The sequence below is a fragment of the Mytilus galloprovincialis genome, chromosome 7, assembly GCF_965363235.1.
Source record: "Mytilus galloprovincialis chromosome 7, xbMytGall1.hap1.1, whole genome shotgun sequence".
In the NCBI taxonomy this organism is placed as follows: Eukaryota; Metazoa; Mollusca; class Bivalvia; order Mytilida; family Mytilidae; genus Mytilus; species Mytilus galloprovincialis.
Window position 1 is genome coordinate 39224383 of NC_134844.1, and position 117265 is coordinate 39341647.

The following is a 117265-nucleotide window of genomic DNA, read 5'->3' on the forward strand; positions in this document are numbered from 1 at the left end:
AGTCAACCATGCAATTAAGGTCAATGGCAATTGAATTCTTCAAGATTGGCGTATACTTTTATTAGCATTCCATACATTGTCGATCTACTGAATAAGGTTTCTATGACACGGACACAACCAGAAACTTTGATCACTGATCAATTACAATAGGTCAACAAAAGGTGAGTAAAGATAAACCCTTTCTGACGACATGTATTATGTACCTTGAAATTGTTCTATATGAAATAGTGCACATGCAATATTGCAATCCTGGTAACTATGATGAGTTTATCTATATGTCAATATATTAAGATGTTCTATACTAATTAAAAACCTCACTTATAAATCGAACCTTAAGAACTTTAAGTTTCTTAATAGTAAGTTGTTGTACCATAAACAATTTATGCAAATGAACATTACGGTAATAGTAGTTTTTTTTCGATATTTAAGTCTCTAAAAATTGACGAAGGAGAAAAAAATAATGTCAAAATAAAAAAACTTGCCAGAAATCTGAAAGAGCGAGCCCGGGTGCGTCGGCAGGAATTGTTTATTGTTACAGGTATGAATGCAACACTCGGCTTAAACCTCAGAACATAGAAGTCAAAGAAGATATCTTGAGTTTTCTCCTTTCTGAAATATAAAGCTTTGTACAACTAATTGACTCCGTCTCGATTGATAACGGATAATCATCCTTACAACAGGATTTGCGATTTTTGTTGCAGCTTAAACAAACATTACCACACCACATATAAATCACGCTTTTGAATTAACTAGTATTCATATATAAGCTTGTTTAAGGTGAATCTCACGTGAAATTTGTTATGTTAAATTACGTGGAAAAAGATTGCCTGTGAAGTACAATGCAGAACGATCATACTAGTTTTGATTTAGTACTATTAAATATACTACTCAAAACTAAGTACAGTTTAGAATCATCTTATTGCAAATCTAAAATAGAGAATAGAAAATGGTATGCGGAATGTGTCAAAGGGACAACAACCCGATCAAAAATTAAAATACACAACCGAAGACAAGCAATGGGTTTTACCACAGCAAGAAAATTCCGCAACCTAATGCAGATTTCAGTTTACATCAAGCAAAAAAGTGTCTTTGGACGTCATAATGAACTCCTTGACATATAAATGATCTAAAGTTAAAAAAAAACATGCAAGACTAAGAAAGACAATAACAACCAAAACAAAGGAGTAAGCAAAGACTCACAAAACCACGGGACATTTACATCAACAGTTATAAATAATAAATAAGAAACAACACAAACTCCACTAAAAACCGGGAGTGAAATAAAGTACTCCGGAAGGGTAAGCATTTCCTGCACCGTAGACGGCACCCGTCGTGTTATTTCTTTGTTCAGTCCGGTAATAATGGAAGGTTATTATGACTGAGGAAGAATATCAGAAATGATTTCTGACACACTTTTGTCATAATGGCCTATCAACTCATGATGGCGACCGTAAAATATCTTGAGAGATGACTTTAATTTGATTGATTCATAGCCCTGTCTTGGCAACTTTTGAGAAAGCAGTATTCCTCGTTCAACAAAATCAACGTACTTTGAGCTAGCTCTAGAGTAACGTATCAATTGAGAAACATATAAATCATATGCTGGTGCCGCCGCTGGGATGTTGCTACACAAAAATGGAAAGTTGACTATAGGAAAATTAAAATCATCGCGTTTGTCATAAATTTTGGTATTCAACCTACCAACAGTAGTCATTTCGAGAAAAAGGTTTAAATCTGCAGCAGATTTATCTGTGTCGATAGTATCTTAATTTCAATTTCAACTGGATATATTTAATGTAAGTGATCACTGTATCTATTATTATTAAGAGACAGTACGTCATCATTATACCGAAAGGTGAAATTGAAAGACTGGGCTAATTTCTTTTCTCCTTTCTGTACAGCCTCTTGGATAAATTCTGCTTCATAGGAATACAAAAACAAATCTGCAAGTAGAAAATGCCAGAGGCTTCCGACTTGGGACAGTCGTAAAAATGTGGCACAGTTAAAATGTAAAGTGAGATCTCAACCCTCCCCTATACCTCTAGTTAATACAAATTGATGGATCCTGAACATGCTGAATTTTAATTCGTTATGTACCATATCGTACATATACTGTAATAATAATGTAAATGTTATTTGATTCGAACAAGTATATGTAGGAAGACAAATTACAAATATTTGATTTAGAACTATTGAACCAAATGTCAACAACTTAATTAATTTAAACCTAATTGTGCTTTGTCGGGTAGAGAACATGTGTTTTATTTCGGTAGCTGGAAGAAGATCTTGTATCCTGCTGTAGACGACCGTTTTACTTAAAAGCCTAATAGATACAAGTAGTATTCGCATAGATATCCTGTATGCTGCTTTTATTGGAAGCGACCGGGTACATTTGATTCATTGTTTATGTTGCAGTTTATTTTGCGGTCTCCGTTAAAATGTTGTCGCTTTGATTGAAAAGAAACGTCGGCAAAGTAAAAGTACATGTTTTAATGCGTAAATTATAAATTGTACATTGCAGGAAAATATAACATAAATGTGTAGTCACTACAAAAATGGAGAAAATTAAGCTCGGCAGACATCGTCGTTCTCTCTCATTTAAATCAAAGCGTAAACAAATAAATGCTATATATTCCGACAAAAATTAGAATTTTTATTTGTAATTTACAAGGACGATTGTAAAAAAACGTGGGAGGGGTCTAAAAAGTTATAGACTAAAACGTGTGAACGACAAGCTACACCTATTATCACAATATTTAATACGCCCGAATTCTTAAAAGTTCATTTACAAAAATATAGTATTTTGTGACACCTAAATTACCTTTATATCAATTATTACGTGGGCGGTCTTTTAGGATCATTCACTAAAGACTACTGTTAAATTATAATGACTATCATATATGGTATACCTTAAAATACTAGATTTTGCAAAAGGACTATTTTTACATTGAATATTCTTAAACGTTTTTTAAAGCCCCCGAACCTTACCCTAATAGCCTTATTGGTCCATCGCACTTTAGCGTGATATACCATCGTACTTTAGCGAACAAACTACCATCGCACTTTAGCGTGAGACACCATCGTACTTTAGCGTAAACCATTGCACTTTAGCGTGACCATCGCACTTTAGAGTCCTACATATATAATCTGTGTTGTAATTGATCTGTCAAATCTTTTGTATGACATACTATCCTCCTGGTTAAAACAACTATATATCTATATTTACTTTTTGTATAACAGTCATTTGTATTTTACACATGTTATATTCATAGTTGTTATTATTGTATTACTAGTATTATATTCTCTGTATTAATGTATGTGTTTCATTTATACATATATTGGTAAGAAGTAAAACAATTCTGCTATTGTCTTTGATGTTAAATCTTTATTTAAAAGAAAACATGAAGACTATGATTGAATAAAATTCAAGGACATCATAAAACAATAACACAGTTAATTTTAAAGGTCACTCACATATTCCTCCTTATAAACCGGATATTTGACAGTTATCGTTGAAGAGTAACACACTTGAAAAATGAATGGGATTGACGAATAAAGACAACTAGAAAATGCGTCGTTAATCAACAGTTTTATTTTCCATATTTCTGTAAAATTTTCATTTCGTGGAAATTACCTTTTCAAGAGAACATATACTAAAGCATATATACAACATAATTCTTTGTACATATATCATAAACATATCCTTCCCTTTGAAACAGGCTGTTTAATTGATTTATTTATCAGAAAACACTGAAAAAAGTTTAAATGTATGAAGACAATACGATATGTGTCGGAAATTTAAATTATTATCTCACTTTTTTGTTAAATGCTGATTTCGAAGAAATTGCTTTTAGAGGAAAAACATATTGATAGTAATTTCCTTCATAGTTCTAAATCACAGCACAAATCAATCAAAGATATATCATTATTCTGTCAATTAGCAATACGATTGTATTACTAATCTATGAATCAAATGCATGAACCCATTGTCATGTTTTTTGGTTAACATTTTCATACAGCGAGTTCTATCCAAGCAAGGATGATTATAAATCACACATTCAGTGAAGCCAGAACATGATATAATAAAGCGATCGCACTTTTTCTTTATATCACAATATTGTATGGATTTTATTAGATAAAATGCAACATCCTTTTATGCCTGCGTCACACTGTCCCGATTTTTATATACGATGGACACCCGAATGCGAAAATTGTAAGTTCGTACGAAGTTGGTCCCGATCTCGTTAAAATACCAAAAAGTGACCGAAGCAAGTACGACGAATAACGAAGTCTATACGATGGTGCCGAAATTATATACGATAGCAAAAGATGGACATACGAAAGTTAACCGAAGACGGGTATTTAAGCTTCATATCTCAGCCAAAGCCTACACGATGGATCACGAAGGCTACACGATGGATTACGAAGGCTACACGATGGATTACGAAGACTACACGATGGATTACGATGATGGCGCAATGGCCATACGATGTCTAAAAGACGTCGTGTACAGCTTACTATGCATTTTAATTATATACCGAAGGTATCACGCGTTTTAAATTGTAAGTACATGTATGTACATAATACAAGTATACAAACGATATAAAAATGCGTTCTACCTGTTTTGAACTTTTTTATGATACGAACAGAATTTCGACAACATATCGTTTCTGTACAAGTCTACCATGCATGGCGGGAAATCGATCTTTTTGTCTAATTCTTATAAAACTTAATTTATTGTCCCCTCGCCTACTACATGTAAGTTGCGTGTAGATAAAATTGTTATGGACACTTTGGAACCAAAATGCTCAAAACTTGGTATGGTGTTACTCGTTAAGAATATATTAAGCGCTATTGACTTTAAAGTTCAAAGGTCAAGGTCACAGTGGCAGTTGTAATACAAGGCAATATCACCCTTGTGTACACTATAAAACCAATATGCTTCAAAAGATTTTAACCACATTTGGTATATTGTTCCTCCTTGTAATGATCTGACATTTTTTACGTACAAGGCCAAAGTTCAAGGTCATGCAGATGGACTTGTTTTTTGTGCTTGAAATAGCATAATACACAGGAAATCGGTTGCTCATTTTTTACCTGCTGGTTCTAAAAACAATATTAAAGGTATTTCCAGTTACTGAATGTTTTGGTTGATTTCTAAAAAAATAGTTTATGTATCAAATATGCATATTCAGTATACCATTTTCTGCATGTGTCATATACAAATATAGTGTCCATATTTTTCCCCAATATGTTACATACGAGTGGATGCCACGCTCGTCATTGTCTTGTTTGAACTGTAAAATGTGTGCACTAGTCTGAATAATCACCCATGATTATGCCCATGTTCACTGATCTATCTTAAAGGTAAGGTAATGGGTTCGTTGATCCCTTTTATTCAAAAAGAGCTCTTTCCAGGAGAATATCATAATAATATAGACAAAAGGAAGGATGTGGGGAAAGCAACAAATGCATCAAAATATGACGTATAGAAAACAAAATGGTTATGGAGTAAACATTCGTGTGACAACAACTCAGACGATACATAAAAAGTCAGAATAATGAAGAAAAAGATGGTTTCCCTATATACGTGTACCTGCAGTGTTGGTGTACGAGGCGAGTTTATGATTCATTATGTTACTTGATATGAAAAATTGACAAAATATAATATTTTACTTGTAAAAGTAAATCCTGAGCCTATAATAGCTGCTCTTCTTGTTCCATTTGAATTAATAGAAACAACGCTGTCGCCTTTATTGTTCTCATAGAATCATATGATATGTGCTCCATGTTTTGTGAACGTCTTTCTTAACTGTCGTATTAGACTGACCAGTGCATATCGCGCAGGGCACTTTAAACGTATTTCAGCGCGAAAATTAACTTACATTTAGCTGGATTTATTGCCGTCGTAGTTCCATCTTGTCGCCTTCGTACTTTTATTCGATGGCAACAAGACGGGATTACGAGGTCTTCAAGAAGTCGTGTTGCCATCGTAAGACCTTCGAGAAGCTTCGTGATTCATTCGTGTAGACATCGTAATGTCAAAATACGATGTTCAAAGATGCATTTCCGGTGACATTACGATGGTGAGGATGGTGATACGAACTCAATACGAACCCTCAACATCGGACGCACCTTCGGGGATTTTTTAACATGTTAAAAAATTTAGAACCCTTCCCGAAGTTGTCCCCGAAGGCTAGAAAAAGTGGCCGATGGTTCTACGATGGTTAAAGATGGCACTACGAATAGCCCGATCTGGATACGATCAGTCCCGATTTTGAAAAGTTCTATAATCGTGTTGCCATCGACGTAAAAATCGGGACAGTGTGACGCGGGCATTACAATTTTACATGCTTTTACAAACAAGAAAACAAAAAGGAATTTAACAGTATGAAGACATTTATAGTTTTCACAGAAAATAAGGATTTTGGTCTCTTTAAAAATAAATATTTCACACATTGCAACTTTACTTACTTTTGACTTATTAGAAAATCAAAATACTTCGCTCCATTATATGACATTGCTATTGTAATTGACAAAACCTCAAACATACGTTCAATAACTATAAAAGAGATTACTTAATTAAAAAAAAGTTTTTTTTTTTTATAGCACTTGCTCATCACCGCTCCTGGTGCAAATCAATCAACGAAAGGTACCATCATCTTAATCCGTATTTCGATATAGAAATCATTTAAACCGGGTTTGTAATAACATGAGCAACACGACGGGTGCTACATGCGGCGTAAGATCTGCTTACCCTTCCGAAGAACCTGAGATCAACATCAGTTTTTGGTGGGTTCGTTTTGCTTAGTCTTTAGTTTTCTATGTTGTGTTTTTTGTGCTTTTATTTGTCTGTTTGTCTTTTTATTTTTTAGTCATGGCTTTTTCAGTTTATATTCGATACATGAGTTTGACTGTGCCTCTGGTATTTTTCGCCCTTCTTTTATATCATACCTTTTGTTCATACAGCTCTTTAACGGTATCATATCTTATACATCCCTCTAATTACCTTTCAAATATTTGACTTTGTGCTTTCATTATAAAAGCAAATCCAGAAAAGGCGCTTCGAACCAGGATTTTTAAAAAAATTTTCTACCTCATTTGGTTGATAACGCTGTTGGTATACTATCCGTTTTTACAAATTATGAAAAAAACTAAGGTCTCAACTCTCTCTTGAAAGTTGACCGCATATATATTTGGCTATTATATTTATGCCTTGTTTGGTCAAAGGTTTTGTTTCAAACATTTCGGTTTTTAAACATCCATGGCTTTTAAATATTCCGAAAAACATTCCTGATGAAAGTAAATTAAAAAAAAGTATTACGTCGGAACGCATAGAATTCAGAAAGCGTTGTTTCAATTTTCTATAGTTTTCATCTTTTATTCTTTTACCTTCAAATCAGTAGTTAAATTTGTGTTCTTCATGTTGTTATTTAAATGTGTTTTTGTGTGTAGAAAGCATAACATTTTTTTAAACGTATCATAAGATCATGATCATCAAAATGAAAGGTGAACATATGCCATTGTTTCATTCATTTGTTTTAAAAGGTAACAAATTGTGTATTTTTTGCGTTTGAGAGAGATAGTCGTTAATGAATAAGCCAACACTACGGTATGTTCTCACTGTTGAAGACGGTGCAGTTGTCTTTTATTGCTTACATCCATTTTTTTTTAAACTTTGATGGATAATGTCTCACTGGCAATCATACATAATCTCCTTTTGTTTTATATAAGCAACTGTGGACGCCGACATCTAAATTATTTTGATCATTGTTTTTGTTTGCAATATATGTACAATGTAATTGAATTCGATATTAACAAAACTAAAAAAATCATTTATAAGATCTGAAACATTCAATATCTTAAAATATTTCTTTTTATTTATAAAAATACACAATAGAAAAACTTCAGAATTACAGATATATTTCTAAATTAACGAATATAGTATTTGGCACTGATAAAGTAGTTTGAATATATTTAATTTAATCACATTAAGATATCAACATTAGATAAAACCTGCAGCTTGACGAGATGTTTTATGTTATTATAAAAAGCAAAAAAAAAAAGAAGCAAAAAATGGAAAAAGGACAAATGTCTTTTTAAAAAATATATTAGAAACTGACTGAGACGTCCGCTAAAGTCATGATGCGATTTTTTCGTTTCATTCATTTTTTTTTTGTATCAATGCGTAATTAGTATTCATTACATAAAATGTATGTTTCATAATAATCCGTACTAATTAATTGCAGACAACAATCGATAGCCATTTCTCAAAATTAGATTTTATTACCTAATAAAACATTCCTGACAACATGTGCTTACTGCGATATGTTACAACAGTGCATAAGATACACATGAACAATGGTGTGTGATTAGTATTTTCATGGTTGTAGCAACAGCACGTTAATATCAAAATCAATGTTTCTTGTGACTTAACAGGGTTGTACGCACAATTTTTTGTATTTAAAAAAAATGTGTCGATCAACGTTTAAGGTGGTATGGGTGTCTTCCTCCATCTTGGATTGTAAAAAAAAAGAACCAAAGGTCCATATTTTCTATCAAGTTAGCAAAATGGGATGCAGGAATGCAGATATTTCATGTGATTTTCATTTAAAAGAACCAATTTATAAGAATATAACTTACAAATATTAATATTTTTGTAAAATGTTGATTAGTTTTGGTTGTTTTTAATTTTTTTAAAATTGGCATTTCAAGGGGAGGTAACTCTAAAACAGTGCATTTTCTGAAGGATTCTACATGAAATTTTCCTATTTTGTATTTTAGCCGGAAAAAACGTACGGTGACCCTATCTTTTCTTTTGATATTCTCAAAGCATTATCTGAAAGCTATCTTTTCCTTAAGTATTTAACAATTCTATCATTTTGTTTTGTTTCTAATCACAAAATGGTGTTTTTTTCCTGTGTAATCCATACAAAATGTGTTTGTCACGTCCTGTAGCTTGAGAAAATGCACGGTGACCTATCATTTTTATTATATTTTTCAACATATATCAATAGATACTACGTTTTGCAAAGTATGAACAAATTCTATCATTTTTATTTTAGACTCCCATACCACCTTAATTCTTTTTTTTTGGCGAGAAAAACTTACAAAAAAGCCCCCATTCAATTATTATTTTTTCAATTATTCATGTTTTCTCCGATAAAAAGTACGGCATATAGTTACCACATCGAATTTTGATGGTACCCATTTATTTTAAATTTGTTCCAAAAAATGTATTAACATTTATCGCTTATTTCAGTGTATATCTTCTTTAACCGACTGTACTAAAGAAAGAAAAATATATCTAAATGGTAAATAAAATATATTTGACATATTTCATCAGATTTTTCTAAAAAGCTGTTCATAATCTTTTTAATTAAGAAAAAGCAATGTCTTTAGTTTGAACCACCTAGTTTGATTTTCTGAAATTTCAGTTTCGTGTTCATCCCATTTAATGAAGATAACATCATTTGATATGTTCACGAGTTGTTCTGGAATATCATTGACATGCACATTTTGTAAAATAACTATAATTTTCATAAGATTTTGTGTGTATTTCTCATATTTGGCTCTTTCGATTTCAAAGGACCCCCATTCGTATTCACAAAATCGTTCCGTTATAATAAAAATAATATGTCTACTTTGGTGAATTGAAAGTGCTTTAGAATCTGATGTAAGTTCTCCGGGAATAAGGTCACGATCATGTACGAATGTTTTCAATCCCCATTCTTTTTCAGCTTTTGGAAGCAGATGGTTTTTTATCCATGATATGCTTCTTTCTTCGTAGGAAATATATACGTCATAATCATAATTTACATATAAATCTCTCTCGACGGCTCGTCTAAATGTTCTAAACAAAAACAGAATAAGTTTCCATCTGTAATAATATAAAATCGAAAATGGTATCGAAACACCAAAAGTACTCGAAATTAAAATAATTCCAATCCTAAGCCATAAAGTAGCTTGGCAGTTAGCAAAATATTTATTGATATCTTTGGTGACTTTAATAAGGTTGACTTGCGAATTGTTTGACATTGTACAAGTGTAATTGTTTCCGTTTACAAAATATACCTTTGTTTTTGTAAGCCATAACAGAAACTCAACAGTATCGCACGAACAAACCAAAGCATTGTTATCCAAATTGATACTTAAATTTTGATGTTGTACGATAATCTCATCGAACCGTTTTCGAATAGTATAGTCAATAGACGTTATCAAATTATTTGACAGATCTAACAATTCTAGATGACGGAGTTTAGATACAGTACTAGGAACTCTCCTGAAGATGTTATTGGACAAATTAAAGTGCGTTATATTCTTATCATTAAATAATGTCGTATCTAACAAAGTCCATAGGTTATTGAAAGACAGATCTACACTTTTGAGTTTAGGTGCGTGGCTGAGCATCCATTGTCTTCCTTCAATTATGCTTCTGTCTATGCTGGCATGAGTCATTTTCAATGTAGTTAGTTTCGGTAAGGAAATGGATTGAAACATTATTGTTGAAGATAACCCAGAAACATCTAAATATATAAGTTCTTTTCCACATTCATTTGACACATTTGGATATTGTTCAAAAATACTGAATGAAATATCAAAATATCTTAGCGTTGCATTTTTGCATGTGAAATACACAGACGCAGACACTACTGTCATATGAGTAAAGCGGACAAATTCTATTAAGGGCGGTAGCTTAATAGTTATAGGAAAAGATTGATGAAAAATATGTTGTTTTTCCTGATTATGACTTCCAATGAACTTTTCGGGATGATATACATCAAGGTATAACGGATTAAGAAATTGTGCAGGCAGATAAGACATATCATAGGTTTTAAGATTCGTAGCTCTTGTTAAGAAAACAACTGTCTGCATATAGTGTTCAAAGGTCGTTGACGGCAATCTGTTTGCAGATATGATAAACGTTATGAAACACCCAGGGTATTGGAATGAAAACAATGAATAAAATTCGTCATCTACTATGCCTGTCGCTGACAAATCTAAAGCCTCTATGCAGATAGATCTAAGATATCTCATAAGTTCTTTTGTAATTATTACAGAATACGGAAACTTGTCGTTATTAATACTTTTGTCGCTAATATGGTGAAAGTTGATAACAGACATGTTTTTGTTTTGATAAGGATAAAGTATATTCAGCGCCTGGTACAAATGAATATATGAATGAGACAGGTCCAAAATTTTCAATTCAGGAAAATACCGAAGAATTCCTTTGTCTATGTGAAAGAAATGATGACAACGAGTAATATATAACTCTCTTAGTTTCGGAGAAATATTTCTGAAAGTTTCATTTGATAATTTTCCGTGTTTTCTCATGTAGCACCTCCTAAAATTTAATACGGCTAAATTTTGCAGTAATTTAAATCCATTACCTAACACAGGTCGATCAAACAAGTCGATAGATAAATTTTGTAAACTTTTCAAGTTAGAGAATACTTTGTCTGGGTAAACAAACGATTCATGTTCCATCCATTGCTTCTCGTTCCAACCTATTTCAAGAACCATCAAATTTTCAAGAGGACGAAACACTCTTGAAGGAAGCTTAGAAATATTAATAGCATTATTTTCCATCCTCAGAATCCGTAAATAACGTAAGCCTTCAAAACCACATTCATGGACTTCAGATATATTGTTACTGTTTAAAATCAAAATTTCCATTTTCGTATAGTTTATTAATGTGTTGTTTTTTATGACAGGGATCAAATTATTTGAGAGATCCAACACTTGGATATTTCTGTTCAGATTCCTAGGTACAGATATAAAACCTCTGTTATCACAATGGGCCACAAGTTGATTCTTTAAGTTGGAGCCATAGTCGCACGATAAATTTGTAGCACCATACATAAACATAGTCAACAGCATGATCAAAAGCCAAAAACTCCTTCCACCGTTGTTCATGTTTACTCCTTGTTTTAACAGAAAATATAAAAACTATGAAATAAAACCTTCAGAATATAAGACACAAAAATCAAAAGTAACTACAAAATGTATATGGGTCAAGAACAAACAAATCTGAAGTGCTTATAATATATTCTTTCCTAAGAAACCGGAAGTTTTGTTAGATTTTATTGATGAATACATACAATATGAGTGTATATATTAATAGGATTGTTTTATAAGGAGGTGTTGTTTATTATTATTCTATCTATTTTTTTTTCTCTGTAAAATGCTCATTTTTGGAATTTACTTGTGATGAATAGTGTATAGTTAGTGTATAAGCGTAAAGTTTACTTATAAAGTCATCAGTACACTTATAAAACCATTTTCATTTGTTTTTCGTTCTGTCGGTAAGCATTTGTTTTTATTTCATTCACTTAATGGTCCAATTGCACGGAAGGTTTTTTTGAAAATTTATCACAGTTTTTCATATATCGAGTGTTATATAATTAAGCAGATCATTTAACTGTGTAATGTAAAATTAAAACAGCAAAGTGATTTCCCAATTTTTCAAGTGTTTCAACTGTGAGGTTTGTTGGAACGGAGTTCTTCGGTTAAAAGTTATATGAGCTGTAAAGTACATTAATCCAATATACACCTGTTCTTATTATGGATCACATTTCAGAATTTAATTAGAGGAGCTAAAATAACAAAAGGTTATTCCAACTCGTTAGATAAACACACACTGTCTAAAATAATGTTCTCTCACATGATCAATATCCCTAAAGGGAATCAAAAGTATCTTAGTCGAATCAGTTGTTTTTTCTCATAAATCGGTTTTCTCAGTTTTTGTATAAGGAGCAGACAGCCCTACTCAGCAAGTCTGAAGTGTGAACATGCAAAAGAACTAAAAACCGTATCTAACGAAATATATCTATAAACGTTACACGAATTGACAGAGAGTAAGTCACTACTAAGAAACCTGAAGTAAACACTTAGAATGTGAACTCATCACGCTTGTAGAAGATAGTAAGGATGAACAAACTATCCGTTTACAGGCGTTTTTTTTTTGTTCCCGCCTTTGTCATAAATCGTTAATTTGTCAAAAGAAGATAAGAATATTAGAAAGACTAACATTGTCAATCATCAGTTTCACACAGCAAGCAATGATTTTCTACATAACTAGTATAAAGTCTAATTGAAACACAAAAGTAGACAGAGATATAAAAGATGAGCTGGCACACCAAAGATATTACTTTTAAAAACAATTCATTCTTTCGAAAAGACTAAACATGTGTAAAATATGGAAACGACACAGGTAATGATATGCAGATACTATTTTAGTTCAACATTCAGAGTAAAACTGAGAAATAGACTTCATTTGTCCCATTTAACACATAGGTGTATAGAATAAAAAGGCATTGTTTTGAATTTAATGTTGTCTGAAGCCCTCATTTTGTTATAATGCTCATTCCAAAACTAATCTTATCACATCGCCTATATAACAATAAATAGATGTGGTATATAACAAACATGAACTAACAGAAACCATTAAATTACATGCTGTTGATTTGGAACAGGTGCTATATACCTTTATTTGGTATTTATTGTTACCAGCTGACATGGAGAACATAGTTTGTCGTCTGCTTTACATGTGCTTATTTGATGACAGCAGAATTAATTTTAATATATATAAAACCAGACTTCAATCTCATAGTCCATCCGGACAATAAAATATTTGGGGCTAGCGACACAGGCACATAGAGTATGTGGTGGTGTTAAGCGTGTATGAAGGTGTCATTCTGCCTTAACCCAGGACAGTGGTGTAACAGTACAACATAAGAAGAAATTATAAGAAAATCAGTTGTAAAAATCGACTTTTTGTTTACAAATGTAAAATATACAAATAAGTCAACATGACCGAAATTGTCAAATGTCCCCAAAATGAGTTTTTGCTCTTTAATAGGATTTTTTTTTTTAACAACTTTTCATAAATTTTCTTATTTGTTACAAAAAACCTCGCCTCTGAAACTACTCGACCACATAAAACCAAAATTGTCCTAAAAATGGATCCGATGACGCCATTAACCAAGATGACCACTATGGCTAATAATAGAACACGGGGATACAATGCAGTTATTGGCTTATATATCTGAAAGTAAAGCATTCAGAGTAAATCTGACAGGATTAAAATGTTAATTGGATGAAGATGTGTATATTTCTCTAAATTTTCCGACGCATCAAACAACCCATTGTTGGGTTGCTGCCAATGAATTTATATTTTTTAGGAAATTTTATTTTTTTGGGTCATTATCTTGAATATTATAATAGGTAGAGATAAACTGTAAACAGCAAAACTGCTGAGCAAAGTAAAAATATACAAATAAGTCAATATGACCAATATTGTAAATTCGACAATTGACCCTATAAAGGGTTTTTGTCCTTTTAAGTCATTTTACACAATTTTTGATAAATGTTTGTAAATTTTTACAAAAATCTTTTCATCTGAAACTACTGGGCCAAAGTCATTATTGATAGCGATAATTGTAAATAGCAAAAATGATCAGTAAATCAGATTTACAAACAAGTCATCATCACCAAAAATAGAGAATGTTTTTTCATGAATTCCATGCTTGTCTATAAAAAAATTGAAAACAGCACGTTTAATAATTCTATTCGTGAGAAGCGTTTTTCTGGATTTACCTTCATCAGGGACGCTAAAAGCCAAATATTTAAAATCCGAAGATGTATAAGTACCAAAACCGTTGAAGAGCTGTATGACAAAAAAACCTAAAATAAAGAGCCAAATTCATCTGAAGTCAACTTTATAAAGTGTGTCTTTTGTAAAATACGCCCATAGACCAAGGTGATCGACACAGGCTTTTTGAGAGCCTCTAGTTTGTATTAGAAATGTACGCGTCTGGCGTACTAAATTATAATCCTGGTACCTTTGATAACTATTCACACCACTGGGTCGATGCCACTGCTGGTGAACGTTTCGTCCCCGAGGGTATAACCAGCCTAGTAGTCAACACTTCGGTGTTGACATGAATATCAATAATGTAGTCATTTTTATAAATTTCCTGTTGACAAAACTTTGAATTTTTCGAAAAACTAAGGATTTTCTTATCCCAGGCATAGATTACCTTAGCCGTATTTGGCACAACTTTGTGGAATTTTGGATCCTCAATGCTCTTTAACTTTGTACTTGTTTGGCTTTATAAATATTTTGATATGAGCGTCACTGATGAGTCTTATGTAGACGAAACGCGCGTCTGGCGTACTAAATTATAATCCTGGTACCTTTGATAACTATTTATACCACCGGGTCGATGCCACTGCTGGTGGACGTTTCGTCCCCGAGGGTATCACCAGCCCAGTAGTCAACTAAGGATTTTCTTATCCCAGGCATAGATTACCTTATCCGTATTTGGCACAACTTTTTCGGAATTTTGGATCCTCAATACTCTTTAACTTTGTACTTGTTTGGCTTTATAAATATTTTGATATGAGCGTCACTGATGAGTCTTATGTAGACGAAACTCGCGTCTGGCGTACTAAATTATAATCCTGGTAGCTTTGATAACTATTTTAATATTTTTATTTGTAGCAAAGCGTGATGTCGTGTTTCTCTGAATTACCCCCGATGATAAACTGTTAGGTATCTACTCGACAGTGATCATTGAAAGTGTAAGCAAGCGTTATTTCGTTATGAGCAGATAAAGTTAGCTTCAGCATTCTTTATTTTAATACAAACCTTCAAACAAATCATCCAAATCAATATCTATAGAGAACGCCAACTAAACCGAAATTACAATAAACTAAATTTAAGAAATAGTTGAATGCAAGCTATACTTTATTGGTTGTTTTAACATGGGTAGACATTATATTCGTGATTATTTTTGTCCGAACGATAGTGAGGGCTAAAATGACATGAATTTAATGCCTACCCATGTTAAAACAACAATTATTTCGATTCTGATTAGGATAATTAAGGTAATTTCTATGTCCGATGTACATAAGTGTAGATCGTTTGTGTAGGCTCTTCCATGAACCTTCCATTTTCGTTTGCAAAGAAGCAAACGACTGACACTGTATTGTTTTAGAGGGAGGAGTTTGAACAGCAAACATAAACGGTTGTCGTATCTAGGTCAAATATGTCAATTTCGGAATGCAAAACATTACAGTCATAATAAATGAATTAGTAACAACATGTGCATTATTTAAGAGTTTGGAAGTGTTTTAAGTTAATGAAATATATAAAATGCATGCCAATTTCATTATTCTGCAGTAGTCAATATACGCATATGCAAACAAAATTTATTGGATTTAGAGAACGGGTTTGTTCACAAAGCAAGAGAAGCACGTCATATTATAATTTATAGTATTCTACAAAATTAGTTTTTGTTGTTGATATAGAATAAAGGACTTTTTGTTTTTGTTACTGACTTTATCACTGTAAAACCTCAGGTGAGCTAACCTGATATTTTACTGTAAAAACGTCCTTTATTCTTTTTATCAGTACTTTTTCGCGTCAAAACACGGCGAAACCTACTTGACCCAACAGGCTGCATTACGCCATTTGAAAAGATGGACGAAAGATACCAGAGGGACAGTGAAACTCATAAAACTGACAACGCCATGACTAAAATTGAAAAAGACAAACAGACAAACAATAGTACACATGACACAACATAGAAAACTAAAGAATAAGCAAGAAGAACCCACCAAAAGTAGGGGTATTCTCAGGTGCTCCGGAAGGGTAAGCCGATCCTGCTCCACATGTGGCACCCGTCGTATCGCTCATGTTATAAAAAATCCGATAAATAGTCTAATTCGATAGGTCACATTGATGAAAGGGGAGAAGATTGTAGGAACGTAAGGAACATATCCGGTATCATCTGTGAAACAGCTATTCCATAACAGTCAACCAACTTGTGATGGCGTCTGTAAAATTTACGGAGGGATGATTTCAACTTCACCATTTGGAACTCTTTGTCTAATAATTTCCTTGTGAGCAGCAACCCTCTATCAAGAAAATCATCATAGGCAATACAAGCAAGGGAATATCGTAAGTACACAATTGGAAGGCTAAAATCATCTCTTTTGTCGTAAAGTTTTGTTTTCAACCGACCCTCATTGTAAATTTCTAGATGTAAGTCAAGATATGAGGCCGACTTAACTGTATCTGTTGTATCCTTATCTCTAGTTCGATGGGATAGATATAATGTCTACCCATGTTAAAACAACCAATAAAGTATAGCTTGCATCAATTATTTCGATTCTAATTAGAAATTATAATTTGTATCAACCACCTAACTGCCTTAATCCATTCGGAAAGAGTGTGTACGTCTTCTATCTCGCGCTTAGCCCATTGCCTGGCATAATCCTCGACTTAATCCATCAAAATTTTGAAGTTGTATTTCCAATTGATGGATTTAGGTTCACAATATGGAACCTTTCGATAACACATTTCGCAGGGAAGTGTTATTGACAATGTTGAGGTCATCGGTAATAACGTGGCGAGTCGGATAATATGTGAATTTTTAGAGTTTTAGACTTGAAGTCGTCAATATCGAGATACTGCAAAACGTGTTTGTTATTGAAAATTTTAGTTGCAATGGGTTTGGTATAGGTATAAGAAATGATTGGTACAGACTGATCTTTGAAATAAGGAGGTATTTTCGACCGAACTAATTTATGATAAAGGATATTGCCTAAGTTGACGCCATCGAGACCTGTGTTGGCAAAGGAAAGATTTTTTCCAATGCGGACTGGTTTGAAAAGTCCGTTACTTGCAATATCAGAAATGATAGCTGTAAGTTTGTATTGGTTTAAATGAGGGTTTGCAACAGTGGTTTCCAAACAAAAATTGAACAGAAAATGAAGTTTTAGTAGGGGATTGAATAAAGTTACGTTCGAATGTGATGAATATCTAACGGCATTTGTATAAATGGCAGCAAGTCATTAATAGAGACATCATGCAAAGTATGTGATGTATAATGACGATGACCATGACTGCGTCTACGTCGAGGAGTAGAGTTGAAAATATTCATCACATTCACCGAGCTACACGAAGGACTAGATAGAATACCTATACCATCAATTTTGTCATTGCAATCATATGGTGTCGCAGTCCCAAATGTCTAATCCAGTAGTCATCTTTTTGTCTACGGAGAGGCGTTGCAAGATAAGGATTGTTAGTGCTTTGTTATATTTTTTCGATAATGTGAACTGTCATAGAAACGATGGAATAATCAGGTTGATTAAAATGCTGGTAAAGAATGTCATTTGCATTGAGGTTAATGTCTGATCTATGACCGCACATACATTTGTTTATCCTTCCTGTCGTTTCACCGACGTATACCAATCCACAAAGGTTACATTCTAATCCGTAGACAACATTTATTGATTTACAATTCAGATCATCGAATTGTTGTGACAGTGCAGTAAACATGGCGTTCTTTTGCACAAATTATTGAAAATGAATTATTGCATGCCTTAAGAATAACAAGTTCTATGTGTTTCGTTCTTTTTGATGAAGCAGACTAAAATATCTGCAAAAGTTATGATATAAATTGGCTGTTGATATATGTTTGCTTTATTTTCTCATTGCTTTATGATTTAATTACATAATTATAGTTAAAAAGACAATACTTTATTTGATACATGTTTCACACATTTGTCTTCAAAGTTATATACATATTATATTATACACAAACAAAATAAATCAAATACTAAGCCAAAGATGGCAAATACACTATATATACATTAAATATACCCAAATATAACTACACGTCCCTCCCAGGAACATGTTACAACACTGTATAGGAAGAACAAACGAAAAATGGGATACAATTTGCTTCCTCGATTCATGCATAATTCATAATGTGCTTATGTCAAGGCAATGTACGATAAATTCAATGTTATTGACATATCCCATCATATTTTCCTGTGAAGCAATTCATGTTGTTTTCTTAATTTATTTTTCTAATTAAGAAAAAGTAATGTCTTTAGTTTGAACCACCTAGTCTGATTTTCAGAAACTTCAGATGCATGTGCATGCCAATTAATGAAGATAATATCATTTGATAAATCCACGAGTTGTTTCGGAATGTCATTTACAGACACATTTTGTAAAATAACTATAATTTTCATAAGATTTTGTGTGTATTTCTCATATTTGGCTCTTTCGATTTCAAAATTTCCCCACTCGTATTCACCAAAACGTTCTGTAATAATGAACATTACGTGTCTACTTTGATGCATTGAAATTGCCTTCGAATCTGACGTGAATTCTCCAGGAATAAGGTTACGGTCATGTTCGAATGTTTTTAGTCCCCATTCATGTTCAACTTTTGTAAGGAGCTGATTTTTTATCCATGAAATGCATCTTTCTTCGTAGGAAATATATACGTCATATTTATAATATACCATTACTAGTTGCCTGTCAAAGCTTTTTAACTCTATTTTAAATTCCAGATTTGAAAAGTTTTTACAACTTAATTGTATCATTTCAGATGAACAAATTGGATTTAGACCAGGTTGTAGAACAGCAGATCATATTTTTAAATTAAAGACTATTTTGGATAAATATTTAAATAAATCAAAAATGGTATATGCCTGTTTTATTCATCTTAGAAAGGCATTTGATTCTGTCCTACACCCTGCACTTTTATTCAAATTAATAAGAGCAGAGGTGGGTGGAAAGTTTTTATCCTTACTGAAATCCATGTATAGCAATATAGAGCTTAGAGTTAAATTAGATAATTCTTCACTCTCAGAGGTTTTTTTTTCATCTAGTGTTGGTGTGTTCCAGGGGGACAATCTTAGTCCAAGTCGTTTTAATGTATTTATTAATGACATAACTAAGTTTTTTGATACTTCATGTTGTCCTGTATCACTTGGATCAGTTCCTTAATAGTTTATTGTATGCAGATGATTTACTTCTTTTATCAGAATCAGCTGAAGGGTTACATAATTGTATGAACAAGGTTTATAACTATTGTGAAAATCGGGGGCTTGAAATAAATTATGATAAATCTAAAGTGATGATATTTAATAAAAGTGGACGAATGGTAACTTTTCTTACTTTTGACTTATTAGAAAATCGAAATACTTCGAACCATAATAATTACATTGCTATTGTTATTGACAAAACCTCAAACATACGTGCAATAGCTATAAAAGAGATTACATAATTCACAAAACCATTTTTACAGCACTTGGTCATCACCGCTTCTGGTGCACAATCAATCAACGAAAGGTATCATCATCTTAATCCTTATGTCGATATAGTAATCATTTAAACCGGGTTTGTAATAAGATGAGCAACATGACGGGTGCTACATGTGGAGTAGGATCTACTTACCTTTCCGAAGCACCTGAGACCAAACCCAGTTTTTGGTGGGGTTCGTTTTGCTTAGTCTTTCGTTTTCTATGTTGTGGTATTTGTGCTTTTATTTTTCTGTTTGTCTTTTTATTTTTTAGCCATGACCTTTTCAGTTTATAATCGATACATGAGTTCGACTGTACCTCTAATATTTTCGCCCTTCTTTAATAACATACCATTTGGTCATACAGCTCTTTGACTGTATCAACTCTTATATATCCCTATAATTATCTTTCAAATATTTGGTTTTCAACTTTCCTTGTAAAGGCAAATCTCGAAAAGCGCTTCGGACCCAGCGATTTTCTACCTCATTTGGTTAATACCGCTGCTGGTGTACTATTCGTTTTTACAAATTATGAGAGAAAAAAACTAAGGCCACAACTCACTCTGGCAAAGTTGACGTCATATATATTTGGCTATTATATTTATGCCATGTTTGTTCAAAGGTTTTGTTTTTTAACATCTATGGCTTTTAAATATTCCGAAAAACATTCCTGATGAAAGTAAATTGAAAAAAAAACATTACGGACGCATAGAATTCAGAAAGAGTTGTTTCCATTTTCTGATTTTTATCTTTTATTTTTTTTTACCTAAAAGTTAGTGTTTAAATTTGTTTTCTTCAGGTTATTATTTAAATGTGTTTTTGTGTGAGGAAAGCATGACATTTTTTAAAACGTACCATGAGATCATGATCAACAAAATTGAAGGTGAATTGGCATGAACATATGTCATTGTTTCATTCATTTTTTCAAAGATAAAAGTATATTTTTGCGATTGAGATTGATAGTCGTTAATGAATAAGCCGACAATATGGTAGTTTCTAATTTTTGAAGACCGTACAGCTGTCTTTGGTGGATAGTTGTCTCACAGGTATTCATACCTCATCTAATTTTTTTTATATGAGCTGTGGACGCCGACATCTAAATTATTTTGATCATTGTTTTTGTTTGCAATATATGTACTACGTAATTGAATTCGATATTAACAAAAATAAAAAATTAAACATTTATAAGATCTTTAATATTCAATATCTTAAAATATGTATTCTTATTTTTTAAAATACACAATAGAAAAACTTCAGAATTACAGATATATTTCTAAATTAACGAATATAGTATTTGGCACTTATAGAGTAGTTTGAATATATTCAATTTAATCACATTAAGATATCAAAATTAGAAAAAAATCTGCAGTTTGAGGAGATGTTTAATGTTATTCTAAAAAGTAACAAAAGGGAAAAAGAACAAATGTCTTTTTAAAAAATATATTAGAAACTGACTGTTACATTACATGCATGTTCCATAATAATCCGTACTAATTATTTGCAGACAACAATCGATAGGCATTTCAAAAATAAAATTTTATTTCCTAAAACACATTCCTGACAACACGTGCTTACTGTGCTATGTTACAACAATGCATAAGATACAAACGATCAATGGAGTGTAATTAGAATATTCACGGTTGTTGCATTAACACGTTATTATCAAAATTAAACGTTTCTTTTTTTTTTGTGATTTAACAGGGTTGTACGCACAATTTTTAGTATAATACAAATATGTTTCGATCAACGTTTATTTTTTGTTTATTGGCACAAAAACTTACAAAAAAACACCAATTCAATTCTTGAATAAACACATATTTTCTCCGAAAAAAGTACGGCGACTTATAGTTATCACATCGAATTTTGATAGTACCCATTTATTTTAAATCTGTTCCAAAAAATGTATTAACATATATCGCTTATTTCAGTGTTAACTTCTTTAACCGACTGTACTAAAGAAAGAAAAATATATCTAAATGGTAAATAAGATATATTTGACATATTTCATCAGATTTAAAAAGCTGTTTATAATTTTCTTAATTAAGAAAAAGCAATGTCTTTAGTTTGAACCACCTAGTTTGATTTTCTGAAATTTCAGTTTCATGTTCATCCCATTTAATGAAGATAACATCATTTGATATGTCCACGAGTTGTTCTGGAACATCATTGACATGCACATTTTGTAAAATAACTATAATTTTCATAAGATGTTGTGTGTATTTCTCATATTTGGCTCTTTCGATTTCAAAGGACCCCATTCGTATTCACAAAATCGTTCCGTAATAATAAACATAACATGTCTACTTTGGTGAATTGAAAGTGCTTTAGAATCTGATGTTAGTTCTCCGGGAATAAGGTCACGATCATGTACGAATGTTTTCAATCCCCATTCTTTTTCAGCTTTTGGAAGCAGATGGTTTTTTATCCATGATATGCTTCTTTCTTCGTAGGAAATATATACGTCATATTCATAATTTACATATAAACCTCTCTCGACGGCTCGTCTAAATGTTCTAAACAAAAACAGAATAAGTTTCCATCTGTAATAATATAAAACCGAAAATGGTATCGAAGCACCAAAAGTACACGAAACTAATACTATTCCAATCCTAAGCCACGTGGTGGCTTGGCAGTCAGCAAAATACTTACTGATATCTTTGGTGACTTCAATAAGATTGGCTTGCGAATTGTTTGACATTGTACAAGTGTAATTGTTTCCGTTTACAAAAGATACTTTTGTTTTTGTAAGCCATAACAGAAAATCAACAGTATCGCACGAACAAACTAAAGCATTGTTATTCAAATTCAAACTCAAATTCTGATTTGGCACGATAATCTCATCTAACCATTTTCGTATAGTATAATCAATAGATGTTATCAAATTATTTGACAGATCTAGCGATTCTAGATGACGGAGTTTAGATACAGTTCTAGGAACTCTCCTGAAAAAGTTATTGGACAAATTAAAATGGGTCATATTCTTATCATTAAATAATGTCGTATCTGACAAAGTCCATAGGTTATTGAAAGACAGATCTACATTTTTGAGTTTAGGTGCGTGCCCGAGCATCCATTGTCTTCCTTCAATTATGCTTATGTCTATGCTGGCATGGGTCATTTTCAATGTAGTAAGTTTCGGAAAGGAAATGGACTGAAACATTATTGTTGAAGATAATCCAGAAACATCTAAATATATAAGTTCTTTTCCACATTCATTTGACACATTTGGATATTGTTTAAAAATACTGAATGAAATATCAAAATATCTTAGCGTTGCATTTTTGCATGTGAAATACACAGGCGCAGACACTACTGTCATATGAGTAAAGCGGACAAATTCTATTAAGGGCGGTAGCTTAATAGTTATATGAAAAGATTGATGAAAAATATGTTGTTTTTCCTGATTATGACTTCCAATGAACTTTCCGGGATGATACACATCAAGAAATAACGGTTTCAGATATTGTGCAGGCAGATAAGACATATCAAAGGTTTTAAGATTCGTAGCTCTTGTTAAGAATACAACATATTGCATATAGCGTTCTAAAGTCGTTGACGGCAATCTGTTCGCAGATATGATAAACGTTTTGAAGCACCCAGGGTACTGGAATGAAAACAATGAATAAAGTTCGTCATCTACTATGCCTGTCGCTGACAAATCTAAAGCCTCTATGCAGATAGAGCTCAGATATCTCATTAGTTCTTTTGTAATTATTACAGAATACGGAAACTTATCGTTATTGATGCTTTTGTCGCTTATATGGTGAAAGTTGATAACAGACATGTTTTTGTTTTGATAAGGATAAAGTATATTCAGTGCCTGGTACAAATGTATATAGGAATGAGACAGGTCCAAAATGTTCAATTCAGGAAAATACCGAAGAATTCCTTTGTCAATGTGAAAGAAATGATGACAACGAGTAATATATAATTCTCTTAGTTTCGGAGAAAAATTTCTGAAAGTTTCATTTGATAATTTTCCGAATCTCATGTAACACCTCCTAAAATTTAATACGGCTAGAGTTTGCAGTGATTTAAATCCATTACCGAACTCAGGTCGATCGAACAAGTCGATAGATAAATTTTGTAAACTTTTCAAGTTAGAGAATACTTTGTCTGGGTAAACAAACGATTCATGTACCATCCATTGCTCTTCATTCCTGCCTATTTCAAGAACAATCAAATTTTCAAACGGACGAAACACTCTTGTCGGAAGCTTAGAAATATTAATAGCGTTATTTTCCATCCTCAAAATCCGTAAATAACGTAAGCCTTCAAAACCATATTCATGGACTTCAGATATATTGTTACTGTTTAAAATCAAAATGTCCATTTTCGTATAGTTTATAAATGTGTTGTTTTTGATGACAGTGATCAAATTATGTGAGAGATCCAACACTTTGATATTTTTGATCAGATTCCTTGGTACAGTTATAAAACCTCTGTTATCACAATGGGCCACAAGTTGGTTCTTTAAGTTTAAGCTGTAATTGCACGATAAAGTTGTAGCACCATACATAAACATAATCCACACAATGATCAAAAGCCAAAAAGTTCTTTTACCGTTGTTCATGTTTACTCCTTGTTTTATAACAAAATATAAAAAATGCATATGAAATAAAACCACCAGAACATAAGACACAAATAACAAAAGTAACTATATGGGTCAAGAGCAAACAAATCTAAAGTGCTCATAATATATACTTTCCTAAGAAACCGGAAGTTTTGGTAGATTCTATTGATGAATACATACTGTAAGAGTGGTTATATAATAAAAGGAGTGTTTTATAAGGAGGTGTTGTTAATTATCAGTTTTTCTCGTTTTTCTGTAAAATTCTCTTTTTTGGACTTTACTTATGATGAATATTCGTAAATAAATCCGCGAAACCATGTGCCTTGTCTACGATTTCTGCTGTTAGTGTATAATCGTAATTAGTACGGTGACCGAGTAAGGAAAAGTTGCTTATTTAAGGAGTTTAATTGTCATTCGGACTATACGGCTATAAATCACAGTATTGGTAGTTCAAAGGTTAAACTTAACATTTTGACTTGTCGTCAAAAAATCGTACGGTGCAATTTTCGTAAAATGGGTTTTAAAGTACGCAAGTTTATTTGAACCAGAAATCGATTTAGCAGAATTTTGAGGTATATATTGTAAAATAGCATTCGTGATATGATGTCTGTTATTATATACATTGTTGTTACACCTTACTTTAACGATTTCAAATAAAGTTTAGCAAAATTAATCCGTTATTAAGGAGTTTATGTAAAAGATTAACACTTATATTTTGCATTTAATAGAGAACGTTTCAATTTAATTTCATCATTTTTTTAACGCAACATCTAGAATAATTAACATTTATATTATATTTCATACCTTTATTAATCAATAATATCAAATTCATTTATCTGAGAAGCATTTTTTCAGCTAATCAAGCCAGACACAAGTTCTTATGTTCATATGACGGAGCTATTCGGAGCTCATATACAGCCTCTTACAGATTACATATAAGCAATGGGGATGTGCTGTATCACTTACATTCAAATACTGGGATGTGTTCCTTGAAGCAGTAGACATTTTGCTGTCAAAAGGTAGAGGAGAACGAGAGAGAAATTGGTCACTTCCTTGAGATCGTCATCTCAAATGTTTTTGTAACCAACCGTACCAATTAGGGAAGGTGGATACCAGTCTACATACACGATATGTTTCAACTTTCTGAGAATAGTCGATCACCTTTTATTGATGGCTTTTTTGCTTTTAGACAGACTCTTATACATTTTAACGGTACATGGCCCTACATGGCATCAGAAAAGACCGTTATAAAAGCCTCAAGGGGATCAGAGGGAATGTAGGCATAACAAATCAAAAGTCCGCGCTTGTTAGATGGACTCTTACTAGACATTTCCTAGAATCACTTAGTCTTGTAACGCTGAAAGGGCTGACATTACTACAAATAAGGCAAATTCACAAGGTAGAAAAAAAACCAACGACAATGAAAAGAGATGAAGAACATGTTATTGCCATTGTGGACCACCTGGATTATTCATGATTGATCCCTTTGATGTGGATCCCTTCCTCCATGTCTTATCAATTTCTCGTCTAGAATGCATCCTACAAGAGATATTCGAGATTCTTTGCTCACAGCTGTATAGGAAGGCTTGAACATGTCTAAACATTTTATCACTAGTGCTCTTTCTTTAGATCCAGTCAAGGAGTTTTTATAGTCCAATATTAAAGTCAAAATTAAAAACGTTTGAAAACATGACCACAAAAACAAACCTTAAATATAAATCGGCGGAAAAACTTTTAGTTCACATACATCCATAACTTGTATTTAGACTGTACTGATTTTGGCAAAATGTAGAGATATTGTTACCATAGAACATGTGATGTCACACCCTGTAGGTCCAATTTCAATTTCGCTTTTCCAAGGTAACGGCACCATGAGAAAATCATGCAGGTCTAATTTGGTGCAATTTCCCTAAAATCCTTTGTTCCATCACTCACAACTTACATCAGAGATAGTATCACATTGGTTCAATGTATGTTAAGAAAGGTAAAACCTTGCAGCTGACAAATAAAAAAATATGTCCCAATGAATTTCTGTAACGCACACAGTAGCAGATAGGTTTTACCGCTACGACATAAACATCTCTGACAAAAGGGAACGTCGCACAAAGACTACAGCTCCCACCAAAGTGTATTAGATTATTCAGGGGAGAAGTATTCCTGACTGCAAAACACATCCCCTATGATTTTACCTGATGTGAGCTTTACATAGTCAGAACGTTGTGTGTGTAGGTGGGGAATATTAGCAGTGTAAAGGATGGGGAAAGATTCTTACCCATTCACTAACTATGTGTCTTTCCCCAACATTCATAAAGACTTTGAAGGACACGTACGACTATTTCAGTGTTAGTTTTTTTTTAGAGTTTTGATAATATTGACAAAGATGAAGCCCTTGAAGTTAATTCCAAAGTTTGATGATTAGAAAAATCTCTTTAAAACCATTCCATCATTTTTTTTCCAAAGCGCGTCAAGCTTGCCACCAGTTAAGATGTAAGTTTCGTCAGTTTACCTCTCTGTGAGGCGGCACTGATACAGCATGTTTTACGTATTTCGTTTCACACTAAAAATTTGGGCCGCATTACCGGTGCTAAACCCCCTATTCCGTCAGTTTTACAAAACGGTTGGCGATAGTTAAATGATTCATTTCACCCTGTGTATTTTAAAGGGCATATGTCAGCAGAATTCTTGCAGGATGTTGTGTTTTCATTGAAGGGAACCAGAAGATATACCTGGCATTATTCTGTTGTGTGGATCTCTTTGATTCGTCTTCATGATAGTAGACTTCAGGTAAAATAAGAATATGTATCCGTTGTTGCTGGGGTTGAGTGTCAGCCGGCAAGGTAACTATTGTAACTTTAACAGTACAAGTGTATAATAGATCGGACAAGTGTTTGAAAAACGCCACTTTCCAGAATAAACAATTACCTAATTCATTTTTTTATTTTACATTTTTGAGATAATTCATTGTTAATTGATTTGAAAAAATGTCTGTATCAGAAATTTAACCTTAATTGTTGTATATATCTTCAAATTTTAATACTATGGAAGAGAAAAAAAAAATAAAAGCAAAATTTGATTTTTGACCTTGTTTTTTGCAAAACTGTTACCACATTTCTTTTTGACGACATCGATATTTCAAAATTACTTATTTTTCCGAATCCAATGATATATAATATAGCCATATAGTATGTTTGACGATTAAATTTTTAAAAAATTGGGTCTGGTCACCGTACTAAATGTTTACTTATAGATTTAGTCTTAGATGCATGATTTTTTTATTAGTTGTTAGTAGCTTTGAACTAGCTATCAATTAACTGCGAGTACTCTCAGATCTGTTTCTAGTGTCATTTTGTTTTTTGGGATGTACAAGTACCCGGCCACGTTCGCTTGAACTTTTGTCCATCTGTTGGGTAAGCCTTTTTCAACTGATTTTTATAGTTCGTTTTTAAGTTGTACTGTTATACCACTGTCCCAGGTTCGTAGGAGGGTTGGGATCCCGCTAACATGTTTAACCCCGCCACATTATGTATGTAGGTGCCTGTCCCAAGTCAGGAGCCTGTAATTCAGTGGTTGTCGTTTGTTTATGTGTTGCATATTTGTTTTCGTTCATTTTTTATATAAATAAGGCCGTTAGGTTTCTCGTGTGAATTGTTTTACATTGTCATTTCGGGGCCTTTTATAGCTGACTATGCGGTATGGGCTTTGCACATTGTTGAAGGCTGTACGGTGACCTATATTTTTCTGTGTCATTTTGGTCTCTTGTTGAGAGTTGTCTCATTGGCAATCATTCCACATCTTCTATTTTTTATATTATAGAGTCATCAATACAATTATACACTCACAGCAGAATAATATCACAACCTAGACAAAAAACAAAAAGAGGCTTGCTTATAGTTTCCCTCGTAGATTTGAGTTTCAACGAATAAAACCATTTTCATTTGTTATTCGTTCTAACGTTAAGTATTTGTTTTTATTTGCTTGAGCTAACCGTTCAGATGCACGGATGGACTTGAAAATTGGTCACAATTTTTTAATATATCGAATGGTATATAATAAACCAGATCATTTAACAGTTTAATGTTAAATTAATAAAGTAAAGTGATTTCCCATTTTTCAAGTGTTTTAACTGTAAGGTTTGTTGGAACAGGTTTCTTAGGGTTATATGAGGTGTAAATTACATTAGTTCAATATCCATCTGTTCTTAAATATTGATCATATTTCAGAACTTTATTAGATTATCTATAGATACTAATGGAACATTCAAACACGTTTAATGAACACACACTGACAAAGCCATGCAAAACACTAATTCTGAAAACCATCAAAAGACAGACAACAGTAAACACAACACAACATAAAACACTAAAAACTGAGCAACTCTTGATCCAAACAGATGTTGTACATTTTACCCTTACACAAATACAAGATAAAAGGAATTTCTAGATGCTATAGCAATGATTCATAAAATATGAAAAATTTACAACATGATAGGATAAAAGATGCTTTCAACTATTTACTACACATAATAGACGTTTTCAACCTTACTTATTATTTTCCCTTTCAGAACGAACGTTTCCGGCAGATTATTGGAGCTAGCCAAGTACATATGGTGAGTCCTCAAACCTATGACATTACTTTTTATCAACATAGATTCAAAATGTATGTATTTTTTGTTTAGGGGCTAGCTGAAGCACGCCTCCGGGTGCGGGAGTTTCTCGCTGCATTGAAGACCAACGGGTGGTCTTCGGCTGTTGTCTGCTCTTGACACATTTCCAATTTCCATTCTCAATTTTATTATAGTTTCGTTAGTGTCCGTAATCAAACACTAACTGGAAAACATTAAATGTAGGCACTCACTGACATCACCTCAAAGTACAACGATAAAATTTCATTATCTTAACATGGTGGAAAGTAAATGGAAGGATGAACAAACGATCCGTTTTCAGGTGGTCGTTACTCATTCCTGTCTTTGTCAGGTATTGTCAATAGGTAAAAAAAAGATAAGTAATATTAAAAAAAGACCAATACTTCCAATCCTCAGTTGAAGAATTTTTTGATTGAGTTAGGCCTTCCAATTGATATTTTACAGTGTGTTTTTCTATGTTGTGATGTTATACTATTGTTTCAGAAAGGGGAGAAGGTTTGGTACAATTAAAACGTTTAATCCCGCTGCAAATGTTTGCACCTGTCCTAAGTCAGGAATCTGATATACAGTAGTTTGATTATGTAGTTCATACGTGTTTCTCGTTTCTATATAGATTAGACCGTTGGTTTTCCCGTTTGAATGGTTTTACACTGGTAATTTGTAGTGCCCTTTATAGCTTGCTGTTCGATGTGAGCCAAGGTTCCTCGTTGAAGGCCGTACCTTGACCTATAATGGTTTACTTTTATGAATTGTTACTTGGATGGAGAGTTGTCTCATTGGCAATCATACCACATTTTCCTATATCTAAGCCTTATAAACCATATTCATAACTATTGAATATTTTTGTTGCAGTAACTGGTTAAAATCAAATACCCAATTTCATTTATTTTTTAACATTTGAAATTGAGTAATTCACACTAGATGTTTTTTTTCTCGGAATACAAGGCACATATATAAATATTATGTGACCGAAATGGTCAGTGAGTATGTTTTGAAGTTGTGCTGATATTACATTTTAAGGTGCTACCATCGGATATAAAGGTTAGGGTACAAATTGAAATGCAGTAGGACGTAGAATCATCCTAGTACACACTGGAGTTCCAATATTTTTTAGTAGAGTTTGGAATTAAGATTTCTTGTATTCAAAATACAGAAACAAATCAAATTCAAATACTAGTACCCACCAATAGAAACTATGATACTGCGGATTTTATTTATTTTCGTGGTTTCCATTTTCATGGATCGAGAAAAACTCGTTTGCATTCAAATCCGTGGTTTTGGCAAAGTTTGCATTCATTCCTTAAGAAAATTTGTAATTCGTTGAACATTTAAGTTCGTGGTTTCCCGGTACTCATGAAATTCACGAAAATTAATATCCAACGAGTATTATTGAATCACAGTATCCAGATTTCAACCAACCTCATTCTGCATTGTACTTAACAACAACTTAATATGATTCTGCATGTGCCTATAGTTGTAGTCCTTATGGCGTGTCTGTTATATTTTATTTTCGTAAATTGTTTTTAGGCCATTTGTTTGACATTTTTCACACCTGGCCTTTTAATAGCCGACTATACGGTATGGGTTTTCTAATTGTTGTTATCTACAGCCTTGTATATCAAATTATACGCCTGGAACCTTTGATAACTAATTATATCCAGTTTCATTACAGGAGGTGAAAATGGTAAAGTTTGTATATTTGAACTGCCTACATCGGTTGCTATTGGCTTTTAACGTTTAATGTAGGTGTATTCTTTAGGATTTATGCATCGTACGTTGGTATACTAAAATGATAGCATTGAGCTTCGAGATGTTTCTAAACGTAAATTAAAGACATTTTTTCACAAAACAGTCGATTATTGTAGGTACAAATATGTAAATATTTAACTTCCATTATGTGGTTCATAAGTGTTTCTCGTTTCTCCTTTTTTATATGGATTAGACCGTTGGTTCTCCCGTTTGAATGTTTTTACACTGGTAATATTTTGGGGCATACAGCTCTTCAACTCTATCGGTTCCTTCACATCAGTGACTTTCAAATATTCAGCTCCTGTTGAAAGTAAGTTCCAGAATATTTATATATTTTGAATTTGAATTTTCCAAAATGGAAGACATGCATATAACGAATAAATTCAGAAGGCCGACTATTTAGTCATGTGTTTTTATTACTAAAAATTGACGTTAGTTCAGGGGATGACTCTATATCATCTGTATAGGAAGGAAAAACGAAAAATGGGATATAACTCGCTTCCTCGATTCATGCATAATGTGCTTCGGTCAAAGCAATGTAGGGTAAATCAAATGTTATTGACATATTCCATCATATTTTCCTATGAAGCCATTCATGTTGTTTTCTTAATCCATATATCTAATTAAGAAAAAGCAACGTCTTTAGTTTGAACCACCTAGTCATGTTCATGCCAATAAATGAAGATAATTTGATGTATCCACGAGTTGTTCCGGAATGTCATTGACGGGCACATTTTGTAAAATAACTATAATTTTCATAAGATTTTGTGTGTATTTCTCATATTTGGCTCTTTCGATTTCAAAATTCCCCCATTCGTATTCACCAAAACGTTCCGTTATAATGAAAATTACATGTCTACTTTGATGCATTGAAAGTGCTTTAGAATCCGACGTGAATTCTCCAGGAATAAGGTCACGTTCATGTACGAATGTTTTTAGTCCCCATTCATGTTCAACTTTTTTAAGGAGTTGATTTTTTATCCATGATATGCTTCTTTCTTCGTACGAAATATATACGTCATATTTATAATTCACATGTAACCCTTTCTCGACGGCTCGTCTAAATTTTCTAAACAAAAACAGAATAAGTTTCCATCTGTTATAATATAGAATTGAAAGTGGTATCGAAACACCAAAAGTACATGATTCTTATACTATACCAATCCTAAGCCATAAAGTAGCTTGGCAGTCAGCAAAATACTTATTAATATCTTTGGTGACTTCAATTAGGTTAACTTGCATGCGAATTGTTTGACATAGTACAATTGTTTCCGTTTACAAAAGATACTTTTTTTTGTAAGCCATAACAGAAACTCAACAGTGTCGCATGAACAAACTAAAGCATTGTTATTCAAATTCAAACTCAAATTCTGATTTGGAACGATAATCTCATCGAATCATTTGTGTATAGTATCATCAATAGATGTTATCAAATTGTTTGACAGATCTAACGATTCTAGGTTATGGAGTTTATATACACCTCTTGGAAATTTCCTGAAAAGGTTATTGGATAAATTAAAATGCGTAATATTCTTATCGTTGAAAAATTCCATATCTAAAGTCCATAGGTTATTGAAAGACAGATCTATTATTTGAAGCTTTGGTGCGTGCCCGACCATCCATTTTTCCCTTCAAAGATACTTCTGTCAATGCTTTCATGGGGCATTTTTAAAGTAGTGAGTTTCGGTAGGGAAACTGACTGGAACGTCATATTTGAAGATAAACCAGAAACATCTAAATATGTAATTTTTTTTCCACATTCATTTGACACATTTGGATACTGTTCAAAAACACTATATGAAACATCAAAATATTTAAGCGATGCAATTTTGCATGAGAATGATACAGTTGCAGACACTGTCGTTATATGAGTTAGGCGGACAAATTCCAGTGATGGCGGTAAGTTGCCGTTTATATGAAAAGACTCCTGTAAATTATGTTGTTTTTCCTGACTTTCAATGAATTTTTCGGGATGATATACATCAAGATATAACGGTTTAAGAAATTGTCTAGGACTATAAGCAGTGATTTTGCTAGCGCTCGTCACTTTCGTATTTTACGAAAGGGTTTTCTCATTGACGAAAGTATTTCAAATCAATTTCGTCACTTTAATTTTGAAAGTGTAAAAAAACTTTCGCAATAAAAACTATAAATCTACCTGTCTTCATGTTTTTGACAAGTTTATGACTCCAGGTAATTAACATTTTCAACAGGTGTTACAAGTTGTGATTACAACTAATCCGCTTATCGCCATCAGATGGGTCACTTATCCGTAATTTATTAATTAACCCCATAATTGAATGATCATCATAATTATTTCCCCAAGAAAATCAGTCAGTCGGCATTTCAACAACCAGGAGTATAATTTCGTCATTTAATCAAAAATGTAATAACCCGGACAGTTCGCATTTAAAATTTCAATATTTCCCAAACGACCACAATCTGAAGTTAATTTGTCGTAGATTCGTCATTCGAAGGCATTTTCGTCATAATTGATTTAAATTTTCATCAAAATCTTTCGACAATTTCCATTTAAAATAAAGAACTTGAATGTTTTTATTCAAAAAGTTCACGAGAAATGTTTTAAACAGGTGCTTCCTGTATTGTGTTCTACGCATGCGTGAAAGTATTCTTTTGACTATTTATAGACATTAAAAACGTAAAATATGAAATCATTTAGAATCAATTAAACGAGAGAGACAAATATATAGTCTATAAGACATATCATAGGCTTTAATATGCTTAGCTTTTGAGAAGAAAACAACTGTTTGCATATAGTGATCGACAGTTGTAGCCGGTATTCTGTTTACAGATTTGATAAATGTTTTGAAGCACACAGGGTACTGGAATGAAAACAATGAATAAAACTCATCATCTACGATCCCTGTCGCTGACAAATCTAAAGCCTCTATGCAGATAGATCTCATATATCTCATTAGTTCTTTTGTAATTATTACAGAATACGGAAATTTGTCGTTATTGATATTTTTGTCGCTTACATGATGAAAGTTAATAACCGACATCTTTTTGTTTTGATAAAGATAAAGTATATTCAGTGCCTGGTACAAATGTATATAGGAATGAGACAGGTCCAAAATGTTCAATTGAGGAAAATACCGAAGAATTCCTTTGTCTATGTAAAAGAAATGATGACAACGAGTAATATATAACTCTCTTAGTTTCGGAGAAAAGTTTCTGAAAGTTTCATTTGATAATTTGCCGAATTTCATGTAACACCTCCTAAATTTTAGTATGGCTAGATTTTGGAGTGACCTAAATCCATCACCAAACTCAGGTCTATCAAACAAGTCCATCGATAAATTTTTTAAACTTTCAAGTTAGAGAACACATTGTCAGGATAAACAAACGATTTATTTACAGTCGATTGCTGTTCGTTTCGTGCCTATTTCAAGAACCATCAACTTGTCAAGAGGACGAAACACTCTTAAAGGAAGCTTAGAAAAATTTAATATCATGTTTTTCCATCCGCAGAATTTTTAAAGAAAGTAAGCCTTCAAACCCATATTCATGGACTTCAGATATATTGTTACTGTTTAAAATCAAAATGTCTATTATCGTGTAGTTTATTAATGTGTTTTGTTTTAGATGACAGTGATCAAATTATTTGAGAGATCCAACAATTGTATACTTCTGTTCAGATTCCTAGTTACAGATAAAAAACCTCTGTTATCACAATTTGCAACAATTTGGTTCTGTAAGTTGAAGCTGTAAATGCACGATGAAGTTGTAGCATCGTATATAAACAAAGAACACACCATAATCAGAAACAAAACAATACTTTCACATTTGTTCAAGTTGACTCCTTGATCGAATAAAAATATATATAACAGTTTCAAATAACATCATCAGAACACGAGACACGAAATCAATATAACTTTATGTGTCAAGAACAACTAGATACCATTGAGATGGGAGCCATCTCTGTGGGCCCCGCTGTCAATAACGTGGGGTAAATAAGTTGTATGGATATCTGATATGAAGCATTATTTGTCACACACACTCTGGTGTCATGTACAAACCGACAGACAGACGGTCAAGTATAAAGTATGAAATATTAACGGTTCTCGAGAGGTAGACCGGACACAATTTGTTAAGAACAACGAACGGATGGACAGACCGACGGACTGACCTTTGACCTAGGATGCATACATTATGACACATTCTCTGGTGTTGGTTAATATATATGTTAAGTTGAAAATGTTTGTCAGGTATAAAGTATGAAATAATAACAGCTGTCCTCTCAAAATATAGTGTGGATCAAATTTGTTAGCGATGGACAGACCAACAGACAGACAGACCTTTGACCTAGGTAGTTGTACATACATCATGACACACCCTCTGGTGTTGGTTAAAATGGATGTCAAGTATTGTATTTGAAATCATAACGGTTCTCAAGATATAGAGCGGACACGATCTTCACCACAGGACACGGGGTTGTCAACTGAAACCAAAGTTTTTTTTACCTTGACCTTTGACCTAGGAAGTTGTACATACATCATGACACGCCCTCTGGTGGTGGTTAAAATGGATGTCAAGTATAAACTTTGAAATCATAACGGTTATCTAGATATGGAGCGGACACGATCTTCACCACAGGACACGGGGTTGTCAACTGAAACCAAAGTTTTTGACCTTGACCTTTGACCTAGGAAGTTGTACATACATCATGACACACCCTCTGGTGTTGGTTAATAAACATGTTAAGTATTAAGTATAAAATCATAACGGTTATCTAGATATGGAGCGGACACGATCTTCACCACAGGACACGGGGTTGTCAACTGAAACCAAAGTTTTTGACCTTGACCTTTGACCTAGGAAGTTGTACATACATCATGACACACCCTCTGGTGTTGGTTAAAATGGATGTCAAGTATAAACTTTGAAATCATAACGGTTCTCAAGATATAGAGCGGACACGATCTTCACCACAGGACACAGGGTTGTCAACTGAAACCAAAGTTTTTTTACCTTGACCTTTGACCTAGGAAGTTGTACATACATCATGACACGCCCTCTGGTGGTGGTTAATAAACATGTAAAGTATAAAGTATGAAATCATAATGGTTCTCTAGATATGGAGCGGACACAAAGTTAAAGTGTTACGGACGGACGGACGGACAGACTGATCACTATAGGGCGACCCGCCTAAAGGCGGGGCCCTAATTAAATCTTAAGGTTTGATAATCGTTAATTTCCAAAGAAACCGGATATTTTAATACATTTTGTTGAAGAGTATACATTTTTAATTTAGATAGGAAATAATAAATTAATGCCATATGAGGATAGATCCGGAGGCGTTGTCCATTATCTGAATATGTCATTTTTCTGTTAAACCCTCCCTTTTTTTTATAAAGTTTTTGATAAAAAAAAAAGCGTTTGGCTTAAGTTTCATCGTAAATTTGCATTTTCACGAGGTAACACAACTATTCGTTTGATATTATTTTGTTGATAAGCATTTGTCTTTATGTTATGGACTTTAATGGTCAAGTTGTAGGAAATTAATAAACGATCACATGTTTCCATATACTCAGTGTTTTTCGTCAATATTATAAGAGACACCTGGGACTCAAATGATTGAACTGTTTAGTTGAAAAATTTATACAGCAAAAAGGTTTATAAATTTTCAAATGTTTTAACTGTAAGATTTATTGCAGTCAAACCTCTCATTAGTTTTATTTAATTTATATGTTGCTCGTCCATCCGTTCTTAGTATGGATCACATTTCGGACATAACACAGAGAAGCCAATAAAGGGAACTAAAGACTGTGCAACACTTGCATCTTAAACTTTCTAGATAACGTGCTACATGTTCAATATTTCGAGGTCTTTTTTCCCGATGGTTAAAGTTCTACCAGTTTTTCAGACAGTTCCCATAATTTCTTAGCAGCGCCGTCGTCTAAAGCAGTTTTTGTAGGTGTGGTTTCAGCACAATCACTAAAACAATAAACAAAATGTTATGTAAATATCGCTTACTAAGCAATAAATTATTGGCTATTAAAAATATTATAACATTATTTTTCCAGATTGAATTATATTTGAATATGTTTTTGGATGAGATAGTCTGTTTTGTTTCAGCCCATTGATAATTCTATTATTATTGCGAGTGAAAAGAAACTTTTTCCAATAATGAGTATATCTTTGCCACTTGTATATCTCAAGTAGTGAGAACACCCATGAGAATGAAAATGGGTGGGTTTTTGTTTAATTTAATTTTTAGCTGATTATAACTGCTTTATAAGTGTAGAGATTATATAAAAGGAGATCGAAAAATGTAAAAAGGAAAAGAAATTGTATACAAAGTCATGCATTTAGTTATATATTCATTTTAAAAGCCGAATGTTTTACCTGTAATATTTTCCTGTTTCGTTATCCAGAGACTCTTCAACAGCACAATAAATGTTAGTTTGTGCTCCCTCATACGGAGTTTTGATGAAGAAAGTGATAATAAAATACAAGGCCTCCATAATAAATTTGACCTTGACTCTCATATGTCTGGCAAGCTCTGTGTTGATTGAACCAGGATGTAAGGAGTAAGTTGTAACACCAGTTCCTACAAGAAATGAACTTAACTTAAACCCTACACTTGCCTATGGAGGTAAGTGTCTGACATAAGGGGTTTCTGTTTTTTATATGGGCTAAACATAAGCACTCGAATTGCCATGGTAAATTATATCTAAGGTATAGTTATCAACTCTACTAAATGTGCAGATTTGTGTCAGATACAATGCATATGGACTGAACTTAGTACGGTGACCTATAGTTTTTAATTTCTGTGTCATTAATGATTTTGGTCTCTTGTGGAGAGTTGTCTCATAGGCACTCATACTTCATCTTCTTCATGTTCTTATTTCTATTGGTAGGCTGGAAGACGTGAGTGCAATATTATACAATTCATCTTCTCGTGAAAATATACTGCATTAGTATGGAAATGCATAGCTTTAAACACATAAAAATAAAAATACAGTGTACTTCAAAAGAAGTTAGACAGTAAGCTTAATTACAATGATGATGATGGTTTGATAACCCAATGCTGACGGCTGCACCCTATTTTTAACATTTTTACCTAGTATGTCTGCTTCTTTTGTTCACAAAATGCTGTCAATATAAAAGTGAGAGGTTTAGCTAGCTATAAAACCAGGTTCAATTCACTATTTTCTATATAAGAAAATGCCTGTACCAAGTCAGGAATGTGGCAGTCGTTGTCCATCCGTTTTAGGTTTTAATTTTGCCATTTGATTATGGTCTTTCCGTTTTGAAATTTTCCTCGATGTTTTTGTTATTTTCCTTTTTTTATATACTGTTGTTTTTAAAATAGGTTAAAGTATTCAATTTGACGAGAAAGAAAGATCTTCTTTATCTTACCAGTTAATCGAGATGCCAATTGTTTTGTAAATAATATATTACAAAGTTTGCTCTGTGAATAAGCTCTGCTTTCACTGTAGCTTTTCTCCCTTTTCGCAATGTCATCAAAATCAAGTGGACCAGCTGTAAATATAATTTTCATGAAAATAATATGCTGTAGACATGTTGTGTGATAAGATGATTCCATGTTTCAAGGGGGTCTGGGGTTTACAGAATATGGAATAATGGGATAAAATACAGAATAAAGTGGCAGAAACAGAGGGTAGTGGGATAATAAAATTAGATATATTCTAAAACTTTAAGAATACAGAAGTGAAGGACCACCAATCAATGCAGACTCTATTTCAACTCATGAATTACAAGACAGTTTCTGAATTACGACGGACAGTTTAACAAACCAATTCATTTTATATCCAGTACATTACGGGAAATGGAAAACCTCTTAAAATAATAAATGATTAAACGATAGGAATAAAAATCCTTTAGGTTATACAATAGAAAAGGTGTAGATTTTGACAAAAAAATGAATAACAGAAAACATTAGGAAATCTTCATTAATACTGCAACTCAGTTACACAACACTACAATTCCCTATTACCATTCTCAATTTTAATGTCTGAAAAATGAATTTCAAATCATTACTTTTCTTGTGTCATATTTAATACTTTTATTTATTCAAAAAAACACCAAGAGACTGATTTGTTAATGACTAATCTCATATTTGTATGTATGTATAATACTTTAATACTCACTGAAGACATGGGCAAACGATGATACGTTAATGATTCGACTTGGAGCTGACTTCTTCATCAAATCAAGTAAAAGATTTGTAAGCAGAAAATGTCCTAGATGGTTTACGCCAAACTGCATCTCGAACCCATCTACTGTCTTCCCATATGGACACGCCATAACTCCTATTAATAATTAAAGTATTATTATTTTGACAGGAAAAAAGGTACTGGCTTCGTAAAATGAATTTCAATTATACCTTTTGGAGAAAGGGTTCTTATTTTTTAAAGTTTTCCTTTCTGATTCTTACATAAATAACTTTTTTGAAATTTGTTGAATATGTAAATATCAGCTATGTAAAACAAAAAATTGCCTTCACAATGTTGTTTTCGTCTTGATCTAGATATGTATAATTATACATAATAATTGTCAATTCAAAATAAAGGTATCTAAACAAATTTAAATTTAACTCACTTCACGTATAACAGACATGCTTAAACATATTTGTTTCATATATTTTCGTATTTTTCTTGTAAAAAACAATTCCACTTACCAGCATTATTTAATAGGATGTCTATTCTTTTCTCCGTTTTTTTAATATTCTCAGCAAAAGTTCTGACAGATTTCAAGGAAGCCAGATCTAGTTGTCTGACATATATTTCTTTACTTCCGCTTATACGCGTTATATCGTCTGCTGCAGCATTTGCTCTGGTCATGTCACGACAAGCAATGATGACTTTTGCACCTAACAGGTAAATCATATATTTTCAAAACTGATATAAATGAATTTGATTATGGGTAGATTTTAATTTTACTGTACACGAAATGAAACCGACAGGAATATAATGACAGCATTTGAAAACTAGTACTCGTCTAGTTGTTTTCTTTCTGAAATATGCTACAGTGGTCTTGAAGTTTATTGTTTACTTAATTTTCTTCATTCTTTGATTATGCTAACAACTTATAAACAAAAAAAAGAAGAAAGTATTGACATTTGATATATTCGTCGTTTCGTACTTATGAAGCAGCGTTCACCCAAGAGCTCAATAAATTGATTTCAGCGTCCGATAAATAAATAACATGGAAGTTTGTTACGTTTTACACATTGTGACTTGGATGGAGAGTTGTCCATTGGCACTCATGCTACATCTTCTAATTTCTTGTTAAATATATTGATGGAATAACAAATTCACGATGAACGTGAAATAATTTCGTTCATAAACGATGCACGATAAAACATGGACTGTAACGAACGCATATCATAGCCTCGAAGCGTTTTGACCGACAAGTACATCATATACTAGTACGCCATAATACGTTTGAAGTCCCAAAATGTATGAGGAAAATCATAGTTATTAACTTTCAAAACGACAGACTTTTAATGTTATCAAGCACGGAAAACACGCGTTTTAATTCTCGAAGCGATGATGGAAAATTAGCATCTTTTATCTCAAGGCACGTATAATTAATTTGGGGGAACACGTTGAACCGTCTTGAACAACCGGACGTTAAAATTTAAAAATCATCAAAAGATGCTATCATAACTGATGTCCAGAATATATGCCTTTGTCAAATAATATAGTTCGAAATGAAGAACGAATCACCAATGTCAAATATAATTCTTTTTATGCGATGCTATTTACTAATGTTGACTTTACCTCGTTTTGCCAGATCTATTGCCGTCTCTTTACCAATGCCAGTATTGCCACCAGTTATTATGACAGTTTTACCATCAATACGTCTGTTTCCAGTATACATTGCTCCTTTTATATATTTCCTAATCCCCCATAAGGCTACGACTGTAAATTAATAAAAATGATGGATTAATGAAAAACAATACCGTATAGGGTGTTATTTTCGCGGGGTGCAAATTTTCGCTTATTTTCGCAGATAGACGAAAATCGCCAAAATAAATCCCGCCAAATTAAAGGTGTACATGCTAAGATTTATGGTTTGTTTTTTTCTTCAAAATTTCATCAAATCCATGAAGGTTTTGAAAAGTTATTGATGACTCAAAAACTTTCCTCGTAGATTGTATCTACTTGTTAACTGTAAAATAAAACTAAGTCCAGCTATCAATCAAATATGGAACAATAAATTATTTTAAATTTAGCTCTAGATACTATATTTTGTTTATTAACAAGCTTCTGACCAATTTTCCCAACATTCCATACGATGGCTCGACCAAAATATGAATGTCCCTTAGAGTTGCAAATAGTCAAAAAATAACATAAGGACCCAAGAGCTACGGTTCCGCAGTTACATTTACTTCCCAATCAAATAGTTTTTCAAATTCGAAGTACGTCTGGAATATACAATGTAGTTGTGTAGAACCTAAACGACTCATATCGGTGTGACACGTGTATTTTGACTAACTTCAGAATGTAAGCAAGGCCGATATCACTAAAATTATTGTACACAAAAATAAGTGTTTTGTATTGTGGTCAGTATCAGACCCTGTTCACACTTAGACATTATGATCGATTTAAACAAGATCGGCTCACTTTAGATCGTTTTGAAGGGTTAATGTGAATGCTTTAAATCGATCTTCAATTGGCCTAAACTAAAATCAAAAGAGGTAGTTTAGTTTGAATCGATCCAAAGTAAACCGCTCTTACTTTAAATCATTGTGAACGCAGAGATCGGTTAAAACCAGTACGATTGAATCGTTAATAATTCATGCGCATAAGAAGTACTTGAACAAAACTACAGCTAAAGCTAGGTTCACACTGCCGATCAGATCAACTCGATGATCCCGATTGTCCAAATTTTCACAACCAAGCTCAACCAAATGCTTGATCGGGCCTGTTTACGACTTCTAACCGACCGCCATCTGACTGTACACGACCTTAACTCGACCATTCACGACTTCTAAATGACCCCCTCACGACTCCATCCCGAAAACAAAATGAATACTTATTCGATAATTCCGATCAATTCACGATCTTTACACGATCTTTACTCGACTAGCTAGACCAAATCAAATATTCACGATCTCAACCTGATCTCGACCAGATCAGATCGACCTGATCGTATATGGGTCGTAGGGATAATCGGGAATTGGTCAGGTATGCACAATTCGAGTATAAAACGTCCGAAATTTTTATTCCCTGCCGCTTCGGAGTGGGCATTAAGTGTTACCCTTGTCCATATGTACGTACGTCCCAACAATATAAGTTTCCGTTCTCTAATTTTATTTTGCCTCAACCTTTAATGAAACGCCGTATACACAATGCTTATTACCATGCAACACAGTTCAAACGCGAATTTGCTGGTCTTTCTTTTGTAATGACCGTTTAGAATGTTATTTATGCTAGCTGGGGGCATTATCAGTGTCCCATGGACACATTCTCCGTTTATTTGGTTATATTCAGTAGAAGGTCCGAGAAAAATCATAAATCTAAAGTATCTACATAGAAATAAAGCAATTGGATTTGTGGGCAAGATAGTAAGAGCCCAGAGAGACAGGTTAATAGCTGTGACGGAGCTTGAAGAGTTCATAGAAGACGGACAAGATGGTGTAGACAGCAACGGGCGCCGAGAAATCTAGGTGATGCAGTGGCTGACACGACAACCACTGTGTGGGCAGTATGAGAGACTTGCACTAACTGAACAAAAAGGAACCCAATGCTTATAAAAACGTCCTCATAGTGGACACTGATATGCATTGCAATGGTAGTTTTATTGCTTTTTTTTGGAAATGACACCACAAAATAAGATTTGTCACTGGATTAGTACTTATGTTAGATAGCAATATACGTAAATTTTACCATCCCCTTTTTCTTGCTTTCTTACAAATAAAGTGTAGTGTTTGTGTCATATATGTGCATAAGCATGCAATCAGTATGTTTCATAAATTTAAAATCCAGTAGTTCAATGGTTAAAGACATCTGTTTTCCTTTTGCTGTATGGCAACAACCTGCATGTATTTGCTAAAAAAATATTGCAAAAAGAGGGCAAAATGTCACATAGTTCCCCAAAGTTTGACTCAAAGCAGAATTTTAATACCCTGGAGTGATACCTTTTCTGAAACTGTTTACAACTTTACATATATCTATCAAGAGATCAAGAGTGCATTTCTTTCTAACCTAAGGTTGGTTAACGTTGTGTGCTGGTTTTTATATTTAAAATTTGTTAAACATTACAAAAGAAGAATCAAATGCATCGTTTAAGGGAGCTACCATTTAATTTTTATGTGTGTGTGGGGGGGGGGGGGGGGGGCTAGGATGAAATTTGAAAAAAATAGGCAGGACAGGAGTTTTAAGTAGGACCGAATAGAGTAAAAAATAAAAAGGCAGGTCTGAGATTACAACTAAAAAAAAAAGCAGGACAAAATTTTTCATCCTAGCCCCCCCTCCCCCCCCATAAAAATCAAATGGTAGCTCCCTAATCAGAGTTAGCTGACCCTGTTTGAACTGTCAAAAACACATGCACATTTTGTTGTTATTTGAACTTATTATGCGGGGAAAATAGCCTCCGTAGAAGATGTTATAGACACGGAGGACATCGCTCCTCTAGATATTTAATTCTATTGGCAGTTCTTCGTCTTAATCAGATGGATGTATTAAGATAGTGATGATAAAAACTTTTTGAAAAATGTTCTTTCTTGTCATAACTCAAAATATTGTCTAAAATTACACAAATTTAGGTATTACCCTCCTTTCTTTCATAGCTGTTATTTTAAGGAAAGAAAGGAGGAAAGTACCTAAATTTGAGTAGGTTTAGACATTTTTTTGAGTTATGACAAGTAAGGACACGTTTAGATAATTGATTTAATGTTAAGTCTCGGTCACACCATGGAAGTAATACTAAATATTACTTCCATGGTCACACCTTACCGGATAGCACGAACGGACGCCTAACGGATGAAAATAAAAGTTGTCCGTTGACAAAATTGTAATCCGTTGATGTACTGACCGAATAAAACGGACGTGTAACGGATGCATAACGGACACACACCGGATATGCAATGTACGACAAACGGACACGTACCGGACAGAACGGATGTCGAACGTAGTATCCAACGGACGAGTACCGCATAAAACGGACACCTAACGGAAGCGTACCGGATAAAACGGATGAACAAGATATACAGAAAAGTCAAAGGCGACAATAATAATACATGTAAATGATAATCGCATAAATAATTAAAATGTTTCTGTGTAACTGACTTTGGTTTGTTCTTCAAAATTCCGCCAAAGGGCAGTGTCTGGCCTGAATAAGAACTGCATGATTGCGAAGACGTGCCTATACTCTAAGATCGGTTATGAATAATAAGAATTCACGAACCTTAAGAAATCTGACATACCAATAATTGACATTTCTGACGCGAAATTTTCAATTGGCATTTATCCGTTTCAGATCCGTTCATCATCCGTTTTATCCGTTATACGTCCGGTAGAAGTCCGTTTCTCATCCGTTCAACATCCGTTTTATCCGTTAAACATCCGGTAGAAGTCCGTTGGTGAATTTATCTTCCAGACCTCTAACGGATGTTTTTTTAGACTCAAGATTCAACTTTAACAGGGTATAGTTTGAAAAGTAGCACGATTGCTAAGGACTTTCTTTGCACCAATCGATTCCTCAGACATTTTAGAATCGTCTCATAAATTTAAAAAAAAATCGATTGTCTAATATAATAGAAAATCTTGGAAATGTAACAATTCCTGCCGAATTTCACGATTTTCCCTATATATCCTTTGTAATTTTGGTGTATGATACTGTTAACGTCAACAGCTCGTATCTCAAAAACGAAAACGGTTACCCCTTTTTTTATTTTATTTTCTGATTTATTTTTACAAGCAGAATCTACATGTAAAATTTAAAAAAAATCCATTGTGTAGTTTAATTACGTACACTTCGCCTTAACGGACATGCAACGGATATGGACGGACGTCTAACGGATAAGAACGGACGTCTAACGGACATGAACGGATTGAAAAAAAGTTATCCGTTAGTCGTCCGTTCGAGCTATCCGGTAAGGTGTGACCGAGTCTTAAAAGTTAGAAAGAAATGCATAGGTTAAAGTAACAAACGACGAATGACAAACTGTAGACGCATTTGCAGCGAGTGTACAGTTTCTCAAAGTTTATGCAAACTTTGCAAAAGTATGTTAGAAACAAATGATCAAAACGTGTGCTCGCTGAACAGTTTGTATCGTTAGTGTAAGAAAGAAGTTCGCTCCAAACAAAAAAATATTTTACTTTCGTCTCTTGTGTGAAAATCCGCCAGTGCCCAAATTGCAGGACTTTCTTCCCTTCCGGAACACCTGAACATTACAGGTTTTGTTGGGTTACGTGTTGCTAAGTTTTTAGTTTTCTATGTTTTTCTTCTCGTCGGTTTTCGTTTTTCGCTATGGCTGTGTCGGTTTGTTTTCGACCTTTGAGTTTGATTGTTCCTTTGTGTTTTTTGCCTCTCTTTTAAAATGTTACCTCTCCTTGCAAAAGTAAAGACACGTACTGTACATGGAGGAATTTTTGCACAGTTAAAAATAATGTTGCCAATATATGTTTGCGGACGTAGAGTTAGGAGAGTAGAGAATCGTGTAGCAGTCATGTGTTCTCGTGTATGGCCGAGTAGAGATCGAAGAGTGGTCGAATGTGGTCGAGAAGCGATCGGGTATTGGTCGAGTTGGTCTAGGATAAAATAAATATAGAAGTCTCAGTGATCTGTAAGCGATCGGGCATTTGTCGAGTTAATCTGGAAATGATCGGACATTAGTCGAGCAAAGGTCGAAATGATCGAGTACTGATCGGTAAAAAAATTGTATTCCGACCAAACTCGATCCCTACACGATCCTTTCCAGATCAATTCGACCGCTACTCGACGAATTCTCGATCTCTTCTCGTGTGACTTGCTTCTCGATCCTTACTCGAATGTTTTTGACATGTCAAAAACTCTCCGGTAGAAAGTCAGATCGATGACGAGCAAGGTAGACTATCCCGAACATTCTTGTCAATTGAGTCAGACCGATCACGTTATTTGTCATGATCGGGCTTGATCGAGTTGATCTGATCGACAGTGTGAACCAAGTTTAACCCATATTTCTCTGTTAACAGATTGTGTGTACATGCAAGTAAAAGGGAACTGAAAAAAATCTTGTCTTCGCCATAGCAAATGTTGATTTTTTTTTTCTTTTCAGAAACCGTAGTATCACTTCATGATGACATGCTGTAATTATTCTGCTAATTTCGGGCGCCGTGATTGGCAATTAAATATTTGGGTGTTTGTTTGTTTTGTAACTTCCTTGCTACAGTTGTTTGTTTCAAAATCAAGAAAACTAGTATTAAAACTTAAACTTGTGATTTAAGAGAAACAATAATTTCATCCATTATTTTCTAGTGTTCAATTTGATTATTTCTATTTATAAACAATGTTACAGTTTTACGGGCGAATAGGTCAGATCGACTACATTTTTAGTCGTAGTGTGAACGCAGTGGTTTAGATTTAGACGTATAGCGTGTTTTACTTGAAGCGGTTCACTCAGTTACACTTTTAAAATCTCCTTATGTTGGCATATATATCCCTAAATGAGGCGAAACATACCAAACGTGTATCCAGATACATAGAAAAAAAATTGACAATGACATTGCAAAAATACAAAATACGACAAAAATACATCTCAAAGATTGTACTAAACTTAGTTTATTATAGGCATCAAATCTAGAAAAGTTTGTATCTTTATAAAACAGAAAATGAATATAAGACCCCAATCCAATTTAGCATTTTTTTTCATCCATCTGAAACAAAACCAGTTAGCGTTCCTCATAACTGACCTAATCCCCCCCCCCCCTTCCCACAAAAAAAAAAAAAAAAAAAAAAATAGCTCGATGAATAACTTCTACGACACGGAAAGACAATGATCACCGTAAAATACTTCCAAAAAAAAATATAATTAAGACAAAAATGCATGCAAATTTTATAACTCTAGATGCTTTTTTGTACTTAGAACACAGGGGCGGATCTAGACATGCTAGATGCGAAAACGTAGCTCTATTGTCCTTTGATTTTATTTTTTTTTTTTTTTTGCCATGGTCCGCAAATATCAAAAATCATCAAAAGGACCTTAAGAGCTACGTTTTCGCAGCTAGGGCGGATCCAGCCATTTTAAAAAGGGGTTCCCAACCTGAGTTCCCAACCCAGGAGAAAGGGGTGGGGTTCCAACCACATGTCCCCATTCAAATGCATAGATCGTCCAAAAAAGAGGGTTCCAATCCCCCGGATACGCCACTGGTAGCAATAGATGACTCTAATGGATGTACTATGATATAACCAAAATAATAGTTTGAGGTTATCAACGAGTCAAAATACAATTAGTTGCACGTGACTGAAAGTTCAAGAATTAGAACTGAAACAACTTTAGAATCGAAATCAAAATAAAATACAGAATTAACTTTAGTGACTATATACTTACTTATGATAGCGATAGTAACCAGAGCAATTTTATTATCAACTACACATTCCTGAATTGTTTCTATGTTTTCCATGATTATTGAATAAATCCTCGCATCCACCATGGATTGTTTCCCTTCGTATAATTCTACATTCACCCTACGTTCTACCTAGGGACTGTCTCAAAATGTTACAGTTTAAATTTTGGAAAAATTACAACTTCCGCAGTATCATATAGATACTATTTATTTTAAAAAGAACAAAATATTAAGAGAGAACATAACTGCATAAAAAATTCTAATATACTAAATGCATAAAAGCGAGTGCATTGTGCACTTCACATTGATACTAATTAACACTAGATGCAAAGGTGCATAAAAACCAAAATGTGATTTTTGTTTAGCAACCTTATAGCTTAAATGTTTATGTTTAGACTTTAAAATAAATACATTGACAGTCGTATATTAGGAAGTCTTCTGGCGACCAATTAGCAGGACAGGAAATTTGGTATCTGATGAGATTGGCGACGGTCAATATAATATACTAACAATTTACGTAAAGCTTAAGCTAGGTCAAGCTAGGAACAGAAACTGGTTTTGTGGGAGATTATAAGCGAATGTTACTTCATATTTGTTACTTCATTGTTTGTGTGTATATGTCTGGTACTTGCTTGATCGTAAAGACTACAGTACTGCAATATTATAGTTAATTTAAAATATGAGATTATTTGTGTCGAGCCTGCGACTTTTGTCGCAGAAAGCTTGACACAGGGAAAGTGATCCGACTGCGGCGGCGTCGGCGTTAGCTAACTTCTTAAAAGCTTTATACTTTAGCAGATGGAAGACCTAGATGCTTCATACTTTGTATATAGATGCCTCATGTTTCCGTCAGTCACATGTCCAATGTTCTTGACCTCATTTTCATAGTTCAGTGACTACTTGAAAAAAAAAGTTCAGATTTTTTGTAATGTTAAACTCTCTCTTATTATAAGCCATAGGATAACTATATTTGGTATATGTGTACCTTGCAAGGTCCTCATGCCGACCAGACAATTTTCACCTGAACAAGGTTAAGTTTTGGTGGTCAAGTTCATATCTCATATAGTTATAAGCAATAGGTCTACTATATTTGGTGTATGGAATGATTGTAAGGTGTACGTGTCTAGCTGACAGGTGTCATCTGACCTTGACCTTGACCTCATTTTAATGGTTTATTGGTCAACGTTAAATTTTTTGAGTTTTTGTCCTTTTTTCTAATACAATATGCAATAGGTCAACTATATTTGGTGTATGGAAATATTTTATGATCTATTTGTCAGTCGCGCAGTTTTTATATGATTTTGACCTCATTTTCACGGTTCATTGCTCAGTGTTAAGTTTTTGTGTTTTGGTCTGTTTTTCTTAAACTAAAAGCAATTGGTCAACTATATTTGTTGTATGGAAGAATTGTTAGCAGTACATGTCTGCCTAGCATTGTTCATCTAACCTTTACCTCATTTTCATGGTTCATTGGTATAGTTTTAGTTTTCGTGGTTAATGTTGAGTTTATGTGACAGTTGTAGTAAACCTTTATATTTATGACTATCAACATCATATCAATGATTAGTAAAGAAGGCGAGACATTTCAGCGTGTGCACTCTTGTTTTTTTTATATAGTTGGTAAACTCTAACAATATACAAAAGTGAAATCTTTACCAGACAACCCGGCGCATTTGTGTTTCACTCTGAGTCTCTTCAACTACATGTTTATATATATTATAGATCGCAATTCGTGGTACACTCAGAGTAATGTATATAGCCGATAATATCATGTGAAACACATTGGATTTTTATTTTACACCCATATATATATAGATGTCGGTAAATAAAATTGGATACCCTCTGCATGTATCATGCTTTCGATAACATATTGTCAAATCGCTGACATCATACCCCCCCCCCCCCCCCCCCCCCACACACACACCTATATAATTGAAAACTATCATTCTGCATTGACAATAATCTATTCGTGTAAAAAAAGATGCAACCACTCGGGGCAAACGCCTCCAAGGTGTATATAATACATAGATATACAGAGAAGATAAACAAAATGAATTAAATAACATTGTTGTCATCTTCCCATTCTTGCGATTTAACATACCATCTGCCTTTACATTTGGCGTTTACGCATCTCGATTGTGTTGATGTGTCAGATCTATTTCTCATTGAAAGACTGAATTAATTACCACTGTATATGTTCTGCATACTGTCACTGAAATTGATTAGTTGATTGCGTGGACGGATGAAGGATTTTTAAATTGGGTCATAATTGTCGAAAATGCAAAAATAACATGAAAAAAAATTGAGCGATTTTATGCCCTCTGCGAACGTGGCTGCGTACTTGTACATCCCATACAGCCTAACTAATAGTCCCTTTAGATCAACCAACGACACATTTCGAGGCACATATATGAAGCCACGCAAACGCCCGTCTCATCTTTGTAGGGTCTTTGCTGGTTCAGCAGCGAATATCAAATCCAAGGTACAATTCGATTTACAATTTGCGTTTAACAATCGTGAAAAACCGTTTCACAGACTTAATAACCATTTGGATATTCATAAAAAAAAACCAGTTACCCTCAAGGTGTCTGTGGATTATCTCGAAATAATTTAGAAAAGCTAAACTTAGTTTTTATTCGACCCATTTTTGAATATGCCACAGAAGTGTGGGATAATTGTGGAATAGGCTACTCACATAAATTAGAAAATTTGCAATTAGAGGCCACAAGAATAGTAACAGGTCTACCAATATTTACAAAAACTGAAACTTTATATTCTGAGGTTGGCTGGGAATCTCTTTTTGAAAGAAGAAGGAGAAGAAAATTGCAGATGTTTTATAACATGAACCAAAAGCATGCACCAGAATATCTATGTAATCTTGTACCTGCTTGTGTACAAAGTACAACCAACTAACCGTTGCGAAATGGGCATGATATTATTGTTCCATTTTGTAGACTTTCCCTTACTACTGAATCGTTTATTCCCTCTACTATACGTGAATGAATAAACTTGATCCAAAAATTCGCAGTGTCGACTCCTCTATTTCTAAATTTAAGAAAGAATTAAAAAACGATAGTCTATTATGTAAAATTGAAACATTTTATTTGTTCGGCCCAAGGAAATTAAATATTATCTTAACGCAATTGCGATGTTCCGCTTCATTCTTAAACAATGACCTATTTAGAGCTAATATTATGGATGATCCTTCTTGCCATTGTGGGTCCGATATTGAGGATGTCTACCATTACTTCTTCGTTTGCCCAAAATACACATTATGTAGAAAAACCTTATTCCATAACCTTAACTGGCTATCTGAAAACTTTGTTTTAGATACAAAACTATTAATTTGAGGACACTTGGAACTTCGGAACGAACAAAATATTCAAATTTTCAAACATGTTCAAAATTTCATAAAAAGGTCAAACAGATTTCTTATGCCTTGATAGAGCTTTATTATTACTGACACGGAACGTCATCGTTGTCAATTTACAAGTCATTGTCACAGAATTATACGACTTTTCAAACTTTCTTTTTCTCTTTTTACTTTCTCTCCTCTTTGTTCACCTATGAAATAAACTAGTATTATATTGTATAAACTGTTTGTTTTATATGCATGTCCATTATATTATACTATTATTGTAACTTTATACTGTATTATGGAAAAGACTTCATCAGTATGATTTACTTGTGTCTAATCCATTTTGCTTTAATTCAGCAAATAAAATATGTTTAAACTAAATCTGTGGATTATAAATATGGTCAATTTGTTTTTTTCCCCACCGGTAGTAAAACCCTTGACAAAGTTGGAAGTCTAGTTTTTTGTGCGGTATACATACAAGTACGCAGCCACGTTCTGACAGAATGGGAACGTGTAATCCGATGCCTCTTGAAGAGAGTGCCACGCTTTCTGCACGTTATGAACCCTTTTTAAAATCTCTTTTTGAGTGAGTTGTTCGTGTGTTGGTTGGTGCAAGGTAAAATTTCTCTGCCCATCCAGTTTACTCAAATTGTTCCAGTGGAAGTCCGAATTTCCCCGATCTTCAGACCGGACGAACTCTAATAATGACCTACCTATTGTATTTTTTGTTAATTTTTTCTCGTCCTGAATATGCATGTGCAATCTTTACCACTGAACATTAAAACAACAAATAATTGGTCGATATAAAAACAAAACAGACCCAGAGTCAATTGATAACGGGTTAAAATATGTTATGAAAGGAATACGAAAAGAGAAATTTCAATGCCCGTCTGTTTTTTATGCATATTTTTTAATAGTAATTTGAATCGGCGGTATAGATAGAGATTCGCTCATTGTCCAGTAACTCATGTTATTATGATTATTGAAAAGACGAATCTTAAATTTTGCAAGTTGTTCCTAAATCTTATTTTCCAATAACAGTCGTATGATATATCGTTAACTAAGGCATTAACCGCTTTATTCTTTAATCTTCAAGTTTTTCCTGAGTTAGTTACGAGAAAACTGTCAAAAGCATTCTCTGCTGAATATCGATAAATGCATCAGTTGTATAATCAACGATGTTATTTTCAGTGCAAAGCTATTTGTAATGCGTGTCGATGCTTATATTATTAACACGTGCGCCTAGCACTTTATTTATGATATATGGTACCGTGGATAAAATATTTAAGTAAGCCAATCTGATCGATTTTATACGGCATAGAATAATTTTTACTTCTTAAATTGTCGTCTTTTCTGAATGTACCCTTTTTAATAGAGAATTGCAATTTCTGGAATTATAATGATTGATCGACGCAATTTTTACGTAAGTTGTAAGATGGAATCATGGGAATACCACTTGCGTCAAATAAAGATAGAGAAAGGAGAATGTTTGTCCTAGAACATTGGTGAAGAGTTCTGGTACATTATAACTGTTCGCATTGTAGAAAATATTAAACTAATTCTCAAAAACTAGGTACAAGACACCACATACATGTACACACGTATTCTTCATAATGCTTTAAATTTGTTATAGTACATTTGTACGACAATAAGAAATGTATTCCATATATACAATTTTTTTCAAGCAAGTGTGTTCTATTTGAGTTTATATTGTCTTAAATATATATCCATGCAATGCGAGGTGTTAAACATATCTCAATTATACGTATGTATAGTTGAAGATAATAATTAGGCATGTGAGATATACTATGCTTTATGGTAGCTGTCACACTGTTTTTCAACATATAAGGTGACTATGTTACAGCCTAATTGATAAGAGTGTCAACTTATGTGGCACAATTTCTGAGACTCTGCCACCAGTCTTCTCGTACTCCCTACTGCTGTGGGTTTAACGAAGAGACACAATACAATGTACCTAAATTTAATTGTGGCATTGTGCCAACTACCCAAAGCACTCGCGGTATGCACGCCTTAATAATTACGAGAAGCTGTATTTGTCTGCATTTGAACGAAAAGGTCTTTAGGGATTGTCTCATTCACCTATACCCCTCATTTGAATGATCTTTTATCACCGCTAGAACAACATACTATACTAGTATACTAATCTTCCATTTATAATTTAAATACGTGTATGTCGCTACGAATTTAAGACGTATCTAATGGTTTTTTTTTTTTTTGGAGAAAATATCATGTAAAACCACTGTAATCTTAAATACTTCGTAATTCATTTTATACTGGCAACAGATTTTCTATATATACATATATAAGAAGTATTTAAAACAACCTGAACCTGAAAAATTATGCAAGCTTAATTAGCTTACTTTTATACACGTTAGTACATTGTATAACACTTATTATTGATACAAATGTGCAACTGTTACAATGGACGTTAGTATTTGTGGATCTACAATTTTAAAATGAGGGATTTATTGTTTCTTGGGATAATTTTTCTCAGTGTTTCGTTTGTTGTGTCAGCTGTTAATAAGGTAACAATTCAGTGTGAGTTTAGAAAAGACGATAATTTATGGAGTTGCAAGTGTTCAGATAAAGGTGTGGGAATGGCTGTTGAAAACTTAGATGGAACAATGCTAATTTGCAATAAGAATGCTAATCTTGAATTCATTAATATTCCATCGACTCAAACAACACACCGTGATTCCAAACACAAATTAGTTCCGAAAGTTTCACAGAAAAAAATACACAAAATGAACAGTAATTCTGAAGTGAAAAGTACTACTAAAGTAGCCGATGTTAAACCAACAGAAAACAAATATAAAGGCAAAAGTAAGCATTTAACAGAAGTAACGGAATCTACAACTGGAATACTAGAAAACCTATTTTCAAGAATTTTAAATGACTATGATGGTCAAAAGGTAAATGGATATAATGCACAACAGGTTATTCAACAGTCCAAGACTTGTCCGGTATTTGATCGAAACCTAAAACCTGGAGAAACAATGAAGAGGCTAGGCTGTACTTATATTTGTGACAATGGCGTCTTTAAGAAACGGGACTGTTACGGAAAAAAGGTATTGTTATTACATGGAACACGGGACAAATTTCTAGGTTAGATTGTTAAAATGATATTTTTTTACATGTAAGTGTGTGTTTCGTCGGTTTATATTTATGTAGTTTTGGTTTTACAAAATTAAACAGAAGTACCGTAAAACACGCATTTTTGTTGTTGTTGCTTAAACAGTATAAATTATGATACTGCGTGAATGCTTCAAGTTGTTCTTGGCGATATGTACCTGTTGCGAATATGTAATCCGATGAATTGATAGATAGTTTATACGATTATATTTTTTACCGAGTCTTTGATTTCCTTTAACAATAAGATGTGGTACGATTGCCTGCTCGTCACCTTTGTTCCTTTGTTTTAGTATTTTGTTCCTTTGTCACTTTCTTTGTTTTAGTATTTTGTTCCTTTGTTTTAATATTTTGAATCGTACTACTATCACAGTATAAAATTTAGCTATGTCAGCTTGCCGTAGAATTAAATGTCCATTAGTACACGGTTTTGTTAAACACACTCTTTTTTAAATTCTGTAGAAATATATATATATATATCTATATCTATTATGACTTTTCTAAACATACAAAAGAAATTTATTACCCACCACATGTTATTAATATATATGCAAAAAAAAAGTGAACGGTTCATTCAGTTTTGTGATCTGTTCATTTATAATTAACCCTGGTAAAGTTCATTCGTTTAGTAGAGTACGTTAATTGTCAATCAAGCATAGGTTAGGCTCTCAAACATTTTTAACCCCGCCACATGTTTTATGTGCCTATTCCATTTCAGGAACCTGTGGTACATTGGTGTCATTGGTTCATGTATGTCGTTCGTGTTTTTCGTAAATGATTTTGTTATAAATCATGCAGTTGTTTTCTCAATTCTTGAATTGTTCCATATTTGTCATGTTGGGCCCTTTTGTAGACGATTGTACTGTATGGGTTTTTCCCATTGTTGAAGGCCGTACGGTTGCCGAAAATTGCTGAAATCACCTTCATTTGAACGTGGAAAGATCTCATTGGCAATTATACCACATCTCCTTTTTTATAACAACAATGAATGATATCGATCTCAGTGCATCAGGGTTTTTTTCTGGAGGAACCCCTATCAGGTACACTTGAGACCAAAGGTTTTGAAAGCCTTTGACATAAAAAGTTTCAAACTTCTAAACAGTGGTACGTAGAATTGCTAGGCGACATCGCCATTGTTACGGAATGACAAGGCCGTAGCTACCCTTGAGGCAAGTGAGGCAATTGCCTCACTAAAATTTCGACACTGATTATTATTTGTATACATATATATCAATATAATAGTCATTTGTTGTTCTGTCTCAACCTTAATTTCTATATAACTTGTCATCATTCCTTTTAAACTATTCTTCCTGGATATAACTCAGCATCTCAACGGGTGATGTTTCTCGATAACATTAACCTAGTAATGATAATCATCATGGATCTCCAGTTAAAAACAGGCTCTTGCAGAAAAGAAAAAGCGGCACTGAAGGAAAAGAAGGAATAATTCTAGTAAACTTGTTTTTTTGTGAACAGAGTCTGAGTATTGCATATAACTTCATTAGAACAATCCAAAAACGATAAGTAGACTGACAAATCAAGTACTGGTCTTCGGAAGGGGGCAGTGCTGTCTGCGTATTCATTTCTCCGTTTAACCAACTTTTGACAAATCAAGTCATCACAAGGGGGCAGTCCTGTCTGCGTTTTCATTTCACGAACTTTAATCTTTCTCTTTACAGATAAATAAAATATAAATAATATGAAACATGCATGGATTAGTTTCTATCCATGTTTCTTTAACCTTAAAATTTGAAAGAATATCCCATATTCCAATTTGATATTATTGAGGAATGGTAGAACCTTTAACACAGGATTTTGTCTTTACTTATTCGGGACTACGGAATTTCGGTTCTTTATATTCGGGGTTCGGAATCGGACACCCCATACTCCTAACCCCTAAATTTATAGATTCTGGAACTAAAATACCACCAACTATTTTCAGAAAAACTCCATTCCAATTCCCCTGTACCCATATCATATATACTCTATAGATAGAATCATATACATTTATCTTATTTCATTCTATCCCTAGTTTGTCTATTCTTTGTCAGCATAAAAGCGAGTTTAATATTTTGTAACTGCAACTGTATGATGGTGCTTACAGGAAAGCTTAATTCCCTTTTGCAAACAAAACTGTTACTACCGATGCTGCTACCAAATTGCTGATGGAGAAGGAATTGGAAGAAGACATTAATCACTGTGTTGATGATAATGTGCTTCCTTTAGAAACACAGACTGTCCTAAAATGACTGAAAACTTGGAAAAGAGCATGCATGAGTGGCGAGAGATTGTGCGGGCTTGCCATGTTCATCGCAATAAGGATATCAGCAGACCAAATTATGATTCTGAAACGATTTGACTGAACCGGCCATAGAAAAATTTGGCAAACTTTACTGAATCGATGTTTGTTCTATGTTCTGACAGCAGACTCAAATCAGTGATATTTGGATGATTATCTTACATATAAATTTAAATAAAGTTGTTAAAAATTTTATATAAAAAGTGTCCAAATTCAAAACATTATCAAACTCTCTAAAAATGCCTAGAATGCAGGATTTTGCACCATTCATTTCATACCCTCCAAAAAAAAAATTTCGCCTCGCTTCGCTCGGCTCAATTATTTTGCCTCACTAAAATAAGATGCCTAGCTACGGCCTTGAATGAGAAAACGTTCATGGGCGCACATGTTAGTACTTATTCTTACTATACTTTTATATAAATTGTATTTCCGAGAACGTGAAGAAACAACGAAAACAAGGAGATAACTAAAAAGTTTAATATAAAAAAATATAACCAAGATTAAAAACAATAGTAGTTTAGATAAATTAAGAGTTTGGTTTGCACATTGTATGTTCTACATGAAATAGGGTCAAACTAAGAGCATGCACGGCTAGCCAGTGAGCTGTTGATCGATCGTTTGTGTTTTTGTCACGTGACGACAAGGCAGGTTCTGTTTCTACGTAGAATGACGTAGGCAGTCTTGTTCGCAGTTATTTAGCCAATGATCCAACACCAAATCCATGAGGTCCAAAGTTCTTTGCATAACATCCTGTAAAAAAATAAACTTTCAGTTAACACTTCATGAGAGATGATGCATACATTTATTAATTCAACATAATACGAATCTATGATACTTGCATCGATTGTTGTATAAAAGTGAAACAGTCCTAATTTTAAAAAAAAATTGTCCCTTTACAAAAGAATAATATCATAATTTATATATGTTGCGTAAAAATTATTAGCCTTTATTTCCCATAGTCAAACCCTTTAACATAACTTAATAAGTACATCGAACATATTGAATAAACATATTCTGTGAATGGCTTTATGTGGAGAGTCTCTTGTGGAGAGCTGTCTCATTGGCAATCATACCACATCTTCTTTTTTTATATTTACCTTTGCAGTATATTTCTATCTCGTGCCTGCATAGTGTTGTAGAATCTACAGGCTTGTTACACGCCTTACATTTACTGCAACCTTTATGCCAAGCCTAAAACAAACAAAAGAGGAATGTACATGATCTACACAGGTAAATAACTGACTGTGGTCGTCTTACTCTATTATTTTCAATTTGTAAAGGGGCATAACTCTAGAAAGGTAAAAGTGACACCACCCAAATTCAATAAGCATTGCGTAGAAGTTTCACAACATTTTTTGTGAAGCAAACTAGAGAACGGAAATAGATATGATGGAAATGGATCGGGTCAGAATGTTTCATTAATCATTCCATGGTGAAAAGACACTTTTAAAAACACTAGATATCTCAAACAAGCGATCTTAATATATAACTTACATCTGTTAGTCCTATAGCTCGTTCAGCTTCATACACAGTTTTGCCACATCTAGGACAATGAGGACCGGGTCCGGAGTTTGAAGGTCCAACATGCTGCTCCCTTGGACGATTGCTATAAATAAATAAAATATAATTTTTACAATTGAAAGAATTCGAAAACCTTGTTTTTGGTCCCATTCCACTGTTTTATAATAATCATAGTTTGATAATAAATTGTGTTACCACGTAACATATATAACATAAACCATTGCACTTAAGGCTTTACGTTGTGTGAATTTGAAGTAGAGGTGAGTAAAGTTATCAATTATAGTTCAATCCATCCAATGTTAACTCTCCATCTACTTCAACGTTAACAGCCCCGCGATTTTTCACCGATCGTGTGGTAAAATGGATATCCATCTATCTATTTTAATATTAACAGCACCGCGATTTTTCACCGACCGTGTGGTAAACTGGAATCCCAATCGATAATCTTACCTCATCTCACTATCTTTGTTTCCAAACTGTGATCCGGTTTCCATACTGAGTGCACCGGCTCCTTGGCCAAATCCGTAGCCCTTTGGACCGAATTTCTTTCCGTGACATCCTTTACAATACACACGACCTTCATGCTCAGCTACAGTTGTACTCTCTAACAATTTATTGCACAAACCTAGAATAAGAACAACATACATGTATAAATGTATTATGATGATTGAGTGCACACATTTAATTTTCTAGTGTCGTGTTGGATGTCCATTTACACGCCTACAGCATACACGTACAGAAATTGAACTTGCACTTTTAATTAGTAAATCATTAATTTCATTTTTCTTACATTCATGTTTATCATTAAATGTTTTATCTCATTTATTAGAGCGGATAACTTCATTTACTATTGGTACTATCCTCTTGAAAAAAGATTATTTAGTTTTATTTATTTGTTACAATAACAGCTTACATTGTTTGAATGTTGTTATATACGTCTGTTCTATGGTCGGGTTGTTGTCTCTTTGACACATTCCCCATTTCCGTTCTCAATTTTATGTACATATTTTAAATGTATTTTGGGAAAATATTAAAACTATATTTTTTAATTGCAGTTTAGGTGAGAACTAAATGGTTTTGGGAACAATACAGCTATTATAACCTAAATATATACCAGAGCAAAATAAGTAATCAGTGAATCTATAATACTAAAATTACGAGGTCCAATTTGTCAGCCGTCATCACGTAAAAACGACGAATCAATGAATTCAACTTTCTATATAACTAATATAGTACAAAGGTGTAGATTAAAAATTACACCACTCCAGGCCCTTTTGTTTTCCACGTAATTAATATTGCCAATAATGAAGAAGTTCCGGGTCGAGTCCGATACCGATACCAATAGTATATTCACCTGTTACCGATTACCTTATCTGTACGTTCCGAATCTGACAGGCGCACCACCAAACGGTGTATTCAGGATTAATATGCTATATAGTATTACACGGGTCATAATCACAGGGTTGACACTACTTAATTGTCAAATTGTTACCTATTGTAGTATTTTAATCAGTTAGACTTTCTAAGATAACAATACGAATACTAAAAATCTGGACTAAAGTAAGGCGTACAGGTACAGTTTTCAATTTGTTAGCGGGCATGACGTAAAACAGCGATCAAAGAATTCAATATTTATAACTATATACAATGCTGTTGATTAAAAAATACTCCATTCCAGGACCTTTTGTTTTCCAAATAATTAATATTATCAATAATTGATAAGTTCCAGTTCGACGGGTTCAAACAGAAAGATTTGAAAGCAGAGACTCGGAAAAACTGTGTATCTTATAATCAGCATGACTTTATCAGATGACAATACTAATACTAAAATAAGGCTTGCGCATAGTTATATACTTTAATTCAGTCACGGACCCGCGATATACGGGTGTGTTCTAGTATAACTAAAGTATGCCATTCTTGTGATCATTACTGGGTCAAGTGCTGTTTTCAAAAATTCCGTTTAGTTTTGATTTTTTTAAAATTAATTAGTTTTTAAAATTAGGAATGGGTTGAGCTTAACCGACCGAATGATAATGTATTTGCTCAAAATATAGAATCTCGCCTGTGGTTGTGTGTTTATATCAAATATCTATCAATCAGTTTTTCGTTAAGTATTTTTGATTAGATGTTTAGATATTTGCAAGTCTGCGAAATGTATTCTCAATGCGTTTTTTCTCATAGCAATTTTATGAGATTGGCCTATTGTTTATATACTTGTCTTAGAAGACCACATTGTCTCCTTTAAGAATTACAATAAGGAGATGTGGTATGACTGCCAATGACACTTGCCTTAGAATACCATATTGTGTTCTTTAAGAATTACAATAAAGAGATGTGGTATGACTGCCAATGAGACAATTTCCACCAAGACCAAAAATAGCAAAGAATTTAACACCTGAAACCTGAAGAATGTCATAGTAAGACTTTTTTTAAACAACGAGTAAAACCTATACCGCATATGAAACTATAAATGTTTTGATTGTATTGTGTTGCTCGTTGTAACTGTTTCACTTAACTGATACATAAATCTCAATCACATGCGAAAATAAATCAATATAACATTTCTGAATTTATAAAAAATGTGTCCAGCATCTTATTTCCGTGTTTCCCCTTTAAATTGAAAGGGGATTAGAGACATACGACTGCACAAACAAACGAGCCAATTTACGTATGGGAATATACAACTTGAAATCGTTCATGTTCAACAGATATAAAGAGGTATAATCAATGTAGAACACTGTTTTCTTTTGATGTAGTGTTATTTTTTTTTTTATAGCATGTAATCTGGAATTTGGTTTTTATCAAATTCACTATAATTGAGCCTTAAAAGTTTGTTCTTCTATGATCTCATTTTTTTTAAACACTTACCACATTTAAAGCACATTTTGTGCCATTTTTTACCGGCTCCTAACTTTTCTTCAGCTGCATACACAGCGCTTCCACAAGCGGGACAGATCGACCTCTCTGGTGGTTTGAAAGGCATTGTTTACTGTAAAATATACAATTGACTGCTAAAACAGAAGATTTTGAGAGTTGACCAACTCCATAAAATCACTGCTCAGAAAATAATCGAGTACCTAGAATCGATACTTCTGGTGATAATGTTCACAAATACCTTTCAGTAAATCGATGAGATCTATCTCTAAAATATAATCATTTTAATGGCAATAATTTATATGCGTTGCCCGTCTGTTTTTACATTATTATGATAATGGTGTCAGATCTAATCAATACTGATTTCAATCCATACACAATCTTACTTTTATTTTTATCTACCATAATATGATTGTATCATTGACTGTTTCCTTCTATTAGTAATAGACCTTTTCAACAATTGTCTACACCTTCAGTTGAGCACGACTACGACAGGTAAGATGTATGGTGGCCAATTGCGGCCATTTCGCGTTTTCGTGTTTTCTTCCTTCTCTTTGCAAACGCGAAATCGGGAAATCGGGAAATCGAGAAATCGAGAAATTGAGAAATCGGGAAATCGAGAAATCGAGAAATTGGGAAACGGGAAATCGGGAAATCGAGAAATTGGGAAATCGAGGAAAAGGGAAATGGGGAAATCGAGAAATCAAGAAAGCAAAAACGCGAAAACACGAAAGCGAAAACCGATTTCCAGATTTCCCAATTTCTTGATTTTTCGATTTCTCGATTTCTCGATTTCTCTATTTCCCGATTTCCCGATTTCTCAATTTCTCGATTTTTGCTTTCTCTATTTCTCGATTTCCCAATTTTGCGTTGGAAAAGTGAGAGGAGAAAACGCGAAAACACGAAAAGGGGAAATGGCCGCATCCGTCCACCATAAAGATGTGAGGGGTCATCTCAAAAATAAAAATTGAAATTATAACAGTTTCGGTCACTGTCGATTTTATTTCGTGAAAGGAGTAGGTCCGGTAAGGGCCGATTTTGGCCTCAAATTTTAGGTTCATCTGATGAAAGTTTTTGGACACTTTTTAAACACTTAAGTGTCTACTTTAGTCGACTCAATTAGTAAATTTGGACAGTGCAATGAAATTAGTTTTTAAACAACATCTTAGTATTTCAATTGTGTTAATGTATATTTAGGTTTTGCATTTATTTTATTATTCTAGACTTTGTCGTAAATTTAGGCATACAAATTTAAATTAAAGAAAATAAAAAAAACAGCGGTCTCTGATTGACTAAAACAGAATCAAATATAATGGAGAAATCATATTATCATTGACTGCTTCCTTCTGTACTGTAGTGATTCTGCGTTATCACTATCAAATCGTAAAAATAAATACAGTTACTTGTGAAGAACAATGAAATTGATATATTTATACGTACAAGACAAACTAATAAGATAAATAGCTATCAATAGATAGTGTAACTTTAATCATAGATGTAATTACATCTATGCTATGCTTTAATCTACTTGATTTTTTGTAAATTTATTTGTACGAGCTTACTTATCTATGATGTTTCAGTAGAAATTGATGTTCGTGTTAATTAATCTTGCAGTCTTAGCTATGTAAATTTGGCAGCTTCGTGTAAATAACTTACTTCACATAGGTGACTCACATAATTTATCACGAACTGTGTATACATTCCACATTTTGCATAAACAAATGTGAAAATACGTCATTGTTTTCTAACTATAATGAACAAAAGCAATTGAAAATCTCTTAAATCACAATGGACACTTGTACGACTATTGTTATATAAGAACTAATAAATAAATGATTTTTAAAATTTTGCTTTTTAAGATAACGGATTGGTTTTTTTTAAATCTAAAAATAGACAGAATGTTTCTTTAAGTTGAGATAAATCTTAGTCGGGTTTAGGGGAAAAAAAGGGGGGACAGTTGGGTCTCCCTCACCTTGTGGAGCTTCATTTATGGTTAATAAATACATACTATATATGTCCCATCACAAACTTTGCCTAGTTAAAGGACCTATTTTCGAAATCCTGGAAATTATTTACATGTATTACACTTAGAACTTTCATTAGCTTGTGGCCTTCAACCAAATGATTCAATAACCATTAACTCTAACCATCAAATAATTCAGAATCCAGATACGTTTTTCTTGTTATCTTTTATCCAATAAATATCTTACTTAAACTAAGGACTGAAAGTTTTTTTCACTACAAATATTTAAAGTTTGTTAAAATAATGTCACCAGCGCTTTTCATGCTTTCATATATATAAAGGTTTTTTAACGATTCAAAGAGAAATGATTAAATTCATAACAATATGTTGTTATTTTATTTTCAAAAGGGTTATTGTATATTAATCTTTCCTAAAACAGTAAGATATAATAGATTTTATTGTATAGCAATATAATATTTCCCACAGAAAGTAACCAAAAGTTAGCGTGCAATAAATTCTAATATTGCACTAGTGCAATAAATCGTAAAAATTCATGACGTCATCAACGACAAAATCTTAGTTTAAACCAATTTTTACTTTCAAATATTATATTGCTATACAATAAAAGGGTTATTGCATGAATATTGGGGAATATTGTCCCTCGTAGAACATATATTGCACTCGCAAGCTCGTGCAATATAAAATTCTACTCGGGACAATATTCCCCAATATTCATGCAATAACCCTATATTGTGACATTTTTTTTAACTTTTCAAAAACCTTAGTTAATATAAGTTATACCATCTACTCACCTCAGTGTACGGTATCGTCAGCAGTGAAAGAAGGCTGGGAATTTGGAATTCTTTGCACACGGGACAATCTTTATGAACTTCCACCCCAACATCTTTATTTTCAGTTTTATTACAATTTTGCACACTTCACGAATAAGAGGTAAGTAATGGGGGCTTTTGAAAAAAAATCTCACAACGAGTTGTGCAAGACACCAGGAAACTATTCAAGCTATGATTATTTCCTTAATAATAGTTTAAAGGAAGTAAAAATATAAGGAGAAAGTCGTTAAGTACACAAAATCAAATAAAAATCATTTTTTAATATTTTTTCTTCTCACAGAACCCATCACAGAACCCATATGATGCTTCAAATGGTAAACAAATTTCGACATAAATGGTTCCTGCATATTTGCCTATCTCGTCATCAGCGACAAAGAGTGAATGATATAACACAAACATTTGTAATTCAACGTAATACAATTTATAATCGGGACCACTTTCTTTTATCAATTGCGGTAGATTTATATCTAAATTGTAACTTAATTATGGAGTCTGTGCGGAAGGCTGAGGATACTTAATCTTCAAAGATTGATGAAAGCAGATTAAACGATGGGATTAATTTTCTGCCAACTGCTTGTATACAGATGATGGGGAAATATTAATAACACAGAGATTCTTAGGATTAACGTGTATTGTACTTCGGGGCAAATATTAACAAATAAATATATATAATAAATGTGCATGCATATTATCTAGGTGACAAAATTAAACTTAAAAAAAATAATTTCGCATTTAATTCTACAGGAATTATTATCAACGAAATCATCTGTCCATTTAGTCGGATATCTAGAGAAATCAGTATACGTAGCAGTTGACAATTGATATGAGGGGCGAATCTAGCCATTTTTAAAAGGGTTCCCTACACGAGAGAAAAGGGGAGGGTTCCAACCCTCGGATCCATCCCCCTGGATTCGCCACTGATATGTTCAATTTATCGTAGCATGTCATCACCGAATGTGACGTCAGTATTATAGGATAGTTACTTGCCATGGTTAAGTTAGTCTGCTTCCGGCCGTTTATATTGAAATTTAACACGACGTTTGTGAATAATGGAGTAGGAACTCTTACCCTATCGAAGCACCATAAAGTGAAACATTTGATATAACTCCGTCTCGTAATGTAGTACCATAAAAATGTAATTAAAAGAATCGAATGCGTCTTTTTTAATTTTACATGATTTTCAAAGCGTTTAAGTTACATGTATATCTATTATATAGTCATTTTATGCAATTGACTGTTTGCAAAAGTATGATTTATTCTAAATAACAAGGATGTTCTTATCTCAGGCAGAAAATCCTAGCCGCATTGGGCACAACTTTTTGGAATTTTTGGTCCTCAGTGCTCTTCAACTTTGTGCTTGTTTTGGCTTTTGAACTTTTTTCATCTTGGCGTCAATGGTTGGTCTTGTGTGGACGAGGCGAGCGTCTGGTGTGTTAAATTTTAAGTCTTGTACCTTTTGTTATCTATTATTCGTGTGTTTCTCTGTCATAAATGTTCTCTAATTTATTTGTATTGTAGTCCTGACATGTAATGTTCTCATTTTGATGTTATATCTAACATTGTCATAAATGCGGGAGGTTTAGCATGCCACAAAACCATGTTCAACCTACCATTTTTTCCTAAAATGACCTGTACCAAGTCAGGAAAATGGACATTGTTATATTATAGTTCGTTTCTGTGTGTGTTACATTTTAATGTTGTGTTTCTCCTCTTATATTTGATGCGTTTCCCTCAGTTTTAGTTTGTAACCTGGATTGGTTTTTTTTCTCAATCGATTTATGAATTTCGAACAACGGTATACTACTGCTGCCTTTATTTATCGTGCGCAATTTTTTTAGTATGAATTGAAGCGCTTCCGCGCTTCATTTAAAAAGGTGGTTCGGTCAAGGCTTTTAAAATTACGAAAAGAAGCTTCAATTCTTAAACAATCCTTCATGTCTACTCTCGTAATTTCAAATGTTCGTTTGTTTCATATTATAAATCAACAAAAAATGTAAACTATATAAATGTAATAAAAACAATTTTTTGCTTGCATGTTGCGATTCTTAAGTTTATGAACATCAAATGAAATGACATTGTTCATGTCTCAGGATTATACGTTTTAGCTAAATCAATGTATTGTAAATATAAGATAGTCAGGTTTTCACGAGTGACATCTACAAATCTTCTGTTAAGCCCTGGTCACCACGAGCCCACAACACATCTATGCAGCGCCACGTCATAAATATTGGTCGAATCGCGGGTCATTTGTGATCACCGTACGACAGTCGCACGATATTTTGACCATCGCGGCGCTGTCGTGTTTCGTGGGACGAAAATAGAACATTCACCTTTTTTGCTCTACGATTTTTTTGTCGTGTCACTGTCTGGTGTCTGTCGTGAGAGTGTCGCATCTCAGTCGTACGACTGCCGCACGACCGACGTGCGACTTACCTACAATAGTACAATTACAATTCTTTTTCTCTCTGTCGTGTACCAATCGTGGACATGTCGTAGCTGATATGACCACATGAAATATTTTTTTGACATTTTGCACGACAATGACACGACAAATATTTTATAGATCTTACACGACAAAAAATCGTACGATCTGTTGTGACCGGGGCTTAATATATAATGATTTACTACAAAGGGATCACACGTTTCATCTATTTTATAAAACATAAAGGGAAATACGCAGAATAGAGACAAGGCTTCCATTGAATCGTACTATCTCGTATGGTATGTCTATGCTTGCCTTATCCCGTCAACAACAGAAATTTTTCAAAAAATTTCTAGAAAAATTCATTGACTTCAATAAACGGAAAATAAAATAAATGCTTATTGAGAGTTGTCTCATTAGCAATCATACAACATCTTCTATTTTTATATTTAAAACTGAGTTATCCGTTAGTTTCATTGGTTATCTTTGTCCAATCTTCAGTTTTATTGTAATGTTAAAATGTGACCATTGAATGTTTTTCTTTTGATCGTCTGCATTGCTATTGCATTCATACCCCTTTCCGATTTCTCTGATTACCCCCTTGAGTATGTTCTGATGTTTGTTTGGTCAATGTCCTCTTTCTGTTGTATAAACAACCCTCAAAATGTATTAATTAACCGTTCATTGACTCTTTGTTGTTACACATTCCATAGCTATATGGCTGCCTCAGATATTCAACCTTTTATATTGAAAATGATTCATCTAGCTATATATTAAAATTAGTCGCAATCTAAATGCATATTATGTACAAGAATGGTCAATATATTCTTTTTGTTTCTTGTGTCGTAGTGGGTATTTGTCAATGAAGTAATATAATCGAACTGTTCGTTTTATTTATAATTAAGTGCATATAATCCATACAGATGTAGGCAACAACTATAGGTTAAAAGGAAGTAAAAAAGTAGTACGTAAATTTTCTGCTGCCTTGGTAATTAGAAATCAAAATTAAAATAGTGATAAATGGGTGTTTGCCATTGGTGTAGAAATAGCGAGAAATTTAGAGAAAACTCTCTGTGACAAGCAATATTTTCTGTGCCAAATTTAGCAAGGGATGTTCTTCATTCATATTATTTTGAAAATTCCTTAAACAATGCTATTTTCTATCAAAAAAGCTGCGGCCCCATATGTGTTTTACCTTTTCAAATACATTCAAAGGTGTTATAACATGGATAATTCAGATTTCGATTTTATTTCAATGGATCTTTAATAGTGAAAACGCAGGACCAAAAAGGCTACCATTGTTGCCTATGTAAATAAATACTTCCTTGTAAACTGTAGCGATTTTCTCCTTCTTTTTATCTAAAAATCGTTGAGATGCTTTGTCATTGACGAAGATCGCAACTCTTCTTTTTATCTGAAACAAAGTACATATATACCATACACAGGTAGTCACTAACTGTAGCGATTTTCTCCTTCGTGATATATACATTTTGCGATTAAGATGTTTTTGTTGACAAAGTGAATAAATATACAATAGTTCATGTATGTTGTCTCCTCATGCAGTAACAATAAGATAAAGATTTGATTCGATTAATGAATTGTAACATCTGGGTGTTGTATGTTTGTGGCATACCATCCTTAACGAAAATCGAATATCAGATGATATGTATTTTGTCAAGTATTTTTTTTTTTATATCTATCCTTTGACATCTAGTAAATTTTTTAAAGAAAATGGTCGAACATGGTAACTGACCGGAGTAAAAAGTGTCATATTTCCTTCTCATAGTCAGCTATTGAAATATGTTACAGTTCGGACGTTGAATTTAACCATATTGAGAAAGTCTTTGCTTTTGTACATGAAATGTGTAGAAGATAGTTACAACGATCTATATTTGACTGATTTTTTAGAATTTAACCAGTTAAAAATACACATATGTCATGCTTAAATGAACAATGGATACATTTTTGTGGATTTGGTTAATAGCTAATTTTCAAATTATTGGAATTTTTTCGAAACCGCGTTCTCGGCCAAAAAGATTTACCGAGTTCTCTATACAGTGCAGAGAGTATAATGATTTCACATGGGAATGTTTATGTCCTCAGAGAAACGTCATCATGACATTGAAAAATTCGGACGACGCCTTACTTGTATGTGGATTAGATTTCAAGCTCTCACTTCTGTCAAAAACACCTCATTATCAGGCAAATCAGCAAGAACTAGCCTCAGACTATGATAGGATGGTACAACACGAGAGACCAACCAAGAACATATGGGGTGATCATGAGTATCATCGGTCATCATCTTTTCAAAAGGAAGGATATGATCCACGCAAAGACCCAAAAGGTTATCAGACGTGGAGTGATTGGAATGAAGTTGACCCGAACACGCACTTTAAACAAAATCCCCATGGAAATAAAGAAGACTACGATAGATCCAGGCCTGGTTACAACAATATGGAACATCATAGTCGTCAATCTCAACGGTACCCCGACGTAAATGATCGATATATGAATACTCAAGATGTGCAATTTCAAAGTAATGAGGAAGAAAATGGATACAATCAAAAACACAATGAAAAGTTTGGTAATGATGAAACATTTCAAAATAGAAATAATCTAAAGACAAATAAAAATCCGCATTCAACAACGACAGATCTATTTCAAAGAAATCCTTCGGCCACCATTACTACAGATGATATGATTTCACAAGAAAAACTTGATGAAAACCTACATGAAGTATTGTCCGGTTACCCGACTGACTCTAGTGAGATGAATGATACAAACACTGACAATGACGAGCAGGACATTTCAGTCGGTGCTGATTCTGAAATGGAAGATACTTCACTGGAAAAAGAAGAAAATATTGACCAAGAGGTACCAGAACCTAATTCCGAGAATAATGTTAACGGGGAGAGACCGACTTATGAGCAAACACAAGAGACTTCCACGTCATTTATTTCCAAAAAGGAAATACCAGTCATACCCATCTATACCACCGTGCCAATTAAGTCTACATTGCTACAGAGTTCGAAAACTTTGAAAGAACAAACCGTATCGGAACAAAATGCTAAAAAGAATACCACAGTGCACAAAAATGATAAAACTGCAACAGTGAAACCTACAATTTATAAGAATGGACGTACTATGACAGTTAAACCTGTAATTCAACAGAAAATACAAGAAGTAACAGAAATGCATGATAATAAACAGACTCATAAAACAGATGTAAATCATGATACTAACAGGCCGGAGATAACAATTCATAATGACAATAATGGTCGATCAATGTCGGGTATCGATACGAGATACAAAACTGACAAAACTGTTGCTACACAACAGATAATGAACGTCAATAGTGGCCCAATTGATAAAGGTGATTTCAGGGAAGACCCAAAAACTGTTAAAAAAACAAATAATAGCACCAATGATAAGACAATTCATGATTCAAGGTATGCGGGTGACACAACTGGGATCAGTACTGGAGAAAATAAGAACGACACTTCCGGAGGATGTTATTTCTTTGGAAAAATGTTTTCAATTGGACAGTTTTTGAAAATAAGTTCTGGTTGTATAATGATGTGTGTAAAGCAAAACATGATGAAACGAGACTGTACGAGAACACATAAGTTGCAGAATAACCCTGACCCAAATAACGCCATTGCCAACTGGCACCCCTAATGTCAAATACATCTAATGACAGAAATATTCAATTCATTTTTAATTTATTCAAACCATGATGATGTGCATATGTGAAATTTATTTTAACATAGTTGTACCTATATATGGTAATCAAAATGAGAATTATAATATAGTGCATAATGATACTTTTAAAATTTTGATGAACAAATAAGACTGTAAAATTTTAAATCCATCACTGAGTATTAAAAGTAACCGTTAAGTATACAAGAAAATAAAATCGCAGTAAGATTTCAGACTTCTTTTTGTAAAATAAATACACATTTGTAACCCGTTAAAAACTTCAAATTATCGTCAGAAATGTGACGTTCATTGTTGAAGTCATGAACAGTATGTCAAGTATCGAGGTATTGACATATGGTATTGACGTTTGATTATCGATAAAGACGGTATGTTGCCTTGTGCTCATCAGTTGTTATGTTATATGAATGATTTAGTTATTATCTGTTTTATTTTCTCAAACAAACAAATAGGATTGGACACAGTTTTAACTGACATAAGATAGCGAATACAATAATCATAAAGATCATTGTAAGTGTTATATTGATGTTTAAATGCTCATCCCACAATATTTATTTTATTCTCAAATTCTATAACTATACATATATTCAAATTCATTCACGGCTATTATTACTACATTGTATACTACGGAGCCCTGTTGCTCTCATTCAGATACGCAGTTGTGTTGGTTTTTTTTTTAAATGGTACGCGCTTGACTTTAAAACACAACTCTTTATCTCTATGAGAAAAACGCGAGGCATCGTATAGTATAACTTAAATACTGAATAATAATTGTGTACTGTAATATTGTACAGAGGGAATATGAATTTGATGAAAACTTCAGAACAAAACGGCCGTGTTTCTGTTACATTAATTTAGACATCAACTAAAACTCGTTGACAAAAGTTTAGAATTTGATTTACCTTAACATAACTTAGGAATGTTTATCTAGAAATTAACTTTATAAGCAAAATATATCAACACAACACAACAAGGTATTTTAAGTAAATCTCGTTCGACAGTTTTAGTGGTTTACTTTTTCGTTTAACGTATTATGTGTTTGGCTTTCCCGACTGACATGGCTGTACAATGCAGATGCATTATCATTGAAATCGATACTTTCACTTGTACGAATGTAGTCCCTAGTGTGGACAGTTCGTTTCATGCCATTTTTTTTATACCCTTTCCAAATTTATTTCTTCATGTTTTATGACTCAAATAGTAAAATACACTGTAAAAAATTTGGGTCATAACTTTCAAAGTCAAGTAGTGCTTCGTTCCAGCTGAAAAGGTAAAAATTAGCAGCTGATGAAATTTTCTGTACTTTGTATATAATTTGTCCCAAAAGTAGTATAGTACAACACACTGGAAAATATTATTGAGAAAGCGTAGGTGGGATTTTAATTGTCTAAAAGAAATGCACAACGAAATAACTGTGGTCTCGGACCAAATACATATAGGTATTGCGCAGAGGGGTACATGGCGAATTCTACTGAGGTTGTTTGACTCGCGTGTCATTTTTTTTATATAAATTTGGGTTATAATGTACTTGTTCATTTTTTTTTCTTTTAACGGGGGTGAGCAATACTCGAAATTTGCACACATTTTTTTCTTTAAATAATGCCGTTTCAAAGCCATATTTCTGCTTGTTAAAACATATTTCAGTAACAAGACATAATGTTGTTAAAATCGTTAAACGAACATGTATACACATGCAAATGTACAAGGATACTGTAAATTATGAAAAAGTTGAAGAAGTTTTTTAATATATCCCCATTGGGAAATAAGCTTGTGGTACATATGTCTTTCCTCTTTTATCAAAACATGTGCATGTACATGTATTCCCTCAGACGTGTAAAATTAGCTTTGCATACGTTGATATTAGCGCTGGTATATTTGGTTTTGATTATTTTTAGCATATTGTTTCGACGATTATATTCAAAATTGTAACGAAAACACACCTGGATGTAAGCAAATATATGTCTCTGTACGACCTTTGACATTGAGCAAAACGGTATAGTCAGCTATAAAATAACCCGATATGACAAATCGCGAAACAATTCAAAAGAAAAAAATCCACAGCCTGGTTGAAATGACAAACAAAAAAACGATAAACTAATATTACGAACAGCAACAAACGTCAACCCCTGATTTATATTTTGAATCCTGGCTATGTTACTACTGTGGTGGTGTTAAACATTTGTGATAGCTAAATTGTCTCCCTTATCTGGAACAGACTCAGTGCCTGGTGTAACAGTATGTACATAAGATAAAATTCTTATACAAAATAGGAAAAAAATGTTTACTTTTTGGTAAGGACTGCATGGACTTTTCAGATCATATACTATTAATAAGCAGAAGAACAACTAAAAAAGCCAACAAAAACAATTCAAAGTATCGATATTAGAGTTCTCACAGTAACGGAGGGCTTTTATAGTTGACATCTCTATCATTATTTAGCATATGTAAAAAAACACAGAGAAATTTTTGTGTAAATACAAATCGTACGATTCTTGTTATTTTCTTATGGTAACGTTATTTGTTTTAATGTTGTTGGGATTTCTTGGCATGCTGTATATTTGGTATTTTGTATCATAAGGAAGCTATCATATTGAAGTATAAGAAACACGCCTTTTGGATACGGTTTCTATCTCTCGCTGTTTGGAAGATTCAATGGTGGCCATCGGCTGTTGTTCTGCTCTTTGTTCGGGTTGTTTTCTCTTTGACACATTTCCATTCTCATTTTTATTCCCACAGCTTTTAATCATATAAGGAAAAGAGAGAATAATTTCAGTGCTACAGGAAAATGTCATCAACTAAACTTCAGAAGATTTACGTGCTCAGGGCTTAGTATTTACCAAGCATGTGCTTGTTAAACTGTACACATCAAACTTACATGTACGTATATATATATATATATGTACATCCTGTACAATCAATCGGACATTCCATTAGAGAGCATTCTAACTTTTGTTTGAAGTATTGCAGTTTGAAAGCCTTTGTATTTGAGTCACATTACTACATTTGATTTTAGTAAAAAAAAAATGATTGGATGGATGGTCATTCATGACTCGCTTTTCAGACTTGGACTGCTGCTCCTAAAGTATTCCCACAATGATATATTACCAGGCATAACTTGCCACTATTAAAATTGGGCTCTCTGTTTACATCTGTTCAACTCACTGCGAATTCGATTCAATTTTTTTTTTACAACATGTTGCATTTATATATATATAATTCATGACATATGTTAAAATTCTTTGAAAACCTAGTATAAATATTCCTTTTGGTATTATAGGTGTCTGAATATATTATAGGGTTGTTGCAGTTTTGCGAATGCCGGTACATTAGTTAAGGCCATATGATGCAGTGTAATATATACTAGCGGCTTTGCAAGTTCATGTATACATAATGACAATACCGGGAATATCATGGAGGTTATTCATGTGTTTCTTATAGTATACAAAAGAAGATGTGGTATGATTTCCATTGCGACAACTCTTCACAAGAGACCAAACGACAGTGACATTAACAACTATAGGTCAATGCATATGACCTTCAACTTTTAGCAAAGTCCATTCCGCATAGTCAGCTATAAAAGGCTTCAAAATGACAAAATAAACAATTCACCAAGAAAACTAACGGCCTAATTTATGTCCAAAATAATGACCGAAAAACAAATATTTTACACAGCAATAAACGACAACTACTGAATTACAGGCTCCTGACTTGGGACAGCACATACAGAATGTAGCGGGGTTAAACTCGTTTGAAGGCGCAAAACTTCCCCTTACCCTGGAAAGTGGTGTAACCGTACAACATAAGAACAAACTATAAAATTCAACTGAAAAAGGCTGAACTCATCAAATAAATACAAATAGAACTACATCTAACAAAAACACCAGAGTTGGCGTGGACGGGTACGCATCCACACAACGGAAAGACACTACAGGTTTTTAGATATGAGAGTGCTTGCAGTTACTAACAGCTAGTTCAAAGCCTATAATAACTCATGTAAACAATTCATGCATCTAAAATAACGACTAAAATATCAATTAGTACACATCCAACCTCCCGTGAATATAGTGTAAAGACGTAATAAACCGTCAGAGAAAAACCTGACATTTTTCAAAACAAAACTAACTTTCAGCTTGTAGTGATCAAAGTGACTGGTAAAAGCGAAATACCTTTTCGTAGGTAATGCCGCTTTAAATTATACTTAGAATGAAATTCAAAACAGTGTGGCTGTGGCCATTGATTGACACTTAAATTCATCCATTGACTGGGACAATTTACGTGAACGTTTGTCTGTAACGACCACTGTTCACGACGTACCTACGATAGACATTTAAACTGTGGGGTCACCAAAGGTTTCTTAACGCCTTTAATTATAAAATAATTCGAAAAATTAATCAGGAATAACCTTTATGTTTTGATTTATATAATTGATATAAATCAAAACATCGTGTTATTTCTGATTAATTTTTCGAATTACTTTATTAAGCTGTTGAGAACCTTTGGTGACCCCATAGTTTAAGTGTCTTTAAAAAGTACATAGTGAGCAGTGGTCGTTGCATACAAACGTTCACCTAAATTGTCCCAGTCAATGGATGAATTTAATGTGTCAAGCAATGGCCACAGCCACACTGTTTTGAATTTCATTCTATATTCATAAACATGTTTCGTTTTGGGCATCCGGTATATGATTTGTATAGCAAGGTAGTATGAATAAACTGTCTGCTTGAGATAAAATTGTATTTAATTCAAAGATGTTTACACTCATGGATAATACATCTCCATTGTCCGACTGTTATCTCTTCTTTTTTTGTTTCATCGATGTAAACGCTAAAAAGAGAAATTGATTATGCATCAGTTCAATGTGTTACATAACTATATCAACAGATCAACAATTATCTGTACTTTGATCCTATCCTTAATGAAAATACACTACTTACATTAATAATTCAATCTCATAAAATTTCTAGAATCAAGAATGGAATCTGTAAAAAACAAGAATGTGTCCCTAGTACACGGATGCCCCATCCGCACTATCATTTTCTATGTTCAATGTACCGTGAAAATGGGAGAAAATCTCTAATTTGGCATTAATATTAGAAAGATCAACATATCATAAGGAACATGTGTACTCAGTTTCAAGTTGATTTGACTTCAACTTTATCAAAACCTACCTCGACCCAAAACTTTAACCTGAAGTGGGACAGACGAACGGACGAACAGATGGACGCAGACCAGAAAACATAATGTCCATAAATGGGGCATAAAAAAGTGTTTTTTTTATGTACATTTTGTATATGCATGACACATTTTGTTCTATTCTCAAACTATTTACGATACGTTGGTAGACGCGTTAATTTATTTTTTGTTAATTTTTTTAGATGCAATAACCCTAAAAGCATGTCGGTAAGGGTTTTTTTTAAACATGGTACACCGGCAAATGATGCAATTACAATGGTATTCAAATCCTTGATCTAGTTTTATCTTCAATCTACCAAAAACCAGATGCTCCGCAGGGCGCAGCTTTATACAACTGCAGAGTTCGAACCCTGAACATTGGGGCAAGTATGGACACAACATTCAAGCTTGATACAGCTCTGAATTTGGATTGTGATTAAATAGTTGACACAATACAGGTTTCTGACACATAATGAATGTGGTCTAAGAACTTAAACTTAAAAACTTTGAATTTTAAATTGGACATTACCTACTATGGTCCAATATCCAAAATCTAAATACATGGTTAGATTCATCATATCAAAGAACCTCAAGAATTCAATTTTTAATGAAATCAAATAAAGTTCAATTTTGGACCCTTTAGACCTCAATGTGGACCAATCTGATAACCGGGCCCAAACATCAAAAATCTAAATACATGGTTAGATTAAGCATATAACAAAGAACCCCATATATACAATTTTTGTTGAAATCAAACAAAGTTTAATTTTAGACCGCAATTTGGACCAACTTGAAAACTGGGCCTATAATCAAAAATCTAAATACAGGTTTAGATTCAGCATATCAAAGAACCCCAGGGATTCAATTTTTGTTGATATCAAACAAAGTTTAATTTTGGACCACGATTTGGACCAACTTGAAAACTGGGCCCATAATAAAAATTATAAGTACAAGTGTTGTTTAGATTCAGCATATCAAAGAACCCCAAGGATTCATTTTTTGTTGAAATCAAACAAACTTTAAGTTAAATTTGGACCACGATTTGGACCAACTTGAAAACTGGGCCCATAATAAAAAAGCTAAGTACATGTTTAGATTTAGCATATCAAAAAACCCCAAGAATTCAATTTTTGTTGAAATCAAACAAAGTTTAATTTTGGACCCCAATTTGGACAACTTGAAAACTGGGCCAATAATCAAAAATCTAAGTACATGTTTAGATTCAGCATATCAAAGAACCCCAAGAATTCAATTTTTGTTAAAATCAAACTTAGTTTAATTTTGGACCCTTTGGACCTAAATGTAGACCAATTTGAAAATGGAACCAAAAATTAAGAATCTACATACACAGTTAGATGCGGCATATCAAAGAACCCCAATTATTCATTTTTTTTATGAATTCAAACAAAGTTTAATTGTGGACCCTTGGGCCCCTTATTCCTAAACTGTTGGGACCAAAACTCCCAAAATCAATCCCCACCTTCCTTTTATGGTCATAAACCTTTGTGTTTAAATTTCATAGTTTTTGTCGAGCCTGCAACTTTTGTTGCAGAAAGCTCGACATAGGGATAGTGATCCGGCGGCGGCGGCGGCGGCGGCGGTGTTAGCTTACTTCCTAAAAGGTTTATATTTTAGAAGGTGAAAGACCTGGATGCTTCATACTTTGTATATAGATGCCTCATGTTACGAACTTTCCGTCAGTCACATGTCCAATGTCCTTGACCTCGTTTTCATGGTTCAGTGACCACTTGAAAAAAAAGTTCAAAATTTTTGTAATGTTGAATTCTCTCTTATTATAAGTAATAGGATAAGTATATTTGGTATGTGCGTACCTTGCAAGGTCCTCATGCCCGTCGGACAGTTTTCACTTGACCTTGACCTCATTTCATGGATCAGTAAACAAGGTTAAGTTTTGGTGTTCAAGTCCATATCTCAGATACTATAAGTAATAGGGCTTGTATATTTGGTGTATGGAAGGAATGGAAGGTGTACATGTCCAACTGGCAGGTGTCATCTGACCTTGACCTCATTTTCATGGTTCAGTGGTTATAGTTAAGTTTTTGTGTTTTGGTCTGTTTTTCTCATAATTTATGCAATAGGTTGCTATATTTGTTGTATGGAATGGTTGTAAGGTGTACATGTCTAGCGGGCAGATGTCATCTGACCTTGACCTCATTTTCATGGTTCAGTGGTCAAAGTTAAGTTTTTAAGTTTTGGTCTTTTTATCTAATATTATATGCCAAAAGTAAACTATATTTGGTGTATGGAAATATATTATGATCTATATGTCAGTCCCGCAGGTTTTATTTGACCATGACCTCAATTGCACGGTTCATTGCACAGTGTGAAGTTTTTGTGTTTTGGTCTATTTTTCTTAAACTATAAGTAATAGGTCAACTATATTTGTTGTATGGAAGCTTTGTTAGCTGTACATGTCTGCCTGGCATGGTTCATCTGACCTTGACCTCATTTTCATGGTTCATTGGTCTTTGTTTAGCTATCTTGGTTAATGTTAAGTTTATGTGACAGTTGTAATCAAGCTTTATACTTAGGACTATCAACATAATATTAATGATTAGTAAAGAAGGCGAGATATTTCAGTGTGTGCACTCTTGTCTATTTACTTATACTTAAGTTATGGTGCGAAAACCAAGAAAAATGCTTATTTGGGCCCCTTTTTGGCACCTAATTCCTACACTGTTGGGACTTCAACTCCCAAAATCAATCCCAACCTTCCTTTTGTGTTCATAAACCTTGTGTTTAAATTTCATTGATTTCTATTTACTTATACTAAAGTTATTGTGCGAAAACCAAGAATAATGCTTATTTGGGCCCTTTTTTGGCCCCTAATTCCTAAACTGTTGGGACTAAAACTCCCAAAATCAATCCCAACCTTCCTTTAGTGGTCATAAACCTTGTGCCAAAATTTCATAGATTTCTATTTACTTAAACTAAAGTTATAGTGCGAAAACCAAGAATAATGCTTATTTGGGCCCTTTTTGGCCCCTAATTCCCAAACTGTTGGGACCAAAACTTCCAAAATCAATCCCAACCTTCCTTTTATGGTCATAAACCTTGTGTTTAAATTTCATAGATTTCTATTCACTTATACTAAAGTTATAGTACGGACGACGACGCCAACGTGATTTTTTTTTCAATTTTTGCGGTCGTATAAAAAGGAAGGAATGCATGCATGTTGAAGGCCGTACGGTGACCTATTATAATAGTTGTTAATGTCTGTGTCTCTTGTGGACAGTTGTCTCATTGGCAATCATACCACATCTTCTTTTTTATATGTCACGCTGAAACACTTACATCGCAAAAATCCGCCATATCACAGCTGCCAGATAACATGCGCAACACACCATGGCAGCAATATCTATACCCACATAGCTCGTATCGGGTACCAGCTAACGTGTAACTAGTAAAGGTATTGTGCGCGAGGTCGACATCAGTTGTATTACCGATCGTCTTCATGCAATCAGCTCCCGGAACTTCAAAAGTTGGGGCTTCCGTAACTGCTTCGAAATCCACACCACTTGGGCATCGACTGAATCTTAACGACAAAAATTCTGCCTGCAAATTAGAGAAGTAGTATTTATTCACTCAAAAGTACATATACAGAGAAAAACAGTTAATATGTACAAGAATAACACTATCAGCCTATGCTCTTTATTTAAATTCAAACTGTATTTGGTATTTCTAAACTATGATCATTTTCAGAGGTCGATATTTAAGTTTATAAAATCAAGCTATATACGATCATTTACGACAGATATTTAGCTAATCTGCAATGAATTCAATTTTCATGTCTAATACAATTATCATATGCTGTGTGTTACAACTCTAGATTCTACTGACGAGGAAAGTTAACAAAAGGCTGAATTTAAAAGGCTGAATTTAAAGTTCAGTCTAGGTGGCCGAGCAGTCTAGATCGATTGACACAGTGCAGGTGGTGTTGTCTCGATATGCCAATAGCCGAATATCGGAGAGGGAAGAACAACCATTTGCTTCCGCAAATTTGCAAGTATAACATTGTTGTGCTGACATTAAGAATACTTATGAATATAAAATGTGTTTTCAGCCGTGCATCACCTTCACTGGCGATCCAATCAATGGATAGGGTTAAATTAAGTGTTTGTTGGACCCTCAACTCTCTCCTTAAATTTGTTAGTTCAAAATCAAAAAGTACCTAACATATTTAATATGACTAGTATATTATCCCGGAGAAATGAACAACAAATAGTATGAAATTCAAAACAGTGTGGCTGTGGTCATTGATTGACACATTAAATTCATCCATTGTCTGGGACAATTTACGTGAACGTTTGTCTGTAACGACCACTGTTCACGACGTACCTACGATAGACATTTAAACTGTGAGGTCACCAAAGGTTTCTTAACGCCTTTAATTATAAAGTAATTCGAAAAAATAATCAGGAATAACCTTTATGTTTTGATTTATATAATTGGTATAAATCAAAACATCGTGTTATTTCTGATTAATTTTTTCGAATTACTTTATTGGGGTGTTGAGAACCTTTGGTGACCCCATAGTTTAAGTGTCTTTAAAAAGTACATAGTGATCAGTGGTCGTTACATACAAACGTTCACGTAAATTGTCCCAGTCAATGGATGAATTTAATGTGTCAATCAATGACCACAGCCACACTGTTTTGAATTTCATTCTACTTCATTTCAACAATAACCAATATTGTCACATCAACGTTAACTGCAAATGGTGACCAAAGATACTGCAAGCTCAGAATACTGAACCTTAATAATGTCTTATTATAAATACGATAAAAGGTTAGCTCAACATTTCTTATTCGAATCTTACATTGTTTTTGCTTACACTTTAAATCTTTTAAGACAACGACAAAATGTAAAATAAAATGAATCGACTTTATGCACTCTTTCAAACATTCTCTAAAATTTACATATTTGAAAATCTAAGGAAAGAAAAATGCAAATCATGCCACACATAAAACAGCAATATATGACATAATTGAAACCATGTAAATACCTTGTGTGTTTCATTGCAGACAATAACAAACGGATCGTTACGGTAATTGGTGTGGTTAAATGATATAATAGATTCAGCAGGAAAACCATCCGGACAAGAATCACCGAGGTATAAATTTGTATCAAGTGGCGATCTTGTATGTCCTGGACCAAATTCAAGGTTAAAGGTCCCGAGTCCAAGGTCGTAAGAGTTTCCTCTTCTATCAAGAAAAAGTGGAGTTCCATCTTCATCACATACTAAAATACATTCTTCTGTCCACTTCAGAACCTGACTTGGAGTATCAGTGGAACATCTATCTTTGAAATAATCATACAACGTTCGCCAGTCCTTTGAAAAGAATATCTCACTCAATCTACTACGTTTACGGATATCATGATCTTCAGAACAAATATAAAACGGTAGAGCAACTAAGATAATGTATGTTAAATTCATGCTTAAAGACTTGGCTGTGAACGACGAACAATCTTCACACGGAGAAGAAAAAGGGTAAATAGATATGTTTGGTAAGTATGTAAGTAAATACAAATTCAGGTATTGTTTGGGGACGAATCAGTACTTCGTTATGTTATACAAATAATTCCTGTTTTTACACCAATTTCTTTAAACATTGTGCCTCTATGTATTCCAATATGAGCGTTTGTAACGTTAACATTTCAAATAATTGAATGTTATATAGCATATTTTAAACATTCAAAAAGCAAACTTCCTTAATGTACCTCATATTTGTTCTGCTTAATAATCATTCATGTATTGTTTTGAACGTTTATAGGTTTTACTTAAGACACAATGCCAACCAACATGTTACTTATACGAACAAAAAAGTATGTAAAGATATCATGCCTTTGAATAAATTAACTTACCCTTACTAAGGTTATAAGTTTTATTATTTTTCGTTCGATGACACGATGGCATTGTTTTGTATGTTTCACGAGATAATGGTGAAATGGCAACATTCGTATACAAGCTTTAATAAACATGCCCTTACTCAGCACTATATTTTGAAACATGTGGAGCAGGATCTGTATACCCTTCCCGGTGTTGCTCAGTCCTGTTTGGTTTTCTATGCTGTTGTCTGTGTGTTGTCGTTTTTCGTTCTTTTGCCGTTGCATTGACATTTTTATCGTCTAATGAGTTTGAGTTTTGTATCTTTGGCCTCTTTTTGACAAACGAGGTTAAAACAAAAACAATGATGGTTTATATTACAAACATATTGGTTAGTATCATTATTTCGATAAGATTTGAAGAAACTTTGCTATGCTTCATCATTGTTTTTGGAAGATTTCAACAGGACTCCGGCAGTGTCACGACGGGTGTCGCTAATATTGCAGTAACCGCTAAACGTTTATCTGATGTTCAGTGGTTGTCGTTTTTATATAGATTAGATTGTTAATTTTCCTGTTTGAATGGTATAACTAGTCGTTTTGGGGCCCTTTATAGCTTAACTGTTCGGTGTGAGTCTAGGCTCCGTGTTGAAGGCCATTCTTTGACTTATAATGGTTTACTTTTCAAATTGTGACTAGTATGGAGAGTTGTATCATTGTCACTCAAACGATATCTTCTAATATCTATTAGCCAATGGGTTGCCTTCCAGTTTTGATAGGGGTTCGTGTTGTTTAATTCTTTATTTTAGTTGTAGTATTTTCTACTGTTGTTTGTGTGTTACTTGTTACTCGTATAAATCTTTTTATGATTGTTTTGTTTCTATTTTCTCCGACGTTTTTTATTGTCCACTTTGTATCCGTCCTCCCTTTTTTAATTACCATGAAATTCTACAATGATTTTAAACGTTTTTGCATTTCATCATTAGAATTTACTAAGTTCATCAACAAGTTATGTTGTGAGAAAATATTTGATATTGCAATTACCAATCAACAATCATCCATTGTAGAGTCAACTCAATTCATTTTCAATATATAAATTGTAGAAGTCTACGAAGACGGGCTTTGATTTTCCCCGATAATTCCATAATATAGCTATATATGTCATATATTACGTCTTGAACTCATTAATGTTTTATATGGTCTAGTGTATAGTTACACCGCCTCAATCTGCTGTTAGTTTTCTTGTTTGAATTGTTTTACATCTCATTTCGGGGCCTTTTATAGCTGACTATGCGGTATAGGCTTTGGTCATTGTTAAAGGCTGTACGATGACCTATAGTTGTTAATTTCTGTGTCATTTGGTCTCTTGTGGATAGTTGTCTCATTGGCCATCAGACCACATCTTTTTGTATATTTGGAAGTATGGTTAAGACAAAAAGAATGGAAAATATTGAATGCAGCAATCAAGAATGTGTACATAGTACACGGATTCCGGATGTTGCTAAACGGCGGAAACGGAAAACGGAACGGAGACGGAAACGGAAAGAAATATCTATTTGGACGGAATTTAAGGGGAGGAAGAATTACGAAAATCAATAACGACAGAAATAACGAAATGACACAACAATAATGTTGACAATAGGATCGTAGCTAGATATCAAAGAAAATAGTTACTGTAAACAATTTTTTAAATACATAGCAGCTAAAAAATACAAGAGGCCGTATAGAAGCACGTGCCACTAATCTAGATTTATGTGCATCTTAAACAACGGGAACTCTCCAAAATTATAGACTTGAATAGTTCATGAAAACCCTAAACACAAGAGAGGATAAAAAAAGTCGTCCTTTAAGGGCAATCTTTACTTTAAAAAGTCTACTTACTATTACAGAAATTTGACTTGTTTGTAGATCTTGTCTTGCTGATAATTTATGTTTTAAAAGTTTCTAGCTATCGTTTATAGTTTTCAGGATAATTGGCCAAAACACCAAAGGATTGGTAAACTCATTAAGAGCGAAAACTCCAATAACGAGTCGGGGGCCTATGTGGCCGAGTGATCTAAGTAGTTACTACTGTCATCACTAGCCAGTCAACACTGAGCTTGTGAGCTCAAACCCCGCTCGTGCGGGTGCACTCCACTCCAATCTTAATTGACTAGGACTGTCAGTTTCCTATCGAAGGTCGGTGGTTTTCTCGGGCTTCATCCACCAATAAAAACTGGCCGCCACGAAATAGCCTAAGTACGGTGCTTAAAAATTGCGTTAAAACACCAAAAATCAAATCAATCAATCCAATAACGAGTCGACTAAAGATTTTTCGGACATGTTACAACAACAAATGGAAGTTTTAAACGACCTTGACTGGCTATTCAGCCCTTGGAATAGCCCTTGCTCGGTCGAACATGTTGACCCTGTCGTTCTGGTAATTTTTGCTATTAAAAATTTCTATTGATTTATCATATATTTCAATATAATAGGCAAACATAGAAAGTGGTGATAATCGTCATATAAGGGCAAAAACTCCTACAAGAAATCATTTGACCGTTTTGACGTGAAAGGATTTTGAAATTAGGTAGAGCTCAGCATTCTAAACATGTTTTTCACATCAGGTTTTCGCTATTCATAGCGGTTTTCAAAATACAGCACTTGCATTTTATCCCTATGCTTTAATTTAAGCCATGTTATCCAACACACTTGCTAAACTAGAAACACCATATATTGTTGCCAAGTTAACAAAAACTGTCAGACGACTTTCTAAAATGTATTCGATAACATTAGGCCCAGTAGTTTCAGAGATGAATTTTGGAAAGGATAACAAAGACGAGAAAAGCTCAAACAGGTCAGATAAATAACAACTCTCAAAGTATACCTCCACTAAAGATTAAACCAGTCATACCAGCAGAAAACGACCATGACAGAGCAGCAACATTGAATGAACAATTCACTATAATTGTATCAACTAAGAAGTCTTTAGACATCAACTAAATATGTACCCAAAAAAATGGAAAGACATAATAACTTAAGTATGGCCGAGAAAAAATTAAAATATCCCATTGGACTCAAAACATCAAATGTAAGAAGGCCAACGGAAATAAGCCATAGAACGTCTAAAAAATATATATAATGAATTAGCTGCTATCATATCATTATTCACCATTTTTTTTATCAATCATCAACACCAGCTTAGGCAGCAACCATTTGATTTTCGGGGGGGGGGGGGGGGGGGGGGGGGATATGGTTTTTTTTTTGAAAAAAAAGTTTGTTTCCAGTTTTTGGAGAAAAAAATAATTTGTTTTTGATTCTGAGAAAAAAAATTTGTTTGTTTCACCCTCAACTGCCACTATATGTAATGCTAAAATTGAAAGAAAAAAATTGTTTTCGACTTGTCGCGAAAGAAATATATTGTTTTTCGCCGCAGGCGAAAAAAAAAATTTGTCCAGAAAAAAAACCCATAGCCCCACCCCCCCCCCCCCCCCAGAAAATAAAATGGTTGCTGCCTTAATACTTGGTAAAAGTAAAACAGCAGACATTTGTGCATTTGCGCCAAGTATCTCAAACATACATTCTCTGCAAGATGCCCCAACATATAGTATACTCCAACGTAACCGGCTAGATTTTTATAATATCATCGATGCTATAATACGTAAATATCGCATTTGCAACTATGTGCTTAAACATCGATAAGGACACATGAACATGTTACAGATATAAGTATGTTATATTTTGAAAAAAGCCCCATATAAACTACTAAAATCGAAATTAAACAGTTACAGGAAACCTGGTAATACACAATGTTGTGTTTACTCATTCCTATATTCCTATACTTCCCGCAAGCAAAGCGTCGTGGTAATATAAATCGGACAACACCAACAAGGACGTTGATTCTGGGGTATCTCAAGGAACTCACCTGGGTCAGGTGTTATTTAGTAAATGAAATCAATGATATCTTGGATAATCAGGTGTTTGAAAATTGACAGAAAAGAATGAGTTTTCAGTTGTCTTGACATAGTATCAAAATATCTAAAAACTACCAATATGAATAAAAGTAACTTTTAAATTTCAACATTCCTTTAGTGTGAATGAATACAAATACATTTCTATGTTAACGGTGTCACATGTGAAGCTGGATCTGTTTACCCTTCAGGAGCAACTGAGATCACCCACAGGTTTTGATGGCAGTTTGAGTTGCTCAGCTTTAGTTTATATGTTGTGTTTTGTGTACTAATGTTTGTCTGTTTGTCTGTTTGTCTGTTTTTCATTTTAGTAAAGGCGTTGTCCGTTTATTTTTGACTTGTGAGTTTGAATGTTCCTTTTGGTATCTTTCGCCTATCTTGAATGAAATGTTTTCAACTCTGGTAAAACGGCATACTTAATTAGTGACACTATTTTCAATTGTAATATTATGAAATTAAATTCACGGCTACTTAAGGCAAGCGGCATGATATTTAAAGCAGTGTGGACAAATTGATTTTGAAAACCCTTCACTATGACATAACTACAACTTACCTGGTTAAGGCACTGTGCAAATCGTATATCCATATAGGCTACTACATGTAATACTAAACAGTGTACTTCAGTATAGTAATCGACTGAGATTGGTTTTTGTATTATGAGAGTGATTTTGTCAATTTTTACAAAAAAATAAAGTGTATTAAAGTATTTATTCTAGTCTTTTTCCGTGATAAAAACATATCCATCCATTAAAAAAATCTTGATTTAAAAAAAAAACCCATTTTCCCTATTTATCTAAGTGAATTTGTCGACAAAGTTGACGTTTTCTTATTAGAATTACAAAAAAAATGATGACCCCTATTTTTTCTTTCATATTCCGTTGTAACCCGATTGAAAGTACCAGCTGAGTGAGCTAAATTGTTAAATCAAAGTGCTGTAAGCACTGTAGGCAGTTAACCAAAAACCGAGGCAAACATAATTATGAAAACTGTGGCAATGTTGCTTCAATTTTTTTTTTAAAGATTGAAAAGAACAAACATTAAACATTCTTATATAATTGTACATTTATGTTCATTAAATGAATTAATCATTAAGGCAAATAATTCATATTTTATCAAGGTTTTCAATAGCAACGTATATATCAAGTATATTTTTTTTCGTGGTCATGAGTCTTGAGTCAGCAGTGGTACAAATTTGCAATGATTGCAGTTCTTCTAGTTGATCGTAATTGTTCGTATTAATTAACTGTTAGTAGTTCAAGTTGACTTTAGTACGAGCTTGTAAAAGTATGAATGGGCTTGCTTCCCTGGAAAGAAAACTGAGTTTGTGTTCTACAGTACAAAAGTTATGAGATTCAAATCAGACTAATGTTTACTGCTACATGGATCAATGGTGAGGTCTGACTGACCTGTCCATAGTAAATGTAAATGACTCCCACCTCCACCCCAACTCCATGAAGTCTAAGTTTGGAATAAAATGACAGGTGTTAGGTCTAGCAAAGTGATATGCATATGTGACGCCTATGAGATTGACCTTATATGTCATTCAATATTTTTGAAATGACAAACAGGAATGAATATGGTTTAGGAGTTGGAATCTCAATCTTTTACAAGTTCTCAAAACACACACAAGAGGGTGTGGGATGACCTTAGGGACTACCCCTATTTTTCATTTGATTTTTTTATATTGTCCCATACATGAATATATATGGTTTAGGGATGGGGATCTCGACCGTTATCAAGTTTTCAAACAAGAGGGGGTGAGGGACCCCAGTGACTTCCCCTAGATTTCATTTGATTTGTTATATTGTCCAATACATGAATATATATGGTTGAGGGGAGGGGATCTCATCTGTTTCCAAGTTATCAAACAGGATTGGGTAGGGTGACCCTTAGGATTCTCCCTATATTTCATTTGATTAGTCCTTTTGTCCCTTACATGAAAATATTTGGTTTAAGTTAAAGGTGGGATCTCGACTGTTTCCAAGATCTCAAACAACAGGAGGAATGGGGTGACCGCAGGGACTCCCCCTATATTTTATTTGATTTGTTCTTCAGTCCCATACATGAGTATATATGGTTAAGGGGTGAGGATCTCGACTGTTTCCAAGTTCTCAAACAGGAGGGTGTAGTGACCCTAGGGACTCCCCTATAATTCATTTGATTTGTTATATTGTCTACATGAATATATATGGTTTATGGGTGGGGATCTCATCCGTTTTCAAATTCTCAAACATGAAGGGGTAGAGTGGCCCTACGAACTCAACCTATATTTCATATGATTTGTTATATTGTCCCATACATGAATATATATGGTTTAGGGGTGGGGATCTCGACTGTTTCAAAGTTCCCAAACAGGAGGGGTGGGGTGACCCCAGGAATTCCCCCTGTATTTCATTTGATTGGTTATATTGTCCCATACATAAATAAATATGATTGAGGGTAGGGGATCTCGACTGTTTCCAAGTTCTAAAGCAGGAGGTGGTGGGTGACCCTAGGGACTTCACCTATATTTCATTTGATCAGTTATATACTCCCATACATTAATGTATATGGTTGAGAGATGGCGATCTCATCCGTTTCAAAGTTATCAAACAGGAGGGGCTAGAGTGCCCCAAAGGACTCCACATACATATATGATTTGCTGACATTAAGGTATCATATAATCTAGTTGCACTATATGTGTAAAATAAAAAAACTTCCAGCTATTTTAACTGACCCATTAAAATTGAGAAAAAAATACCCATTGAAATTGCAGTAATATGTTTACACTTTAAAAGCATCCAACTTGCTTTACCAACATTTATTACTGATAAAGAAAATTTATACTGTCACCAGGACCATATATATTGTTAGATATACTGTTCCCAGCTGTCACAAAGACTCACATTGTATTGGATTTTGACATAAAATTTGTCAAAAAGTAATTTTGAGTTTCAGTACAAAATATTTTCTGTTTTTTCATTCTTTTACATATATTTTTGCCATTTGGGAAATCTAAACTACTTGTATTTTGAGATTTTCGGCGATTAAACATGTCATACGTTTGTTCTTTGACAGCTTAGCCAAAATCTCTGGGGATAATAAACTACATAAAGATTCCTAATGTACCCTACTTCATATGTGCAACTTCAAAACTTTTGGATAAATCGACGATCATTTAAGGTTTTTCTGATCATATTTTTTGTAATCAAGAATTTAAAGTATGAAAAAACTGTCCAATTAGTTATAAATAACATAATATCCAGCTAGATAATAACAATGGCATATATTTCAACATTTATTGGGTAGAACACAAATCTAGGGCGATCGCATAAGGCAGCTTAACTGCCTAAAAATGGGAGATATTCCATTCCGTATCGTGTTAGTACCTTAATACAAAACAGCGTACTTCAGTATTGTATCGGGTAAGAAAGTTCTTGTATAGTGAGTGATTTTGTCAATTTTTATATGAAAATAAAGTGTATTCAAGTTTCTATTCTAATTCCCGGGTTTCCTTATCGGTTTGTTGTCCATACACCATGATTGTCCCTTTAGGTTTCTTTTACGTTTTCTTTCCATTAGACAAGAAAAGATAACGAAAATCACCAATGCAGAACAACGCAACAAGATACACCACATCACTAATATTAATTCACGGCAAGTAAAAAAACACCAAAGAAAAAACGATGAAAACCATTTTCTCAAAAAGTTTATTACTTCACAGCCTATTTATAGAATCGAGGCCAATGCCCAGACTATACATGAGCATGACCTTATCAAATATATCAAAAACATAGTCTCATCATGTCACGGTACTACTAATTATTTCAATTCTTTAGAGGGGGGATTGGGATTCCGCTAACATGTTTATCCCCGCCACATTCTGTATGTATGAGCCTGTTATTCAGTAATTGTCGTTTGTTGATGTATTACATATTTGTTTTTCGTTCATTTTTTTGTACATACATTAGGCCGTTAGATTTCTCGTTTGAATTGTTAAATACATTTGTCATTTCGGGGTCTTTTATAGCTGACTATGCGATATGGGCTTTGCACATTGTTGAAGGCCGTACAGTAACCTATAGGTTTTTTTTCTATGTCTGTGTTATTTGGTCTCTTGTGGAGAGTTGTCTCATTGGCAATCATACCACATCTTCTTTTTTATATTTATGCTTTAAAATCTTTTATTTTAGATTTATTCCTCTGTTTTTCTTTCTTGTACCATATTGTGTTATACTTTATAAAACATGCTTATGTAGATAGAATTACCAAAAAGAAAAGATGTTAATTCTTTCTGTTTCCGTTTTCCGTTCCGTATTCTGTTCCATTTTCCGTTTCCGCCGTTTAGCAACACCCACGGATGGCCTACTCGCACCATCATTTTGTATGTGCAGTGGACCATGAAATTGGGGTCACGATTTATTTGGAATTATAATTAGAAAGATCTTATTATGGGGAACAAACTTTCAAGTTGATTAGGCGTCAACTTCATCAAAATCTACCTTTAACCAAAACTTTAACTGAAGTGGGACAGACGGAAAAAAAAGTTGCACAGTCGGACGAACGGTCGCACAGACCGAAAAACCTAAAAAAATCAAGTCTGAAATTAGTCACTTTCAAATTGGTCGTCAGCAAAAAATTATTGATTAAAATCTAAACACGAAAGTCAGTTATACTGATATTTCCAAGTTAAAAAATGGAAAAACCTGAAGTTTCTTCAATTATCAAAAATTGGCAACTTTTTCATTTTGGGGTTGAAAACTGAAAATAAAAAAATCCATTTTTGTGCACAGCATTATGCATCTATATAAAAACTATGCATTTTGGATGTTATCTACAATATACAGTTGGGGCACATTTTTTTATTGATCAACAATCAACATATCTATCACCGTTTAAACTCTGGTGGATATATTTATGCATCATTAGCCACACCTCCCTACTTGTATATACCTTGAGGGCAAAATTTTAAGGAATTTGGGTCCTCAATGCTCTTCAACTTTGTAATATCTTTTGCCATTTTAACATTATTCAACTGCCACTCACACGTCTTTTGAAGAAGAAAAAGTGTGTCTAGCGTACACAATTTTAAAATCCTGGCAATTATGATGAGTACAGTTGTATTTGTTGTAATTTTTTCTCATTCTGAACATGTATGGAATATTTGCCACTGGACAAAAAGCATTAATTAAGCAATCAATCAATCTATTATGATCATCACAAATAGGTTGACATCTACATACCTTGTTACTGTGTTGTTTGGGTTGATATTTTTCATACAGACATGTAACATTTTTTTAAGTCACAGATTTGATTTTTTTTTATGTTTAATATTGCTGTTGGAAAGTAATATTTATCTTCCCCCAAAAAAATGTGCAGCAAAGAGGAAAACAGGTTACCTTGTAGAGACATTTTATTATAATATAAACATGTAAAAGAAATCAATTATTATAACAAGTGTCTATACTTTGGGTTAACGTCCAGTTTACATGTGGGACATGGAAACTCCTTGATCAGGAATGGTTCATACCTGCAAGAAAAATCTTTAACTTAGTATTTCTAATAATAAATGAAACCATATTATCATATGAATATCCACAAAAAAAATCCACAAAATAAAACAAAAAGTTCATTAATTAGAAAGATCATGTCTTGTTTCTACTTTCATCAAGAAAAAAGTCATTGAAAATATATCAATCACTGTGTTTGACAAAAAAGGGATATTTCTGTATTACACATACAACGTAAACTATGTTAAATTATGATGAATCCATAAAAAAAGTAGGTACTTGGTAAATGAAACTTTTTCATTAGTAAAACCAAACAAAAAAGTAGGCATACACAAAATGAAATTTCATTCTTACCAATAATTTACTGCTAGATTTCGTTTTTCTTTCCTGTTTGGAGCAGATTGTACTTCATGCCACCAGAACGAGGGCATAAAAAGGACATCCCCTTCATTTAATGTACAGTTCAGTGGATAAGTGCTTGCAAACTTAGGAAACCTCTGTAATAATGGAGTTCACTTGTTACATATCAAACAAATGCATCTACTAGTAATGACGGATCTTTAGAAGTTTTTGTTAACGGATGAAAATCATCAATATATTTTCTAGACAAAAATTTCTATATTATTCAGGATTTTTTGTTGACATTGGTCCCAGTTGCATTGACTATATATACCACTATACCCCTATTACCTCAATTATCTAAGTATGACCTTCAACACATAGCCTAAGCTCACAGCGAACAACAAGCCATAAATGTCTATGAAATGACTGGTGTTAAACAATTCAAACAGGAAAACCAACGGTCTATTCTATATAAAAACTGAGATTTGTTCATTTGGGATTTATTGTGTTGTTTCAGATGTTAGGTTGTTGTCTCATTGTTTCAGATGTTAGGTTGTTGTCTCATTGTTTCAGACGTTAGGTTGTTGTCTCGTTGTTTCAGACGTTAGGTTGTTGTCTCATTGTTTCAGACGTTATGTTGTTGTCTCGTTGTTTAAGATGTTAGGTTGTTGTCTCGTTGTTTCAGATGTTAGGTTGTTGTCTCATTGTTTCAGATGTTAGGTTGTTGTCTCATTGTTTCAGATGTTAGGTTGTCTCATTGTTTCAGATGTTAGGTTGTTGTCTCATTGTTTCAGATGTTAGGTTGTTGTCTCATTGTTTCAGACGTTAGGTTGTTGTCTCAATTGTTTCTGATGTTAGGTTGTTGTCTCATTGTTTCAGATGTTAGGTTGTTGTCTCATTGTTTCAGATGTTAGGTTGTTGTCTCATTGTTTCTGATGTTAGGTTGTTGTCTCATTGTTTCAGATGTTAGGTTGTTGTCTCGTTGTTTCAGATGTTAGGTTGTTGTCTCGTTGTTTCAGACGTTAGGTTGTTGTCTCATTGTTTCAGACGTTAGGTTGTTGTCTCATTGTTTCAGACGTTAGGTTGTTGTCTCATTGTTTCAGATGTTAGGTTGTTGTCTCATTGTTTCAGATGTTAGGTTGTTGTCTCGTTGTTTCAAACGTTAGGTTGTTGTGTCGTTGTTTCAGATGTTAGGTTGTTGTCTCGTTGTTTCAGACGTTAGGTTGTTGTCTCATTGTTTCTGATGTTAGGTTGTTGTCTCATTGTTTCTGACGTTAGGTTGTTGTTTCATTGTTTCAGATGTTAGGTTGTTGTCTCATTGTTTCAGACGTTAGGTTGTTGTCTCATTGTTTCAGATGTTAGGTTGTTGTCTCATTGTTTCAGACGTTAGGTTGTTGTCTCGTTGTTTCAGACGTTAGGTTGTTGTCTCATTGTTTCAGACGTTAGGTTGTTGTCTCGTTGTTTAAGATGTTAGGTTGTTGTCTCGTTGTTTCAGATGTTAGGTTGTTGTCTCATTGTTTCAGATGTTAGGTTGTTGTCTCATTGTTTCAGATGTTAGGTTGTCTCATTGTTTCAGATGTTAGGTTGTTGTCTCATTGTTTCAGATGTTAGGTTGTTGTCTCATTGTTTCAGACGTTAGGTTGTTGTCTCATTGTTTCTGATGTTAGGTTGTTGTCTCATTGTTTCAGATGTTAGGTTGTTGTCTCATTGTTTCAGATGTTAGGTTGTTGTCTCATTGTTTCAGATGTTAGGTTGTTGTCTCGTTGTTTCAGATGTTAGGTTGTTGTCTCGTTGTTTCAGACGTTAGGTTGTTGTCTCATTGTTTCAGACGTTAGGTTGTTGTCTCATTGTTTCAGACGTTAGGTTGTTGTCTCATTGTTTCAGATGTTAGGTTGTTGTCTCATTGTTTCAGATGTTAGGTTGTTGTCTCGTTGTTTCAAACGTTAGGTTGTTGTCTCGTTGTTTCAGATGTTAGGTTGTTGTCTCGTTGTTTCAGACGTTAGGTTGTTGTCTCATTGTTTCTGATGTTAGGTTGTTGTCTCATTGTTTCTGACGTTAGGTTGTTGTTTCATTGTTTCAGATGTTAGGTTGTTGTCTCATTTTTTCAGACGTTAGGTTGTTGTCTCATTGTTTCAGATGTTAGGTTGTTGTCTCATTGTTTCAGACGTTAGGTTGTTGTCTCGTTGTTTCAGACGTTAGGTTGTTGTCTCGTTGATGTTAATTGTTTATCTAATTTTTTTAAACAGTGTGTTTTTCAAGTTATCTTCACAATAAAATGTTCAATATCATACAACTCTAACCATAAGTATAGAATTACATGCATTTGTCAATAATAATTTGTCACTATAAACCAATGGACAAGGATAACTAGTGTTAATATATTTCTAAATAGCCATGCTCTGAATGTCACTTCAAATATAACCAGCAACATTAAAAAAAAAGAAATGTTCAGAAAACAGAATTCGGATGTATATTAATTAATTCGTCAGTGATATCTTCATGACTTTTATTTAACCAACACCGATTAAAGCAGTACAAAATATAAATACATTAAAATTTCACTTGAAAAATGGCAGCCTTAAACAAATACAGAAACAGTGTTAATATAAGCATAAATAGACATGTAAAGCCTCAAGTGATGTGTTTCTTTTACTACAAACCATAATATTATTTTCCAAAAAGTTAAACAAAAAACTAAAAAACTAGGTAATTCATAGTTACTTACTATGAAATATTATTATAAGAGCCATATAATTACTTTTATCAGAAAAAATATAATTTAGTAATATTATATATGCAAGGACACAACTATTTCTGTCAAACCTTTGACAAATACATGTAGGGGTAACATGGGCTAAAATATATAATCTTCCACCATTCTCTATATGCTCACCGTTACTGATATTCTGTGGTGTCTGGATTGAAGTACATAAAGGAAGACAAATGAAACCTGAATACATTTGGTCTGGGATTAAACACTTTTGTTTCCTTTTGGAGTTCAATGGTTTTTGACCAGCAACTCTTACAAGGTAATATGTTGTTTGCAATCATCATATATTAAAAAAAAATGACATTCCAATGAGTTTAAAGGATTACTAGATTTTTTCTTTTTCAGATAGTTAGATTTTTGTTGGCTACAACTTAATTTTGCATATGAAGGTTGAAAGGGAGATACATAACACTGACTTTGGGCTTGAATCACTTCTCTGAATGAATTTGTATTAAGTCATCTAAGAATCCATTCATCAAGTCAAGAAATAAGACATACATGATATATTTAAGACTGAAATTATGAATAGTAAAGGAATAAGCATGACCTGCACTCAGATGCTCAGACAAAGAAAATGTTTCAAAAGATTTGTTTTTAAACAGTCATTACAGCCAAAATTATCAACTTCACAATTGATATATACTCACCAACTTTTTGAAATGTTGATTTTTTTAAAGAAATATATCAGTAAGCACCAAATATTTTAGACTACGATATAGTCAGTCATAAAAAATGAAAACAACACATTATTAATTTCATGCCTCCAAAACGCTTATCTGGATTTACCTTCATCAGGAACGCTTACAGCTGAATACATGTATTAGAAAGTCAGGGCTGAACATGTATAAAAACCAAAAACAGTTGAAGAGCTATATAAGTGATGAAAGTGATAATATAGTACTAAAGATAAGAATTAATCATTGTTAATAGAAAATATTGTGTAGATTAAATTAGCCATTGAATCAATAAAAACTTCTAAATAATCATGATAATAGGTTTTAATTTTCCTTTTTCTTGTAAGATTTTTTTTATTAATAAGCCATGAAAAATTAGTGAGCAATTAGAAAAACTAAAACATCTAATAATTTGATCAGGTTAGCTTACTTATATTAAAAAGAAGACTTGTTAAAAAAAAAGATACAGATGAAATTGACCTAATGCAAATATATGTACATGTATAAATGTATAAAGCATTTAAAGTTACTCTGTTTCCCTGAACTGTTTGATCATGATCAAAATGTAAATTGATTCAGTTATAAAACTTAACACTACATGTACTAATCTACTTATAATGCATGTGATAAAAATATGAAAAAAATACTTAAAAGATAAGCTCTTAGACACCACAGAAACCCACTTTCAAATCAACCTTCTTTATGTCAACAGGGGACATAACCATGGATGTACTCTGTGCCAACTGGTTCCTGGTAAACTGTTTAGTGTAATGGTTGTAGGCTAACATGGCCTCTGGAATGTGAGCTTCATATAGCCTTGTATTGTCATGTGGTTCAAATAATAAAACTTGTTTTTGTCCACTAATCTAAAAATAAATAAAAAGATAATAAGTTTGATATCTCGAAACCATTAAAAAAATTATTTAAGTTATAATGCATGTGATGGCAATGGACAATTTAAGTTAAACTTTTCAACTAATTATATAATTAGTTAGTTTATAGATCCAGGAACAGCTTTATTCAATTTTTATTTTGACAATACACTGTACAAAAAATTAGACACTTAAATACAAAAAAATAATGCAAATGGAAGACAAAATCAAGACAAAATCTGATCAGCACTCTAATCAGCACATTGACTTTAAATTTTCTATAGACAGTTTCATTTACCAAGATTATTTCATTCCATTAATGAGAGATCTGCACTTGTACTATACAAATGACTTTGTATACATTAAAAAAAAAAACTGTTGACCGATACATAATTTGTAGATCAGGCCACATTTTGAAGAACATGTGTCCATAGGACAGTGTGCCTCACTATTGCCTTCTCATGTTCAGTGAATTGTGAAATCAAAAACCATAAACCTAAACCTTTTACCAGATCAAGTACCTGTGAATTAATCAGTTTCAACTTTTATTTGACATATATATGTACATGCATTGTATTCCATAAAAATGTACCGTTAAATGAACTGGTGCATTAAGTTTCATTTACAAATGTACATTTTGTACATAAGGAATTATCAACTTCATGGTAAACTACATTGAACATTTATCTTAAATTAAATCTTTTAAATACTGATACTGGATGGAAAGATAGAGGACAGACAAATGGATGGTGCAGGGACCAGAAAGAAAACATAGTGTCCCTATGACAACAATGTATGATTGTATATGGGGTATAATTTTTTTTTTAAGCCAAATTCATCACACATGTCAGCATAATCATGATAATGGTCAAAGTACTTTATGTATCTATAATACTAAAATTACGAGGTCCAATTTGTCAGCCGTCATCACGTAAAAACGACGAATCAAAGAATTCAACTTTATATATAACTAATATAGTACAAAGGTGTACATGTAGATTAAAAATTACACAACTCCATGCCCTTTTGTTTTCCACGTAATTAATATTGCCAATAATTAAGAAGTTCCGGGTCGAGTCCGATACCGATACCAATAGTATATTGACCTGTTACCTATTACCTTATCTGTACGTTCCGCATATGACAGGCCACCACCAAACGGTGTATTCAGGATTAATATGCTATATACACAGGTCATAATCACAGGGTTGACACTACTAAATTGTCAAATTGTTACCTATTGTAGTATTTTAATCAGTAAGACTCTCTAAGATAACAATACGAATACTAAAAATCTGTGACTAAAAATAAGGCGTATATATATATATATATATATATATATATATATATATATATATATATATATAGGTAGTTTTCAATTTGTTAGCAGGCATGGCGTAAAACAGCGAATCAAAGAATTCAACTTTATTTATAACTAATAAAGGACAATGCTGTTGATTAAAAAATTGCTTTCTAAATAATTAATATTACCAATAATTGATAAGTTCCAGTTCGACGGGTTCAAACAGAAAGATTTGATAGCAGAGAAAACTTTGTATCTTATAATCGACATGACAATACTAATACTAAAATAAGGCTTGCACATAGTTATATTACTTATATATATATATATATATATATATATATATATATATATATATATATATATATATACTTTAATTCAGTCACGGACCCGCGATATCACAGTTGTGTTCTAGTAAGTAAAAAAAAATTATGTACATGCACATCTTGTCTTTTTATTAGAATTCATCATCAGCATGATCAGTAAAAAGAAAGTGTGTTGATTGTCAGTTGGTAAACCTTTAACATGTTTAATGTATTTTACTAAATAAAAAAATCTTTTCATATAAAAGCTTTGTATTCAATTTCTACATAACTTTTTACCTGGCATAAAAAATTATCAAATGGATCAAAATGTAGTTTTCCTAGTGTGTTCCCATCACTAAACCAAATGTTTAAATGTTGTCTGTTTAAAACATCAACAATGAATGGCATTTCCCTTATATCATTTTCTAACTCTGGTAAATGGTTAGGGATTGATGAATACTCTAAATAAGCAGAGACATTTTTTACGACTCCATCAGAAACATTTTCTATTAGATCAACCAGTTCAGAAAATTTCATACTAAGAGTGGCTGGACGGACAACAACCAAGTCAGAAAACTCAAGTTGTTTATGTACAGCTTCTGGAATTTTAAATGTTTTATAATTGTCCCACAGCTCTGAGGATTCAACTCCCTCAAATTCTCCTCTTGGTGTTAGTTTAATGTGAGCTTTGTTATCTCCATATTCTTCACGCAAGAATTTATTTGACCATTTTGTCATAGCAGGCCATGATTCCATAGCTCCTTCAATAATAACTGGTCTTGATAATTTGAGGTAGTCATGAAAAAAAACATCTTTTGATGGAACTTTTATTCTTTCACATTTTGGAATCTCATGTTGTTTTTGGTCAATATTTTTCTGAAATGATTTTGGATGTTCATGATTATCTTCACAGATTATGTTTTCTTTCTTATTAGTATTTTTATCACATGATCCATCAACAATTTCCTCTTGAAACACATAATTTGAAGTAACATCTGAGATGCTGGATACTGAAAACAAGTTCTTCAGAATTTCTTTTCTATGAAGACCTTCATAAGATACACTACCTTTTGCTGTTTGGTACGTATCACAATAGTTATTGATGAAATCTACTAATACATTGATTGACCTTGAACCTTTGTACACATTAACCTTTGGCATCAAAGGTTTTGCTGGAAGTAAACATGTTCTATCTACTTTTGATTTTGGAAATAAAACTATATCATTCACTGAAGGATGTTCTCGTTTTATTGTCTGTAGCGTTTGATTATTTTGCCACCTAAAGGATTTCAAATTGATGTACCCAAATTGTACATAAGGTTCTGATTGAAAAGAAACCTCAGACAACGACCGCAATAATTGCCCCGTATCCTCCGAGAGGAACACGTCATCACTATCGACAAGAACTGCCAGTAAGCAAGAATTTTCTAATAAATGAATTATTTCTCTTGGCTGAAACAGTTTTAGAGCTGAAGATATGTGAAAAAGAAATGTGAAAATGTATATGCAATTCGTTATCATGCTCTTTTCCTGCAAGAAAACATCAAAGTTAAAGATGTTGCCGGTTTTCATTTGTTGACATTCTGCAACAAGGTAGATAACTCTAAATTATGAAAATATCAAAATCGGTCAGGAAAAGTATCAGTGTGAAAATCCGGAAAAAATCATTCACACAACAACCCGTTACACACAAAAAAAAAAAAAGAAGCCCTCACAAAAGGTAAATTAACTAAATGCCGAACCCAAAGGAAAATTCAAAACGAAAAAGGACTTATCAAATTGAAAAATCAAAAATCAAACACTTCAAACGAATGGAAAACAACTGTCATATTAATGACTTTGGCCAGTCTCCAAAATAGTTTACCTCATATACAAATTTATTCCAATTAAAGGGCCCATGAATAGTAAAGTAATTTATTACAATGATTTTTATAATTGTTACAATAATGTTGACATAAATCATAAATATGAATTTAACTATTTCAATTCTTAGATGTTAAACCACAGCCAGATCAGAGCCCGATGCACATCGATTTGAAAAAGGCATACCAATATATCAATTATTAACAGGCAAATATTCTCAACGTCTTAAATAAAACAATTAGTTCTCTCAGTTCCAAACATTTATTAATATAAATTACGATATTTTTAATACCTCTAGGTTTTCTTGAATAAAAAGCCAATTAAATTTGGCACTTGTGCTATAAAAATTTTTACAACCTATTAAAATATCATAAAATTAAGTTTTCTTAAAAAGTTATAAAGGGGATACTGACATAAAAAATGTTCTTCGTCTTCAACTTTTTCTAAGGTGCATTTTTACATAATCTTTGCGATTTATCTATATGGGTTTTAGCATATCTATCTATCTCTACTTTTAGGGGGTGTGCACTTATTCTTATCTTGCACAGTGCTTGTCAGCAATGCAATCGTAATGTTTTGTCATTCGCATTGTTTCCATCAAAACTAATTATTCAATTTAAAATATCGTAAAAAAATCTTGTTTTAATCTCCATCATTCAAAGAGCCTTAAAGCGTTTATCTACAATTACAATTGCGATAAACACATTGTAGTTTAAGTTAGACCAAATCGACCATAAACCTTTTCATTCTCGGATATCATTTTGTGTATATAAATTTTTCCACAAAAAGCCATCTTTAGAAAAGAAAAAAAAAAGCAATTAAAGTATGTTACAGGCATGATGAATAGTAACCATTGACTATTGTTAAATTGTTATAAATATATGGAGAAATAAAACAAAATATCAGTAATTTGATTATCAAAAATATGAATTTAAGAATGGATGTAATTTGGATACTTCTTATTACACAATCATGGATTCTTTGGAGGTCGGTTCAAACACATTCTATGGCTCAATCATTAGGATGAATTCAAAATTGGTGGAACTACAATGTTTATATATTAAATCAGGACACATCTACTTATACAAACAGAATGGACGCTTTAGTCTGTTTAAAAAAAGGCGGAAAAATTGTCAAGGTGCAATTTCGGTACCCTCACGGTAGCTGCTTTGAAAAAAAAATGAATGCGTACGAAGCACATTTCTGGATTTACCTCCACCAGGAACGCTTAAAGCTAAATATTAAAAAGCTAAGGAAGTGTAAACCCGAAAAAGTAAAAAGTTCTCAATGATGCACTAATTTGTTTTCAACATTCAATCTTAAAATCTTTATACAAATTATTCAGATTTTAATTTATTTATATAGATTACATTTTCCTTTATATTATTGGCTTGAACCTTATATCTACAGACATGTAGAATATCCTTAAAACGTTTATTTACTATTCAGATTTCGATGTATCGAAAGTTATTCCTGAATTGCTTAACTTAATAATTTAGTATTACGGCCAACACTAAACCTCCAACCAATAAGCTCAATCGTAGAGATGCCGGAGTAGGTATTGGGTGGGGGGCGTTCGATGATTCTCATCACGCAAATCGATTGTTTTCGAGTTTTGGCGATAGCCTAAGTTCATGGTGAACTGCTCTGTTTAAAAAAAAAATACGAATATGACCATAAGCAGATTGGCCAGAATTTGTTTGTATTAATTCGACAATATCGTAGTATTCGGCATTAAACCACGACTAGTATATATAACTCGACCCATGTTTCCATTGGTTCTATCAGGGATACATTGTAAGATACACGTTTTTTCATTTATGAAGTCGATCGCTCCCATTACATCTCTTTTATTCTCGGAAACTATTTTTTTTTTAGATCGACAAAGATTATGTTAATTCCTTTCTTTTAATCTCTCATTGCTCCTATAAAATAATTTGATCTGAATCCCTGAGTCATATATACTTCTATTTTAATTTACAATTAAATGTACGTAAGGCATACATTAAATCGTGACTCGAGGTTTTGAATGCAGTTTCTGGAAATTTTTCCCGTAAAAAATGATATATTTGTAAGACTTATCAACATTAGTTTCAAGAAAAATGTAAGGGAATTAACCGATGATCAAGAGACGGCAATAAAATAAATGTACACATGCATTTATATATAAATTTACTATTAAAACACATTAAACGTGACTTCATTTGTATTTTTTATTGCTAATCTGTCTCCATTGAACAAAGGTTTGTGGCACACATTAAAGATGTATGTGATTCGTGTTGGAAAATACTGAAAAAGTCCATTTCATCTTGAAACCACTAAATTCAAAATGTATTAAAATGTAATTTTTTTTAGGGAAAATTCAAAGTTTTATGTGTTACTAAAAGCATGTGTACAAGGAACGGTAAAGGTTTTCTAGAAAAACTGACATAAGATATCTCTATTAAATTAAAAAGTTTAAACAAAAAAAGAAACCCGCACAGTTAACCGTCACAGTCATATGTTGTGCTGGGTCGGCTGCAGCACATCCACAGGATTTAGTAAATTGACTCCCTACCGAACCTTTTACTTCCATAGAATGATCAATACATTTTACGCATGTCATTCATAGTGAAACTTAATTAACCTCGGGCAAAAATTACCTTTACTACTTGATGTATATGACGTGAAAATAATGTTTTTGTGCAATGATTGAAAGTGATCTTATAGGTTATAACACGGAAACCGTACATAAATAAATAATCTACGAGATACATAAACTGGGCTTCACATTCCAGGGACCAACGGCAAGCTTACATCAAAATGCTGAATTTAGTTTGTACCATCCTTTTGATAGTACCTCACATACTAAAAGGTAAGGTGAATAATACACCATTGTGATAGAGCTGAAAATAGAAACTATTTGTCTTATTCAAAATGAATTACGCTGTTATATATATGTATGTATTCATAACCTTTCTGTTAAAGTAAAAGTTAAAGTTAATGTTTCAAAAAATTCAGCTGACAAGACCAAAACTCTAAACATTGCTTGATTTCATTATAATTAAACCAGAAGAAAATTTCGCTTTTTAAGATGTAAGCTGCGTAAAATTTAAAGCGACATGCCGCCTTTCCAGGTGCTTGCAAGACAGTAAATTTTGAACAACTCTGCGTGAAATAACTTATTAAATTGAAAATAAAAATGATCTCACTAATTTTATTAATTTTACTTATTCAACTACAATGTTAATGTATGTGTGCAGTAATCCCCCACCCCTTGAAATAAACATTGATTCACTTGCGACATAAAGCTTCACATACAGCTAGGTTTGTCGATTAAGAAGGCTCACTTCTCCTTTTACGTTAAATTTTCCAATTAAATTTAGTTTGCAGTAAATGCTTAAATAGTTCAAGAAGAAAAAAAATATATTCATTGTCGCGGTTGTAGGTACTTCTTTATACGTTTCACTTGTATAGTCAATATTGGAAAGGTGATGAAAGTCCCAAAAGCGTTATCAAAAATTAAACTGTTACATTTTGTTTTCATAAAATAAAATAAATTGTTTAGACAATATATTCAAAGGAATGGTCTTGGTTTTAAATGCACGGAACGTTGCTGTTTAATTTAATGTTTTTTGTGTCATGTTCGAACAACCCCTGCAAATAAAATGTGTAAATTTGTAACTGAAAAACAAAACCAAACTTCACTTCGACAGAATAGTTGATGTAATTTTTTTTTACCTAGAATTTCACAATATTTATTGAAATTATAGATTTTAGTCACCTTTTACCAGTTCTTTGGGTTTAGGACATATTTACTCTATAGATATAACTTCAAAGTATACAAATGAAAGTATAAAGATTCCAAGACGTTTTGAAAGTGTATAATATTGGAACACAAACTTGCGAAAAAATTGTAGATTATATCATTTCAAACTTGACAAAATGAAATGGGATAGGATAACAAAGCGTCATACTAGTATAACAATTCATTTTAAAAAGGTATGTGAGAACACACAAGGCTTGTGGGACGCCACACAGTGACATTCAAACAATAGTTTTAGTATACAAATCCTTATATATAATTACATCTATATTTATCATCTTGTTTTGTTATATGACTTACTTATAGACAGTTATTGTATTAAATATGCAATAAATTATATTTAGATTCACTAATATTATAATTTAACACATGACTGCTGATGTTAACATTGTTCATTGTTTTAAATAAATTATAAATTACTAAATCAATGCTACTCGACGTACTGTATTTCTAGGGCATGTTTGAACTTTCAGTGTACTTTAACCCATTTAAAGAAAATTGTATTTATCTTAAAGATGCAAAACATGTTTTGTAAAAGTAGAAACGTCATTTATTCTCTCGTATGTTCAAATTGTAAAGACTTCTTTACATGTAATTGATAGACCAAAATGAACTGCGGACTATTGAATGATTGTCAATAGGTAGCACACCAACCTTGAAATTTAACTGTCATCATACAATTTTGATTCCTTGAATATCATTTTCGTTTAATATTAAGTTTTTTTTTTTTTTTTTTAAATTAAAGAATGGCATTAATTGTATATATTTGGTGGAAATTATGATGCTTATGATTTTGGATTTGAACTGCATGTTCTTATAATTCAAAAAGATCAAAAACTTCATTCTGGAAGCGTAGATTTTCCTCTGAAACTATGATATCTAGCAGTGTATTTCCCTTGTCGAGCAGTTTACCTGCTTCTCGGCAATGAAGTTCAATAAAGGTCAACGCTAGGCGGATTTTAATCCCTTTCGATTTAAAGATTCTATTTGGTTTGTGTTAATGAAAGAATTATTGATAGTCTTTTGCCTTCAATCACCAAATTCTATTTATACAGCTGGAAATCTTTATTTATTAATGTTACACATAGCTATATACTAGTAACTATCTCTCAACATTGTTCTGCACTGCAGCGCATCAGGATTTATACCAGTACACCTGATAGCAGCCCATATGTAATTAAGAACCAGACTATAGCTTTTAGAAGTAAGTTTCAAGAAAGTCATATTCTATTATGGTGATATGTGGATATTTTATATGAAAACTATAAAATTTATATTTCAGGTCAAGAAAACATTAAAGATGGTAAGATAACAGGTTCGTTACAGATTACATGCCCAGAAATATCTTGTGAACTTCATCACTTTCCACAGGAACACTGCAAAGTTCAGACATTCATTATGTATCATGGTGTTAAGTGTCCGAGTTGTGTAGAGGATATTTGTCATGGTTCACAAGTGGTGGCTGATTCACTGATTGGAGATGTCACTCAGGTAAACATCAACACAGTAGACAACACGAATGCTAACACAGGAATACTTCAAAAGAAATGGAATAAACACAGTTATATCAATAGATTAGGTTCTATATTTGGAAACAATCCTAGTGTTGAAAGTCTGAGAAATGCTTTGGAGCCAGGAAATGAAAGAACAAGAAATAATCAGCAAATGCAAGGGCAAAGCTTAGTGCCTGTGAATTCAAAAGGTATATGTTTTGTAAAAAAAGATAAAACCTACGTGCATTTCAATTTAAAATTTTATTTTTTGTAAATTATCGAACCATAAATGCAACAGAAATATTCTCATTGGTAAAAATAAATATAAGGTATATGTTAAATATTAGGCTGAACAGATACGTTACATCGATCTATTGTCGGTTTTGATGTTATTATAATCTCTTTGAATAATTTTTTTATTCGTTTCTCTTTACTTCCAGGTATGGATACGTTACAACCAAAGCCACACATTAAATGTCCGGAAATAGAATGTCATCATCACCACCAGCCCAAAGCTCACTGCATGGTTGATTCGTACTTTATATACCATGATGAAAAGTGTAAAGGATGTATCGAGGATATTTGCCTCGGTTCACATATTGTGGATGAGAACTTGATAGGTAAAAATAAAAGTCAAGATTTATCAAACCCTGAAACACTACATCTTACGAATCAAGGAGTTGGAAACAGAATGACATCTGGAAATTGGAAATCAGGAAACTCACAGCCTTCATTGATAGAAAGACACACGCATGGCAGTAATGGACAAACACACCAAGAACCACATCATACTAACCATCATCAAGAAGACAGAATATCTGGTAATTGGAGATCAGGACACTCCCAGCCTCTAGTGTCTGAGAGACATATTCAAAATCGAAACGGACAAATAAATCAGGAACATTTGATCTCCAACCAAGGAACTAGAGGCAGAATATTGTCCAGTGATTGGAGATCACGAAACCCCCAGCCTCTTGTGACAGAGAGAACTGTCCAAAACAGTAATGGACAATTAGATTTGCCTGGAAATCCATTTTTCAGCGGAGGAGCACATACTAACTTTAGAAATAAACTCCTTGGTGTACAAACAAATGAACCTGTCGATTCAAGACAAGGATTTGGTAAAAACTCGAATCCTAATTCATCTGTAAATATTCCAGCAAGTTTACCAAACGGACAAAATACAAAAAATAATGAAGAAAGCATAGTTGTTGTAGACCAAAATCAATCTACCTTCACCAGAAAGGATCGGGGGATAGGGAGATTCAGAGGCAAGGGGAGATCATATCTACAAAGCTTGTTTCACCCGGCATTTACTGGTTAATATTTATAATGCTCATTATGTAGTTGTATTTCTACTTTGCGTAGAAGTGTAACTATTATATTTAGATCGCTGAAAATCCAATTCGTTCTCATGTATTACACAGATTTTAATATTATTTATGATGTATATGTCAAAAATTGGGGTCATTTTTTATTCGACTACTTAAAAAAATTATTAACCATTAAATTTTGTAAATTGAATCGAAATATACCATATATATTTAATTGGTTGCAATAGGAGGCCCGAATGTATAAATATTATTGGATGTAATATATCCAAGCCATAATTATTCATGCCAACTATATTATAAACTCTTTACAAAGCTTATTAACGAGTTGAATGCTATCAATATCAAAACAAACCTTGTCTTTTATATGGATATTATTCATTTAGATTTAGTTTAAACAATATTTTATTTTCAAAAAGTGCACGAAATATAATTATACAATATAAATACAGGGATTCGGAAACAAGAAAAACTTATATAAATCCGTCTCCCTTAAGATTTGGTTTCAGGTAACCTTTTTTTGTATGTTTAACCTAGATGTTCAAGTCAATGTCGTTCGGTTTAAGTTACATTGTTGGTGATAATATATTTTTATATTTGTTTAATGTGTCTTCCAATTTTTAAACACATGTCAGTAGCACTTACATTATAGGAACATAACAGGCTTAATTTTTCAGAACAGTGTAATATTTATGTTTTAAATATTAGACATTCTTGCTGGCATTTAACAGTTTGCTTCTTGCTTCTTGCTTCCCATTTACTCGAAATTTTGATATCTTTTTAGGTCATTGACTAGAGATGAATCTTGTCTTTTTTTCATTTTGAGAGATTAGAGTGAGGGTAAATTAATAAGGTTACACAAAAAGAGTTCATTCAGATTATTTATAAGCAATAGATGAAGTCTATGCTTACCATATATTAGAACTTATTATTTGTTGTATTTTTGCGAGCACTACCAAAATGAAGGTTCGTTTTAAGTGATGTCTGAGTATTGCAGTAACAATCAAAAGCAAGTTAAGTATACTTTTCTGTGACTTGCATTGTCATCATTATGCGGCACACTTTCATGTTTGTGTGAGACATTTTCTTGAGTACTCTTGTTAAGATGTAAATTTAATGTATTTTGATAAAGACTGTCCGCTGTTAAAATTCGGACTCAGGAGTGAATAGAGCAGTCAAACAACATATCTTATGCAAACATCTATTTGTTATAATAATAGAAACTACCAGTATTCTTATTACTACACTAAAACATCAACGAAACAGACAAAATGAGGTCATGCCGGATAACTCAGAACGTTAGAAAAACCAAGAACGTCCCAAACGTACGTAAATGCTGGTGCATGGTAGTAACACTAGCTATAACAGCTGACATGTAAAACATGTTTTAAGAAAAATATTAACCGCATAATTCTTTTCACATACTTAATATTCTACTTGGAAAATTGCAAAAAACAAACAAATTGTACAGCAATCTAATGAAGAGTTGATACAAGACATATGTTAAGACATGTGATTCATACCATACATTTGCCTACTTAATGTTCGCTCCTCAGTTTGAAAAATAAGCTTTTTAAAAGACTATTGTTAATTGATAATATAAAAATAACGGAAACTAAAATAAAAAATGAAAGTATGTGTCCTCGTATTTGAGGTATGATTAATTGAAAAGGCGGTAAATGATTCACTCGGGATTTTTCATGCATTCAACACTGGTACATTTTTTTTCTTTCCAAAAACTATGGAAAAATAACCAGGATTTTAAACAGATTTAAAAAAAAAATCGGGTGAACAAAATAAAATTGTACAGAGAAAAGAAAGGGGTTAGCCGGCCAAATTTTAATGTCACTTCATGGATAAAAGTAGTTAATTCCGTATATCCGACAAAAACTAAAAAAAAGTAGGGAACATCTTTAAATATGTATTCTTCAGGTCTTGACTCCAACCACATCATATTTGAATGGTGGTTTTGTTTTCTCTTAATCGATTTATAACTTGTGAACACTGTTACTGTTGTCTTCATATAAACCAAAATTCAGCTGCGGTACTTACTATCTCTCTTACTAAGAAAGATGTAGTACATTCAACAACAAAGGAATTTATCATTTAACCAAAAAAGAATCAACCAGTGTTGCTTAATTGTGAAATGATATATCAGAAAATAAGTTCTTCATGTTCAGCTAAGAATTGATTCCAGAACATACTGACATATTCAATTCGATTCCGGTATTATATGAACAAATTTGCGATACGATTTAGTTAAGAGCTGACCGAAATTCTTGAAATTACAGGGCGTTGCATTCTATACATGTTAACGTTGATTTGCATAAAATATAAACACAGAAAATGTGTATATAAGCAAATATTCTTTTGAAGAAATTCGGTAAATTAACGATCATTGTTCAATTGCATTCATATAGTTTACATGCACATTTTTCATCTGAACGTATTGATGCATACATATTATGTTGGCATACATTGACACATGTGTGGATTTGAGCAAGAAATGAATGGATTGTTGTCTATATTTTTGCCTCAACTATTATTGTTGTAATGTCTCATTGCTTATCAAAAACACCCTTTTATCCTTTTAACAAAGATTGTAAAAATGTAAAATTGATTCTGAATTATGAATTCGCTTTAACATTAATCACCATGAACTGAGAGCTTGAAGCAAATCCTTCTTAATTTTCGAATCTTCACACTTCAACGGTCATTCAACAATAACAAAAACTGTACCAGCTTTTCTGCACCAAATACGCATTTCGACAATCAATGTCCCTTCAAAGATGATCGGTGCCAAACTATTTAAAAATCCAAAGCTTATTAAAAGGGTGAAGAGAAATAACCCAAAAGGGAAAACAAATTTGTAGCCAAAACAGACCAAATAAGACGACCTTGGCACGAGAGAGAGATACATTCCTTAATCTTAAAGTTACAGAAAATCGGGTTTTTCAGTACAATAAATTAGTACGAATTAAGAATAATAATTGATACTAGCAGTACAATGCATTTTGATGTGTATTTAAATACTAATCCTGGTTTGCAATCAATGGCGTGAAGGATATGATATTGCAACTTAATCAGATGCGTCTTCAATATCTACCTATATAATATTTCTGGCGATAAGGATATAAAGCATGTTCACAAAAGACCTGATTACAAATTTCTGGAAGCCATGAAAATAAAATATCATACAGTACCAGATTGTGTTAGTATAGATAAGTATTTAGTAAACAGGAGGTTAGGGATTGATTTATCTGAAAACGAATCACTAGGTTCGTGCACTTGCATTTATGAAGCTGGATTCCAAATATTAGAAATCTCTGATTTTCAATTTCTGAGAGAAACCCGAAGTCGCTTTCATGCATGGTCATTATGTGCCAGAATAGAAAAGAATTTGGTATATAGAAAGTTGAGGATCGATGATCTGAAATCACTTAACAATGTAAAGCTTGTTCACTTGAAGCCTGACGAAAAAATATCGGACAGCTCTGATCTGTAGTTCCTGGGAAAAATTGACCCGGGCAGACATTCTATACACGGCAATTATGTTTGAGAAAATATTTTTTTTAACAGAAAGCTGAAAATAGATAAGACTTGAACCGCACTTCACAGTTTAGCATTAGCATGTTCGAATGAAGCTTGAAAACAATTTTCATGAATCGCTGACCAGTAGCTCATGAAAAATGTGCAACGAAGATTTCAATGGGACGAAATGACATACGAACGGACACACATTTTGATAGACAGACATGAACGAAACAGTATAACTCCAACTTCTTAGAAGTAATCATAAAATTATGATGAAGAACAATCCACTAAAAAGGGATGATATCTTAGAAATTGAGAAATGCAGTATCGATGAAAAATAGTTCCATCAAACTGGGAACATGTCCATTGAAAAGAAAACAATCTTAAATTCTTCTATTCATGCTTTATCAACGGTAAAATTAAAACTTTAGTTTGCGTAGAACAGTACAATCATATAAATTGTTGTATGTCTTATAAATGAATTCTAGATTAAAAGCTAAACTATGACTTTAACAATCATATTCTACGATCAACAAAGTCGTAAATAAAATTTCGGATATTTCAAAGTAAAATTATGAATAGTATATATAGACAAGTGTTTATAGAGCAACGTACTCCATTTTTGAAACTTTTCATTGTTGTGTTGTTGTTTATTGTTTTTACTCTGACATCTCTTTTTCAGACACATTTCGTCAACTGAGAAACATGTAGCAAAGAATTCAATTAAACACTGAATTCAAACTATTATAAAGTCGCCATGAGCTAAGAACCTACCCCAAATATTTCATTGTTCTTAATTTGTTTTTTGACTTACATGAAAAATACTGCATACTTTTACACAAAGTCGTATATCCTTCGCAATATATTCGAAAGTTAGAAACAAAATATTCACGAGCTGTACAATGTATTATGCTGTGCTTTTTTAAACTCATTATATTTTGCTAATAATGACATGAACGATACATAGTGCAACTGGATGAAATGCGATGTTACTATCTTTCTATCTACATATTTTTGAAGGATTATGATGCAAACGGTACTAGAATTTGATAACATTGATTTTAAGTTCAAGTTTTGTTTTGAAAAACAAAAATATTTCACGTAATGTTTAGAAGCAATTTACAACAAGTGACCTTAATGTAAGGTGTAGGAAGAAACTGACTAATTATTGTCAATATAAAGCATACATTAATTAAGCCGTTAAGTTTCTTTTTTAGTTTTTATTTCGTTACTATGCAGTATGGGCTTTGCTTATTGATGAAGGCCGTACGGTTACATATAGTTGTTTATTTCTGTGTCATTTGGTTTGTTGTGACGAGTTGTCTCATTGGCAATCATACCACATCTTCTTTTCTATAAAACATATGTTTAAATATTGTAATAGGTCTTGAATGACTTTTAATGTATTACTTGAAACACCCAGTAATTAGATTTTGATTACAATATGGGAAAGTGGGATATCTGGAAATGTTTACATAATTTTCTGATTAGTCTTTATAGTATACTATCAACGGATTGTCCTTACAAAGTCTTCGGGTTATATCATGGATTCCAGAATATTCTTTTCAGTGTAGAAACATTTTATAGACAGTCATTGCATTTAAATATGATAAGAATTGTCAAGAACATTGCTTGCTTTTAACATAAAATCTAGGTCAGTGATCACCTAACTTGTGATGAGAGCCGCCGAAAATACTTACACTTTGTCACATATCATTTTGGAATGTGTTCATGTGTACAAGATTATATAAAGCAAATATATTTCAGGTCATCAATTCATCAACAATGAAAAGATAACAGGTTCGTTACAGATTACATGCCCAGAAATATCTTGCGAACTTCATCATTTTCCACAAGAACACTGCAAAGTCCAGACATTCTTTATGTACCATGGTGCATCGTGCCAGAGTTGTGTAGAGGACATTTGTCATGGTTCACAAGTGGTGCCTGCTTCCCTAATTGGTAATACTTCTCAAGTGCAAAACCTCCAAAAAACAGACAATTCAAATGAAGTCACTCCAAACCAAAAACAGACATTGCGTGTAGTCAATTATATCAATAAATTATGGACTTTGTTTGGAAACAATCGTAAAGTTGAAAATCTGAGAAAAGCGTTTAAATCAGGATATTCAAGGACGAGAAGTAACCAGCGAATGCAAGGATACGGAATAGTGCCTGTTTATGCAAAAGGTATATGTTTTAAAATACAAATACACTATAGTTATAAAAATAGAAAAGAGCATACCTGTATTTTTAATTGAAACCCCTTTCCTATTAAATTGTTTGCATTGTTTAACTTTAAAAGTATACCATATACATGTAAGCTTAACAGAAAAAAAAACGATCGATATTTTGTTTGTTTTGAAATGAATGTTTTTTAATGTACTTTTAATTCATTTTTTAATTAAATTGCAGGTATAAACACCTTAAAACCAAAGTTACATATTAAATGTCCAGAAATAGAATGCCATCATCATCACCAGCCTAAAGCTCACTGCATGGTTCATTCGTACTTTATTTACCATGGAAGAAAGTGTAACGGATGTATAGAGGATATATGTCTCGGTTCTCATACTGTGGTCGATTTCTTAATAGGTAAAAATGATAGTAAATATGCACCAAGTCCAGAAAAACTACCTCTAAGAGATCAGGGAATCGGAAACAGAGTGATAGCTGGAGAATGGAAACCAGGACATTCTCAGCTTCCATTGCTAGAGAATCACAAACATAGCAGTAATGAACAAATAACTCAAGAATCTCATCAAGAATTTACAGACAGAATATATGGTAATTGGAGACCAGGACCCTCTCAACCTCCATTGCATGTAATACACATCCAGAATATAAATAGAAAAATAAATCCTGAAACCATTTTTCCCGACAAACACCAGGAGGCTAGAGGTAGACTTTTCTCTGGTGTTTGGAGATCAAGAAACCCCCAGCCTATTGTGGCGGAGATAGGTGTTCCAAAGAGTAAAGAACAATTAGAATGGTCAAGAAATCCAAATTTCAACAGAATTGAAAATAACATTAGAAATATTGATTCACAGTGGAATCACAAAAACACGAATGGTGTACAAACGAATGCACATATCAATTCAAGACATAACTCCGGCAGAAATTGGAATCCAAATTCATCTACAAAAGTGCAAACAACTTTACAAGATAAACAAACTTCTAAAACCAATAAAGAAGGCAATATTGGTGTGGAACAAAAACAATCGTCTTTAACCAGAAAAGATGGGGCAATATGGCAGATCAGAGCCAAAGGCAAATCATTTCTACAAAGCTTGTTTCATCCAGCATTCTTTAGTTAATAGTTATAATACTCATTATACAATTCCATTGCTGCTTTCGGTAGAAAAAGCAGTTATCGTAGTTAGATCGTTGTAAATCCAAATCATTCTTATGTATAACGCATATTTTAGAAATTATTATGTTTATGGAAATATTTATGTTTTCAGATGGAGGTTTTGAACTTCCTTTACAATAAAAAAAATATATATAAAAAATATGCATTTAAAATAAATAATATGAGGTACGAATTTTGGGAAGGGTTGATATAGATGGACGGGATTTAGAAAGGACTAGTTCGAAAATGAATGCACACATTGCATGCAATACATCAACGCCATATATATATATATTTTAAAATCGAAGTTGATATAAAAAGATTTGTTTTGGTATGCATGCACCATATTGAATAGCCCATTTCCTATATATACTAATTAAGTACACAATAATCAAAATCTTTTGTATCTGTAATTAAAACATTCACAAAGGTGTGATATAGAGGTCACGTTGATATTAAACCAATTAATGAAGGTCAACACTGGGTGTAACGTCTTGGTATTATTTTCTCAATTCTATACGGAGATTTCGTATATTGCAAAAGTAAAATAACAAAAATACCGAACGAGGAAAACTCAAAACCGAAAGTCCGTAATCAAATAGCAAAATGAAATGCTGAAACACAGTGAATGAATGGATAACAACTGTCATATCCCTGACTTAATACGGGTATTTTCTTATGTATTGATTAAACCTGTATTTATAGCTAGCTGAACCTCTAACTTATATGAAAGTTGCATAATATCCATTTTATTGCAACGATGTGTGAACATTTCAAACAGACATAATAGGCAAACATGTCAAAAAGAGGGTACAGCAGTCAACATTGTGTTATAATCTTGATTACTTAAAACATAAATTGACAGTCATGTAGACGTAACTATTCGCTCGTATAGTGCCAATGTGTCAGGAATGGATAAAACATGTAGTCAAACGTGACGGTCTATAAGAATTCTATTCAAACCGGTACCAAAGGCCGTATTAAACTTTTATTAAGACGAGAGGTTTTTGTTTGCTTAGTGTTCAAGGCCTCACTATGACTTTAAGATGAAGAGCATCAAAAGCGGTGTTGTTTTGCTTTTTGCAGTGCAATTACTGATTTTGTGTTATAGATGGATAACACATAACCTATTTTTTCTATTATAAAAAATGCATTCTAGTGTAATCAGCTTCTTAAAAGGAGTTTTCCGGGGGTATTTCTGAACGAAACATTTCAAGGGTTTAACCACAACAATTTAGGCAAACTTACAATGTTGTCGATTGTTGTTGCAATTCGGATTAAGGAGTGAATTTAGCAGTCCGACAACTAATTTTCAATAAAAGAACATTATCAGTATTGCTTTTATCATACTTATAACAGATCAGCGAAGGAAACAGCGTTCCTCGTTCTCAGGGTGATCCATAAACTTTGATCACAACACAACTGTCCTATCCATTTTATCTTATTATATATTAAAACTAATTTGTTTACAATTTTCCGAATAATAAAAGAGAAATGAAAATAATGCAGAAAGAGCTATTATCATATCTCATCTTTAAAGCGTGTTGAATTCAAATGTTAAAACAGGAGAAATTTTATGTTCATACAATAAACTTATGTCTATTGTCAAAGAAACTTCAGATACACACAGTGCATTCCCATTACGGACAAAGCAAGTAACGGTACACAAAATATATATGACGATAGCAAATTGTTTTGAAAAACAAACTTAAACGACAAATATTTGAAAAGCCGAGTACATTTAAAACGTTCTTTAATGGTGGTTCACAATTTATACACAAGTTATAACAGTTGACATGTTAAATGTATGTTATACTTGTAGTATTAACCAACCGCATAATCCGTCAGAAAAGTTTTATATTCTACCTTATAAATTGGACACTATACAGAAGTCTTATGACGAATTTATACAAAGATTTATGTAAAGTTATGATTTATGCCAGTCACTGGGTTACTTAAATAAACAAGTGAATGTATTGACAGCAACCGCATCCTATTTGTACTACTTTTGACCACAAATGGGCCGCGGTAACAACTCTGTAGTACATCCCACAAAAAAGGAATCAACCAGTTATTAAAAAAAAAAATACAATAATATTGCCGTAAATATAGTTTGTTTTTATTTAGAAGATATAGTTACTAAAAAAAGTATAATATAAACAACATTTAAATTAAATTTGGAACTTGTGTAACACGTTCATAAGTGCCTTCAAAGATGTGCCTGTGTGTCCATTAATAAATCAATAAGGGCAAACCCGGCTGTTTTATAGCAAACGTTGTTTACAAAGCTTGAGAGAATTGAAATCTTAGTTTCTTAATGACCAATTTATTTATCAACAGGATTTTTTTTTCTCTGAAAAATGTGTTATGAATCTTGTCATAACCAAAGCACTGACAACTGGGCTAGTGACTTTCTGTAGGACTAGCTCAGCAGTAATAATCAAAAGCTTGTAAATGAAAATAAAGCTTTGTCATTTTTTACGTCTAGATCTACCTTCACAATGAATGCTTAAACCTAAAGATTTAAACTTGTGGGATGTGAAAATACGGAAAAACGTTAGGAGCATGATCAAACGGGAACGTAAATGACATAAGCGTGGCTAAACTTATGCTGCTATTTAGGGAAAATGGTAGTATTTAATTTTCCCAGCATTAGGTTGGCCTTTTGTGTACCCAAGGCAGGTGAAGGAAGTCAAATTAGGAGCGCTGTGATTGGATGTAAGGGTACAATATATTTTTTATTTATCTATGAATAACTGCAGTGTGTATATTTACAATATAAATTTTAAAACCTATTGAAATATTTTCTAGAGAATTATTTGAAAAGACTTGCAAAATTTCATAAATTTGGTGCAAAATGACGGTGGGCATGGATAACATAAACAAGCTCCGTTGGAAGTTGGTCATGATACTATTTGGCTTTAATTTTTAAAACAGAGTAATAAAATACTAACACAACATATAACTGTTTTATCCAGGTTTTTATCTTAAAAAGTGGTAAATTTAGAAAATGTTAACATTGTCGCCTATGGCAGAATAAATAGTACCGTTTTCCCTTTAACTACGTTCGAATAAATGGTCTGACATAGTAGTGATTGGAGTTATCCCTCCTTGAATAACAATGTGCAAGTTTATGGTACAGAATTAAATACAATAAACAATAAAGTAGTGACACTTAATATTTTTTAACCAATTCTGTAGCACTTTTACTATTAATAATCACGTCAACAGTTGATCTGTTTAGGAACTCAAACAACATGATAGTTTAGTTCTTGTTTGTAATATTACAAAATTAAAAGCCTTTTAATCTTTGTTTTTGAATTTACATAATATTATAATTGGTTTCTAGTCTTAACATAAAAATGTATGTAGACAAGAAGAGTCTTGTTATACTATTTGTATGGGATATGACACCACACCGAGGTTTGGGTTGCATAGAATCAAAATGTTGACTCTCAGGACTGGTTTTGCGTTTGAAACATAGAAATGATTTTTTGAAAATTCATTATATTTGTATCGGAAGTGTAATGCAATTGTTTAAAGCTGGTAATCAAATCATCATTGTCTAGCTACTGAAGAAGAAAATCGATGGTTTACATGTCGAAAGCCATATGTAATTCAGAGAAGAGAGGCGAAAGATACCAGAGGGACACTCAAACTTATGAATTGAAAATAAACTGACATCGCCATGGCTAAAAAAAAAGACCAACAGACAATTAATAAATCTGTAAACACAATATATTAAACTAAAGACTGAGAAACATGAAAACCACCAAATATTTGGAGTGTGGTATAAAGTGCCCCGGAAGGGTAAGCAAAGATTCTACTCCACATGTGGTACCCGTCGTGATTCTCCTGTTAGTACAAACCCGGTAAGAACTTTTTTCGGTAGGTAAAGCTCAGGAAAAGTAGACGGGATTGAAGAGGGACGAAAGATACCAAAGGGACAGTCAAACTCAGAAATCTAAAATAAACCGACAACGCCATGGCTAAAAATGAAAAAGACAAACAGACAAACAATAGTACACCTGACACAACATAGAAACTAAAGAATAAACAACACAAACCCCACAAAAAACTAGGGGTGATCTCATGTGCTCTGGAAGGGTAAGCAGATCCTGCTCCACATGTGGCACCCGTGGCGTGCTTATGTGATAACAAATCCGGTAAATAGTCTAATTCGGTAGGTCACTTTCATGCAAGGAAAGGGAACTGTAGTTACAACTAAGGAACATATCCGATATCATTTGTGAATTGGTTATTCCATAACGGTCAACTAACTCGTAAAATATACGAAAGGATGATTTCAACCTCACCATTTAGAACCATGTTTAAAAGCTTCCTTATGAGCAGTACTGTAACCCTCTATCAAGGAAATCATTATCAGACATACAAGCCCTGGAATATGGTATCACCTAGGGGATGTATATTCCGTATGCAGTCACTGGTGGAATGTTGCTATGTAGAAATAGAAAGTTCACAACTGGGAAGCCGAATCATGTCGTTTGTCGTAAGTTTTGTTTGTAACCGGTATGCATTGTCAATTTTTAGATGTAAGAAAAGATATAAGGTATACTAAACTTTATATGTTGTATCCTTTATCTCAAGTTAGATTGGATAGATGCGTTCAACAAAGTGGCCAAACTTTTAATTATTTCGTGAGAGATCATCATCTTTATAGTGGAATGTGAGGTTAAAGATTACTACTTAACTATTTACTTCTTTTCTTCCTTCGTAAGAAGTTCATGTATGAAGTCAGCCTCATATTAACAAAGGTACAGGTCAGCAAGAGGGGCACAGTTAGTTCCGTAAGTGTTCATTTTTGTGTCTGTTTACTTTAATGGGACAGTTTTCTCTTCTGCGATTCATCGAATGCATCATAATTACGTGCGATACTGTTGATGTCACTTGTTATTTTTTTTATACCTCTCCTTACCGTAGGAATTTCAAATGTACGTTCGTTTCAATCCCTCATAAAGACACTGCCATCCATCTTTCGTCATCTGAAACATGGTTTATGTTTTCAGATTTCATTTAATTTACGTACAATTAAACTAATAATTAAGCAACGGAATGACATCGTTTTGTTTATGTATATTGTTGAAGTTTATATTTTATCATTGCATTGCTTGCAGTTTTCACACAATGTAGTGTCTAGTTGTCCATTTCACGTCAGATCATTGCTTCTGTTTGAGGGCAGCTCTTTTTTTTTTTATCTACTATACCTTTTTTCAATTCTTTCCAATGTTGACGTGCATGATTTAAGTGTTTGTTATTCAAATTAAAGCTTTCTTTTATCATTGTTGATATATCACTGAAAAAATTGTCACATCAAACATGAAATATAACATTTTTGTAATCATATCTCATTCATTATTTACTAATTTTA

General features: G+C 33.1%; 6 protein-coding genes, 1 long non-coding RNA gene and 2 pseudogenes across 8 annotated transcripts; 2 read left to right on the plus strand and 7 right to left on the minus strand.

Annotated features, from left to right (window-relative positions):
• Positions 1-7858: 7858 nt before the first annotated feature.
• Positions 7859-11989, minus strand: LOC143082948 (toll-like receptor 4). The gene has a single exon (XM_076259005.1). The coding sequence runs from the start codon at positions 11914-11916 to the stop codon at positions 9376-9378; it is 2541 nt and encodes an 846-aa protein (XP_076115120.1). The 5' UTR covers positions 11917-11989; the 3' UTR covers positions 7859-9375.
• A 9301-nt stretch (positions 11990-21290) lies between these two features.
• On the minus strand, positions 21291-24767 carry LOC143082949 (toll-like receptor 4; annotated as a pseudogene).
• Positions 24768-31741: 6974 nt separating this feature from the next.
• On the minus strand, positions 31742-34920 carry LOC143082950 (toll-like receptor 2; annotated as a pseudogene).
• A 1745-nt stretch (positions 34921-36665) lies between these two features.
• On the minus strand, positions 36666-47753 carry LOC143082951 (retinol dehydrogenase 11-like). Its single transcript, XM_076259006.1, has 7 exons — positions 47604-47753; positions 40849-40989; positions 39744-39935; positions 39214-39375; positions 38462-38584; positions 37445-37649; positions 36666-37033 (listed from the first exon to the last, which is right to left on the minus strand). Exons 1-7 carry the CDS (start codon positions 47704-47706, stop codon positions 36940-36942), a joined length of 1020 nt encoding a protein of 339 aa, XP_076115121.1. The 5' UTR covers positions 47707-47753; the 3' UTR covers positions 36666-36939.
• A 9136-nt stretch (positions 47754-56889) lies between these two features.
• LOC143082952 (cysteine and glycine-rich protein 2-like) lies at positions 56890-63727 on the minus strand. Of its 2 annotated transcripts, none has more exons than XM_076259007.1 (6): positions 63597-63727; positions 60816-60936; positions 58398-58572; positions 57921-58032; positions 57524-57617; positions 56890-57176 (listed from the first exon to the last, which is right to left on the minus strand). In XM_076259007.1, exons 2-6 carry the CDS (start codon positions 60928-60930, stop codon positions 57118-57120), a joined length of 555 nt encoding a protein of 184 aa, XP_076115122.1. In that variant the 5' UTR covers positions 60931-60936; positions 63597-63727; the 3' UTR covers positions 56890-57117. The 2 variants fall into 2 exon arrangements, with proteins under 2 accessions (XP_076115122.1, XP_076115123.1); XM_076259008.1 differs by having other exon boundaries at positions 63586-63613.
• A 10767-nt stretch (positions 63728-74494) lies between these two features.
• On the minus strand, positions 74495-80434 carry LOC143081676 (uncharacterized). The gene is made up of 3 exons (XR_012980023.1): positions 79973-80434; positions 78262-78522; positions 74495-74598 (listed from the first exon to the last, which is right to left on the minus strand). It is a non-coding gene; the product is annotated as an uncharacterized LOC143081676 (long non-coding RNA).
• A 9683-nt stretch (positions 80435-90117) lies between these two features.
• Positions 90118-98099, minus strand: LOC143082953 (jmjC domain-containing protein E-like). Its single transcript, XM_076259009.1, has 4 exons — positions 96796-98099; positions 94702-94884; positions 90587-90729; positions 90118-90252 (listed from the first exon to the last, which is right to left on the minus strand). Exons 1-4 carry the CDS (start codon positions 98068-98070, stop codon positions 90171-90173), a joined length of 1683 nt encoding a protein of 560 aa, XP_076115124.1. The 5' UTR covers positions 98071-98099; the 3' UTR covers positions 90118-90170.
• A 2939-nt stretch (positions 98100-101038) lies between these two features.
• Positions 101039-105713, plus strand: LOC143082954 (uncharacterized). The gene is made up of 3 exons (XM_076259010.1): positions 101039-101215; positions 103449-103868; positions 104100-105713. Exons 1-3 carry the CDS (start codon positions 101164-101166, stop codon positions 104981-104983), a joined length of 1356 nt encoding a protein of 451 aa, XP_076115125.1. The 5' UTR covers positions 101039-101163; the 3' UTR covers positions 104984-105713.
• Positions 105714-110352: 4639 nt separating this feature from the next.
• On the plus strand, positions 110353-111914 carry LOC143081677 (uncharacterized). The gene is made up of 2 exons (XM_076257431.1): positions 110353-110714; positions 110940-111914. Exons 1-2 carry the CDS (start codon positions 110408-110410, stop codon positions 111839-111841), a joined length of 1209 nt encoding a protein of 402 aa, XP_076113546.1. The 5' UTR covers positions 110353-110407; the 3' UTR covers positions 111842-111914.
• The last annotated feature ends 5351 nt before the right edge of the window (positions 111915-117265 follow it).

Excerpts from the sequence above, each read along its gene's own strand:
- LOC143082948 (XM_076259005.1), bottom strand. The coding sequence starts at position 11,916 with ATGAACAACGGTGGAAGGAGTTTTTGGCTTTTGATCATGCTGTTGACT.
- LOC143082951 (XM_076259006.1), bottom strand. The coding sequence starts at position 47,706 with ATGGTGGATGCGAGGATTTATTCAATAATCATGGAAAACATAGAAACA. Across the intron at positions 40,990-47,603 it reads GGTTACTATCGCTATCATAA|TCGTAGCCTTATGGGGGATT; the intron begins GTAAGTATATAG and ends ATTAATTTACAG. Across the intron at positions 38,585-39,213 it reads ATCGTTTGCCCATGTCTTCA|CTGGTCCACTTGATTTTGAT; the intron begins GTGAGTATTAAA and ends TTATATTTACAG.
- LOC143082952 (XM_076259007.1), bottom strand. The coding sequence starts at position 60,930 with ATGCCTTTCAAACCACCAGAGAGGTCGATCTGTCCCGCTTGTGGAAGC. Across the intron at positions 58,573-60,815 it reads CAAAATGTGCTTTAAATGTG|GTTTGTGCAATAAATTGTTA; the intron begins GTAAGTGTTTAA and ends TTCTTATTCTAG. Across the intron at positions 57,618-57,920 it reads GAGCTATAGGACTAACAGAT|GCTTGGCATAAAGGTTGCAG; the intron begins GTAAGTTATATA and ends TGTTTGTTTTAG.
- LOC143082953 (XM_076259009.1), bottom strand. The coding sequence starts at position 98,070 with ATGAAAACCGGCAACATCTTTAACTTTGATGTTTTCTTGCAGGAAAAG. Across the intron at positions 94,885-96,795 it reads TTGATAATTTTTTATGCCAG|ATTAGTGGACAAAAACAAGT; the intron begins GTAAAAAGTTAT and ends ATTTATTTTTAG. Across the intron at positions 90,730-94,701 it reads TAAAGAAGGTTGATTTGAAA|AGGTTTCCTAAGTTTGCAAG; the intron begins GTGGGTTTCTGT and ends CCATTATTACAG.
- LOC143082954 (XM_076259010.1), top strand. The coding sequence starts at position 101,164 with ATGCTGAATTTAGTTTGTACCATCCTTTTGATAGTACCTCACATACTA. Across the intron at positions 101,216-103,448 it reads AGTACCTCACATACTAAAAG|GTCAAGAAAACATTAAAGAT; the intron begins GTAAGGTGAATA and ends TTTATATTTCAG. Across the intron at positions 103,869-104,099 it reads AGTGCCTGTGAATTCAAAAG|GTATGGATACGTTACAACCA; the intron begins GTATATGTTTTG and ends CTTTACTTCCAG.
- LOC143081677 (XM_076257431.1), top strand. The coding sequence starts at position 110,408 with ATGTACCATGGTGCATCGTGCCAGAGTTGTGTAGAGGACATTTGTCAT. Across the intron at positions 110,715-110,939 it reads AGTGCCTGTTTATGCAAAAG|GTATAAACACCTTAAAACCA; the intron begins GTATATGTTTTA and ends ATTAAATTGCAG.